Raw genomic sequence first — 125038 nt, 5'->3', positions numbered from 1 at the left:
TTTTCCTAGACTGCAGGAAGGCCTTTGACACAGTTCCCCACAAGAGATTAGTGCAGAAGCTGGAGGATCAGGCACACGTAAAAGGAAGGGCACTGCAATGGATAAGGGAATACCTGACAGGGAGGCAGCAACGAGTCATGGTACGTGAAGAGGTATCACAGTGGGCGCCTGTTACGAGCGGGGTCCCACAGGGGTCAGTTCTAGGACCAGTGCTATTTTTGATATATGTGAACGACATGATGGAAGGAATAGACTCTGAAGTGTCCCTGTTCGCAGATGACGTGAAGTTGATGAGAAGAATTAAATCGGACGAGGATGAGGCAGGACTGCAAAGAGACCTGGAGAGGCTGGACATGTGGTCCAGTAACTGGCTTCTCGAATTCAATCCAGCCAAATGCAAAGTCATGAAGATTGGGGAGGGGCAAAGAAGACCGCAGACAGAGTATAGGCTAGGTGGACAAAGACTACAGACCTCACTCAGGGAGAAAGACCTTGGGGTGACCATAACACCGAGCACATCACTGGAGGCACACATCAACCAAATAACCGCTGCAGCATACGGGCGCCTGGCAAACCTGAGAATAGCGTTCCGATACCTTAATAAGGAATTGTTCAAGACACTGTACACTGTGTATGTTAGGCCCATACTGGAGTATGCAGCACCAGTCTGGAACCCACACCTGGTCAAGCACGTCAAGAAGTTAGAGAAAGTACAAAGGTTTGCAAAAAGGCTAGTCCCAGAGCTCAAGGGAATGTCGTACGAGGAAAGGTTAAGGGAAATCGGACTGACGACACTGGAGGACAGAAGGGTCAGGGGAGACATGATAACGACATACAAGATACTGTGGGGAATAGACAAGGTGGACAGAGATAGGATGTTCCAGAGAGGGGACACAGGGACAAGGGGTCACAACTGGAAGCTGAAGACTCAGACGAGTCACAGGGACGTTAGGAAGTATTTCTTCAGTCATAGAGTTGTCAGCAAGTGGAATAGCCTAGCAAGTGAAGTAGTGGAGGCAGGAACCATACATAGTTTTAAGAAGAGGTATGACAAAGCTCAGGAAGCAGAGAGAGAGAGGATCCAGTAGCGATCAGTGAAGAGGCGGGGCCAGGAGCTGAGTCTCGACCCCTGCAACCACAATTAGGTGAGTACAATTAGGTGAGTACACACTTGGGACGGTAGGGTTCACACACACACTTGGGACTGTAGGGTTCACTCACACACACTTGGGACTGTAGGGTTCACACACACACTTGGGACTGTAGGGTTCACACACACACTTGGAACTGTAGGGTTCACACACACACTTGGGACTGTAGGGTTCACACACACACACTTGGGACTGTAGGGTTCACACACACACACACTTGGGACTGTAGGGTTCACACACACACTTGGAACTGTAGGGTTCACACGCACACACACACACGAACTTGGGACTGTAGGGTTCACACACACACTTGGGACTGTAGGGTTCACACACACACTTGGAACTGTTTACCTGGAGTTTACCTGGAGAGAGTTCCGGGGGTCAACGCCCCCGCGGCCCGGTCTGTGACCAGGCCTCCTGGTGGATCAGAGCCTGATCAACCAGGCTGTTGCTGCTGGCTGCACGCAAACCAACGTACGAGCCACAGCCCGGCTGATCAGGAACTGACTTTAGGTGCTTGTCCAGTGCCAGCTTGAAGACTGCCAGAGGTCTGTTGGTAATCCCCCTTATGTGTGCTGGGAGGCAGTTGAACAGTCTCGGGCCCCTGACACTTATCGTATGGTATGGTTCACTCACACACACACACTTGGGACTGTAGGGTTCACACACACACACACACACCTGGGACTGTAGGGTTCACACACACACACACACTTGGGACTGTAGGGTTCACACACACACTTGGGACTGTAGGGTTCACACACACACACTTGGGACTGTAGGGTTCACACACACACACACTTGGGACTGTAGGGTTCACGCACACACTTGGAACTGTAGGGTTCACACACACACACACTTGGGACTGTAGGGTTCACACACACACTTGGGACTGTAGGGTTCACACACACACTTGGGACTGTAGGGTTCACACACACACTTGGAACTGTAGGGTTCACACACACACACACACTTGGAACTATAGGGTTCACACACACACCTGGGACTGTAGGGTTCACACACACACACACACACTTGGGACTGTAGGGTTCACACACACTCACTTGGGACTGTAGGGTTCACATACACACTTGGGACTGTAGGGTTCACATACACACGCACTCAGGACTGTAGGGTTCACACACACACACTTGGGACTGTAGGGTTCACACACACACTTGGGACTGTAGGGTTCACACACACACACACTTGGGACTGTAGGGTTCACACACACACACTTGGGACTGTAGGGTTCACACACACACTTGGGACTCTAGGGTTCACACACACACTTGGGACTGTAGGGTTCACACACACACTTGGGACTGTAGGGTTCACACACACCTAGGACTGTAGGGTTCAGACACATACCTGGGACTGTAGGGTTCACACACACACCTGGGACTGTAGGGTTCACACACACACCTGGGACTGTAGGGTACACACACACATACACTTGGGACTGTAGGGTTCACATATACACACTTGGGACTGTAGGGTTCACACACACAATTGGGACTGTAGGGTTCACACACACACACCTGGGACTGTAGGGTTCACACACGCACACACTTGGGACTGTAGGGTTCACATGCACAGTTGGGACTCTAGGGTTCACACACACACACACACACACACTTGGGACTGTTCACACACCCACTTGGGACTGTAGGGTTCACATACACACTTGGGACTGTAGGGTTCACATACACACTTGGGACTGTAGGGTTCACACACACACACACTTGGGACTGTAGGTTTCACATACACACTTGGGACTCTAGGGTTCACACACACACACACTTGGGACTGTAGGATTCACACACACACCTGGGACTGTAGGGTTCACACACACACACACACACACACACACACTTGGGACTGTAGGGTTCACACACACACTTGGGACTGTAGGGTTCACACACACACACACACACACTTAGGATTGTAGGGTTCACACACACACACACACACACACACACACACACCTGGGACTGTAGGGTTCACACACACACACACACACACACACACACACAAACTTGGGAGTATAGGGTTCACACACACACACTTGGGACTGTAGGGTTCACACACACACACACACTTGGGACTGTAGGGTTTACACACACACACACACACACACCTGGGACTGTAGGGTTCACACACACTCACACACACACCTGGGACTGTAGGGTTCACTCACACACACACACTTGGGACTGTAGGGTTCACACACACACACACACACCTGAGACTGTAGGGTTCACACACACACACACCTGGGACTGTAGGGTTCACACACACACATACACACACTTGGGACTGTAGGGTTCACATACACACTTGGGACTGTAGGGTTCACACACACAAACACACTTGGGACTGTAGGGCTCACACACACACTTGGGACAGATAAGATAAGATAAGATTTCGTTCGGATTTTTAACCCCGGAGGGTTAGCCACCCAGGATAACCCAAGAAAGTCAGCGTGTCATCGAGGACTGTCTAACTTATTTCCATTGGGGTCCTTAATCTTGTCCCCCAGGATGCGACCCACACCAGTCGACTAACACCCAGGTACCTATTTGCTGCTAGGTGAACAGGACAACAGGTGTAAGGAAACGTGTCAAATGTTTCCACCCGCCGGGAATCGAACCCGGGCCCTCCGTGTGTGAAGCGGGAGCTTTAGCCACCAGACCACCGGGCCACACACACACACACACACTTGGGACTGTAGGGCTCACACACACACTTGGTACTGTAGGGTTCACACACACACCTGGGACTGTAGGGTTCACCCACACACACGTGGGACTGTAGGGTTCAGACGGTCCTCGGGTCGTGTAAATCTTTCAACCCAACAACAACAACAACAAAACTCGTCTCAGGTGTCTAGCAGCTTCGTGTTTTTTTTTATTGCTGTACAAGACAGAAAAAAGTAGCGTTGTGTTTGGTGTTATTTTGGTGGTGGTGGGAAGCAGCCAAACTCTACAACAACATTATTACCACCTCATCTATACTTTAAAACAGTGTTTGTGGATTTTTCATGGAAGGTAAGATTGTTCTCGGGGTTAAAATGGAAATTTTGGCTACTTAAATTTTTCCTCTTTTTTGTTTTTATTATTGAAGCCGCTGAAGGAGGTTCCTTAATGCCAGTGAGGAGATCTTGATCCAATGAATTAGAGCTGGTCTCACTTTTCTTGGATCAAAGTAGCTGTTGTGTGACACAAGTTACTACACAGGTTACTTAAGTTACTATGTAAGTCTCTGTATAAGTTAGTTCACAGCTGACCTAGAGACTGTTGACTGGCCTACAGAATTCTCCAAGGCCAATGGTATTGACGACTGGACAGACATTTTTCTTAACAAATTACTTAGACTATACAACAAACATTGTCCTATAAAAACGAAACAGATCACAAACAAACGGCTTGGTTGCCCATGGCTAACCAGCACCATTCTGAAATCCATTGATAAGAAACACCAATATGAAAAGCAATATAGACAGGGCTTAATACACAAAGATATTCTTAAACACTATTCATCAGTCCTCACCAAAGTAATAAAGAAAGCCAAACAACTATACTACTCCAGTAGATTCACTGACACAAGAAGAGATATAAAAAAGACCTGGAAAACACTCTCTCAGATTCTAGGGACCCGAAAACTGAAAAAAACCCAAGAATATTGCCCTAACTAAACCTAATGAAACACCACTGCATCCCACTGACACAGCTAACAATATAAACGACTTCTTCCCAACCATAGGTTCTAATCTCGCCAATAAAATCCCACGCACCAATGCCCATGCCGGGGACTACCTAGATGGGAATTTCCCAAATTCCTTCTATCTTGCTCCAACTGAGCCCATGGAAGTCACCGAGATTATAAAGTCACTTAAAAATAACTCAGGGAATCTGTCTCATGTCCCACCATTATTGTACAAGAGAGCGGCCTATGTCCTCTCGCATGCTATCTCATTACTTTTTAACAAGTCACTAGAAACTAGCACCTTCCCGAAACTACTCAAGACGGCAAGGGTTACACCAATACATAAAGGTGGTGACCCTACAGATTTAAACAACTATAGGCCAATATCAAACTTACCATTGCTATCCAAAATCTTTGAGAAACTTGTGCACAGGAGACTATATTCATTTATAACGGCACAAAACATACTCAACCCCTGCCAATTTGGATTCAGGAAAAATAAAAGCACTAACGATGCACAATCATAAAAATGCTAGATCTGCTTTACACAGCATTGAAAAATAAGGAATATCCACTAGGAATTTTTATTGACCTAAGAAAAGCATTTGACACAGTAGACCACGGCATCCTACTCCACAAACTTGATCATTATGGTATAAGAGGCCATGCGCTTGCATATTTCAAATCTTACCTTACTAATAGGTATCAGTATTTATTTATTTACAATTTGAGCACACATACAGAGGTACAAAAAAATACATTTAAGAGCAGCATGCCAAAGCCACTTATACTATGCATAGCATTACGGGCTGGCTTAAAATTAACTTAAGATTAACTAAGCAATGATGAAATCACTGATAAAACATTAATGTAAACAGATTACTATAAAGCACAAGTGAGTATTACAAAGACAGGTCATATGGTTGCATGCATTGTTGTACATTCAGTCATATGGGGTATTCTGTTAGGTAGTGTATTTAAAAAATAATAAAGTTAGATTGGGTTTTAGGTTTAACATTTATGTGATATAATTGTGAGAAACATTTAGGATATACAATTTATAAGGTTCAGTTATTCAGTATTTATTTGGTTTTGGGTAAGTGATCTTTGAGAAGAGACTTGAATTTATAAACAGGTAGTGTTTCTTTTATATTTACAGGTAATGAATTCCAGATTTTAGGGCCTTTTATGTGCATTGAGTTTTTGCATAGTGTGAGATGGACACGAGGAACATCAAAGAGTGATCTGTGCCTTGTGTTATGGTCATGTGTTCTGTTGAGGTTGGCAAGGAGATGTTTGAGGGGAGGGTTAATATCAGAGTTAAGTGTTCTATGTATGTAATAGGTGCAGTAATAAGTATGGATGTTTGTATGGTGAGTAGGTTTAGTGTATTGAATATTGGTGGAGTGTGCTGCCTGTAGTGAGAATTTGTTATCATTCTAACTGCAGCCTTTTGTTGGGTAATTAGTGGTCTGAGATGGTTAATTGTTGTTGAGCCCCATGCACAAATTCCATAGGTGAGATAGGGGTAAATAAGAGAGTGATATAGGGCCAGGAGGGCTGACTGTGGAGCATAGTACCGTATCTTCGATAGTATGCCTACAGTCTTGGAAATTTTCTTAGAAATTTGTTGTATATGTGTATGAAATTTGAGTCTATTATCAAGGTGGATTCCTAAGAATTTTCCCTCTGTTAGCTTTGTGATAGGTGATCCATTTATCATTATGTTAAGAGGGACATCTGTAGCTCTGTTACCAAACTGAATGAAGTAGGTTTTGTCAATGTTTAGTGTAAGTTTGTTAGTCCTCATCCAGGTAGATATTTTCTGTAATTCGGTATTTACAGTATTGGCTAGCGTGACTGGGCTCGGGTGGGAGAAGACGTATGTAGTGTCATCTGCAAGTAGTGTGGGTTTGAGTAATTGCGAAGCATTTGGTAGGTCATTTATGTATAGGAGAAAGAGAAGAGGGCCAAGGACACTTCCCTGTGGGACACCAACTGTAATTGGTTGTGCAGAAGAGTTTGCCCCATTTGCGAACACATATTGGCTTCTGTTGCTGAGGTATGACTTGAGGTAGTTGAGGGAGTGCCCTGTTATACCATAGTGTGACAATTTTACGTGGAGCAAGTCATGGTCAACTGTATCAAAAGCTTTACGTAAGTCAATGAAGATCCCCAGTGGGACTTCTTTTTTCTCTATTGCAGTGTATATATGTTCTAGCATGTGTATAATAGCATCATTAGTATTTTTATTAGGCTTGAATCCAAATTGGTAGGGGTTGAGTATGTTTTGGGAGATAAGGTAGGAGTAAATTCGTTTATGAATTAATTTTTCGAAGATTTTTGAGAGAGGGTGTAAGTTGGATATTGGCCTATAGTTATTCAACTCTGTTTGGTCTCCTCCTTTGTGAATCGGGGTGACCCTTGCTATTTTGAGTACTGTAGGGAAGGTGGAGGATTCAATGGATTTGTTAAAGAGTGTTGCAATGATTGGTGATAGCACTTGTGACACTTTTTTGTATATAAAGGGTGGTAAGGTATTTAAATCTCCTGCCTTGTTTTTTAGTGCGTTGATAATAAGGGAGACTTCGTATGGGTTAGTTGGATCTAGGAACAGTGTGTTCGGGTAGTTGCCAGTGAGGTAGTCATTTGGTGGGGTATCTGAGCTTGGGATTTTATTGGCAAGGTTTTGTCCTATAGTGGAGAAGAAATCATTGAGTCTGTTTGCTGTTTCTGTTGGTGGGAGTTGGGGTTCATCTGATTTTGCTAATTTTATTTCGCTATTTCGTGATATCTTTTTTGTTCCCAGAATTTCTGATAGGGTTTTCCAGGTCTTTTTATATCACCTCGTAAGTTGGATAATCTGTTCTCATAATACAATTTTTTTGCCCTTCTTATCAGGCTGGTTAGGATTGACGAGTAACGTTTTGTTTGGTCTCTGGTTATGTGACCCATTCTGTACTGTTTTTCATATTGGTGTTTTGTATTTATGGATTTGAGAATGCTGGGTGTTAGCCAGGGACTGTTCAGTCTCTTTGCTGTGATCTGTTTAGTTTTTTTAGGGCAGTGCTTGTTATAGAGGTATTGGGTCTTTTTTATAAAATTATTAATACATTCGTCAATATCTGTATAGATTTCTAGCTCAGTGTGCCAGTCAATGTTTGCTACTGCTGTTGTGAAGTTATTAATGGCTGCCTCATTGTGAAGTCTGAAGGTGACTTTAGTAGTGTCTTGGGGTAGTTTACCAAGAGTTGTTATGAGGAAAGTAGGGTAGTGGTCTGTGGTATTATCTGTAATTATGCCTGATTTTAAAGGGGATATGGTGTTGGTCCAGATGTGGTCAAGTAGGGAAACACTAGTCTCTGTAACTCTTGTAGGTTTTGTTACTGTTGGTAGCAACATACAGTTACTCATTGTGTTTGTGAATTCAGTAACGTGTGGGTCCTGGTCTTGCAGGAGATTTATATTGAAGTCACCTGAGAGTAGTAAGTGATCTTTGTTCATGCGTGCATCAGTTATCATACTTCCTAGGTTTTGACTAAATTGGCTAATGTTTGACTGTGGAACTCTGTAGATGTTTATCAATGTGAGAGGTTTTTGTAGGTATTTGGATTTGAATTTGGCTATTATATATTCCCCATGTTCATCCCTTGTGCAAGTATTAGTGATACATTCTAGTTGGTCTGAGTAGTATATGGCTGTGCCACCCCCTTGTTGGTCTGGCCTACAGTTGTGTATGGCTGTGTAACCAGGAATGGCATAGACATCTGTACTATCAGGCTTTAGCCAGGTTTCAGTTAGTGTAATGATGGACATATTGGCATGTAAGGAATTTAGTAATGCTATGAGGTCATCGTAATGCTTGCTTAAAGATCTGATATTGTAGTTAAAGATAGTTATGTTGTTGTTGGCACTGAGAAGTGCCTTTGATTGTTCTGCAGTGTAGTAATTACAGTAACTGTTTGATTCATTTAAGTCATTAAATAAGAGGTTGGTATCAGGATCAATGCTTGTAATCATAAGATTTGTAGTGAATCTATAGTTAGAATTAAGTATAAAACAAAGTAAATAGTCTTAAGCTAAAAAATAGCACCTGAATTATTTAACAAATGTAAAATAATGAGCTAAGGTAGTTTTTTTTTTTTTTTTAAGCTAAAATAAAGGAGACAATATAAAAGGGACTAATACAAATAAAGTGATGATCAAATAATGGAGCTTGGGAATATGATAGTAGGTAGTACTATAAAGGTAATTCTTTAAAGTTAGAATTATAGTATAAAATTATAATATAAAAGGGACTAATATAAGTTGTGGTGAACAATAAAGTGGTAATCAAATAAATGAGCTTTGGAATATAATGGCAAAATTGTGAACTTATTCTACTTTAGCACCTGAGAATAGCACCTTGATTATTTTAACAATTGTGAATATATAAACTAGGGTAGTTATATAAAGCTAAAATAAAGGAGAAAATATATAAGGGACTAAAATTAAGTAATGGTAAACAAAGTTAAATGGACAGATCGTCACTATGAAATAATATTGGTTTAGGAGTAAGATTTGATTTGTAATATTAAATAAATTGAGCAGTTAATTGCACAATAAAAAAAAAAAAAAAAAAAAAAAAAAAAAAAAAAAAAGAGGTAGTTGGTACTAGCTAGCAAAAGATAGTTTTGGTACTTGCAAAAAAGTAATTGGAATATACACTAATTGCATACACAATGAAAAGTGACTAAAAAACAAGTAGTGATAAACAAAATTAAATGGACAGGTAAGAATAATGAATATTATTAATTTGGAGTAAGATTTGACTTGTAATTTAAAATTATGAGCAATTAATAGCAGTAAGAAAGAAGTATAGAGTATTGGAGGTAGTTGGCATTAGCTAGTGATGAAAAATAATAAAAATAATAATGCACAATATAATAGTAACGTACACTATATGCACCACACGTATATATGTATTAAGGGCACTTATCTAATCTGTTACAGAAATGTCAGCTTTTCTAAGGAAGGTAGAGAAATCATGTTCGTTTGAGATGGTATATTGTTGTCCTGTTGATGTTTTCCTTACTAGTATTTTCCCATCTCGCATGAAACACTGATGTATTTTGTTTTCCTGTTTAAGTTTTCTCAGCCTGAACAGAAGGTTTTGACGTTTTTTTGTTAGACACTCATTTATGTACACTCCATTTTTCATTGTAATTGCTGATTTAATTAGGTCCTTTCTTTTATCGTATGAATGAAGTCGGATCATTATACTGTGTTTACTTCCTGGTTTTTCTAGCAAACGTGTTTCTTTGATTTCATTGTTTTGCACGATGACTTGTACGTGGTTCTGTATTATCCTGATAGCAGTTTCTTTGCACTGTGCTTGTGTTATGTCACTAGGAATGTGTGGACTGTTTATTATAACTGCATCAGACAACTTATCTTGTTCAGTTTTGTCGTCTTGGAAATCAAGGTATTCATTTAGTCGAGTGTGCATGTTCTGATTCCAGTCCTTGATTGCTTCTTCAACCTTCATATTTATTGTTGTTATTTGCTCAGTGTGACTGGCTATAGCTGCTTTTAGAGTATTTTCTGTGTCAACACTTCCCGATGTAATCTTCTCTTCAAGGTTTTGGATCTTGTTCTTGAGGTTGGTTATCTTGGATTCTCGTCGCTCGAGTGTTGCTTTGATATCTTTGATTTCATTTTCTAGAGCAACGATGTAGTCCTTGTATGTCACCATTAAAGACACAGCATCAACAACACAGCCACTTGATACTGGAGTTCCGCAGGGAAGTGTCCTTGGTCCCCTGCTCTTCCTCATATACATCAATGATCTTCCAAACGTATCTCAACACCTGAACCCCATTCTCTTTGCTGACGACACGACTTATGTCATCTCTCACCCTAATCTTACCACCCTCAACACCATTGTTAATGAGTAGCTGATCAAAATATCGACTTGGATGACAGCCAATAAACTTAGGCTTAACACTGACAAAACCTACTACATTATGTTTGGTAGCAGAGCAGGAGATGCGCAAATTAACATTAAGATCGACAACACTCTAATTGCCAGGCATAATAAGGGCAAATTCCTAGGCCTATACCTCGAAAACAACCTGAACTTCAGCACCCATATCCAACACATAACCAAAAAAGTATCCAAAACGGTTGGGATCCTCTCCAAGATACGATACTACGTGCCGCAAACTGCCCTTCTCACACTATACCATTCACTTATACAGCAGGGCCCCACTTTACGGCGGTTCGCTTTATGGCGTTCTACTAATATGGACATTTCAAATTATGACCAAAACTCGCTATACGGCTCCCCCCACCTGTCTTTCTAATACGGTCACAGCTGCCCACCGAGTTTGTTTACATTCTCCCTGAGCACATCTCCTTATTATGTCTGGAAACTTTCCAAAATTTCAAGTGTTTTAAAGTTATTGTATATTTTATATGTATTGTACTTGATAATTAAACTTGTGTACACCTGTACCTAAATAAACTTACACACTGTGCTGGCATGTAGGTACACATTAAAATCACTAAGTCTCTCTACTCTTGATGCAATAATAATAATAATAATAATAATAATAATAATAATAATAATAATAATAATAATAATAATAATATTCTCTTAGGCGCATTAATGTCGCATATTACGTTAATATAGACATTTCCCTTAATCTATCTATGATATTTTTTTCAAAATTATATAAGAAACACATTATGTAACACACAAACATGATACATGCACCCGCAGTATAGAAATTTATACAAATATATATGAGATGTTTACCAAACGGTTTGTAGAAGTGTCGGAAGAATTACGTTTTCTCTAGCCCGTCACCTGTTACTAGGGATAACTGTAGAAAAAATATTCCTTTCGTATGCCTTCACTTTATAGCTATAATTCTGTACTAACTTGTACACAGTGTAAGAGTATTTGTTTCGTGATTTAATTATTATAATAATAATAAAAATATTATAAGGTAAAAGTTTCACAAACTCTTACAAATGTACATGAATGAACTAAAACTGGACACGTATTAATACCGTCTATTTCGCCTGACCGAGTGATCATCCACAACCTGTTCAGTTTGTTTGTTTACGCTGTCTGAGCTCGGTGTATCATTAAATGTTGTATATTACGTTAATATACACATTTTCATTAATCCATCCGTGATATTTTTTTCAAAATTATATAATAAACACGATACATAACATAAATACATAACAACATATGTGTAGAGAACCTAGGATAACCCAAAAAAGTCAGAGTGACTTACTTCCATTGCCTTCACTCAGAGCATCATTTCTTCTCAAAATGATGTTACATGAGAATGGGAGTGTTCTTCTTTATTTATTCTACCGTATCAATGTAGAGACAACCTGTACACAATGTAACTTGTACACAAACCAGACGTGTACACTGTTTACAAAACTTACCTTCGCCTGGTTTGTTTACATAACTCTGCGCCTGTCCTCTCTCATGCACTCATTCTTTCTCTCTGGTATGGTAGCCTGGCTGACTACCATACATACCATACTTGATTTTTTACAATAAATACTACTCATCTCACCCTATATTTTAAGGTAAGTAATGAGTGAATTGTATATACATTTTATCGCTCTGGGATGCTTAAATATCATAGAATAGTATGTGTGGGTGGGTTGGCCTGGTATGGTAGCCTGGCTGACTACCATACATACCACACTTGATTTCTTACAATAAATACTACTTGTCTCACCCTATATTTTAAGGTAAGTAATGAGTGAACTGTATATACATTTTATCGCTCTGGGATGCTTAAATATCATAGAATAGTATGTGTGGGTGGGGTGGCCTGGTATGGTAGCCTGGCTGACTACCATACATACCACACTTGATTTCTTACAATAAATACTACTTGTCTCACCCTAGATTAAGACTATAAATATTTTAAGGTAAGTAATGAGTGCACTATGTGTGTATTGTACTTTTTTATTGTTTTTTTGATGCCTGGTTCTATTGCTAACATAATATATGTTAGTGTAAACTTGTTATCTAGTGTTTGTATGCATTTGTAAGTGGAAAAAAAGGGTGTTCCACTTTACGGCGGTTTCCGCTTTACGGCGGTAGCCTGGAACCTAACCCGCCGTATAAGTGGGGCCCTCCTGTATATCCATACCTCACCTATGCTATCTGTGCTTGGGGTTCAACTGCAGCAACACACCTAAAGCCAATAATAACCCAACAAAAAGCCGCAGTAAGAATAATCACTAAATCCCATCCCTGGCAACACACCCCCCCACTCTTCATAGATCTAAACTTACTCCCTGTTCAGTACATCCACACTTACTACTGTGCAATCTACATCTACAGGACCTTAAATTCCAATATTAACCTTGACCTAAAACGCTTTCTTGATAGTTGCGACAGAACCCACAGGCACAATACCAGTCACAAACATCTCTATGACATTCCCCGTGTCTGACTAAACCTTTACAAAAATTCAATGTATGTCAAAGGCCCTAAAATCTGGAACACCCTACCTGAAAATTCTAAAACTGCAGACACATTCATCACCTTCAAAACTACCATCAGAAAACATCTTATCTCCCTGATACACCCTGTCAACTAATAATACGAATACCACCTGGTGGTTAACACTTACACTCACTCACCCATTTGACCATAAACAGAAATATCAATCTCAATCTCAAAATAATGAATCTTAACTAGTCATAAGTTGGCCTGTGATACTCCAATACTGAAACTATGTATAGTGTCAAAACAAAAGCATTCACATTGCTAAACTCACAAACTAGTATTTAGTCACTTAGCCATAATACCAACTTACCTCATAATTTTGTAATATTTTAAACTTAAGATTTAATTTAAGTCTGCCCGAAATGCCTAGCCATTCTAGGTGTTCTAGTGGCACACTCTGTAATTATTAATTTACTACATGTAAACAATACAATAACCAAATTCTGTAAACTCAGCATTGTAATCCTTATAGAGAATAAACTTTGAATACATGTATATATATATATACACACACACACAGTAGGGCCCCACTTATATGGCAGGTTAGGTTCTAGGCTACCGCCGTAAAGTGGAAATCGCCGTAAAGTGGAACACCCTTTTTTTCCACTTATAAATGCATACAAATACTAGATAACAAGTTTACACTAACATATATTAAGTTAGCAATTAGCAATAGAACTAGGCATCAAAAAACAACAAAAAAGTACAATACACACATAGTGCACTCATTACTTACCTTAAAATATTTATACGTAGTCTTAATCTAGGGTGAAACAAGGAGTATTTATTGTAAGAAATCAAGTGTGGTATGTACGGTAGTCAGCTGGGCTACCATACCAGGCCACCCCACCCACACATATATTCTATGATATTTAACCCCTTCAGGGTCCAAGGCCAAAATCTGAAGTGGTGCTCCAGTGTCCAAGAAATTTTGAAAAAAAAAAAAAAATATTTTTTCTTAAAGAATTAAAGAGCATATTTTTGTGAAGGTAATAATAAAAAAAAAAATTCTGATCAGTACTTACCGAGATACAGTGCCAAGAAGTTTATCCAAAATAATGTGGTGGTGGCAACATCGATGAATTCCACATACGCGCATTACTTTATTTAGCCGTTTTTGTAGTTTTTTCTTTTCCAATTTTTTTCTTTTCCTACTAACATTTGGGGCCTGAGAGACCAATACTGTATACAGTAGACCCCCGGTTAACGATATTTTTTCACTCCAGAAGTATGTTCAGGTGCCAGTACTGACCGAATTTGTTCCCATAAGGAATATTGTGAAGTAGATTAGTCCATTTCAGACCCCCAAACATACACGTACAAACGCACTTACATAAATACACTTACATAATTGGTCACATTCGGAGGTGATTGTTATGCGGGGGTCCACTGTATAATGTATATATATAAACTCACTGTATTGAACACAATAACCGCACGAAAGTTATTATCATATTATTGTTTACCACTGTTGTTTATTACAATAAACATGCACAAATCTTGTATAATACTAATGTTCTATCATATATTTACATATTTACAATCACTGGACATGGTTTTAGAACTGCTGGAGCTTGTGGAACTCCTTGAAACAAGGCACCATGCACAGAGGCACCTTACATTCCTCACACATAAACCGAGTGTCTTTGCGTCTTTGTTGCCGTCGTTTTGTTTCTGCACAGACGATGCATCTCTTCTGAGCAAATTTCTTCAGTGTTCAGTGGTCCAGGTCAGTGTTCAGTGGTCAGTCGTCAGTGTTCAGTGGTCAGTCGTCACGTGAGGTCACAGACCCTGAGCTGCTTTGGGGATTAGCGTGGACGGTTACAAAGCATGGCTTGCTTCTGCAGTGTTTTAAAAACTGAGTTTGGAGAGTTGAAGGAGGAGGTCTTGCTTCTCCAGGAGGAGATTAGGAGGCTGAAGGTCCACCTCAATGGGCCTGGGAGAGAGTGTGAGGTGGTTGGAGATGTGGGGAATGAGGCTTCTAGCAGTGAGGTGCAGTCTGTCTCTCACTGTGAGGAGGCTGTAGGTGGGGAGGTAGCAACGGGTACCAGCAGTGAGGTGCAGCCCAGCACCTGCTACAAGTGGCGAGTTGTTCACAGTAATGGGAGGCGCATCAGAGTAAGGAAAGTTAAGAGTGAAGATCTGAAGGTAGGAAATCGCTTCTCTGTTCTCCAGGATGAATGTACTTCAGTGGCCAGTGAAGGTAAGGGTACTACTGCCCCTGCTAATGAAGGTAAGCGCATTCTTGTGGTTGGTGACTCTCAGGTAAGATATGTTGACCGTGCTTTTTGTAATAGGAATAAGAAGATGAGAGATAGAGTGTGCTTCCCTGGAGCTGGTGTTGGGGACATTGTCAACAGACTGGATAATATCATGTCAGGTAATGGGAACAAGCCCATTATCTGTCTCAGTGCTGGTGGAAATGATATTGGGAAGGGTAGGAGAGAAGAGCTGCTAGATAAGTACAGGTCAGCTATAGATTTCATTAAGTCTAAGGGAGGGATCCCAATCATATGTAGCATCTTGCCTAGAAGGGGAGTAGGAAATGAATGGTTGTCTAGGGCAATTGGTGTAAATTGCTGGCTAGACAGATACTGCAAGGAACTTGCAATCCCATTCATTGACAACTGGAACAACTTTTATGGCAAACATGATATGTATGCAAGGGATGGGGTTCATCTCTCTGGGGCAGGGGTGGTAGCACTTGCAGACTCGATTGAGAAGGCCATTGGTGAAATGCCTATGATTTTAAACTGATGGAAGATAGAGGTATGGGTGTGTGTGGGAAACAAGCAGGTTGCAACACTAGGGTTGGAAACAGTAAATGTATAAAAGGCATTCAGCATGAAGTTATAAATAAAGACAATAGAACAGGTCAGAAAACAAAGGGGGACAGCAGAGGGCAGCAAGGGACTAGCTCCCTTAAGGTTTACTATACTAATAGCAGGAGTGTTAGAAATAAGATAGATGAGCTAAGATTAATTGCAAGTGCAGGAAACATAGATATTATTGCTATAACAGAGACCTGGCTCAATCTGAAAGATAGAGAGATGCCATCTGAATGTCACATACAAGGCTATAAATTATTCCACACTGACAGGGTCAACAGGAAAGGTGGTGGAGTAGCGATGTATGTCAGAGACAATTTAAATTGTTGTGTTAGACAAGATATAAAATTAGAAGCGTCAGCCACTGAATCTGTTTGGTTACAGCTTCTCGAGGGCCGAGAAAAACTAATTTTGGGTGTGATTTACAGGGCCCCAAATCTTGATAGGGAGTGCAGTAAACTTCTATGGGACGAAATTCGTAAGGCATCTACATACGAAAATGTTGTGCTAATGGGAGATTTCAACTATAGACAGATTGACTGGAGCAATTTGACAGGAAATTTAGAGTCGGGTGACTTTCTTGATACGATCCAGGATTGTTTTTTAAAACAGTTTGTGACAGAGCCAACTAGGGGAAATAACCTCCTTGACTTGGTTCTTGCCAGTAGGGAAACACTAATTAATAATCTTGAGGTTAATGATGAGCTTGGGGAGAGTGATCACAAATCACTCAGTTTTAACATATCATGGAATTCCCCTAATAATGGCAATCAAGTCTCCGTCCCTGACTTTCGCTTGGCTGATTTCATAGGACTGAAAAATTACTTAGGTGGGCTGAACTGGAATGACCTGACTAGGGGTCAGGTAGGTGGTGATGGTTGCCGATATGATGCTTTCCAGGGCATAGTTCTAGCTGCTCAGTCAAATTATGTTCCAAATAGGGAAATCAGATCAAACAAAAATGATCCTAAATGGATGAACAATAGATTAAAATATCTGATTGGTCAAAAGAGAGGCATATATAGGCAAATCAAAAGAGGAGAGGGGCAATTAAGAAATCGATATATTCAGTTAAAGAGAGAAATAAAAAAGGGAATTAGAAAAGCAAAAAGAGATTATGAGGTTAAAGTTGCAAGAGAATCGAAGACTAACCCAAAAGGATTCTTTCAGGTATACAGAAGTAAGATCAGGGACAAGATAGGCCCACTCAAAAGTTCCTCGGGTCAGCTCACTGACAGTGATAAGGAAATGTGTAGAATTTTTAACACATACTTCCTCTCAGTTTTTACACAGGAGGATACCAGTGATATTCCAGTAATGATAAATTATGTAGAACAGGACGATAATAAACTGTGCACTATTAGGGTCACAAGTGACATGGTCCTTAGGCAAATAGATAAATTAAAACCTAACAAATCCCCAGGCCCTGATGAACTGTATGCAAGGGTTCTAAAGGAATGTAAAGAGGAGCTTAGCACACCTTTGGCTAATCTTTTCAACATATCACTACAAACTGGCATGGTGCCAGATAAGTGGAAAATGGCAAATGTGATACCTATTTTCAAAACAGGTGACAGGTCCTTAGCTTCGAACTATAGACCAATAAGCCTAACCTCCATAGTGGGAAAATTTATGGAATCAATAATTGCCGAGGCAGTTCGTAGCCACCTTGAAAAGCATAAATTAATCAACGAATCTCAGCATGGTTTTACAAAGGGACGTTCCTGCCTTACGAATTTATTAACTTTTTTCACTAAGGTATTTGAGGAGGTAGATCATGGTAACGAATATGATATTGTGTATATGGACTTCAGTAAGGCTTTTGACAGGGTCCCACATCAGAGACTATTGAGGAAAATTAAAGCACATGGAATAGGAGGAGAAATTTTTTCCTGGATAGAGGCATGGTTGACAAATAGGCAGCAGAGAGTTTGCATAAATGGGGAGAAATCAGAGTGGGGGAGCGTCACGAGCGGTGTTCCACAGGGGTCAGTGTTGGGCCCCCTGCTGTTCACAATCTACATAAACGACATAGATGAGGGCATAAAGAGCGACATCGGCAAGTTTGCCGATGACACCAAAATAGGCCGTCGAATTCATTCTGACGAGGACATTCGAGCACTCCAGGAAGATTTGAATAGACTGATGCAGTGGTCGGAGAAGTGGCAGATGCAGTTTAATATAGACAAATGCAAAGTTCTAAATGTTGGACAGGACAATAACCATGCCACATATAAACTAAATAATGTAGATCTTAATATTACGGATTGCGAAAAAGATTTAGGAGTTCTGGTTAGCAGTAATCTGAAACCAAGACAACAGTGCATAAGTGTTCGCAATAAAGCTAATAGAATCCTTGGCTTCATATCAAGAAGCATAAATAATAGGAGTCCTCAGGTTGTTCTTCAACTCTATACATCCTTGGTTAGGCCTCATTTAGATTATGCTGCACAGTTTTGGTCACCGTATTACAGAATGGATATAAATTCTCTGGAAAATGTACAAAGGAGGATGACAAAGATGATCCCATGTATCAGAAACCTTCCCTATGAGGATAGACTAAGGGCCCTGAAACTGCACTCTCTAGAAAGACGTAGAATTAGGGGGGATATGATTGAGGTTTATAAGTGGAAGACAGGAATAAATAAAGGGGATGTAAATAGTGTGCTGATAATATCTAGCCTAGACAGGACTCGCAGCAATGGTTTTAAGTTGGAAAAATTCAGATTCAGGAGGGATATAGGAAAGTACTGGTTTGGTAATAGAGTTGTGGATGAGTGGAACAAACTCCCAAGTACCGTTATAGAGGCCAGAACGTTGTGTAGCTTTAAAAATAGGTTGGATAAATACATGAGTAGATGTGGGTGGGTGTGAGTTAGACCTGATAGCTTGTGCTAACGGGTCGGTTGCCGTGTTCCTCCCTTGAGTCAATGTGACCTGACCTGACTAGGTTGGGTGCATTGGCTTAAGCCGGTAGGGACTTGGACCTGCCTCGCATGGGCCAGTAGGCCTTCTGCAGTGTTCCTTCGTTCTTGTGTTCTTGTGTTCTTGTGTTCTTGTGTGAAATGATCACCTTCCCTCCTCAAATGCTTGGGTATTTCCTGAGGAATTCGAGGACCTTGTTGTATAGCAGGTGTTCTTACCTGGTACTTCATTATGAGTTGTCTGACAACAGACAAACAAAATTCACCATATGGTGGTCTGTTGCCAGTCTTTATTTGGTACATATTATATGCATTGAGCATTGAAATGTCCATGAGATGGAAGAAAAGTTTCATGTACCACTTGTAACTCTTACGAACACAGTCAACAAAACTAATCTGCATGTCACATTTGTCAACCAAGCGCATGTTTTGTGTATAATCAATCACTGTCACTGGTTTTCGAATACGTTCATTAGTCACTCGATCAACTTTGCCACTGTCTTGCATTTCATTATGGTGAATGGTTGTCAACAATGTGACATCTCGTTTGTCATGCCACTGTAATGCCATGATGTCATTGGCAGTAAACACCTGCACATCATCACCACGAGCACCTGCGTTGAGCCTGGGCATATGTTTACGATTAGAACGCACTGTGCCACACACACCTGTCTTGTTCACTCGCAAGAAATCACTGAGTAATGGGCTTGTGTACCAGTTATCAGTATATAATGTATACCCCTTACCAAGATAAGGTGCCATCATGTTTCTCACTACATCACCTGAGATACCCAATAACATCTTGGTATCTTTCAATGTTTTACTTCCCGAGTATACAACAATATCCAACACTAGGCCACTGTCACAGTCACAGAGTACAAACAGTTTTATACCAAAGCATTTCCTCTTGCTCGGTATATATTGCTTGAATGACAGTCTACCTTTGAAAAAAATCGAAGACTCGTCAATTACAAGATTCTTGAATGGATAAAAGTATATGCTGAACTTTTGTTTGAGATACATAAAAACATTTCTAATCTTGTATAACCTGTCACTTCTGTCAGGCCTGGTTTTGTCAGAGAAGTGCAACATACGTAACAGTAAGATAAACCTGTTCACTGGGATGCTTTCACTGAAGACCGGGGTAGAAATTAGCCGATCTGTGGACCAGTATGCTTTTATATTATGCTTATAGACATGAGGCATAAGCATTATTGTTGCAAAAAGCAAATACATTTCTGCAACAGTCGTCTCTTTCCACCGGTGTAGTCTTGACTGTGGTGATATGATCGAATTTGCCATGGTGTACTCAAAATACTTATTACTTTCCCTGACAATAGTTTCCATCAGTGGCTGGTCAAAGAATAATTCAAAGAATTCCAGTTCATTGGCCGTGATTCCAAGGGGACAAGTAGGTAGAATTCCACTTTGAGAGTCATCAAAGTGGTGGGGCTTGGGAACAAAACTGGGATTTTGCTGCCAATCCCAGATACGGTTTGCTGGTGGATACTGGACATCATAGGCTGGTTGTGCGGGTGGTTGTGGTTGTGGTGGGCTGGTGGCTGACGCTCCGCTTTGTCCTTGAAATGACGAGTCAGCAGCGTGGGTCCCAGCCTGGGCTGGTGAGTCACGCATGGCGGTGCCACTACCATCACCACTACCACCATCTGCTGATGCCTGTGGTCTATCCATGCCAAGTGTAGCCACATTATCCAATCTATCACTATCTAAACCTGGTGTAGGGCCACGGGATGTACTCCGGGATGTACTCGTCCCTTGGGCACAGCATAGGGTACACTACCCGAGCGCATGCGGTGGCGTACATACCGACGCTTCACTGGTGAATATGATTCCTCACTATCACTACTCGAATGATCATCAAGAGCAATAAAATCACAATCCACGTCACTATCATCATCATTACTGAAGTCAGAGGCCTGGCCACGCAAAAATAATAGTTTTCTCTTGCATTGAGGTACAACTGACTGTGACTGAGGAGTACCCACACCAGAGATAGAAGGTTGAGGATCGTCAGGGTTTTCTGCACTATTATCGATATCCTGGTCATTCCTTTCGGTCACTAACTGATCAAAGCCAAAGAATTCGTCTTCATTTCCACTTCCATCAGTGTCAGAACTATCAGATAGGAAGAGGAGAGTCCCAATTTTCTGTGGAGTGAGAGCTGACTTGCGACGAGGCATGGTGAACAAGGGTAACTGAGCCGGCGTTCCCACAATGCTATGCGGGCGCCTAGATTTTTTTGTTTATGGTGCACACCCATCACGCAGACCCATTCTCTCACATGTAGGCATATGAGCGCTTTTGCGCTAAATTTGACGGTGCTAGAATTTTGGCGTAGATCTACGGTTTGGACACTCAACGTGAAGCCATAGATCTACGGGGCGGACCCTGAAAGGGTTAAGCATCCCAGAGCGGTAAAATGTATATACAATTCACTCATTACTTACCTTAAAATATTTGTAGTCTTAATTTAGGGTCAGGAGTAAGTAAATGAGATAAAAAGAATAAATGAGAGAGAGAAAGAATGAGTGCATGAGAGAGGACAGGCGCCGAGTTATGTAAACAAACCAGGCGAAGGTAAGTTTTGTAAACAAAGTGTACAAGTCTGGTTTGTGTACAAGTTACATTGTGTACAGGTTGTCTCTACATTGATACGGTAGAATAAATAAAGAAGAACACTCCCATTCTCATGTAACATCATTTTGAGAAGAAATGACGCTCTGACTGACGGCAATGGAAATAAGTCACTCTGACTTTTTTGGGTTATCCTAGGTTCTCTACACATATGCTGTTATGTATGATAATCTATGTAACTGTATTTGTGTATACCTGAATAAACTTACATACATACGAAAGGAATAATTTTCTACAGTTACCCCCAGTAACACATTTTCTGTTATGTTAGATTAGAGAAAATGTTATTCTTGGCATCACTTGTACAAGTTATCTGGCTACCACATCTCATATTTATGTTTATTTATTCTATTGTGGGGTGTATTTATCATCTTTATATGTTATGCTTCATGTTTATTATATAATTTTGAAAAAAATATCATGGATGGATTAATGAAAATGTGTATATTAACATAATATACGACATTTAATGAGACTCGGTGATTATTATTATTATTATTTCTAATATGGCGTCACATGTGCAAGTCGTCTGCTACCACATCTCATATTTATGTTTATTTATTCTACTGTGGGGTGTATTTATCATATTTATATGTTATGCATCGTGTTTTTTATTTATTTATTTATTTACAATTTGAGCACACATACAGAGGTACAAAAAAAATACAGATAAGAGCTGCATGCCAAAGCCACTTATACTATGCATAGCATTACGGGCTGGCTTAAAATTAACTTAAGATTAACTAAGCAATGATGAAATCAGTGATAAAACATTAATGTAAACAGATTACTATAAAGCACAAGTGAGTATTACAAAGACAGGTCATATGGTTGCATGCATTGTTGTACATTCAGTCATATGGAGTATTCTGTTAGGTAGTGTATTTAAAAAATAATAAAGTTAGATTGGGTTTTAGATTTAACATTTATGTGATATAATTGTGAGAAACATTTAAGATATACAATTTATAAGGTTCAGTTATTCAGTATTTATTTGGTATTGGGTGAGTAAGTGATCTTTGAGAAGAGACTTGAATTTATAAACAGGTAGTGTTATAATTTTGAAAAAATATCATGGATTAATGAAAATATGTATATTAACGTAATATACGACTTTTAAATGAGACTCGGTGATTATTATTATCATTACTAATATGATGTCTGGAGACATAAAACTCTTACTGATTTTAATGTGTATCTGCATGCCAGCACAGTATGTAAGTTTATTTAAGTACAGGTATACATAAGTATAATTATCAGAGCATATATAAAATATGAAATAACTTTTAAAAACACTTAAAATTTTGGAGTTTTCAGACATAATGGAGAGACTTAGTGCTTATGGATCTCACAGAGAATGTAAACAAACCGGGTGGGGCTTGGTAACCGTATTAGAAAGTCTGGTGGGGGGAGCCGTATAGCGAGTTTTGGTCATAATTTGAAATGACCGTATTAGCGGAACGCCATAAAGCAAAACGCCGTAAAGTGGGGCCCTACTGTATACAGTTATGCTGTTCAGATTATGAATGTGGCTGCAGCATTCTAATGTCTCATGAATGAACTAACCCTATCCCTGGAAGGAGTGGCTGCATATTTTGATGGCCTGGTTGTATTTAGTGATAACTGGTTTAATAACTTGATTCAGTTGGAAACCCTCTTCAAAACTTTAGAAAATCATAATTTCACTGTCAACTTAGCCAAGTGTGTTTTTATTCAGGCAAAAATATGCTACCTGGGTTTTGAAATAGGACAAGGCGAAGTCACCCCAGTTCATGCTAAGATTCAAACTATTTTGGATTTTTCTTCACCCACTGACAGAAAAGGAGTTCAGCGGTTTTTGGGAATGACGGGATATTACAGAAGATTCTGTCCTAATTATGCCCAGGGCACTGCTCCCCTGATGGAACTTACTAGCTCACGAGTAAGTTTCAATCGGACTGAAAGTTGCAAAGAAGCTTTTAAAAAATTGAAGCATCTACTGTCCTCTGCTCCCATTTTACAAAGTTCCGACTTTAATAAACCATTTACAGTGGACTCCCACCTTATGATATTAATCCGTTCCTGAGAGCTCATCATGAGCCGAAATTATTGTAAGGCGAATTAATTTTCCCCATAAGAAATACAGTGGACCCCTGCATAACGATATTATTTCAATCCAGAAGTCTGTTTGGGTGCCGTTATAGACCGAATTTGTTCCCATAAGAGATATTGTGAAGTAGATTAGTCCGTTTCAGACCCCCAAAAACACACCTACAAAAGCACTTACAAAAATACACTTACATAATTGGTCGAGTTGGGAGCTGATTGTTATGCAGGGGTCCACTGTAATGGAAATCAAATTAATCCACGCAAGACACCCAAAAGTCTGAATTTTTTTTTTTAACACATGAAATATTAATTTTAATACACACAAACTTAGGAAGACATGCACAATTAATACTTTACTAAGAATAGAATACATTTATTGAAGATCTGGTGATGATTGTTGGGATGGGAGGAGGGGAGTGTGTGGAAGTTGTTATTGTTTAGAAGGGGAATCCCCTTCCATTAGGACTTGAGGTATCAAGTCCTTTTCTGGGGTTACTTCCTTTCTTCTTTTAATGCCACTAGGACCAGCTTGAGAGTCACTGGACTTCTGTCGCACAACAAATCTGTCCATAGAGGTCTGTACCTCCCGTTCTTTTAAGATTTGCCTAAAATGGGCCACAACATTGTCATTGTAATAGTCACCAGCACGGCTTGCAATAGCTGTGTTAGGGTGCTTTTCATCCATAAAGGTTTGCAGTTCAACCCACTTTGCACACATTTCCTTAATCTTTGAAGTAGGCACAATGGATTCCACAACTGGCATAGGCTTCTCAGGGTTAGCCCCAAACCCTTCAAAATCTTTCTTAACCATTTCAGGGTCCGTGCCGTAGATCTACGGCTTTACGTTGAGGGTCCAAACCGTAGATCTATGCCAAAAATCTAGCGGCGTCAGATTTAGCGCGAGAAGGCTGGTAGGCCTACATCTGAGAGAATGGGGTCTTGGTGGTCAGTGTGCACACTATAGAAAAAATCTGGATGCCCTCATGGCATTGTGGGAACACCGCCAAAGTAGCTTTGTTCATCGTGCCTGGCGGCAAGGAAGCTCTCACTCCCCACTCACTCTCTGGGTGAATTCTGACTCTCTTCTTCACAACTTACAGTTCTAAGACTGACGGAAATGGAGCTGAATAGGAATTCTATGGTTTTGAACCATATGGTACAATGGTGCCATGTCATACAATGGTATCATATGGTACAATGGTATTGTATGGTACCACTGTACCATATGGTACAATGTACCATATAGTACATTGTACCATATGGTACATTATATCATATGGTACAAGGTACAGGGACCCTAATGGAAATAAGTCTGTCTTGACTTTTTTGAGTTATCCTAGGTTCTCCGAACGTATGCTGCTATGTATGATAATCTATGTAACTTTATTTGTGTATACCTAAATAAACTTACTTACGATGCCACATGCGCTTGAGTAAGTTTATTCAGGTGTACATAAATACAATTACATGGATTATACATAGCAGCATATGCATGAAATCCTAGGATAACCCAAAAAAAGTCAGAGTGACTTATTTCCATAGGGATCCCTGTATCTGTACCATATGGTGTCCTGTACTGTATGGTGCCCTGTACCATATGGTACCCTGTGCCATATGGTACCCTGTGCCATATGGTACCCTGTACCATATGGTACCCTGCACCATGTGTTATCCTGTACTGCATGGCACCCTATACCATATAGTACAATGTACCATGTGGTACCCTGTAACGTATGATACCGTGTACCATATGGTCAATAGGTATTGGTGGCACGAGACACCAGCCAAGACTGAGTGAGTGGCGACGCAAGCTAGCTAGTGACTCCACAGTTTCCAAGACAAAGCGCTTTGTCATCCACCTCAAGGAACATGTCGAGTTCCTGTACATTTGTAAATGTATAATAGAACATTACTAATATACAACATTTTTGCATATTTTTATTGTAAACAATTATTGTAAACAAAATAATGATGAAAATATTAGTGTGTTTATTGTGTTGAATATAACAGTACCATATATTACCATATGGCACAATGAACCATATGGTATCATTGTACTGTATGGTACAATGTAGCATATGGTACCATTGCACCATATGGTACCATTGCACCATATGGTACCATAAAGTACCATTGCACCATGTGATACCATTGTATCATATGGTACCATTGTTCCAAATGGTGTCATTGCACCATATTCTACCATATGGTACCATTGTATCATGTGCCATTGTACTATATTGTACCATTGTACCATATGGTACAATTGTACTATATGGTACCATTGCACCCTATGGCACCGTTGTACCATATGGTACTATATGGTAGCATTGTATTCAACACAATAACCGCACTAATATTTTCATCATTTTGTTTACACTAAACTTGTAAACAAGTTTTGTAAGCAATATAATGATAAACAAATTAGTGCAGCTACTGTGTTAAGTCAATGAGTGTACACTTATACAATATACATTATACAGTGGACCCCCGCATAGCGAACTTAATCCGTGCAAGAGGGCTGGCCGTTATGCGAAATGTTCGCTGTGCGAATTAATTTTCCCCATAAGAAATAATGGAAATAAAATTAATCCGTGCAAGACACCCAAAAGTATGAAAAAAAATTTTTTTTACCACAAAAAAATGTTAATTTTAGTACACACAAACTGAAAAAGGCATGCACAATTACATGACACTTACTTTTATTGAAGATCTGGTGATGATTGATGGGATGGGAGGAGGGGAGAGAGAGTGTTAGTGTTTAGAAGGGGAATCCCCTTCCATTAGGACTTGAGGTAGCAAGTCCTTTTCTGGGGTTACTTCCCTTCTTCTTTTAATGCCACTAGGACCAGCTTCAGAGTCACTGGACTTCTTTCGCACAACATATCTGTCCATAGTGGCCTGTACCTCTCATTCCTTTATGATTTGTCTAAAGTGGTTCACAACAGTGTCATTGTAACAGTCACCAGCACGGCTTGCAATAGCTGTGTGAGGGTGATTTTCATCAAAAAAGGTTTGCACTTCAAGCCATTTTGCACACATTTCCTTAATCTTTGACCCATGCCTTACTGTTTGCCCTCCACAGCACACACAAATTATCCTTGAGGACATTCTTTTGCCTGAACGCTCTGGGAGTTTCAGAGTGATACACTAATAAAGGCTTAACTTTGCAATCACCACTAGCATTGGCACACAACAAAGTAAGCCTGTCTTTCATAGGCTTATGTCCTGGGAGTGCCTTTTCCTCCTGAGTAATGTAGGTCCTGCTTGGCATTTTCTTCCAGAACAGGCCTGTTTCATCACAATTAAACACTTGTTCAGGTTCCAGTCCTTCAGTTTCTATGTACTCCTTGAATTCATGCAATTTCATGAATTTCAGCCGCTTTGTGGTCCGAACTGGCAGCCTCACCATGCCGTATCACACTATGGATGCCACTACGCTTCTTAAATCTCTCAAACCAACCTTTGCTGGCCTTAAATTCACTCACATCATCACTAGTTGCAGGCATTTTTTTAATTAAATCGTCATGCAACTTCCTAGCCTTTTCACATATGATCGCTTGAGAGACGCTATCTCCTGCTAGCTGTTTTTCATTTATCCACACCAATAAGAGTCTCTCAACATCTTCCATCACTTGCGATCTTTGTTTCGAAAACACAGTTAAACCTTTGGCAACAACAGCTTCCTTGATTGCCGTTTTCTTGCCCACAATAGAAGAGATGGTTGATTTTGGTTTCTTGTACAACCTGACCAGGTCGGTGATACGTACTCCACTTTCATACTTATCAATGATCTCTTTCTTCATTTCAATGGGTATTCTTACCCTTTGAGGTGTAGGGTTGGCACTAGAAGCTTTCTTGGGGCCCATGGTCACTTATTTTCCAGAAACAGCACCGAAAACACTGTAATAATACGAAATATTCCGAGTGTATGCTTGAATGTTACCGCGGAGGCTGGCTGGTAAACAATGGCACGGGCGGCACATGTGAGGCTGGCTGAGGGCGCACATTGGACGCGTCTCGGACGAAGGCCGCTGAGCGGGTTTTTGTCCACTATGCGGGGCAAAATTTTAGCGAACAAAGCGTCCGCTATGCGGATTGTTCGCTATGCAAGGCGTTCGCTATGCGGGGGTCCACTGTATTGGTCTCACAGGCCACAAATGTTACTAGAAAAAGAAAAAAAATAGAAAAAAAAAGAAAAAGTATAAAAAACGTAAAATAAAAAAATACGATTTTGTGGAAGTCACTGATGTTGCCGCCACCCGGTCATTTTAGGTCAACTTCCCGCCGCTGTATCTCGGTAAGTACTGATCAGATTTTTTTTTTGTTTTATTACCTTCACAAAAATATTATCTTTAATTCTGTAAGAAAAAATAATTTTTTGTTTTTTCAAAACTTCTTGGACACTGGGGCACCCCTTCCGATTTTGGCCTTGGACCCTGAAAGGGTTAATTTCCATACTAATTCTCACCCTTTTTACCACAGGGTCGGCACTAGAAGCTGACCTATTTTGCAGTTACAAGCACAAAAAACACTGAGATAAGGTGAAATGTACCGAATGTATGCGTGGATGCGACCGCACTGGCTGGCTTGTAAACACTGGCACTGAGGCCACACGTGGGACACATCCCGGACGAATCGCATGAGGCGAGGCAAAATTTTTGCGTTCAAATGTATCGTATGGCGGATTTAACGTAACGCGATCCCATCGTAAGGCAGGGGTCCACTGTACCTTGCACATCAATGCTAGTAGCTATGCCCTAGGTGCAGTGCTACTTCAAAACTCTTCAAGTAATGATATTCTTCACCCAATCTGTTATTTTCCTCAAAGTAAAACCCCACCAACAGAATTATTCTACAGTTGAGAAGGAAGCATTAGCCCTTGTAGTTGCTCTGAAACATTTTGATGTATACTTAGGTACGTCACCCCATAAAATTTCAGTTTAATCAGATCATAATCCCTTGACCTTCATTAACATGATGAAATCCAAAAATGTTCGAATGTTAACATGACTCACGAAATCATAATGACACGATTGCAAACAAACCATACCACAGGCGGGATTGAACCCGTGGTCAGAGAGTCTCAAAACTCTAGACCGTCGCGTTAGCTACTGGACCAGCTAGCCACAATAAGATTCGTCCAACTAGGTATATTTCTACACCATAGGAAGGTTAGCGTGGCCGTGACGAACTCTAGCTCAAGTCCCCTCAATGCCGTCAACATGACTCACGAAATCGTAATGACATGATTGCAAACAGACCATACCACGGGCGGGATTGAACCCGCGGTCAGAGAGTCTCAAAACTCCAGACCGTTGCATTAGCCACTGGACCAGCTAGCCACAATAAGATTCGTCCAACTAGGTATATTTCTACACCATAGGAAGATTAGCATAGGCACCACTGTGACCAGTGGCTATTGTGACGGTCTGGAGTTTTGAGACTCTCTGACCGCGGGTTCAATCCCACCCGTGGTATGGTTTGTTTGCAATTGTGTCATTACGATTTCGTGAGTCATGTTGGCGGCATTGAGGGGACTTGAGCTAGAGTTCGTCACGGCCACGCTAGCTGGAGATTCGTCTGTAAAAACTTGCATTTGTGGTCACAGTGGTGCCTATGCTAACCTTCCTATGGTGTAGAAATATACCTAGTTGGACGAATCTTATTGTGGCTAGCTGGTCCAGTGCCTAACGCGACGGTCTGGAGTTTTGAGACTCTCTGACCGCGGGTTCAATCCTGCCCGTGGTATGGTTTGTTTGCAATCGTGTCATTACGATTTCGTGAGTCATGTTGACGGCATTGAGGGGACTTGAGCTAGAGTTCGTCACGGCCACTCTAGCTGGAGATTCGTCTGTAAAAACTTGCATTTGTGGTCACAGTGGTGCCTATGCTAACCTTCCTATGGTGTAGAAATATACCTAGTTGGACGAATCTTATTGTGGCAGCTGGTCCAGTGGCTAACGCGACGGTCTGGAGTTTTGAGACTCTCTGACCGTGGGTTCAATCCCGCCCGTGGTATGGTCTGTTTGCAATCGTATCATTACGATTTCGTGAGTCATGTTGACGGCATTGAGGGGACTTGAGCTAGAGTTCGTCACGGCCACGCTAGCTGGAGATTCGTCTGTAAAAACTTGCATTTGTGGTCACAGTGGTGCCTATGCTAACCTTCCTATGGTGTAGAAATACATGTATACCTAGTTGGACGAATCTTATTGTGGCTAGCTGGTCCAGTGCCTAAAGCGACGGTCTGGAGTTTTGAGACTCTCTGACCGCGGGTTCAGTCCTGCCCGTGGTATGGTTCGAATCTTAAGATGGGCACTTAGGATTCAGCCTTATGCATTTGTAATATCCCACATTAAAGGTCCCAACAATGTTATTGCCGATACTCATTCTCGTCCCTAAAATTTTTAGGTATAATTTTTTTTGTTTAAACTTTTCCATGTTATGGTATTGATAATAATCTATTTTGAATAGAGGTGAAGAGATGGAAATTATCATCGCTAAGCCTTCAGTATATGTGAGCGGCGATGAAGATTATCTGTAGTTGCTTCTGCAGTTACTTCATCTCCGAACACTCTCGAAGAGACTCATGTGACAAGCAAAGAGATTGCTTAGAGAACCCACTCTTGAGGGGTGGGATGTTACGATATCTCGTATGTAATTCATCACTTTGATTATACTACCATGCTAGTAACTTCGTTATTAGCTAAAACGAAGCTACTGGTTCGTTGTACTATTATCCTTTTCATCCCTCATCATATGTTTGTGTTATTTGATTATTAAAGAAATGAATATATGTACAGGTACCATCCGACTTACGACCAAGCTTGGTTCCGACCAACCGGTCGTAAGTCAAAATGGACGTAAGTCGAACTTTACTACTGAATATCATCATCACATTTTTGTAATGATTTTATTTTATTGTTTTATTTTGGTATTTCATTTTTTACTTTACTTTTTGTGCTGTTAGTACTGTATTTTATACCATAAGGTTTAGGATAAACACTGTGTACAACACAAACTGTTGTTTATTTCCCAGAAATTTGGCATAAAAAACATGGTCGTAAGTCAAGTGGTCATATGTCGAGCAGGTCGTAAGTCGGATGGTAGGTGTATTCATCGCTGGTTATGAGCTCATTTATATGTAAAAGTACATAATTATCATTGCATAGCTCAAGAGTATGGCTGGTTAGTGACATTACAAGTTGGTGCCAAATGTTAAGTATGTCATGTGACCCGACATGACCTGTGGTTCACGGGGGATTGTCTAGGCAATCTCTCTCTTGACTACGCTGAGGGAGCTTCTGTACTCTGGTAGTAGTGCCTACGCTATGAAGCTTTAGAGGCTTGTACTTAGCCCATATGTGTGTATAAGGAGCAAGCTGTACTCATTCAACTTCGGCTCAGTCTACCGTGTATATCTGAAACTCTCTTGAGAAAGTAATATTCCCAGTGTATTATGTCCTTGAAAAGATGCTTTTATGTGATACTATATTTGTGTTAATTAAATAGAATTTGTGTATTGTAATGTCTTACTTATTTGCATATTTATTTATGATTCAGTAAAACAGATTATGTCTTGTATTGCTTAAATCTTAAAGGAACCCAAACAGTGCATCTTTAGATTATATATATATATATATATATATATATATATATATATATATATATATATATATATATATATATATATATATATATATATGGCGAGAATATTTTGAGGAACTTTTAAATGTTAAGGAAGAAACAGAGGCAGTAATTTCATGCACTGGTCAGGGAGGTATACCATCTTTTAGGAGTGAAGAAGAGCAGAATGTAAGTGTGGGGGAGGTACGTGAGGCATTACGTAAAATGAAAGGGGGTAAAGCAGCTGGAACTGATGGGATCATGACAGAAATGTTAAAAGCAGGGGGGGATATAGTGTTGGAGTGGTTGGTACTTTTGTTTAATAAATGTATGAAAGAGGGGAAGGTACCTAGGGATTGGCGGAGAGCATGTATAGTCCCTTTATATAAAGGGAAAGGGGACAAAAGAGACTGTAAAAATTATAGAGGAATAAGCTTACTGGGTATACCAGGAAAAGTGTACGGTAGGGTTATAAATTAGACACATGTGCAACTCTTGGGTATCTTTATTGAGGAAACGTTTCGCCACACAGTGGCTTCATCAGTCCATACAAAGCCACTGTGTGGCGAAACGTTTCCTCAATAAAGATACCCAAGAGTTGCACATGTGTCTAATTTATCAACATGTCGGTTCTCTGAACCATTCATCTACAAACGGTAGGGTTATAATTGAAAGAATTAGAGGCAAGACAGAATGTAGGATTGCGGATGAGCAAGGAGGTTTCAGAGTGGGTAGGGGATGTGTAGATCAGGTGTTTACATTGAAGCATATATGTGAACAGTATTTAGATAAAGATAGGGAAGTTTTTATTGCATTTATGGATTTAGAAAAGGCATATGATAGAGTGGATAGAGGAGCAATGTGGCAGATGTTGCAAGTATATGGAATAGGTGGTAAGTTATTAAATGCTGTAAAGAGTTTTTATGATGATAGTGAGGCTCAGGTTAGGGTGTGTAGAAGAGAGGGAGACTACTTCCCGGTAAAAGTAGGTCTTAGACAGGGATGTATAATGTCACCATGGTTGTTTAATATATTTATTGATGGGGTTGTAAAGGAAGTAAATGCTAGGGTGTTCGGGAGAGGGGTGGGATTAAATTTTGGGGAATCAAATTCAAAATGGGAATTGACACAGTTACTTTTTGCTGATGATACTGTGCTTATGGGAGATTCTAAAGAAAAATTGCAAAGGTTAGTGGATGAGTTTGGGAATGTGTGTAAAGGTAGAAAGTTGAAAGTGAACATAGAAAAGAGTAAGGTGATGAGGGTGTCAAATGATTTAGATAAAGAAAAATTGGATATCAAATTGGGGAGGAGGAGTATGGAAGAATTGAATGTTTTCAGATACTTGGGAGTTGACGTGTCGGCGGATGGATTTATGAAGGATGAGGTTAATCATAGAATTGATGAGGGAAAAAAGGTGAGTGGTGCATTGAGGTATATGTGGAGTCAAAAAACGTTATCTATGGAGGCAAAGAAGGGAATGTATGAAAGTATAGTAGTACCAACACTCTTATATGGGTGTGAAGCTTGGGTGGTAAATGCAGCAGCGAGGAGACGGTTGGAGGTAGTGGAGATGTCCTGTTTAAGGGCAATGTGTGGTGTAAATATTATGCAGAAAATTCGGAGTGTGGAAATTAGGAGAAGGTGTGGAGTTAATAAAAGCATTAGTCAGAGGGCACAAGAGGGGTTGTTGAGGTGGTTTGGTCATTTAGAGAGAATGGATCAAAGTAGAATGACATGGAAAGCATATAAATCTATAGGGGAAGGAAAGAGGGGTAGGGGTCGTCCTCGAAAGGGTTGGAAAGAGGGGGTAAAGGAGGTTTTGTGGGCGAGGGGCTTGGACTTCCAGCAAGCGTGCATGAGCGTGTTAGATAGGAGTGAATGGAGACGAATGATACTTGGGACCTGACGATCTGTTGGAGTGTGAGCAGGGTAATATTTAGTGAAGGGATTCAGGGAAACCGGTTATTTTCATATAGTCGGACTTGAGTCCTGGAAATGGGAAGTACAATGCCTGCACTTTAAAGGAGGGGTTTGGGATATTGGCAGTTTGGAGGGATATGTTGTGTATCTTTATACGTATATGCTTCTAAACTGTTGTATTCTGAGCACCTCTGCAAAAGCAGTGATAATGTGTGAGTGTGGTGAAAGTGTTGAATGATGATGAAAGTATTTTCTTTTTGGGGATTTTCTTTCTTTTTTGGGTCACCCTGCCTCGGTGGGAGACGACCGACTTGTTGAAAATAAAAATATATATATATATATGTATATATATATATATATATATATATATATATATATATATATATATATATATATATATATACACACACACATATATATACACACACATATATATACACACACATATATATACACACACACAGTGGACCCCCGGTTCGCAATGCTATCGGTATCCGATAAATCCGGTAGCCGATGCATTACATCGCCAAAAATTTGCTTCTGTTCCCGTTACAAAACCCGGTATGTGATTCGTACAAGACGTGTCCACATGTGGCCTGAACTGCCCCGTGTGTGCCAGTGTTTACAAGCCAGCCAGTGTGCGCGCATCTAAGGACACATTCGGTACATTCCATATTATCCATTTTATCACTGTTTTTGGTGCTTGTTTCTGCAAAATAAGTCACCATGGGCCCCAAGAAAGCTTCTAGTGCCACCCCTGTGGTAAAAAGGGTGAGAATTAGTATGGAAATTAAGAAAGATTTTGAAGGGTTTGGGGTTAACCCTGAGAAGCCTATGCCAGTTGATTTGATTTCGTTCGGATTTTTAACCCCGGAGGGTTAGCCACCCAGGATAACCCAAGAAAGTCAGTGCGTCATCGAGGACTGTCTAACTTATTTCCATTGGGGTCCTTAATCTTGTCCCCCAGGATGCGACCCACACCAGTCGACTAACACCCAGGTACCTATTTGCTGCTAGGTGAACAGGACAACAGGTGTAAGGAAACGTGTCGAATGTTTCCACCCGCCGGGAATCGAACCCGGGCCCTCCGTGTGTGAAGCGGGAGCTTTAGCCACCAGGAAATGTGTGCAAGCCTTTATGGATGAAAATCACCCTAACACAGCTATTGCAAGCCGTGCTGGTGACTATTACAATGACAATGTTGTGGCCCATTTTAGACAAATCTTAAAGGAATGGGAGGTACAGATCTCTATGGACAGATATGCTGTGCAACAGAAGTCCAGTGACTCTCAAGCTGGTCCTAGTGGCATTAAAAGAAGAAGGGAAGTAACCCCGGAAAAGGACTTGCTACCTCAAGTCCTAATGGAGAGGGATTCCCCTTCTAAACAATAGGTTCAACCTCTCCCCTCCTCCCATCCCATCCATCATCACCAGATCTTCATTAAAGGTAAGTGTCAATTATTCTATTGTTATTATTCTATTGTTATTGTTGTTACTGTAATTATTCTATTACATTAAACTTAATATATCATGTGGTAAAAATTTTTTTTCATACTTTTGGGTGTTTTGCACGGATTAATTTGATTTCCATTATTTCTTATGGGGAAAATTGATTCGCTTTCTGATAATTTTGGTTTATGATTAGCTCTCAGGAACGGATTAATATCTTGAACCTGGGGTCCACTATATATATATATATATATATATATATATATATATATATATATATATATATATATATATATATATATATATATATATATATATATATATACATACATACATACAGTGGACCCTCGACCAGCGATATTAATCCGTTCCTGAGAGCTCATCATTAGTCAGAATTATCGTTAGTCAAGTTAATTTTCCCCTAAGAAATAATGGAAATCAAATTAATCCGTGCAAGATACCCAAAAGTGTTGAAAAAATTTTTTTTTTACCACATGAAATATTAATTTTAATACACACAAACTGAAGATTACATGCACAGTTACATGACACTTACCTTTATTGAAGATCTGGTGATGATTGATGGGATGGGAGGAGGGGAGAGGTGTTAGTGTTTAGAAGGGGAATCCCCTTCCATTAGCGCTTGAGGCAGCAAGTCTTTTTCTGGGGTTACTTCCCTTGTTCTTTTAATGCCACTAGGACCAGCTTCAGAGTCACTGGACTTCTGTCGCACAACATATCTGTCCATAGAGGCCTGTACCTCTCGTTCCTTTATGACTTTCCTAAAGTGGTTCACAACAGTGTCAGTGTAATAGTCACCAGCACGGCTTGCAGTAGCTGTGTCAGGGTGATTTTCATCAAAAAAGGTTTGCACTTCAAGCCACTTTGCACACATTTCCTTTATCTTAGAAGTAGGCAACTTCTTCAATTTCTCTCTCCCCTCCTCCGAAGCAGTTTCCTCAGGTGTGCCCTCTTGCTGTTCAAGATGATCTAGCAGCTCATCAGTGGTTAGTTCTTCACTGTCCTCCACCACCAACTCTTCCACATCCTCCCCACTAACCTCCAACCCCAAGGACTTCCCCAATGCCACAATGGATTCCTCAACTGGCATAGGATTCTCAGGGTTAGTCTCTAACCCTTCAAAATCCCTTTTGTCTACACATTCTGGCCACAGTTTTTTCCAAGCAGAGTTCAATGTCCTCTTAGTCACTTCCTCCCAAGCCTTACCTATAATGTTTACACAATTGAGGATGGTAAAATGATCTTTCCAAAACTCTCTTAGAGTCAATTGAGTTTCTGAGGTCACTACAAAGCACCTTTCAAACATAGCTTTTGTGTACAGTTTCTTGAAGATGGAAATAACCTGCTGGTCCATGGGCTGCAGGAGAGGAGTGGTATTAGGAGGCAAAAACTTCACCTTAATGATGCTCATGTCCCTAGAAAGTCGCTCTTCCAAGTCTGAAGGATGACCAGGAGCATTGTCTAATACCAGGAGGCACTTAAGGTCTAATTTCTTTTCAATTAGGTAATTTTTCACATTGGGGGCAAATGCATGATGTAACCAGTCATAGAAAAAATCCCTAGTGACCCATGCCTTACTGTTTGCCCTCCACAGCACACACAAATTAACCTTGAGGACATTGTTTTTCCTGAACACTCTTGGAGTTTCAGAGTGATACAAAAATAAAGGCTTCACTTTGCAATCACCACTAGCATTGGCACACATCAACAGAGTAAGCCTGTCTTTCATAGGCTTATGTCCTGGGAGTGCCTTTTCCTCCTGAGTAATGTACGTCCTGCTTGGCATTTTCTTCCAAAACAGGCCTGTTTCGTCACAATTAAACACTTGTTCAGGTTTCAGTCCTTCACTGTCTATGTACTCCTTGAAGTCCTGCACATATTTTTCAGCCGATTTGTGGTCCGAACTGGCAGCCTCACCATGCCTTATCACACTATGAATGCCACTACGCTTCTTAAATCTCTCAAACCAACCTTTGCTGGCCTTAAATTCACTCACATCACTAGTTGCTGGCATTTTTCTAATTAAATCGTCATGCAACTTCCTAGCCTTTTCACATATGATCGCTTGAGAGATGCTGTCTCCTGCTATCTGTTTATCGTTTATCCACACCAATAAAAGTCTCTCAACATCTTCCATCACTTGCGATCTCAGTTTCGAAAACATAGTTGCACCTTTGGCAAGAACAGCTTCCTTGATTGCCGTTTTCTTGCCCACAATAGTAGCGATGGTTGATTGGGGTTTATTATACAACCTGACCTGCTCAGAGATACGTGCTCCACTTTCATATTTATCAATGATCTCTTTCTTCATCTCCATAGTAATTCTCACTCTTTTTGCTGTAGGGTTGGCACTAAAAGCTTTCTTGGGGCCCATGGTGACTTATTTTGCAGGTGCTATCACTAAAAAGGCTGTGATAATATGAAATGTTCCAGTTGTATGTTTGGAAGCGACCGCGGTGGCTGGCTGGCTTGTAAACACTGGCACCAAAGGGACAAGTGAGGCGCGCTCAGGCCAAAGTGGACGCGTATGTTACAGAACAAATAGTGCTGGTCGGGTTTTTAAGCGCTAATTGAGGCAAAATTTTTGCGTTAAAATGTATCGCTAGTCAGATTTATCGTTAATCGATGCCATCGTTGGTCGAGGGTCCACTGTATATATATACATGTGGTATAAACCTTGGTAATAAATACCGACAAGTTGGTTTAGAAAGACACGTAAGCAAACACTATAACATATTTATTAGAAAACGTTTCGGTCCTGGGACCTTGATCACTTCTAACATACAGAGGTAGAAAGACATTATATATATAGGCGGAGAGTGAGATGTGACGCACGTGACCTGAGGAATGTCATAAGAACATAAGAATGGAGGAACACTGTAGAAGGCCTACTGGCTCATGCGAGGCAGGTCTTTATCAAAACAACCTCTACCTATAATGAGGACGGGTAGACGATGAAATCATGTGACTCCTGTGTTGTTGGGTTGGTGCTGCTTAAGTATCATGTATGCCAATGTTTTTGAAATTTTGTAGTTTCCAATGTTGCGTTCTATAGTGTCGGTGATGGCGATTAGTGAGGCTTCAAGGCACCGTCGGCGTCTGAGGTCTGGTTCGGTGAGAACGAGTTGTGCCTCATTCCAGTTCATCAAATGCCCCGTGGAGTCTCTGTGGAGGACACAGGCGTACCTTACATCGTCTCTGTTAGAGGCATTTCGATGCTCATTCAGGCGGACTGCAAGATCTCTGCCTGTCTCACCTACATATTTCTTGGGACAGAACCCACAGGGGATAGTGTAGACGCCTGCTGTAGAAGTTAGAGGTGTGGGGCTGCGTTTCGTAGTGAGGTCTTTGATAGATGATGTGTTTAAGGTGGAAACGTTGACGTTACTCATAGCAAGTGCCCGGCAAGTATTCGTGGCAACATCGCCACATGGGAGTACTATGAACTGTTTAGGGGGCTGTTCCATGGGCGGTTTGTTGAGGATAGCTTGTGCCTTGAGTCTGCAATCTCGGAAGAAGAAAGATGGGAACTGAAGACGTGTAAAGGCTTGTGTTATGTAAGTGCATTCTTCTTCTAGAAAACAAGGGCTGGAGATGCGAAGAGCTCTCAAGAAGCCAATGAGGACTCCTCTCTTAGTGGAGTCCTCATTGGCTTCTTCTTGAGAGCTCTTCGCATCTCCAGCCCTTGTTTTCTAGAAGAAGAATGCACTTACATAACACAAGCCTTTACACGTCTTCAGTTCCCATCTTTCTTCATCCGAGATTGCAGACTCAAGGCACAAGCTATCCTCAACAAACCGCCCATGGAACAGCCCCCTAAACAGTTCATAGTACTCCCATGTGGCGATGTTGCCACGAATACTCGCCGGGCACTTGCTATGAGTAACGTCAACGTTTCCACCTTAAACACATCATCTATCAAAGACCTCACTACGAAACGCAGCCCCACACCTCTAACTTCTACAGCAGGCGTCTACACTATCCCCTGTGGGTTCTGTCCCAAGAAATATGTAGGTGAGACAGGCAGAAATCTTGCAGTCCGCCTGAATGAGCATCGAAATGCCTCTAACAGAGACGATGTAAGGTACGCCTGTGTCCTCCACAGAGACTCCATGGGGCATTTGATGAACTGGAATGAGGCACAACTCGTTCTCACCGAACCAGACCTCAGATGCCGACTGTGCCTTGAAGCCTCACTAATCGCCGTCACCGACACTATAGAACGCAACATTGGAAACTACAAAATTTCAAAAACATTGGCATACATGATACTTAAGCAGCACCAACCCAACAACACAGGAGTCACATGATTTCATCGTCTACCCGTCCTCATCATAGGTAGAGGTTGTTTTGATAAAGACCTGCCTCGCATGAGCCAGTAGGCCTTCTACAGTGTTCCTCCATTCTTATGTTCTTATGACATTCCTCAGGTCTCGTGCGTCACATCTCACTCTCCGCCTATATATATAATGTCTTTCTACCTCTGTATGTTAGAAGTGATCAAGGTCCCAGGACCGAAACGTTTTCTAATAAATATGTTATAGTGTTTGCTTACGTGTCTTTCTAAACCATATATACATGTATACAGTGGACCCCCGGTTAATGATATTTTTTCATTCCAGAAGTATGTTCAGGTGCCAGTACTGACCGAATTTGTTCCCATAAGGAATATTGTGAAGTAGATTAGTCCATTTCAGACCCCCAAACATACACGTACAAACGCACTTACATAAATACACTTACATAATTGGTCGCATTGGGAGGTGATCGTTATGCGGGGTTCCACTTTATATATACATGTATATATATATGTATATATATATGTATATATATATGTATATATATATATATATATATATATATATATATATATATATATATATATATATATATATATATATATATATATATATATATATATATATTACAGGAAGGCCCCACTTATACGGCTGGTTAGGTTCCAGGCTGCCGCCGTAAAACGGAAACCGCCGTAAAGTGGAACACCCTTTTTTTCCACTTACAAATGCATACAAACACTAGATAATAAGTTTACACTAACATATATTAAGTTAGCAATAGAACCAGGCATCAAAAAACAATAAAAAGTACAATACACACATAGTGCACTCATTACTTACCTTAAAATATTTATAGTCTTAATCTATTGTGAGACAAGTAGTACAGTATTTATTGTAAGAAATCAAGTGTGGTATGTATGGTAGTCAGCCAGGCTACCATACCAGGCCACCCCACCCACACATACAATTCTATGATATTTAAGCATCCCAGAGCGATAAAATGTATATACAGTTCACTCATTACTTACCTTAAAATATAGGGTGAGATGAGTAGTATTTATTGTAAAAATTCAAGTGTGGTATGTATGGTAGTCAGCCGGGCTACCATACCAGGCCAACCCACCCACACATATATTCCATGATATTTAAGCATCCCAGAGCGATAAAATGTATATACAGTTCACTCATTACTTACCTTAAAATATTTGTAGTCTTAATGTAGGGTCAGGAGTAAGTAAATGAGATAAAATGAATAAATGAGAGAGAGAAAGAATGAGTGCATGAGAGAGGACAGGCGCAGAGTTATGTAAACAAACCAGGCGAAGGTAAGTTTTGTAAACGAAGTGTACACGTCTGGTTTGTGTACAAGTTACATTGTGTACAGGTTGTCTCTACATTGATACGGTAGAATAAATAAAGAAGAACACTCCCATTCTCATGTAACATCATTTTGAGAAGAAATGATGCTCTGAGTGAAGGCAGTGGAAATAAGTCACTCTGACTTTTTTGGGTTATCCTAGGTTCTCTACACATATGTTGTTATGTATGATAATCTATGTAACTGTATTTGTGTATACCTGAATGAACTTACTTACATACATACGAAAGGAATAATTTTCTACAGTTACCCCCAGTAACACATTTTCTCTTATGTTAGATTAGAGAAAATGTTATTCTTGGCATCACTTGTACAAGTTATCTGGCTACGACATCTCATATTTGTTTATTTATTCTATTGTAGGGTGTATTTATCATCTTTTTATGTTATGTATCGTGTTTATTATATAATTTTGAAAAAAATATCATGGATGGATTAATGAAAATGTGTATATTAACGTAATATACATCATTTAATAAGACTCGGTGATTATTATTAGCATTATTATTAGCATTTCTAATATGGCGTCACTTGTGCAAGTCGTCTGCTACCACATCTCATATTTATGTTTATTTATTCTATTGTGGGGTGTATTTAACATCTTTTTATGTTATGTATCGTGTTTATTATATAATTTTGAAAAAATATCATAGATGGATTAACCCTTTGAGGGTCGACAGGCCCTCTCCGAAACTCGTTCTCAGGGTCGGCCAAATTTAAAAAAAAAAAAAAATTATTTTCTCTTATGAAAAGATAGAGAATCTTTTCCCGATCATAAAGACACCAAAAGTTTGAAATTTGATAGAAAACTTACGGAATTATGCTCTCGCAAAGTTAGCGGTCTCGGCGATGTTTACGCATCGGCGATTTTGCCCACTTTGAGCCCCATTTTCGGCCAATTTCACTGTACTAGTCGACAAAAAACATGAATATTTCGCTAGAACTCCATTTTTTCTATCGAATGGGTGCAAGAAACCACCCATTTATAAATTCAACTATCCAGTACAGTGGTCAGAATTTAGCAATTTTGCCAATTTCACACAAATTTCAAAAGATGCCAATTTCCGAATAGGGTCCAGAATAAACAAGATAGACATTCCTGGCACTAAAATGACATTTCCTCTAGTCATTAGTCATGTCTCAAGGCCCCTCTTATATTCTTTTGCTTTCCACTTTGAATTTTTATTTTCACAAAAAATTTAAGATTTACTGTTATGCAGACTACTGCATTAGTGTAAAAAATGGTATAAATATTATTGGTGCACTTGTAAAAGAATATTAGACTCACCAGTTGACGTGTATTGCACGATTGGCACGATTTGTTTACTTTTGAAGTTTGGTAAAAATCGAACATTTCTGCTACTTTGAGCTCAATTTCAAGGCACCTTTCATTGTAAAACCAGTCAAAATCATCTCAATTTCTGTAATATGTCTTCCATTCTATAAAATGAGACCAAGAAAACTAGAATACAACAATAAATACCATACGAAAATACACTGCAAAGTCACTGATTTATTAAAAAAAAATGGTCAAAGTTATTTTTTTCTCATTATGCACTGTGTGCTGCAGGATTTTTTTTAGACTGTGCACACTGACCACATAGACCCATTCTTTCATATGAAGGCTTACCAGCTTTCTCCCACTAGATTTGAGGCCGCTAGAATTTATGAGTACTAGTACGTCAAAAACCCCTACGCGTAAGACGTACTAGTACGACGAAAACCCTCAAAGGGTTAATAACAATGTGTATTTAACGTAATATATGACATTTAAATGAGACGATGATTATTATTATCATTACTAATATGACGTCTGGAGACAAAACACACTTACTGATTTTAATGTGTACCTGCACTCCAGCACAGTATGTAAGTTTATTTAAGTACAGGTATACATAAGTATAATTATCAGAGTATATATAAAATATGAAATAACTTTTAAAAACATTTGAAATTTTGGAGTTTCCAGACAAAATGGAGAGACTTAGTGCTTACTGAGCTCACGAAGAATGTAAACAAACAAGGTGGGGCGCGGTGACCGTATTAGAAAGTCAGGTGGGGGGAGCCGTATAGTGAGTTTTGGTCATAATTTGAAATGACCGTATTAGCGGAACGCCGTAAAGTGAAACGCCGTAAAGCGGGGCCTTCCTGTATATAATATATATATATATATATATATATATATATATATATATATATATATATATATATATATATACAGTGGTCCCTCGTTTTTCGTAATTAATCAGTTCCTGGAGGAGCTACTATAAACGAAATTTACGATTTGCGAATCAATTTTCCCCATAAGAAATAATGTAAATACAATTAATCCGTTTCTGACACTCAGAAGTATTAAAACAAAAGATTTTTTTTTACATGAAATATACATGTAGTACATAAACAATACAGTGGGAAATGATGAATGAAACATTAACAGCATAACACTTACCTTTATTGGAGATTCTTCTTAGTGTATGGGAGACTGGAGGAGGAGAGAGATTGGATTGTTTACAGTTTGGAAGGGGAATCCCCTTCCAGCAACACCTCAGGTACCAATTGCTTCTCTGGGGTTGCTTCTCTTCTCTGTTTTTTAATGCCACTAGGACCACCTTGAGAGTCACTCTAGTCCTGTCTCGCAAAGTAACTGTGGAGAGAGCTCTGTTTCTGGCGTCTCTTTAACACTTCCCTAAAATTGTACAAGACTTTGTCACTGTACATATTTCTCACCTTCTTTACCACAGGCTTGGCACTAGGAGCTTTCTTAGGAGCCATGGTAGCTTATTTAGTACTTGCAAGCACTAAAATGAGTGGAATATTATGAAATATTTCGTAGGAGCACTTGAGGGGACCTTCACTCACTGGTAAACAATGCCAGACTGGCTGGGTAGGGAGGCCTCCCCGGCTCACACCATGCGTAAGCGTCCTGGACAAACTACTATTGGCGAGTCAACCTATGAAAAGCGGGTCCATGTTTATACGAAAATACCCCTATGATTGGCGAAATTTACGATTGCTGAGAACTAGGAAAAGCGAGGGACCACTGTATATATATAGTGCCATTTCTGTATGCAAAACTATTTTTATTATCTATAAAATGTATTTTTTGTTAATATTTCCTATAGGAAATAATGCAAATCCAATTAAACCATTACACCCAAAAATCTTAACAGAAAATACATTTTATAGATAATAAAAATAGTTTTGCATACAGAAATGGCACTACTAAATTCGAGGGGCCACTGTGTATATATATACACATGTATATATATTTATATTTTTATTTATTTATTTTATACCTATCTGAGGATAAGTATTAATACTTCAATTAAATTAAAATAATTTTTGATAAAGTTTTGATTTCCTGGTGGTAATTGTATAATTGAAAGGAAAATCAAGGAGTTTTAAATTAGGTAAAGATTATTACGAGTAAGAAAGGAACAACCTTTTCTTAGGAGAAATTACTCTTCTCTCTTTATTGTTAAAAAATAACAAAGCATTCCTCTAGCTCGTATTATTATTATTATTATTATTATTATTATTATTATTATTATTATTATTATTATTATTATTATTATTATTATTGCTGCCATTACTCTGTAAGGAATCGTTCCTTGTATTCCCGTGAATATTTTGTCTTTTACACAGGAATACAAGGTTTGCTATCTATGAGAGAGAAAGTGTCATATGATAAGATATTATCACACCACCTACAGGAAGAGCATCTTCCACGTATTTTATATTTAAACCACACCATGGACGGGGATAGAACCTACATCATTACGATTTTGTGAGTCGAGTTATTTTATATTGCCTTTTGATGGACTGATTACATCGTCTTCCAGTATCTTCTGCTTCTATCAACTTTTCTGTACTCGACTGAAGAAGCCTACTGTGTAGGCGAAACGTTTCGAAATAAAGATACCTAACTGTTGCATATGTGTCTTACCTAACAACCTGTCGGTATTTTATACTGACAGGTTGTTAGGTAAGGCACCCTCGGCTTCCTCTACCCAAGTACACTATTGCTTCCTCATGCTTTCTGCAAACAGGAAGCATGTCTGCTTCTTGCTCAGCAGACGGAGGATCGTGCCTCCACCATGTTTTGCGCTGAATGACCCACATGGGTTTAGTGCTTAACTGCTTTATGAATCATTCTTTCTTCAAACAATTTTACTTTGTTTTTATTACTTTCCCATGGGAGGTGTTTGTCTTTAGATTTTCTTCATTCAGACTTTTAATGGGATTCCACATAACTGGATTTTTACGTTTCACAGTGATCAACTCTCTAGCATGCAATTTACACACACTGACATTTCATCAGCATGATCAAGATGTTTTCCTGTGGTGGTTGAAGCTTTAAGTGAATTATTAACCTGAAAGGTTGGTAAACTAGGATAATCTAAGAAGCCAGTCAGTGTGGCTTTTTTGCAGTGGGGTTCCTTGGTCCTCTTCCGCAGGATGCAGTCCACAATGGTTGATTAACACCCAAGTACCTATTTATCTCTTGGTGAACATACCCATCATTGCCATTGTCATTACTCATAATCAAAAGACACAGGATTGATCCTGGGTCTTTTGGTTATGAACTAAAGGCACTAGTACTACTATGTTATATATTCAAATGCTTACTGTATTGTGCAGATTAGCTCCTTGAACAGCTTTGAGAATACATTTGACAAATATGTGGGTGAGAAAGGTTGGATTTGAGAAGGATCTGCAAAGGATGGGCCAGTAAACCTGCTGTAATGTTTCTCCATTCTTATTTTCTTGTGTGGTCATAAATAATATTTTCTCATCAGATTTACTCATAAACATTGGTGTATCATAGTACAATTGTTATGACTTGACAGTAGTCCAGGATGGACCAAAATATTGTCTAAAGTTTCCTTTCCAAATTGTGGGTTAATTGTCTGTTTGTGATATACCCTTGTCTATAAAAGAAATTTGCTTTTTGTGGAGTTAAATAAAACTTTTCACACCAAAATAATAATCAGAATACTGTACATAGGAAAACATTCTTTTAACAAATGCTGGTATAGTTTGTATATGCCATATCTTACTGTAATTTTATTTGTATTTTCAGAATTTGGAGTACTGTATTACATCCTGGTGGTGCCCCTCTCACTACCAGTGGTCCTCCTCCTCCTGTACATAAGATGGCTGGGATGGGAGTTGTATACAAACAACTGAGACAGGTCATAACTAATTATAAGCCATGATTCAGCTAGATTCCCTGAGTTTTATCAGCATTATAATCTGAGGATGAAGACAAGAGTAATATTTGCTGATCTTTGGAGAGTTTGAAATTCTTGAATCTTCAAGAAGTATTATTAGTGAATGTATAACATGATATACCTAGCTCCTTATCCCTGTTACAGTGATGTGTTACACTGACCATTGAGTTTTAGCAGGTATGGCAGAGATCATAGTAGCTTCCTCTCTTGACAAAGATGCAGCAGTGGCAGGTATGTCCCTGGTCTCGGCTCAGCCAGTACCTGTGACGTTCGAACAGCTCCCTCTCTCTAAGGTCAAAATATCCAAGGCTGTATCTAAAAGGCCTGTACATGTTCCTTTACCTTCAGCTTCAGTTGCAAATGGATTCGATAATAATGATTCATCGATACCAACATTGTTAACATCAAGTAGTTGTCATATAACCCCAGTTAATAGTCAGATCAACAGTTTAGTAACAAAAACAGAATGTGAGCCATTAGAACTTTCATCAGATTGTAGGAGCCCAAGTGATAATAGACCCAGTAATTCTGCTCAAAGTCCTGATGAGTCAATTCCTAAGACTACAGATGTATTAACCTCAGTTAACACTAGTAAAGAAGCAGACTCTAGTAGCATTATTGTTGGAGAGGAGGTTGCAAGATGTGTGGTGGTGGATCTGCAAGGCAACATGGTGGCTCAAGAACATGCTTCAGTTCAAGCTCCTGCTGTCCCATGTATAGTGGATGAGCAACTCCTGGTTGAGGCCACTCATGATCACCAGCCTAGACATACACGTACAAGTGATTCCACAAACAATTCTAGAACATGTGATGAAAGTAACTCATGTGTGAAAGGGAACAAGAATATTTCCTTTTATGTGGAAGGTGCTGAGAACAAGGTATCTAGAAAGCCCGAAAAGAAAAAGTGTAAAAATAATATGAATTCTAAATTTAATAGTAGTAAAATGACAAGTCATTCAGATTTTAGATGGGACGTTGATGAAGATATTGTGAAGTCTGAGTATACTCTGGTGAGTGAGCCAGAACAAGAGGATCTTACAGTAAAAAGTGAGTGTGAAGTACTAAACTTTGTGAGGGCAAGGAGAAAGTCTGCTAATAAAGCAAGGCTCAAGTGGAAGAAGATTCATGAGGTTGATACTATTGGGAAATTTGGAAGGAAAAGAAAAATGCATTTGAATATTCTACCAAGAAAAAAGCATGCAAGTGAAGCAGATGATCCCTTAGTAAGTATTCTCAAGAAAGTTTATTTTCAAATCAAATCAAATCAAAGTTTATTCTCTATAAGGATTACAATGCAAGGTTTACAGATTTTGGTTATTGTGTGGTTTACATGTAGTAAATAATAATTACAGAGGGGGCCACTAGAGCACCTAGCATGGCTAGGCATTTTGCTTACTACTCTTTATTGTATGCTAGCACATTATAATCAGTCTTAGCTGTGTTAAGTTTAATGGTGAAACTGAGTGTTTTTTAAATTGGGAACATATTGTATTCATGGATTTTGGTAAATGTAAATGGTGATCCTTCGTTGTCTAGTGAAGTGATAAGGAGGTTTTGTGGGCGAGGGGTTTGGACTTCCAGCAAGCATGTGTGAGCGTGTTAGATAGGAGTGAATGGAGACAAATGGTATTTGGGACCTGACGAGCTGTTGGAGTGTGAGCAGGGTAATATTTAGTGAAGGAATTCAGGGAAACTGGTTATTTTTATATAGCCGGACTTGAGTACTGGAAATGGGAAGTACAATGCCTGCACTTTAAAGGAGGGGTTTGGGATATTGGCAGTTTGGAGGGATATATTGTGTATCTTTATACATATATGCTTCTAAACTGTTGTATTCTGAGCAGCTCTGCAAAAAAACAGTAATTATGTATGAGTGAGGTGAAGGTGTTGAATGATGATGAAAGTATTTTCCTTTTGGGGATTTTCTTTTTGGGTCACCTTGCCTCGGTGGGAGATGGCCAACTTGTTATTTATATTATTTTTTTTTATTAACATACTGGCCGATTCCCACCAAGGCAGGGTGGCCCGAAAAAGAAAAACTTTCACCATCATTCACTCCAACACTGTCTTGCCAGAGGGGTGCTTTACACTACAGTTTATAAAACTGCAACATTAACACCCCTCCTTCAGAGTGCAGGCACTGTACTTCCCATCTCCAGGACTCAAGTCCGACCTGCCAATTTCCCTGAATCCCTTCATAAATGTTACTTTGCTCACACTCCAACAGCACGTCAAGTATTAAAAACCATTTGTCTCCATTCACTCCTATTAAACACGCTCACGCATGCTTGCTGGAAATCCAAGCCCCCCGCACACAAAACCTCTTTCACCCCCTCCCTCCAACCTTTCCTAGGCCGACCCCTACCCAACAAACTGGCCGTATCCCACCAAGGCAGGGTGGCCCAAAAAGAAAAATGAAAGTTTCTCTTTTCAAATTTAGTAACCTATACAGGAGAAGGGATTACTAGCCCCTTGCTCCTGGCATTTTAGACGCCTCTTACAACACGTATGGCTTAGGGAGGAAGAATTCTGTTCCACTTCCCCATGGAGATAAGAGGAAATAAACAAGAACAAGAACTAGAAAGAAAAATAGAAGAAAACCCAGAGGGGTGTGTATATATATGCTTGTACATGTATGTGTAGTGTGACCCAAATGTAAGTAGAAGTAGCAAGATGTACCTATAATCTTGCATATTTATGAGAGACAAAAGACACCAGCAATACTACCATCATGTAAAACAATTACAGGCTTTCGTTTTACACTCACTTGGCAGGATGGTAGTACCTCCCTGGGTGGTTGCTGTTTACCAACCTACTACCTAAATATATATATTTCTTTCTTTCAACACACCGGCCGTATCCCACCGAGGCAGGGTGGCTCAAAAGGAAAAACAAAAGTTTCTCCTTTCACATTTAGTAATATATACAGGAGAAGGGGTTACTAGCCCCTTGCTCCTGGCATTTTAGTCGCCTCTTACAACACGCATAGCTTACGGAGGAAGAATTCTGTTCCACTTCCCCATGGAGATAAGAGGAAATAAACAAGAACAAGAACTAGTAAGAAAACAGAAGAAAACCCAGAGGGGTGTATATATATATATATGCTTGTACATGTATGTGTAGTGTGACCTAAGTGTAAGCAGAAGTAGCAAGACGTACCTGAAACCTTGCATGTTTATGAGACAGAAAAAACACCAGCAATCCTACCATCATGTAAAACAATTACAGGCTTTCATTTTTCATTCACTTGGCAGGATGGTAGTACCTCCCTGGGTGGTTGCTGTTTACACATGTTGCAAGTGTATGGTGTAGGAGGTAGGTTACTGAAAGCAGTGAAGAGTTTTTACGAGGATAGTGAGGCTCAAGTTAGAGTATGTAGGAAAGAGGGAAATTTTTTCCCAGTAAAAGTAGGCCTTAGACAAGGATGTGTGATGTCACTGTGGTTGTTTAATATATTTATAGATGGGGTTGTAAGAGAAGTAAATGCGAGGGTCTTGGCAAGAGGCGTGGAGTTAAAAGATAAAGAATCACACACATAGTGGGAGTTGTCACAGCTGCTCTTTGCTGATGACACTGTGCTCTTGGGAGATTCTGAAGAGAAGTTGCAGAGATTGGTGGATGAATTTGGTAGGGTGTGCAAAAGAAGAAAATTAAAGGTGAATACAGGAAAGAGTAAGGTTATGAGGATAACAAAAAGATTAGGTGATGAAAGATTGAATATCAGATTGGAGGGAGAGAGTATGGAGGAGGTGAACGTATTCAGATATTTGGGAGTGGACGTGTCAGCAGATGGGTCTATGAAAGATGAGGTGAATCATAGAATTGATGAGGGAAAAAGAGTGAGTGGTGCACTTAGGAGTCTGTGGAGACAAAGAACTTTGTCCTTGGAGGCAAAGAGGGGAATGTATGAGAGTATAGTTTTACCAACGCTCTTATATGGGTGTGAAGCGTGGGTGATGAATGTTGCAGCGAGGAGAAGGCTGGAGGCAGTGGAGATGTCATGTCTGAGGGCAATGTGTGGTGTGAATATAATGCAGAGAATTCGTAGTTTGGAAGTTAGGAGGAGGTGCGGGATTACCAAAACTGTTGTCCAGAGGGCTGAGGAAGGGTTGTTGAGGTGGTTCGGAGATGTAGAGAGAATGGAGCGAAACAGAACGACTTCAAGAGTGTATCAGTCTGTGGTGGAAGGAAGGTGGGGTAGGGGTCGGCCTAGGAAATGTTGGAGGGAGGGGGTAAAGGAGGTTTTGTGTGCGAGGGGCTTGGACTTCCAGCAGGCATGCGTGAGCGTGTTTGATAGGAGTGAATGGAGACAAATGGTTTTTAATACTTGACGTGCTGTTGGAGTGTGAGCAAAGTAACATTTATGAAGGGATTCAGGGAAACTGGCAGGCCGGACTTGAGTCCTGGAGATGGGAAGTACAGTGCCTGCACTCTGAAGGAGGGGTGTTAATGTTGCAGTTTAAAAACTGTAGTGTAAAGCACCCTTCTGGCAAGACAGTGATGGAGTGAATGATGGTGAAAGTTTTTCTTTTTCGGGCCACCCTGCCTTGGTGGGAATCGGCCAGTGTGATAATAAAATAAAATATATATATATATATATATATATATATATATATATATATATATATATATATATATATATATATATATATATATATATATATATATATTTATATATGTATATAGATATATATATCTTTCTTTCAACACACCAGTCATATCCCACCGAGGCAGGGTGACCCAAAAATGAAAGAAAATCCCCAAAAAGAAAATACTTTCATCATCATTCAATACTTTCACCACACTCGCACATTATCACTGTTTTTGCAGTGGTGCTCAGAATACAATAGTTTAGAAGCATACACATATAAAGATACACAACATATCCCTCCAAACTGCCAATATCCCAAACCCCTCCTTTAAAGTGCAGGCATTGTACATCCCATTTCCAGGACTCAAGTCCGACTGTATGAAAATAACCGATTTCCCTGAATCCCTTCACTAAATATTACCCTGCTCACACTCCAACAGATCGTCAGGTCCCAAGTACCATTCGTCTCCATTCACTCCTATCTAACACGCTCACGCACCCTTGCTGGAAGTCCAAGCCCCTTGCCCACAAAACCTGCTTTACCCCCTCTCTCCAACCCTTTCAAGGACGACCCCTACCCCGCCTTCCATCCCCTATAGATTTATATGCTTTCCATGTCATTCTACATTGATCCATTCTCTCTAAATGACCAAACCTCCTCAACAACCCCTCTTCTGCCCTCTGACTAATAATTTTATTAACTCCACACCTTTTCCTAATTTCCACACTCCGAATTTTCTGCATAGTATTTACACCACACATTGCCCTTAAACAGGACATCTCCACTGCCTCCAACCATCTCCTCGCTGCTGCATTTACCACCCAAGCTTCACACCCATATAAGAGTGTTGGTACTACTATACTTTCATACATTCCCTTCTTTGCCTCCATAGATAACGTTTTTTGACTCCACATATACCTCAACGCACCACTCACCTTTTTTCCCTCATCAATTCTATGATTAACCTCATCCTTCATAAATCCATCCGCCGACACGTCAACTCCCAAGTATCTGAAAACATTCACTTCTTCCATGCTCCTCCTCCTCAATTTGACATCCAATTTTTCTTTATCTAAATCATTGGACACCCTCATCACCTTACTCTTTTCTATATTCACTTTCAACTTTCTACCTTTACACACATTCCCAAACTCATCCACTAACCTTTGCAATTTTTCTTTAGAATCTCCCATCAGCACAGTATCATCAGCAAAAAGTAACTGTGTCAATTCCCATTTTGAATTTGATTCCCCCAAATTTAATCCCACCCCTCTCCCGAACACCCTAGCATTTACTTCCTTTACAACCCCATCTATAAATATATTAAACAACCATGGTGACATTACACATCCCTGTCTAAGACCTACTTTTACCGGGAAGTAGTCTCCCTCTCTTCTACACACCCTAACCTGAGCCTCACTATCCTCATAAAAACTCTTTACAGCATTTAATAACTTACCACCTATTCCAAATACTTGCAACATCTGCCACATTGCTCCTCTATCCACTCTATCATATGCCTTTTCTAAATCCATGAATGCAATAAAAACTTCCCTACCTTTATCTAAATACTGTTCACATATATGCTTCAATGTAAACACTTGATCTACACATCCCCTACCCACTCTGAAACCTCCTTGCTCATCCACAATCCTACATTCTGTCTTACCTCTAGTTCTTTCATTTATAACCCTACCGTACACTTTTCCTGGTATACTCACTAAACTTATTCCTCTATAATTTTTACAGTCTCTTTTGTCCCCTTTCCCTTTATATAAAGGGACTATACATGCTCTCTGCCAATCCCTAGGTACCTTCCCCTCTTTCATACATTTATTAAACAAAAGTACCAACCACTCCAACACTATATCCCCCCCTGCTTTTAACATTTCTGTCATGATCCCATCAGTTCCAGCTGCTTTACCTCCTTTCATTTTACGTAATGCCTCACGTACCTCCCCCACACTTACATTCTGCTCTTCTTCACTCCTAAAAGATGGTATACCTCCCTGACCAGTGCATGAAATTACTGCCTCTGTTTCTTCCTTAACATTTAAAAGTTCCTCAAAATATTCTCACCATCTACCTAATACCTCCATCTCCCCATCTACTACCTCCCCTACTCTGTTTTTAACTGACAAATCCATACTTTCCCTAGGCTTTCTTAACTTGTTTAACTCACTCCAAAATTTTTTCTTATTTTCATTAAAATTTCTTGACAGTGCCTCTCCCACTCTATCATCTGCTCTCCTTTTGCACTCTCTCACCACTCTCTTTACCTTTCTTTTACTCTCCATATACTCTGCTCTTCTTATAACACTTCTGCTTTGTAAAACCTCTCATAAGCTACCTTTTTCTCTTTTATCACCCTTTACTTCATCATTCCACCAATCACTCCTCTTTCCTCCTGCCCCCACCCTCCTATAACCACAAACTTCTGCCCCACATTCTAATACTGCATTTTTAAAACTATTCCAACCCTCTTCAACCCCCCCCACTACTCATCTTTCCACTAGCCCACCTTTCTGCCAATAGTCTCTTATATCTCATCCGAACTTCCTCCTCCCTTAGTTTATACACTTTCACCTCCCTCTTACTTGTTGTTGCCACCTTCCTCTTTTCCCATCTACCTCTTACTCTAACTGTAGTTACAACTTAATAATGATTCGATATATCAGTTGCCCCTCTATAAACATGTACATCCTGGAGCCTACCCATCAACCTTTTATCCACCAATACATAATCTAATAAACTACTTTCATTACGTGCTACATCATACCTTGTATATTTATTTATCCTCTTTTTCATAAAATATGTATTACGTTTTACCAAATCTCATTCTACACTTAGTTCAATTAAAGTCTCCCCATTTACATTTACCCCTGGCACCCCAAATTTACCTACTACTCCCTCCATAACATTTTTACCCACTTTAGAACTGAAATCCCCAACCACCATTACTCTCACGCTTGTTTCAAAACTCCCCATGCATTCACTCAACATTTCCCAAAATCTGTCTCTCTCCTCTACACTTCTCTCTTCTCCATGTGCATACACGCTTATTATAACCCACTTTTCACATCCAATCTTTATTTTACTCCACATAGTCCTTGAATTAATACATTTATAGTCCCTGTTTTCCTGCCATAGCTTATCCTTCAACATTATTGCTACTCCTTCTTTAGCTCTAACTCTATTTGAAACCCCTGACCTAATCCCATTTTTTCCTCTCCACTGAAACTCTCCCACCCCCTTCAGGTTTGTTTCACTTAAAGCCAGGACATCCAGCTTCTTCTCATTCATAACATCCACAATCATCTCTTTCTTATCATCTGCACAACATCCACGCACATTCAGACTTCCCACTTTGACAATTTTCTTCTTATTCTTTTTAGTAATCTTTACAGGAAAAGGGGTTACTAGCCCATTGTTCCTGGCATTTTAGTTGACTTTTACAACACACATGGCTTACGGAGGAAAGATTCTTATTCCATTTCCCCATGGATATAAAAGGAAAAGTAATAAGACCAAGAACTATTAAGATAAAATCAAAGAAAACTCAGATGAGTGTGTATAAATAAACGTGTACATGTATGTGTAGTGTGACCTAAGTGTAAGTAGAAGTAGCAAGACATGCCTGTAATCTTACATATTTATGAGACAGACCAAAGACACCAGTAATCCTACCATCATGTAAAACAATTACATGATGGTATATATATATATATATATATATATATATATATATATATATATTTATTTTATTTTTATTATCACACTGGCCGATTCCCACCAAGGCAGGGTGGCCCGAAAAAGAAAAACTTTCACCATCATTCACTCCATCACTGTCTTGCCAGAAGGGTGCTTTACACTACAGTTTTTAAACTGCAACATTAACACCCCTCCTTCAGAGTGCAGGCACTGTACTTCCCATCTCTTTATATATATATATATATATATATATATATATATATATATATATATATATATATATATATATATATATATATATATATATATATATATATATATATATATATATATATATATATATATATATATATATATATATATATATATATATATATATATATATATATATATATATATATATATATATATATATATATATATATATATATATATATATATATATATATATATATATATATATATATATATATATATATATATATATATATATATATATATATATATATATATATATATATATATATATATATATATATATATATATATATATGTACATACATACATACATACATATATATATACACAGTGGACCCCCGCATAACGATTTTAATCCGTGCAAGAGGGGTAATTGTTATGCAAAATAATTGGTATGTGAATGAATTTTCCCCATAAGAAATAATGGAAATAAAATTAATCCGTGCAAGACACCCAAAAGTATGAAAAAAAAAATTTTTTACCACATGAAATGTTAATTTTAATACACACAAACTGAAAAAGGCATGCACACTTGCATGACACTTACTTTTATTGAAGATCTGGTGATGATTGATGGGATGGGAGGAGGGGAGAGAGAGTGTTAGTGTTTAGAAGGGGAATCCCCTTCCATTAAGACTTGAGGTGTCAAGTCCTTTTCTGGGGTTACTTCCCTTCTTCTTTTAATGCCACTAGGACCAGCTTCAGAGTCACTGGACTTCTTTCGCACAACATATCTGTCCATAGTGGCCTGTACCTCTCGTTCCTTTATGACTTCCCTAAAGTGTTTCACAACATTGTCAGTGTACAGGTTGCCAACACGGCTTGCAATAGCTGTGTGAGGGTGATTTTCATCCATGAAGGTTTGCACTTCAAGCCACTTTGCACAGATTTCTTTAATCTTTGTAGTAGGCAACTTCTTCAATTTCTCTCTCCCCTCCTCTAAACCAGTTTCCTCAGGTCTGGCCTCTTGCTCTTGAAGTTGATCTATCAGCTCATCAGTGGTTAGTTCTTCATTGTCCTCCTCCACCAACTCTTCCACATCCTCCCCACTAACCTCCAACCCCAAGGACTTTCCCAATGCCACAGTGGATTCCTCAAGAGGCATAATCCTCTCAGGGTTAGCCTCAAACCCTTCAAAATTCCTTTTGTCTACACATTCTGGCCACAGTTTCTTCCAAGCAGAGTTCAAGGTCTTCTTAGTCACTCCCTCCCAAGCCTTACCCATAAGGTTTACACAATTGAGGATATTAAAGTGCTCTCTCCAAAACTCTCTTAGAGTCAGTTGAGTTTCTGAGGTCACTACAAAGCACCTTTCAAACAGAGCTTTTGTGTACAGTTTTTTGAAGTTTGCAATAACCTGCTGGTCCATGGGCTGCAGGAGAGGAGTGGTATTAGGAGGCAAAAACTTGATGTTAATGAATTTCATGTCCCCATAAAGTCGCTCTGCCACGTCTGTAGGATGACCAGGGGCATTGTCTAACACCAGGAGGCACTTAAGTTCTAATTTCTTTTCAGTTAGGTAATCTTTCACATTGGGGGCAAATGCATGGTGTAACCAGTCATAGAAAAAGTCCCTAGTGACCCATGCCTTACTGTTTGCCCTCCACAGCACACACAAATTCTCCTTGAGGACATTCTTTTGCCTGAACGCTCTGGGAGTTTCAGAGTGATACACTAATAAAGGCTTAACTTTGCAATCACCTGCAGCATTGGAACACATCAACAAAGTAAGCCTGTCTTTCATAGGCTTATATCCTGGGTGTGCCTTTTCCTCCTGAGTAATGTAGGTCCTGCTTGGCATTTTCTTCCAAAACAGGCCTGTTTCATCACAATTAAACACTTGTTCAGGTTTCAGTCCTTCAGTCTCTATGTACTCCTTGAATTCATGCACATATTTTTCAGCCGCTTTGTGGTCCGAACTGGCAGCCTCACCATGCCTTATCACACTATGTATGCCACTACGCTTCTTAAATCTCTCAAACCAACCTTTGCTGGCCTTAAATTCACTCACATCATCACTAGTTGCAGGCATTTTTTTAATTAAATCCTCATGCAACTTCCTAGCCTTTTCGCTTATGATCGCTTGAGAGACGCTATCTCCTGCTAGCTGTTTTTCATTTATCCACACCAATAAGAGTCTCTCAACATCTTCCATCACTTGCGATCTTTGTTTCGAAAACACAGTTAAACCTTTGGCAAGAACAGCTTCCTTGATTGCCTTTCTGGTGCCCACAATAGTAGCGATGGTTGATTGGGGTTTCTTGTACAACCTGACCAGGTCGGCGATACGCACTCCACTTTCATACTTATCAATGATCTCTTTCTTCATTTCTATTGGAATTCTCACCCTTATTGGTGTAGGGTTGGCACTAGAAGCTTTCTTGGGGCCCATGGTCACTTATTTTCCAGAAACAGCACCGAAAACACTGTAATAATACGAAATGTTCCGATTGTATGCTTGGATGTTACCGCGGAGGCTGGCTGGTAAACAATGGCACGGGCGGCACATGTGAGGCTGGCTGAGGGCGCACGTTGGACGCATCTCAGACGAAAATCGGTGAGCGGGTTTTTAAGCGGTATGCGAGGCAAAATTTTTGCGATTAAAGCAAGTGGTATGCGGATTAATCGTTATGTGATGCCATCGGTATGCGGGGGTCCACTGTACATCGGAAACCCTGAAAGGGTTAAATGAGGAAAATTGACTCTGCAAATGAGCAAATCCAGTTGTGAGCAAGGTCATGGAATGGATTAAACTCGCAAGTAGAAGTTCCACTGTACAACGAATTTCCAAGAAAAGATATGGTACTATGTTTCGCAATCAGCTCTCCTTGCACTGTATCACTCGCTCATCTACCCTTATCTCACATGTGGAATTTGTGCATGGGGGTCAACAACATCAAATCACCTAAGGCCTTTAATAACCCAGCAAAAGGCTGCAATCAGAATGATAAATTCCCACTCACGACAGCATACTCCACCTCTATTCAAAAGTCTAAATTTGCTCACCATAAAGAACATCCACACTTATTCATGTGCCTACTATATACATAGAACAATACATGCAAACGTAAACCCTCCACTCAAACTTCTCCTCACCAACCTTAACAGGACAAACGACCATAACACAAGACACAGATCTCTTTTTGATGTACCCCGTGTCCATATCACACTGTAAAAACTCTATGCACATGAAAGGTCCCAAAATCTGGAATTCATTACCAGAACATACTAAAGTAACCAGGCCTGAAAATCAATATAAGACTCTTCTAAAAAACCAATTACTTGCCCAGGACTAAATAACCAACACTCAATATTTAACATTCCTAATAATTCTCCCAATTACTTAAATCTGAAAGCTTCAAGACAACATATTGAAATTTGATCATCTTGTTTGTTATACATTGTAATGTGACAAATTTGTGAAACTATAATGCTTCAATACAGAAATGCTCAAATTTCATTGTTTCAAATACTCAGTTGTACTTCATATTGTTTATTGCTTATTAATTTTAAGTTGAGTTTAAGCCTCCCCATAATGCTTTGCATACAAGGGGCTTTTGGCACAACCACCCAACTAGTACTATAATTCCTTGTACAACTATGTATCATGTCCAAATAAACTATATGAATATGAATATGACTTGACTGACTTACTGAATGACTTGACTTACTGAGTGACTTGACTGACTTATTGAGTGATTTGACTGACTTACTGAGTGACTTGGCTAACTGACTGAACGACTTCAGTACCAGAACCTCTACCATCCACCTCAGCCCAGTAGGACCACAACATAACTCTCCACTCTCTTCACAATCATCCACAAACACCAGCACCCACAATTTAAGGTAAGAAATACTATTATTTCTGTTACATTTGTAGTCTTAAGCAGTAAAAACAACATAATACATCACAACAATGAACTACAACTACATATTCACTTTTATTTTTTAAGATGTGGAGGCCTAAAAAAAAGTTGCTTGGCTTTTTGGGGGCTCCCAGGAATGTAACCCTATTTTTCCTGTAAGTTCTTCAGTTCATCTAACACGATTTTACCTAACACGGCAGTTTCAGGAACGTAACTACCGTGCTAAATGACGGTCTACTGAACACATCGACTCCAGGTTGAGGGACTGATTACCTCATTCTCCTCCTCTCCTTACGCCTTCCTCTTTGTATTGGACTGATGAAGCCACTGTGTGGCGAAACGTTTCCTAAATAAAGATTCCCATATGCTGCATAAGTGTCTCAATCTTCAACTTGTCGGTTTTTCAAACCATTCATCCTAACTGCCATATTATGTTAATTATTTGTAATTTGAGGTATGAATGGAGCATTCTAATGAAAATGTTTTAAAAACTTTGTTACAGAATTTAGATTCAAAATTCAAATTCAGATACTTCATTTCATTTATGCAGTACACAGGTAATGTTGTTTATATGTAATAAAACATTGTTAGGCACAAAAGAAAGCCACAAGTATGCAGCATCTCAGGCAAAAAGTGTTTATGTGAGTGCTGAGTTTGCAACATTTGAATTGTTCAGTCTTTGAATAACAAGTGATAATTATTTAGCAGGAATCCATAGTAAATGAGGCGGTGGTGCTGGATCTTCCAGTATGGGCGCAGTGCCTCACTTCTGTACGAGTGTTGGATAATAACTGGGTGGTGGGTGTGGCAGCTTCCAAAGAAATACTTCATCAGACTCTGGAAGGCCACTCTCGAAGTGTTCTCTGTGACTATGTCAAAAGGTACACAATCTTGGTATATCCTTTAATGTAAAGAAGCTGCAAAATCTTCCTTACATTATATGTATGTACATTGTATATAAAAACCCAGTAATTAAGATCCAGTGCTATTATAAATGAAGGTCTGAAATGAGCATAGCTTTCAATTGCAGATACTGTTCAACCAGGATTTATTTGTTAAGAGACACACCGTATTTCGCGGTGTATTAGATGCATTTTTCCATAAAATGCCTCCAAAAACCACCCTGTGTCCTATAAACTGAAGGTCACTGATGGGAGCTGTAAATTTAGGGTGAGGGATGGGGTGTAGTTTTCCCAGTTAGGTCCGATGCTGAGCCAGTGAAACTAAAACAAGTCTTTTAAGTTGTGTCTTATAAGCCGCGAAATACGGTAAGTGGTGATGTGATGATTGGATCAGAATTGAAATTCAAATTCAAAATTCAGATACTTTATTTTTCTTGTGCAGTACACACATAATGTAGTTTACATGTGATAAAATATTGGTAGGCACAAAAGACAGCCACTAGTATGCAGTAATCCTAATGCTTACAGACCACTTAGGAACTAGACACAGATTATTAAGTAGGAGTTATTAAATGTACAAAAAAGAGAGGTAGCTAAATGAACAGTAGTACAATTTTGAAAGTATGCATTAATACTTTAACCTGACTCAATGATCTTCAGTTAAGTAGGTCAGCGATGTATGACCCTGGTGGGTTTAGTGCTTAGTTTTGATCATAATAATCACTTAAGTAGGATTTCTTAAGCAGTTAACTATTATAATATTTAACTTCTTATTTTTATTTGTTGCTTCATGACAGCCATCCAAGCAGCTTACAACAGCGGCATCTTGCAAGGTCACAGGCTAGCCGTATAATGTGGCATCATCAGAGAATAGAGTTTGATGGAGTGCCTTTTAGTATTGTTTCCTCTGATGATCTCAAGTGTGCATTTGGAATGAAATATAAAACTAAAGTAAGTTCTGTATGCAAATGAATTTTGGCTGACAATAAAATTGTTGCACATTTATTAAGGTACAGTGGACCCTTGGTTTTCGTGTTTAATCCATTCCAGAGGGATAGGCGAAAACTGAAACCATTTTCCCCATAAGAAATAACGTAAATTCAGTTAATCCGTTCCAGACACCCAGAAGTATTAATACAGACTTTTTTTTTTTTAACTTAACCCTTTCAGGGTCCAAAGGCAAAATCTGAAGGGGTGCCCCAGTGTCCAAGAAATTTTGAAAAAAAAAACTGATTTTTTTCTTACAGAATTAAAGATTATTTTTTTGTGAAGGTAATAAAACAACAACAAAAATTCTGATCAGTACTTACCGAGATATATAGGCGAGAAGTTGACCCAAATTGACCAGGTGGTGGCAACATCAGCGATTTCCACAAACCCGCATTTCTTTATTTTACGTTTTTTTATACTTTTTTCTTTTCTTTTCTATTTTTTTTTTCTAGTAACATTTGTGGCCTGTGAGACCAATACTGTATATAATGTATATACAGTGGACCCCTGGCATACGATATTAATCCGTTCCTGAGAGCTCATCGTATGCCGAAATTATCGTAAGGCGAATTAATTTTCCCCATAAGAAATAATGGAAATCAAATTAATCAGTGCAAGACACCCAAATGTATGAAAAAAAAAAGTTTTACCGCATGAAATATTAAGTTTAATGCACACAAACTGAAGAAGACATGCACAGTAAGTAGTACTATACTAACAGTAGAATACATAATGCTTACCTTTAATGAAAATCTGGTGATGATTGATGGAATGGGAGGAGGGGAGAGTGTCGAATTTATTGTTTAGAAGGGGAATCCCCTTCCATTAGGACTTGAGGTATCAAGTCCTTTTCTGGGGTTACTTCCCTTCTTCTTTTAATGCCACTAGGACCAGCTTGAGAGTCAGTGGACTTCTGTTGCACAACATATCTGTCCATAGAGCTCTGTACCTCTCGTTCCTTTATGATTTGTCTAAAGTGGTTCACAACATTGTCATTGTAATAGTCACCAGCACAGCTTGCAATAGCTGTGTGAGGGTGATTTCCATCCATAAAGGTTTGCACTTCAAGCCACTTTGCACACATTTCCTTAATCTCTTTTTTAAATTCCATACTAATTTTCACCCTTTTTACCACAGGGATGGCACTAGAAGCTTTCTTGGGGTCCATGATGACTTATTTTGTAGTTACAAGCACTAAAAACACTGGGATAATGTGAAATGTACCGAATGTATGAGTAGATGCGACCACACTGGCTGGCTTGTGAACACTAGCGCTGAGGCCACAAGTGGGACGCGTCTCAGACGAATTGCGTGAGGCGAGTTTTTTTATCGTGAGACGAGGCAAAATTTTTGCGTTAAAATGTATCGGATGCCGGATTTAATGTATTGTAATAAAGTTGGTAGAATTACCGACGATATGTAAAGTAAAAGGACTCAAGTGCAACTAATGTGACATTTTATTGTGGCAACGTTTCGCTCTCCAGGAGCTTTATCAAGCCATTACAAACAATACATGGACACAGAGGGTATATATAGGCTCAGAGTGAGGTGCAATACTAGTGGTAGTAGTAGTAGTAGTGACAAAAGTTGTAGTAGTAGTAGTAATACAATATGGTAGAGCAATTAATTTGTACATGAGTAAAAGGATATAAAAGCTATTACTTGGGTAACATAAAAATAGGTTGGACAAATATAGACTGGATAGAGGCAGCCTCAGTGAACACATTTACGCATGTAGGAGCAATAACTTGAACAACGCCTGTGTACAACACTGAAATCCCACCAATCATCTCATGAAATTCAGGGATGCCCAATTAGTGATCAAAGAAACTAATTTCCGCAGACGCAAGTGCCTCGAATCAGCACTGATCGCTGTTTCGAATACAATTAAACAAAACAAAGGCAGCTTCACCATCTCTGAAGTCTTAGCAAGAATCCTCCTGAAAACAGTAAACCCTGCCATCACATAGTCTCTCCTGTTATACTACACAAAGCACATTACAGAGAGTAAACACTGAAACAAGCTGCCTCTTTCCAGTCTATATTTGTCCAACCTATTTTTATGTTACCCAAGTAATAGCTTTTATATCCTTTTACTCGTGTTACTCATGTACGAATTAATTGCTCTACCATATTGTATTACTACTACTACTACAACAACAACTTTTGTCACTACTACTACTACTACTACTACTACTACTACCACCACCGCCGCCGCCGCCGCCGCCGCCACCACCACCACCACCACCACCACCACCACCACCACCACCATCATCATCATCATCATCATCATCATCATCATCATCATCATCATCATCATCATTGCACTTCACTCTGAGCCTATATATACCCTCTGTGTCCATGTATTGTTTGTAATGGCTTGATAAAGCTCCTGGAGAGCAAAACGTTGCCACAATAAAATGTCACATTAGTTGCACTTGTGTCCTTTTACTTTACGGATTTAACGTATGCCGATGCCATCGTATGCCGGGGGTCCACTGTATATACACTCACTGTATTGAACACAATAACTGCACTAAAGTTATTATTATAATATTGTTTACCACTTTTGTTTACTACAATAAACATGCACATATGTTGTATAATACTAATGTTCTATTATAGATTCACATATGTACAATCACTGGACATGTTTTTAGAACTGCTGCAACTTGAGGAACTCCTTGAAACAAGGACTCATGCTCAGAGGTGCCTTGCATTCCTTGCACATAAACCGAGTGTCTTTGCGTCTTTGTTGCTGTCGTTTTGTTTGTGCACAGACAACACATCTCTTCTGAGCAAATTTCTTCTTAGTTGCAGGAAGCTGTATTATGAAGTGATCACCTTCCCTCCTCAAGCGCTTAGGTATTTCCTGAGGAGTTCGAGGATAGTTTTTTTATTGCAAATGTTGTTACCTGGTACTCCATTATGAGTTGTCTGACAACAGACAAACATAATTCACCATACGGTTGTCTGTTGCCGGTCTTTATTTGGTACATATTATATGCACTGAGCATTGAAATGCCCATGAGATGGAAGAAAAGTTTCATGTACCACTTGTAACTCTTATGAACACAATCAACAATGCCAATCTGCATGTCACATTTGTCAACCAAGCGCATGTTTTGTGTATAATCAATCACTGTCACTGGTTTTCGAATATGTTCATTAGCCACTCTGTCAACTTTGCCACTATCTTGCATTTCGTTACGGTGAATGGTTGTCAACAATGTGACATTTCATTTGTCATGCCACTGTAATGCCATGATGTCATTGGCAGTAAACACCTACACCTCACCACTACGAGTGCCTGCGTTGAACCTGGGCATATGTTTACAATTAGAACGCACTGTGCCACACATATCTGTAATGTTCACTCGCAAGAATTCACTGAGTAAAGGGCTTATGTACCAGTTATCAGTATATAATGTATACCCCTTACCAAGATAAGGTGTCATCATCTTTCTCACTACGTCACCTGAGATATCCAATAACATCCTGGTATCTTTCAGTGTTTTATTTCCCATGTATACAATAATATCCAATACCAGGCCACTGTCACAGTCACAGAGCACAAACAGTTTTATACCAAAGCATTTCCTCTTGCTCGGTATATACTGCTTGAATGACAGCCTACCTTGGAACAAAATCAAAGACTCATCTATTACAAGATTCTTGAATGGATAAAAGTACATGTTGTACTTTTGTTTCAGATACATAAAAACATTTCTAATCTTGTATAACCTGTCACTTCTGTCAGGCCTGATTTTGTCAGAGAAGTGCAACATACGTAACAGTAACATAAATCTGTTCACTGGGATGATTTCACTGAAGACCGGGGTAGAAATTAGCCGATCTGTGGACCAGTATGATTTTATATTGTGCTTATAGACATGAAGCATAAGCATTATTGTTGCAGAAAGCAAATACATTTCTGGAACAGTTGTTTCTTTCCACCGGTGTAGTCTTGAGTGTGGTGATATGATCGCATTTGCCATGGTGTACTCAAAATACTTAGTTACTCTCCCTGACAATAGTTTCCATCAAGGGCTGGTCAAAGAATAGTTCAAAGAATTTCAGTTCATTTGTAGTGTTTCCAAGGGGACAAGTTGGTAGAATTCCACTTTGAGAGTCATCAAACTGGTGGGGCTTGGGAACAAAATTGAGATTTTGCTGCCAATCGCAGATATGGTTTGCTGGTGGATACTGGACATCGTAAGCTGGTTGTGGTGGTAGTTGTAGTTGTGGTGGGGTGGTGGCTGATGCTCCGCTTTGTCCTTGAGCTGAGGAGACAGCAGCGTGGGTCCCATTGTGGGCTGGTTAGTCATGCATGGCCGTGGGACTACCATCACCACTACCACCACCTACTGATGCCTGTGGTCTATCCATGCCAAGTGTAGCCACATCATCCTCACTTTCACTGTCTATTCCTGGTGTAGGGCCAAGGGATGTACTCCGGGATGTACTCCGTTCCCTGGGCACTGCATAGGGAACACTACCTGAGCGCATGCGGCGGAGTATATACTGAAGCTTCACTGGTGAATATGATTCCTCACTATCACTACTTGAATGATCATCAACAGCAATAAAATCACAATCCACGTCACTATCATCATTACTGAAGTCTGAGGCCTGGCCACGCAAAAATATTAGTTTTCTCTTGCGATGCGGTACAACCGAACGTGACTGAGACGTGCCCACACCAGAGGTAGAAGGTTGAGGATCGTCAGGATTTTCTGCACTATTTTCGATATCCTGGCCATTCCTTTCGGTCACTAATTAATCAAAGCAATAGAATTTGTCTTCATTTCCACTTCCATCAGAGTCAGAACTATCAGATAGGAAGAGGAGAGTCCCAATTCACCTTGGAGTGAGAGCTGCCTTGTGACGAGGCATGGTGAACAAAGGTAACTGAGGCGACGTTCCCACAATGCTATGCGGGCGCCTAGAATTTTTGTTTATGGCGCACACGCACCACGCAGACCTGTTCTCTCACATGTAGGCCTACCAGCCTTTTCACGCTAAATTTGACGCCGCTAGAATTTTGGCATAGATCTACGGTTTGGACCCTCAACGTATAGCCATAGATCTTCGGCATGGACCCTCAAAGGGTTAAAGATATAATTACATGCACAAAAGAATGAACATTCAACATGACATTTACTTTTATTGAAGGCTGTTGCTGGTTGGTGGAAGACAGGGAGGAGGGGAGAGGGAAGATAGGTTATTGTTTGGAAGGGGAATTCCCCGCCATAAGAACTTTAGATACCAACTCCTTATCCGGGGTCACTTCCCTCCTTTGTATTTTAATGCCACTAGGACCAGCTTGAGAGTCAATGGACCCCTGTCACAAAAAAAATTGGTCCAAGGAGCTCTGTTTCTGGCGTCTCTTTAAGATTTGCCTAAAATGGGACATGGCATTGTCATTGTAAAAGTTTCCAGCATCAATTGCAACAGCTTTGTCAGGATGATGTTCCTCCACAAATGAATGCACCCTAGTCCACATTGCACAAATCTCCTTAATCTCTGAAGAAGGCACCTTCTTCCATCTCTCTTCCTCCTCTGAAGCAATTTCCTGAGCTGTGGTCTGCTGCTGTTGCAGATGAAGATCTTGCAGCTCATCAGTGGTTAGCTCTTGATTGTGATCCTCCACCAACTCTTCCACATCCTGGCCACTCACATCCAACCCCATGGAATTCCCAAATACCACAATTGATTGCACAACTGGTGTAGGGTCGACATTGTCAGCGTCAAACAATTCAAAATCCTTCTTTTGGACACAATCTGGCCACAGCATTCCCCAAGGAGATTTCATCGCCCTAGAAGTCACTCCCTGCCAAGCTTTATCTATGAGGCTTATGCAGTGGAAGATATTGAAGTGATTCTTCTAGAACTCTCCTAGGGTCAGTTCAGAGTCCGAGGTTATGTCAAAGCACCTTTGAAACATTGCTTTGGTGTACAGTTTTTTGAAGTTTGCAATGATATGCTGGTCCATGGGCTGGATGAGACGAGTGGTGTTAGGAGGCAAGAACTTCGCTGTTACAAAACTGAATTCCTTAGACAATTGGTCTTCCAAGTCTGGAGGATGAGAAGGAGCATTGTCCATAAACCCTTTGACTGTTTTGGTCGTATATATATGTCTTTTGAGCCAATGTGTTTGACATATATATACTCAAAAATTCTAGTGGCTTCAAATCATGCAGGAGAAAGCTAGTAAGCCTACATGTGAGAGAATGGGTCTGTGTGGTCAGTGTGTGCAGTATAAAAAATTCTGCAGCACTCAGTGCATAATGAGAAAAAAAACTCCGAAACTGTTTTTGGATTAAAATGCCGACTTTGAGGTGTATTTTCATGTAGTAATTATGGTTGTATTCTTGTTGTCTTGGTCTCATTTGATAGAATGGAAAACATATTATAGAAATAGAAGTGATTTTGATTGGTTTTTACTATGAAAAGGATCTTGAAATGGAGCTCAAAGTGGCAGAAATTTTCGATTTTCGCCGATGTTCAAGAGTAAACAAATGACGTCATTGTCCAATAAATGTCCAACTAGCCATTCTAATACACAGTCACAAATGGGCTGATGTTATTTATACAATTATTACAATATTACAGTAGTCTACATAACAGTAAATCTTCTATTATTTGTGTGAATAAAAATTCAGATGTAACTGATGAACAGTGAAAAATGTTATTTTAGTGCCAGGAATGTCTGCATTGTTCATTCTGGACCATATTTTGAAATTGACATATTTTTTAACCCTTTGACTGTTTTAGTCATATACATACGTCTCACGAGCCACCGTGTTTGACTTATATATACTGTCAAGAAATTTTAATGAAAATAAGAAAAAATTTTGGAGTGAGTTAAACAAGTTAAGAAAGCCTAGGGAACAAATGGATTTGTCAGTTAAAAACAGAGTAGGAGAGTTAGTAGATGGGGAGATGGAGGTATTGGGTAGATGGCGAGAATACTTTGAGGAACTTTTTTTAAATGTTGACGAAGAAACGGAGGCGGTAATTTCATGCGCTGGCCAGGGAGGTATACCATCTTTTAGGAGTGAAGAAGAGCAGGATGTAAGTGTGGGGGAGGTGCATGAGGCATTACGCAGAATGAAAGGGGGTAAAGCAGCTGGAACTGATGGGATCATGACAGAAATGTTAAAAGCAGGGGGGGATATAGTGTTGGAGTGGCTGGTATTTTTGCTTAATAAATGTATGAAAGAGGGAAGGTACCTAGGGATTGGCGGAGAGCATGTATAGTCCCTTTATATGAAGGGAAGGGGGGCAAAAGAGATTGTAAAAATTATAGAGGAATTAGTTTACTGAGCATATCAGGAAAAGTGTACGGTAGGGTTATAATTGAAAGAATTAGAGGTAAGACAGAATGTAGGATTGCGGATGAGCTAGGAGGTTTCAGAGTGGGTAGGGGATGTGTAGATCAAGTGTTTACATTGAAGCATATATGTGAACAGTATTTAGATAAAGGTAGGGAAGTTTTTATTGCATTTATGGATTTAGAAAAGGCATATGATAGAGTGGATAGGAGAGCAATGTGGCAGATGTTGCAAGTATATGGAATAGGTAGTAAGTTACTAAATGCTGTAAATTGTTTTTATGGGGACAGTGAGGCTCAGGTTAGGGTGTGTAGAAGAGAGGGAGACTACTTCCCGGTAAAAGTAGGTTTTAGACAGGGATGTGTAATGTCACCATGGTTATTTAATATATTTATAGATAGGGTTGTAAAAGAAGTAAATGCTAGGGTGTTTGGGAGAGGGGTGGGATTAAATTATGCAGAATCAAATACAAAATGGGAAGTGACACAGTTACTTTTTGCTGATGATACTGTGCTTATGGGTGATTCTAAAGAAAACTTGCAGAGGTTAGTGGACGAATTTGGGAGTGTGTGTAAAGGTAGAAAATTGAAAGTGAATATAGAAAAGAGTAAGGTGATGAGGGTTTCAAATTATTTAGATAAAGAAAAATTGGATATCAAATTGTGGAGGAGGAGTATGGAAGAAGTGAATGTTTTCAGATATTTGGGAGTTGACGTGTCAGCGGATGGATTTATGAAGGATGAGGTGAATCATAGAATTGATGAGGGAAAAAAGGTGAGTGGTGCATTGAGGTGTATATGGAGACAAAGAACGTTATCTATGGAGGCAAAGAAGGGAATGTATGAAAGTATAGTGGTACCAACACTATACTATGCAGTGAGGAGACGGTTGGAGGCAGTGGAGATGTCCTGTCTAACGGCAATGTGTGGTGTAAATATTATGCAGAAAATTCTGAGTGTGGAAATTAGGAGAAGGTGTGGAGTTAATAAAAGTATTAGTCAGAGGGCTGAAGAGGGGTTGTTGAGGTGGTTTGGTCATTTAGAGAGAATGTAGGGGAAGGAAGGCGGGGTAGGGATCATCCTCGAAAAGGTTGGAGGGAGGGGGTAAAGGAGGTTCTGTGGGCGAGGGGCTTGGACATCCAGCAAGCATGCATGAACGTGTTAGATAGGAGTGAATGGACATGAATGGTATTTGGGACCTGACGAGCTGTTGGAGTGTGAGCAGGGTAATATTTAGTGAAGGGATTCAGGGAAACCGGTTATTTTATATAGCCGGACTTGAGTCCTGGAAATGAGAAGTACAATGCCTGCACTTTAAAGGAGGGGTTTGGGATATTGGCAGTTTGGAGGGATATGTTGTGTATCTTTATACATACAATATATACGTACAGTATATACATGTACTTCTAAACTTGTATTCGGAGCACCTCTGTAAAAACAGTGATTATGTGTGAGTGAGGTAAAAGTGTTGAATGATGATGAAATTATTTTCTTTTTGGGGATTTTCTTTTTTTTTGGGTCACCCTGCCTCAGTGAGAGACGGCCGACTTGTTAAAAAAAAAAAAAATTCTAGCGGCTTCAAATCAAGCAGGAGAAAGCTGGTAGGCCCACATGTGAGAGAATGGGCCTGTGTGGTCAGTGTGCACCGTATAAAAAAAAATCCTGCAGCGTGCAGTGCATAATGAAAAAAAAAAGCTGACCGTTTTTTTTTAATTAAAATACTGACTTTGTGCTCTATTTTCATGTAGTATTTATGGTTGTATTCTCGTTTTCTTGGTCTCACTTGATAGAATGAAAAACATATTATAGAAATAGAGGTGATTTTGATTGGTTTTACTATGAAAAGAACCTTGAAATGGAGCTCAAAGTAGGGGTAATGTTTGATTTTTGCCGATGTTCGAAAGTAAACAAATGATGTCATTTTCCAATAAATGTCCAAGCAGCCATTCTAATATGCAGTCATGAATGGGTTGACATTATTTATACAATTATTACAATATTGCAGTAGTCTGCATAACAGTAAATCTTCTATTTTTTGTTTGAATAAAAATTCAAAATAGAAAGCAAGAGTAACATCAGAGGGGCCTGGAGACATGACTGATGAACAAAGAAAATGTTATTTAGAGCCAGGAATGTCTGCATTGTTCATTCTGGACCCTATTTTGAAATTGTCCTATTTTTTTAATTTTCGTGAAACTGGCCAAATTGTAAATTTCTGACCACGTTATTGGGTAGTTGAAATCGGTAAATGGGCAGTTTCTTGTACTCAATCGACAGAAAAAATGGAGTTCTAAAGAAATAGCTATGAGTTTTGTGGACTGGAACAATGGAAATTGCCATAAATATCGCCGATGTCGCTAATTTCGCAAGAGCGTAATTCTGTAAATTTTCCATCAAATTTCGTACTTTTGGTGTCATGGTCGTTGGGAAAAGATTCTTTATCATTTCATAAGAAAACATAATTTTTTTTTCAAATGATTTGTGACACCAGGAGACACTTCAGGATTTGGGGTTGCATCAGTTAAAGGGTTAACAGGAGGCACTGGAATGGCAGTTTATTATCCAGGAGGTATTTCTTCACACTCAGGCCAAACATTTCATTGAACCATTCCAGGAAAATTTCCCACGTGACCCATGTCCTACTGTTAGCCTTCCACATCACACACAATTTACTCTTGACAACACTGTTTTTCTTGAACACTCTGGGGTTTTCTGAGTGATACACCAGTAAAGGCTTCACTTTGAAATCCCCACTAGCATTACCGCACAATAAGAGAGTTAGCCTGTCTTTCATAGGCTTGTGTTCTGGGAGTGCCTTTTCCTCCTGCATGATGTAGGTCCTCTTTGGCAATTTCTTCCAAAAGAGACCTGTTTCATCACAGTTGAACACTTGTTGGGGTTGGAATTTTTCAGCTGCATATTTGTCTGAACTGGCATCCTCACCATGCCTTACAACACTGTGTATGCCACTTCGCTTCTTGAATTTTTCAAACCAGCCTTTGCTGGCCTTAAATTCACCAACATCAGCACTTGTTACAGGCAGTTTCTTTATGAGACCATCATGCAGCTGCCTTGCCTTTTCACAAATTATCGATTGCACAACACTGTCTCCAGCTAACTCTTTCTCTCTGATCTACACCAACAACAATTTCTCCACTTCTTCAATTGTTTGGGATCTCTGTTTTGTTATGGCATTCACCCCTTTCACAACATTAGCTTCCATGATTTCTTTTCTCTTTGCCACAATGGAGCTGATGGTTGATGGTGCCTTCCCATACAGCCTGCTGAGTTCGGCAATGCATATGCCACTATCATATTTTTGAACGATTTTTTTATTTCTGTGGTGTCCCTCACTTTTTTTTACCATAGGACTGGCACTAGGAGCTTTCTTTGGGGCCATGGTGGCTTAGTTAGCAGTCACACACAATAAACAAGTGCCATAAACAGTGGATTATTACGAAATGTTTCGTATGACCTCGCAAGATATGTTCACTCACTGAGAACCAACGTGACACTGCCTGAGAATGTGTGTGGGAGGCGGTTTTGTCTGCACGCTGGGCACTGGACAGATTCTGTACCATTGATGAAAATGGAGGCAATATTTTGACGAAGAAAGTCGCCGAAAACGGAAACCGATGATAATGGAGATCGACAAAAACAGAGGGTCCATTGTAATTTAAAAATCATGAAAGGTTTGGAAATTTGCAAAAAATAATTACTTACTCCAGTTTAAACTATTGCTAGAATGTGGCAACTCAGTGACATACTGTTCTGTATATGACTTAAATTAGTTTTCTAAGTCAGTGTATAAATTTAAAGCCTAAAATATATTTATGTGCCATTGTTTTCTACATAGTTTAAATCTTCCAATTGTATATCCATCCTACAACCTATGTGAGTCATTTAGCAGAAGTGATGGACGCTTCATCCTCCATTCATTAACCGAGTCCTGATCTCTTAAGCCAGGAAAAACTTCATTGTATGAAGGCATTCAGGGAAACTGGCAGGCTGGACTTGAGTCCTGGAGATGGGAAGTACAGTGTCTGCACTCTGAAGGAGGGGTGTTAATGATGCAGTTTTATAACTGTAGTGTAAGCGCTCCTCTGGCAAGACAGTGATGAAGTGAGCGATGATGAAGTTTTTCTTTTTCGGGCCACCCTGCCTTGGTTGGAGATGACCGATGTGTTAATAAAATAAATAATAAAATAATGAATGCCATGCTTGTAAAATTACGTCTGGTGAAGGCAATGATCTGTGTTCACAAATAACCCATACTTTAGAAAAGACACTTTACATAGCATTTTGATCCATCCTGAACTATTACCAAGTCACAAATTTCAGTTAAGACTTGATAAAAGATTAGGCAGATAGCTTTATATTCCAGTAAGCTACATTAAAGCTAAATTTAACAATGTGCCTGTATACATTTTATAATAAAAAGTTCTATTTATGCTTTGTACTTTGTGTAAGATGAACCAAACCTTCATCTAATTTATTTTTCAAGTATGGGTCATTGGTGAAAAAATTTACAATAGTACTGTGACATTTAGTCTCCATATCTCTGTTGTTAGTTTATTTGACAAGGCGCTGGCTCTTTAGTAGGGCACAGCAATACTACTTAAAGTTGGGTGAAGGTAGGAAAACAAATAGGTTGACAATGTACCACTGCAGCAGTGACCACTGGTTTACTGGTTCTGGACTCTGGTCTAAGAGTGATGGTTTTTGAATCCACACTTCTTCATGCTTTGTCCTCTACTTAGTTTGTACATTGATAACAGAATTTTGATTACATATATGATTTCTTAACAATGGTTGCAAGTGTTTGAAGAATATACATTTAGAATTCTTTTTGTTCTGTCTTAAAAACCCATAAATCTCATCATTTAAATTGACTTATTTTATACATCATTCCAGTTTACTGTCTCCATTGACAAACTTAATGATTATTTGTGAATTGTTAATGCAAACAATGTCATAATCTGAGAGATACATTGTAGCAAACCATTTCTGAGGTAGTTGCAGTCTGTGAGTCACATGTTAACCCGTAAACGGTCCAGACGTATATATACGTTCACTACCCCAGTACCCTGAATATTTTGAAAAATAAAATTTTTTTTTTTATTGAAAAAAAAAAAGAGCACATTTTCCTAAGTGTTATAGGACAAAAAAAATTTTTTTAGGGTCAGTACTTACCGAGATGTGAGGCTGCAAAAGTTGACACTTGGAGATCACCTGGTGGCAACATGGAGCGCTGCCGCTTGCAGAAGTGTTGCCAATATATCTTTTTTCATTTTTCATATTTCTTTCTTTCTTCTTTCAACACACCGGCCGTATCCCACCGAGGCGGGGTGGCTCAAAAGGAAAAACGAAAGTTTCTCCTTTCACATTTACTAATACAGTGGACCCCCGGTTAACGATATTTTTTCATTCAAGAAGTATGTTCAGGTGCCAGTACTGACCGAATTTGTTCCCATAAGGAATATTGTGAAGTAGATTAGTCCATTTCAGACCCCCAAACATACACGTACAAACACACTTACATAAATACACTTGAATAATTGGTCGCATTGGGAGGTGATCGTTAAGCAGGGGTCCACTGTATATACAGGAGAAGAAGTTACTAGCCCCTTGCTCCTGGCATTTTAGTTGCCTGTTACAACACACATAGCCTACGGAGGAAGAATTCTGTTCCACTTCCCCATGGAGATAAGAGGAAATAAACAAGAACAAGACCTAGAAAGAAAATAACAGAAAACCCAGAGGGGTGTGTATATATATGCTTGTACATGTATGTGTAGTGTGACCTAAGTGTAAGTAGAAGTAGCAAGACGTACCTGTAATCTTGCATGTTTATGAGACAGACAAAAGACACCAGCAATCCTACCATCATGTAAAACAATTACAGGCTTTTGTTTTACACTCACTTGGCAGGACGGTAGTACCTCCCTGGGCGGTTGCTGTCTACCAACCTACTACCTAGAATTTTTCATATTATTTTATATAATTTTTATGTTCTGATAATTACAATTTGTAGTAGTTCTTGTCATTTCATAACTAATCTTTGTTCTGACACTAGTATTAGGTACTGAAATTGTACTCAAATTGTCACAAACACGCTGACAGGTGGACATTTACACCTGCCTTAGCCATTTACTATTGTCGTGGAATATATACAAAGTATTTTTAGGTCCCAGCAATGTTTTGGATATGTGGAAGTATATAATAATAATGAGGAGGAGGAGGAGGAGGAGGATGGAGGAGGATGGAGGAGGAGGAGGAGGAGGATGATGGAGGAGGAGGAGGAGGAGGATGGAGGAGGAGGAGGATGGAGGAGGAGGATGGAGGAGGAGGAGGATGGAGGAGGAGGAGGAAGGAGGAGGAGGAGGATGATGGAGGAGGAGGAGGATGGAGGAGGAGGAGGATGGAGGAGGAGGAGGATGGAGGAGGAGGAGGATGGAGGAGCAGGAGGAAGGAGGAGGAGGATGGAGGAGGAGGAGGATGGAGGAGGAGGAGGATGGAGGAGGATGGAGGAGGAGGAGGATGGAGGAGGAGGAGGAGGAGGGAGGAGGAGGAGGATGGAGGAGGAGGATGGAGGAGGAGGAGGATGGAGGAGGAGGATGGAGGAGGAGGAGGATGGAGGAGGAGGATGGAGGAGGAGGAGGATGGAGGAGGAGGATGGAGGAGGAGGATGGAGGAGGAGGAGGATGGAGGAGGATGGAGGAGGATGGAGGAGGATGGAGGAGGAGGAGGAGAAGGAGGAGGAGAAGGAGGAGGAGGAGGAGAAGGAGGAGGAGAAGGAGGAAGAGGAGGAGGAGGAGGAGGAGGAGGAGGAGAAGGAGGAGGAGGAGGAGGAGGACGATGATGATACGTAATAATAATAAAATAATAAATTCCCTTGAAGCATAAAAAACAAAGTCCACCCCTGACAGTGACGTGATAAGATGAGATAACATTTGATAAGAGCTGACGTTTGATGAGCATTCGCAGTGGTGCAGTGATAAGACTTGATAAGAAAAGATTAGGGCCTGCTTTGTTTTCACTGGTACACAAAAATGTCTGTCTATTTGTCTGTCTCTCAAGCTCCCTGTCTATCTGTCTATCCGTCTAGCTCTCTGTCTCAGAGAGCCACAAGACTGCGTCGTCATCACATTTACTCACATCTTCAAGCAGAGTATAGCACTTTGTCTGGATTTTTTGGGTTGCCCTAGGTAATTTACACTATGTATACTTGTATTTATGTGTACCTGTGAGACAGAGATAGACAGGGATAGACAGAGACAGATAGACAGAGACAGATAGAGACAAAGATAGACAGAGACAGGCAGAGATAGAGACAGAGAGACAGACAGAGATAGAAATAGATACAGACAGACAAATGGAGATAGAGCCAGGCCGCCAGCTGCCGGCCAGCCACACAGCTGGCCAGCCAGCCACACAGCTGGCCAGCCAGCCAGAATTGTTTCTCTTTACTTAGGGCATAGGTTATAAGACATTCTGAAAGGGTGTTGCACAAATATTGCACATGGGTTATCATCGAGGTTTTTTGATATTTCCTCGACCACTTGTGGCCACTTCCACCTCAAAGCCACTAAACTCAGGGTCAAAATCACTTTCCTCTTAAAATGGGAGTGTTAATACTACATGACATCAGTGAATCCCAGGTGTTTGCTATGCTGTATGCTCTAGCTGGTGCTCATTTGAACTGGTGCTCCCACAAGGTACTAAGTGGCCCCAGATTTTTTTAATACTGCGCACACTGAGTGTTAGAACCCATTCTATGCTGACAAGGCATCTCAGGCCAATCGTGCCAAATTTGAAGGCAGGAAAAATAAAACATATATACGTTTGGGGCACTAGCAGTAAAAAAGTATATACAGTATACGTTTGGATCATTTACGGGTTAAACTCTTCTCAAACGTAAAATACATTTATCAACTGTAATTCATTTTTTAGAGGAGAGACCCTTCAAAACCAGCTGAAAACATAATAGCAGAGAGACCAGAAGGGAATTTTGGTCAAGAAGGAAGAGCTGATGAACACAGAGGACAGACAGCAACAAGAAATGTTCACAAAAACCCAACAAGAGGAGGTGTGGATGAGAGTGTTGTACCCAAGAAACGATATAAAGATGTTACTTTTACCTCCTGCACTGCCAGAATAACTGTGAAAGTTATTGTCAAGTAAGTCAGTATTATCTTTCTGATAGGTAATTGAGATTTTACTACATATCTTCTTCCCAACTAGTAGAATCTTACAACATACCTTGTACTGCCACATACCTTATATTTCCTAACTAGAGTAATCATTGATGTACCATATACCTTATACAGCATCACCTGATACTATACCATTCAATCACTTGGCTCATTTGTTTGTAATAAGTGAGATGATTACAATACTGGATTTATATAAATTTCAGGTATATACTCTGTTACTTATTTATGTTATGCAATAGTCACAAGGAGGGTGATCAGGGTACCCTTATCCCCCTCCCAGTGGCTGTATTGCACACCATCCTCACTTGTTTCTGCAGTTACTTCTTTCAACACACCAGCCACACCGCACCAAAGGAGGGTGGCCCAAAAAGAAAAATGAAAGTTTCTCTTTTTAAATTTAGTGATGTATACAAGAGAAGGGGTTACTAGCCCCTTGCTCCTGGCATTGTAATCACCTCTTATGACAAACATAGTTTACAGAGGAGGAAGAATTCGGTTCCACTTCCACATGGAGAATTATTTATTTATCTAAGTTATATATATTTGTCATATTGAGTGGCATGTTATTCTTCTGCCCATTTCATTTTCCTCATCCCCGCTTGACTTTTTTTTTTTTCTTTTTTTAGCATATCGGCTATCTTCCCACCAAGGCAGGGTAACTCCAAGAAAACTATATAAAATTTTTCTTCTTTTTACATTTAGCAGTTTTTACAGGAGAAGGGGTACTAGCCCCTTGCTCCTGGCATTTTAGTTTCCTTTTATGGCATGCATGGCTTACAGAGGAGGGATTCTTCTCCACTTCTGCATGGAGATTCCTGACTCTTCTGTTTATAAATTCACCTTTGCTTCTCTTACCTACTCTTATTTTATACTTTTTCTGTACAATATATTTTGAGCTTCTTTTCTTCTCTTCTCCTGTCACCCTTGCACCTTCATATCACACAGTTGCTCCTTATCACAATTCTTTGACCATTTGAGGGTCGAGAGGCTCTCTCCCAAACTCGTTCTCAGGGTCGAAAATTTTTCGAAAAAAAAAATGATAGAGAATCTTTTTCTGATTATAATGACATCAAAAGTATGAAATTTGATGGAAAACTTACAAAATTATGCTCTCGCAAAGTTAGCGGTCTCAAAGACATTTATGCATCGGTGATTTCGCCCACTTTGAGCCCTATTTTCAGCCAATTCCAATGTTGCAGTTGACTAAAATCATAGCTATTTCCTTAGAACTCCATTTGTTCTATCGATTGAGTACAAGAATCTGCCCATTTACTGATTTCAGCTACCCAATAAAGTGGTCAGAAATTGGCAATTTGGGCAGTTTCACACAAATTTCTAAAAATGCCAATTTTGAAATAGGGTCCAGAACAAACAAGACAGACATTCATGGCACTAAAATAACATTTTATCTGTTCATTAGTCACGTCTCTAGGCCCCTCTTACATTACTTTTGCTTTCCCCTTTGAATTTTTATTCTCGTAGAAAATAGAAGGTTTTCTGTTACGTATACTATTGCATCATTGTAAAAATGGTATAAATAATGTTAGTGCAGTTGTGAAAGAATATTAGACTCACCAGTTGATGTGTATTGGATGCATGATGTGATTTGTTTACTCTTGAACATCAGCAAAATTCGATCATTTTTGCTACTTCGAGCTCAGTTTCAGGATACTTGTCATTGTGAAACCAATAAAAATCATCTCTATTTCTGTAATATATTTTCCATTCTATCAAATGGGACCAAGGAAATGAGAATACAACTATAAATACCATACGAAAATACACTTGAAAGTCACTATTTTAAACCAAAAACACGGTCAGTTTTTTTTTTCTCATTATGCACTGCTTGCTTCAGGATTTTTTTTATACTGTGCACACTCACCACACAGACCCATTCTTTCACATGGCGGTCTACCAGCTTTCTTCCACCAGATTTGAAGGCGCTAGAATTTAGGTGTACAAGTAAGTGACCGACTCTGCTGCAATGACATACAGTGAGCCCTCAGGTAATGGCATTAATCTGTTCCAGAGAGCTTGCCTTTAACCGATTTGGACAGCCAAATTAATTTTCCCTATAAGAAATAATGGAAATCCAATTAATCTGTTCCAGACACCTGAAAGTATTAAACAGAATAATTTTTACTACATGAAATATACATTTCTCTACATAGAAAACAATGAGTCATGCACAATAAACAGTACTGAAATGACACTTACCTTTATTGTGGACTTATTGATGAGTGATGAGATGGGAGGAGGGAAAAGGTGGGAGGTGTACTATTGTTTGGAAAGGGAATCCCCTTCCATAAAGGCTTCAGGTAACATGTCCTTTTCTGGGGTTACCTCCCTTCTTTGTTTTTTAATGGCACTAGGACCAGCTTGAGAGTCGCTGGACCCCTGTCGCACCAAATACAGTGGACCCTCGGCTAACGATTTTAATCTGTTCCAGAGAGCTTGTCCATAACCGATTTTATCGTTAGCTGAATTAATTTTCCCCATAAGAAATAATGGAAATCCAATTAATCCGTTCCAAATACCCAAAAGTATTAATTTTTTTTTTACATGAAATATACATTTTCTTACACAGAAAACAATGATACATGCACAATAAATACATGAAGAATAAATGACACTTACCTTTATTGAAGATTTATTGATGAGTGATCAGATGGAAGGAGGGGAGTTGATGGAGGTGTATTATTGTTTGGAAGGGAAATCCTCTTCCATAAGGACTTTAGGTACCAATTCCTTTTCTGGGGTTACTTCCCTTCTTTGTTTTTTAATGCCACTGGAAAGAACTTGACAGTCACTGGACCTCTGTCACACCAAAAATCTGTCCATAGAGCTCTGTTTCTGGCGTTCCTTTAAGATTTCCCTAAAATGGGACACAGCATTGTCATTGTAAAAGTCACAAGCACAGCTAATAGCTGTGTCAGGGTGATTTTCATCCATAAAGGCTTGCACCTTTGTCCACATTGTACAAATGTCCTTAATCACTGAAGAAGGCAACTTCCTCCATCTCTCTCTCCCCTCCTCTGAAGCAGTATCCTCAGCTGTGGTCTGTTGCCATTGCAGATGGTCTTGCAGCTCATCAGCGGTTAGTTCTTCATCATCGTCCTCCACCAACTCTTCCACATCCTCACCACTAACCTCCAACCCCATGGACTTCCCCAATGACACAATAGATTTCACAACTGGTATAGGCTCCTCAGGGTTAGCCCCAAACCCTTCAAAATCCCCCTCACTTGTACACATTCTGGCCAAGCAAAGTTCGAGGTCCTGTTAGTCACTCCCTCCTATGCCTTACCTACAAGGTTTATGCAACTGAGGATACTGAAGTGATATTTCCAAATCTCTCTTAGGGTCAATTCAGTGCCTGAGGTCACTTCAAAGCACTTTTGAAATACTGCTTTGGTGTACAGTTTTTTGAAATTTGAAATGACCTGCTGGTCCATGGGCTGGAGGAGAAGAGTGGTATTAGGAGGCAAAAATTTTACCTTTATAAAACTCAAGTTCCCCGCAATTCGCTCTTGCAAGTCTGGAGGATGAGCAGGAGCACTGTCTAATACCAAGAGGCACTTGAAGTCCAATTTATTTTCCAGGAGGTATTTTTTCACAGTGGGGCCAAACAGAGGTGTTGCTAGGGCTGGTGTCACCCGGGGCAGCATCTTTGGTGTCACCCCCATGAAATCCAAGGGAGGGGGGATGGGGGGGAATAAACTCCAGTTACGTCACTACTGCATGACCAGTGACAAATGTTTAACAATGAGAACGTTTAAGGGCCATAAACTGAACAGGAGAATACTTCTCAACTTTATTAATGATAAAATAAATAATCGTAGTAATATTGAGGAAACATAAGCTCAAATATCACTTTGAGTACAGCTAACACATCCTACATTTATTATTCTTCAACAATGGCAAAAAAAAAAACTTGAAAAATAAAGAAAAATACTGCAATATCAGAGAAACACTAGTTCCGACCTGACCTTGAGTACAGGTAACATCTCAGTGAATCAGATCATACATTTCCTTGCCTTCAATCCTGCAAAATCATCTATCACCTCATCAAATTCAATGCTGTCAACTGACCCATTTTCTATGGATAACATTGCTATGTCAGAGATTCTGGATCGACTCATTGTGGACCGTAAATAGTTTTTAATCAGCTTCAACTTGGAGAAACTCCTTTCACAAGAAGCCACAGAAACACACAGTAAGGAACAACCTCAGGCAGAGTGTCAGAGTTGGAAGAGATTCAATGAAATCCCATTCACCTATGAATGTTAGTACATCCAGTGAAGTTCAGTGCTTAACTTTTTCAAGATCAACATCAGCAGCTTGCAGGTGCCTCCTTCGTCTTGGTATTTCAAGCATGAGCTCATTCTTGCATATTTCATTATAGAAGACTGTGAGTCTTGAAGCCATCACCTCCAATTCTTCTTTAGTAGCTTGTACAAGATTCTTTGTTTGAATGACCACAAACATGGCTGCCACATCCTTGATTGCTTTTGATCATATCTCGAGTTCATTATGAAAACAATCATTGCACTCCAACATCGCCCTCTTGTTTTCTTCCTGTAGAGTGAGTCCGGAATCTCTTGCCTGCTCCCCTGCCATCCTTTTCTTTAACCTGATTCTTCTCTCTGTTGGAAATCCATGCTTCTCACATTTCAAAAGTGCCTGTTGTATTGAATTTTCCACTATGCGATCTCACCCTTCATTCAAAAATAATCGCAGTGACTCTAGCTTCACCACCACTTTGTCAAGAGTTAAATCCTTAGTCTGCAAGTACTGCTGTGCAAGCTGAACCTCCTGAAGTATGTCACACCATAAATACAGATAACACAGAAATGTGAAATCGCACACAGCAGGAAGAAAACCTTGTGCTGCTCTTGTATCCAAATTTTCCCATGAATCGCAAAGAGCTTCAATCGCTCCCACAAATTTCTCGAAAGATTCCACTACTGGTTTCACTGCATTATAATAAGAACTCCATCTTGTTGATAATCTTTTCAAAGAGACTGCAGTATGGTCCATTAATACATCCCATCGATGGGTGGAGGAGGCAAAGTATGTATATGCTGACTCAAGACTGCCAAAAAAATTTTACACATGATGAATTCTCGGCAAAAGAATGCTGACCACACAAGTTCAGTGAATGGTCCACACAACCACTGAAAATTGCCTTCTTGTTCTTTTCTTTAAGAATGGCTTGTACACCTCCATGGACCCCGGCCATGGTGGCAGCATTATCATATCCCTGAGCACGGCACAGCATGAAGTCCAGTCCATCACTTTCCAGCTTTTTCAGGATATCAGAACTGATATCAGCAGCTTTTTTGCCCTTCAAAGGAAAAAAAAGGAAAACTTCCTTCACTTGAACTCTTCCATCCTCCATTTGCACGTACCTGATAACTTCTGACATTTAGTCAGTGTGTGACACATCTGGTGTACTGTCAAACATAACGCTGTAGTATACAGCTCTCTTGATATCAGTAACAAGTTTCTCTTTGACTCGATTTGCCAGAACACTTAAAAACTCATTTTGAGTTGATGGTGAGAGATACGAAACTGATGACCTGTGTTCACTTGAGTTGCACTTCAGTCTCATTAGGTGCTCTTTTAGCACAGGATCATACTTAGCTATTAATTCAACCATCTCAAGAAAGTTTCCTCTATTTGATGAGAATTCGTCCTCCCTGTGGCCGCGAAATGCTAAGTTCTGTTTAGCCAGAAACGGTGTAATGTCGAGCAACCTGTACAATATTTCCTTCCACCTTTTCTTCTGGATTTCCATTGAAACAATTATTTCTGCATCTATGGTTTTGTTCACCCTTAAACCGATTGCCATGGTTTTCCAAGTCTCAAGGCAACGTAGGTGTTCATCAGAAGCTTCATGATTGTGTAATTTTGGGTTCAGCTTCCACCATATTTGAAACCCAGTCACAAACTTTGATGTTATAGTACTTGTAACACTAGAGGTAAACAATCTACAGCAGTAACAGTATAATTTCCCACTTACTGGTGAGTATACCATCCATGATCACAAAACTTTCTCACCATTCTGCATCTGTTTGTTGAACCATTCTTTAGAAAGCTGACGCTCATCGCCTCTTGCATATTTTCTCTTTGTAACACGAAAAGGGCCATGCTTGTTCTGATAAGCATAACTACCTCTTTTGATAATTTCAATCCTGGAATGGTCTGGAACTGGAATTTTCCAAGAAGAAACGTCACAAATCGATGCTAATTCTCGCAGACTCTCATTCCCTTCATTCCTCTCACTTATATTACCATTGTCGGAGTCAGAATCGACATCAGTGTTATTAGTAAGATCATGACTAAAATCATTTGATGAACTCTGGCCATTATCAAGTTTCTTGAGATACTGAACCATAGACCCAGCCATTTTTTGCATTAGCTGAACTTTTTAATTTTTTTGCCTTCCTTTGTTGACATCCACAAGGCCTCTTTGATTTATGCACTCCATGAGGCATGATACTGTATCAATGATCTGAAAAAAGAATGCCAGGTTCACCATTTTGGTTCTACTGAATATTCAGTAATTTTTAATGGTGACAAAGAAATAAATGGTGCCAATTCTATTATGCTACTGAGTATGAAATGAAGTTGGGAAACGAAATAAGTGGGTTAAGTTCAGATGAAATTAAGACTAACCATTAATAACTGTTGTTTCATGATTGCATTAATTTTTTCACTAGAACCTAATTTGGATATTTAACTCAGACTTTAACCAGAATGAGAGCAAAGCAGAAAAAATTAAGCCTACTTTCCAATGAATTGGAAAAAATAATCATAATGGTCATTATGGATGTAATACTAATGTATACCCTATTATTTGGTAAGCCTCCTGGCCCTATAGGCTTTACTCCACAAGGATTGGTAACAACAATGCATGGTTAAAATGGATATCAATAAATAACAAAAAGGCACAATACCACGACTGGAGTAATATACAAATAACCCGCACACAGGAGAGAGGAGCTCACGACGACATTTCAGTCCAACTTAGACCATTTACAAAGCCACACTAACAAAAAGCAGAGGAGGCAGTATATATAGGCCAACAGACAGGGACGGGACAAGAGAGGTAGTAGGAAAGGAGGAAGAGAGGTAGTCATAGAGGTAGTAGTAGTATAGTGGAGCAAGTCAAATACTAAGAAAGAGGAGCACTGCAAGGGAGCTAGGGGCCCACAAGGGAGCTAGGGGCCCACAAAAGGTAGGAACAAAAACACAGAGGGAGTGGGGGAAATAATAATAATGGACCAAATACCCAAGGCAAAAGAAAGAAAACCCAAAGGAGAAAGAGGAAAGGAGAAGGGGGGAAAAAAGAATCAGGTTAAGTCATGGATGTTCTGAAGTTTGGAGCATTTTACAATGTAATGGGAAATTAAGACATCTACAGAGACGAAGCCAGGACTAAGAGTCATACAAAGAAAGGTAGGTAAGACATAGGCAATAGATAGTTCCAGACTATGGAACAGAACATCTCCAGGCTGAGGGACTGACAACCTCAAGTTTATGACTTCAAGGGTGATGGACTGATTACATCGTCTTCACATCTCTACTGCTCCTGCCTAATTTCTGTACTCAACTGAAGAAGCCTACTGTGTAGGCAAAACATTTCGGAATAAAGTTGCCTAACTGTTGCCTATGTGTCTTACCTACCAACCTGTCGGTATTGTATACCATTTTGATATTCACTCATACAAGGAAAGTTGTGTATGTAGATGACATCTTTGCTCTTTGTCACTCTAGCCACTGTGTGGCTTCATCAGTACAATACAAAGTGGGCCAACAGGCCTGCTGCAGTGTTCCTCCTTTCTTATGTTTTTATGTTGTATAAGTGTCTCAATCTTCAGTGGAAATCTAATTCCTTGCTTCCTTTCCTTGATGTTAATATCCGCCTCTCAGATACAGGTTTTGGTTTTTCCGTGTAGCACAAGCCTATGTACAGTGTCATATACATTCACTACTGTGATAAATGGTTTGAAAGCTGACAGGTTGAAGATTGAGGCACTTATGCAACATATGGTAATCATTAATCAGGAAACGTTTCGCTACACAATGGCTTCTTCAGTCCAATACAAAGTAGAGAGGGGCAACGTTTCACTTTCCAGGAACTTTGTCAAGCTGATACAAACAATACATGGACACAGAGGGTATATATATGCTTTGAGTGAGGTGTAGTACAAGTAGAAGTAGTAGTAGTAGTTGTTCTTATGTTCTTATACATGTGGTGGAAAAGCTTTAGGTAGGGGTAGTTTTGATGAGGACCTGCCTTGTATGGTCCAGTAGACCTTCTGCAGTGTTCCTCCATTCTTATCTTCTTACGTACCATGGTTATTTCAACATTTCATGAATGTCAGTTCTCACCCGTTCATATATCTTGATTCATGAACTTGACTGATATCACCAATAAGCAAAAGTAAAGCTCAAAATATGATAATTACCTGATCCTTTGTCAGTTTAACCGAGCCAACATATACATCACCTGGACCAAACTCATTCACTGGTGGGCGGTGCAGCAGACACAGTATATTACGTCACTGATGACTGATCATAGTGATGCCAGGGCGATTAAGGTTTTTTCCAAAACATCAAAAATAAAATTATCGATTTATCGTAGTTTATCATATAGCGTCATTGATTTTCCCTATATAGGCCTATTTGTACTCTGTAATCATATAATAGACTATATAAAAACAAAGGATTTTTCTCTTATGTTGCTGCAGCACTGCCTAGTATGGGCCAGTAGGCCTGCTGCAGTGTTCCTCCTTTCTTATGTTCTTAGTATCACCTTCTTTAGAGGCTCTTTGGTGTCACCCCCTAAATGGTGTCACCCGGGCGGCCTGCCTCCCCCCTAACGATGCCTCTGGGGCCAAACACATGATAGAACCAATCATGGAAAATATCCCTAGTGACCCATGCCTTACTGTTTGCCTTCCACATCACGCACAGATTAGCCTTGACGACACTGTTTTTCTCGAACACTCTGGGAGTTTCAGAGTGATACACCAGTAAAGGCTTCACTTTGCAATTCTCACAAACGTTACTACAAAACACTAGAGTTAGCCTGTCTTTCATAGGCTTGTGTCCCAGCAGTGCTTTTTCCTCCTGTGTAATGTAGGTCCTGTTTGGCATTTTCTTCCAAAACAGGCCTGTTTTGTCACAATTAAACGCTTGTTGGGGTTTTAATTGTTCAATCCTACCATCATGTAAAACAATTACAGGCTTTTGTTTTACACTCACTCGGCAGGACAGTAGTACCTCCTTGGGCGGCTGCTGTTTGCCAACCTACTACCTATGTTATTTAGCAGTTACAAGCACTAAAAACACTGGAATAATACAAAATGTATCGCATGTACGCATTGAATCATCCAGACTGGCTTGTAAACAATGGCACACTACCTGAAGGCAGGGCAGCTGAGGCGCGCTCAGGCCAGACGGACAGGGGGACACGTTCGGGACGAATGTCCTTAACCCTTTCAGGGTCCACAGGCCCTCTCGTAGACTTGTTCTCAGGGTCCCCCAAATTTAAAAAAAAAAAAAAAAAATTTCTTATGAAAAGATAGAGAATCTTTTCCCGATCATAATGGCACTAAAAGTATGAAATTTGATGGAAAACTTACGGAATTATGCTCTCGTGAAGTTAGCGGACTCGACGATGTTTACGCATCGGCGATTTTACCCACTTTGATCCCTATTTTCTGCGAATTCCAGTGTACTAGTCTACAAAAATCATAGCTATTTCGCTAGAACTCCATTTTTTTCTATTGAATGAGTACAAGAAACCACCCATTTACCAATTTCAACTATTCAATAAAGTGGTCAAAAATTGGCAATTTTGCCAATTTCACACAAATTTCAAAAGATGCCAATTTCCAAATAGGGTCCAGAATAAACAAGAAAGACATTCCTGGCACTAAAATAACATTTCCTCTGTTCATTAGTCACGTCCCCAGGCCCCTCTTACATTCTTTTGCTTTCCACTTTGAATTTTTATTCTCACAAAAGATAGAAGATTTACTGATATGCAGACTACTGCATTAGTGTAGAAATGGTATAAATATTATCGGCGCACTTTATTTATTTATTTATTTATTTTATTTATTTAGTAATTTTAGCATACATACAGAGGTACAAAAAAATACAGGTAAGAGCAGCATGCCAAAGCCACTTATATGCATAGCATTACGGGCTGGCTTAAAATTAACTTTAGATTAACTAAGCAATGATGAAATCAGTGATAAAACATTATTGTAAACAGATAACTTTAAAGCACAAATGAGTATTACAAAGACAGGTCATATGGTTGCATGCATTGCTGTACATTCAGTCGAATGGAGTATTCTGTTAGGTAGTGTATTTAAAAAAATAATAAAGTTAGATTGGGTCCTAGGTTTAACATTTGTGTGATATAATTGTGAGTAACATTTAGGATATACAATTTATAAGGTTCAGTTATTCAGTATTTATTTGGTTTTGTGAAAGAATATTAGAGTCACCAGTTGACGTGTATTGGACGCTTAGCATGATTTGTTTGCTTTTGAACTTTGGTAAAAATCAAACATTTCTGCTACTTTGAGCTTAATTTCAAGGTACTTTTCATTGTAAAACCAGTCAAAATCATCTCAATTTCTGTAATATGTCTTCCATTCTATGAAATGAGACCAGGAAAACTAGAATACAGCAATAAATACCATACGAAAATACAGTGCAAAGTTGCTGTTTTAATCCCAAAACATGGTCAAAGTTTTTTTCTCATTACGCACTGTGTGCTGCAGGATTTTTTTTATACTGCTCACACTGACCACATAGACCCACTCTTTCATATGTAGGCCTACCAGCTTTCTCTTGCTAGATTTGAGGGCGCTAGAATTTAGGCGTACTAGTACGTCAAAAACCCTGGTGCTTAAGCCATACTAGTACACACGTCCGAAACCCTGAAAGGGTTAACCAGGTTTTTCATCATAGGCCGAGACAATATTTTTACGCTAAAACACATCGCTAACTGATTTTATCGCTAGCCGATGTCATCGTTAGCTGATGGTCCACTGTATCTGTCCAGAGAGCTCTGTTTCTGGCGTCTCTTTAAGATTTCGCTAAAATGGGAGACAAGTGTCATTGTACATGTTGCCAATACAGCTTGCAACAGCTGTGTCAGGATAATGTTCATCCATAAATGCTTGCACTTTTGTCCACATTGTACAAATGTCCTTAATCTTTGACGAAGGCAACTTCCTCCATCTCTCTTCCTCCTTTTCTGAAGCAAATTCCTGAGCTGTGATCTGCTCCTGTTACACCTGAAGCTCTTGCAGTTCTGTAGTGGTTAGCTCTTCATTGTCGTCCTCCACCAACTCTTCCACATCGTCGCCACTAACCTCCCACTCCATGGACTTCCCCAATGCCACAATAGATTCCACAACTGGCATAGGCTCCTTAGGGTTAGCCCCAAACCCTTCAAAATCTCTCTTTTGTACACATTCTGGCCACAGTTTTCTCCAAGCAGAGTTCAAAGTCCTGCAAGTCACTCCCTCCCAAGCCTTACCTATAAGGTTTATGCAACTGAGGATACTGAAGTGATCTATCCAGAACTCTCTTAGGGTCAATTCAGTGTCTGAGGTCACTTCAAAGCACTTTTGAAACACTGCTTTGGTGTACAGTTTTTTGAAGTTTGAAATGACCTGCTGGTCCATGGGCTGGAGGAGAGGATTGGTATTAGGAGGCAAAAACTTCACTTTGATGAAACTCAACTCCCCCGCAATTTGCTCTTGCAAGTCGTGAGGATGAGCAGGAGGCACTTGAGTAACAGTTTATTTTCCAGGAGATATTTCTGCACAGTGGGGCCAAACACGTCATAAAACCAGTCAAGGAAAATGTCCCTAGTGACCCATGCTTTACTGTTTGCTCTCCACATCACACACAATTTAGTCTTGATGACACTGTTTTTCTTGAACACTCTGTGAGTTTCAGAGTGATACACCAGTAAAGGCTTCACTTTGCAATCCCCGCTAGCATTACTACAAAACATAAGAGTTAGCCTGTCTTTCATAGGCTTGTGTCCTGGGAGTGCCTTTTCCTCCTGAGTAATGTATTTCCTGTTTGGCATTTTCTTCCAAAACAGGCCTGTTTTGTCACAATTGAATGCTTGTTGGGGTTTTAATTGTTCAGCCTTTATATAGTCCTTGAACTCCTGTATGTACTTTTCAGCCGCTTTTTTGTCAGAACTTGCAGTCTCTCCATGCCTTACAATACTGTGTATGCCACTACGATTCTTAAATCTCTCAAATCAACCTTTGGTGGCTTTAAATTCTACAACATCAGCACTATTTTCAGGCATTTTCTTAATTAAATCATAATGCAACTGCATTGCCTTTTCACATATTATTGACCGAGAAACACTATCTCCCGATAATTGTTTCTTGTTTATCCACACCAACAACAGTCGCTCCACATCTTCAAGTACATGTATTTGCGATCTCTGTTTTGTAAGCATACTTGCACCTTTCGCAACAACAGCTTCCTTGATTGCAGTTTTGTTGGCCAAGATACTAACAATGGTTGAATGGGGTTTGTTATATAACCTGGCCAGCTTGGAGACACTTACTCCACTTTCGTACTTTGTGATTATCTCTTTCTTCAATTCGATAGTATTTCTCACCCTTTTTACCACAGAGTTGGCACTAGAAGCTTTCCTTGGGCCCATGGTGGCTTATTTAGCAATTACAAGCACTAAAAACACTGGAATAATACGAAATGTATCTCATGTACTCGTGGAATCGTCCGGGCTGGCTTGTAAACAATGGCACACCAGCTCAGGCACTCAGGCCAGGCAGACAGGCGGGCATGTTCGGGATGAATGCCCTTAATCGAATTCTTGAAAGTTAGCCGAGCCAATATTTTGACTCAAAAACACGATGCTATCGGATTTTGGCATTAGCCGATGCCACCATTACCCAAAGGCCCACTGTACTTGTATGTGACCGACCCTCAAAGGCTTAAAATGATCTCTATTGCATTATTCACTTCATTCTCTTTTTTTTGGTCTGGGGAATATTGGCAGTAAAATTCTGATTGACCGGGCAGTCAACAGAGAAGTCTGGCCTTAGGCTGAGCTGCAAGGCTTAGAAGAACCCTCAAAATCAATTGCAGGCATGTAACAGGTAATGCATTATCTATAATGCTCTCCTGCATCAATTTAAGACTCTTCTCAAAAGCCACTTAATCACTCTAGAGTCTAGACTAAATGCTAAATACTCAGTACACATTTACTCACCTATGTACTCCCACATCATAACTGAAACAATCACTTTGAATCTTTTATCTATTGTTGACAGGAATATAATTGAATCATTGTTTTCACAAAAAGCATTTTTGAATATAAATATGTCTTTGTATTATACAAATTTTGATTCATTTATAATTAATATTCTACTGTACAACTATGAAATAATTACTATCCTGCTGTACAACTATGAAATAATTACTATCCTACTGTACAACTATGATATACTCCTTAGTGTTAAGTAGTCTGTAAGCCAATAATGTTAAGTTGGCCCATAATGCCTAGGCATAATAGAGGCTCTCTTTGCATTGCAACCCGCTATTGTAAATACAAATTCTCAATGTACTGTTTGCAAAGACAAAATAAATAAATAAATAAATAAATAAATTGTTAATTATTCATTAGCAACTTGTGCACCTTTGTCTTATTTTGTGTATAATTTTAAACTAGCCATTTATTCTGCTTATTTAATCCTTAAACTGTCCAAACATAGATCTATGTTCACTTGCATGGCGCTCCGAATATTTTGAAAAAAAAAAAAAAAAATTCTTTTAAAATGAAGAGCACATTTTTCTACATGTTATAGGATTAAAGAAAAAATTTTAGGGTCAGTACTTACCGAGATATAAGACTGTGAAGTTGGCTCTGGATGCTCACCCAATGGCAACATCAACTCGTTTTTATTTTAATTTATATATTTTTATGTTCTGATAATTACAATTTATAATAGTTCTTGTTATTTCATAGCCAATCTTTGTTCTGACACTAATATTAGGTACTGAAATATTGCTCAAATAGCCACAATCACATTCACAGGTGAACATTTACATCTGCTTGGGTTATTTACTATTGTCTAGAAATTTATACAAAGTATTTATAGGTCCCAGTAATGCTTTAGATACCCTGGCATATACCTTGAAACATGGTGTTATGAAAGGCATCCCTATACTGTTGACAGCCCAGTGACATTTGATAAATGCCCACTGCTCCAGGTAACCCTCTCTGTATTTGTTATCACTGTTACACACAAACATGTCTTGTCTCTCTGTTTATTTATCTGTCTCTGCCTCTGCCTATCTGTCTTTCTGTCTGCCTGGAGTATATGTATATGAAACTCCTTGAAGAATGGTGTTAAAACATCTGTTGACAGCTCAGTGACATTTGATAAATGGGCGCTCAGGGAACCCTGGCTTTGTTTGTTTTCATTGATACACACAAACATGTTTGTCTATCTGTCTGTCTATCTTTGCCTGGAATTTTTGGGTTATCCTAGGTAATTTACACTATGTATAATAACTGTACTTATGTGTACATGTGAGACAGAGATATAGATAGACAAATATATAGATAGACAGAGATATAGACAGATAGAGATATAGACAGTGAGACAGCAAAAGCAAGCCAGCCGGCTAGCCTACCAAATACATAAGAACATAAGAAAGAAGGAACACTGCAGCAGGCCTACTGGCCCATGCAAGGCAGGGCCATGTCACCCTCCCCCCTGACTTAGACCAATGACCCACATAGTCAGGTCACATCCATTGAAGGAAGGAGCATGACATTAGACCTAGTAGCACAAGTAGTCAGGTCCAACTCACACCCACCCACACTCACTCATGTATTTATCTAACCTATTTATAATTTCCTCTTAAAAATGGGAGCGTTAATGCGACATGGCATCGGTGAATTCCCGGTGTTTGCCACACTATTTGCTCTAATTGGCGCTCAGTTGAATTGGTGCTCCCACAGGGTACTAAGTGCTCCCAGATTTTTTTTAATACTGCGCACACTGAGTGCACAGACCCATTCTTTCATGTCTAGGCGACTCAAGCCTATTGTGCCAAATTTGAAGGAATGAAAAAATAAAACATTGATCTACGTTTGGAGCGCTATGCGTGGAAACGAAGATCTATGTTTAGACAGTTTAAGAGTTAATATTTTAACTCAATTATCAGTTTTCATGGAAGCTTATTACTTTCACAAGAATTTCTTTGCAACATACTCCTCTACCACTACTTTCATGAAGATTATTTTAATTATTAATATAATAATTATTTATCTAAGCTCAAGTTGGTATTCACACTGAAAGTAGTCAGATTAATTATATTTATCATGCTTGTTGCTTGGAGTACCGTGTCTTATACCTAACTAATAGGCAGTGGGAAAATAAACAACAACTTTGTTTACATTTATTATGCAATATGTATGTATAAATATTTGGGAAAATAAACAACAACTTTGTTTACATTTATTATGCAATATGTATGTATAAATATTTCATTTCATTTTTATTTTAAATCATTATATTTTACAGGTACCCAGGCTATGCAGTTCCCTCTCATGCTATGCTAACAGAGCGAAAGTTGATGCTGAAAGCTCTTCGTAGAGATATGAGCAATGGGTTAGACTTGGAAAAGGAAGAATTTTACCATGTAACGTTGCCTTTAAGCTCGGTTCACAACCACCCACTGCAAGGCAGATCACGTGGCGTCCATCCTTCTATATCTAATAAGATAAAAGAGCTTATAAGTGATGGAATTACAGCTCCAAAAGTTATAAAGGGTATTCTGGATAGTCATGTGGAAATGCAGCATGTTGGAGACATGATAGTTCCACAGCCTGATGATAGGGCATATTATCCTCGTTTAAAGGATATTGCTAATCTTGTTTACTATCTTGGTAAGAAAATGGGAATAACAGCTAAACGGAAAGTCTCCAGTGAACAAGTTACCTTGGAAACCAGCCAGAGGAAAAGAAGAAAGCAAAAGAGAGCTCGATCTGGAGAGAATGAAATAGTTTCTGATAATGTAATGTCTGATAGTATGCCCTTGCAAGCCTCAACCTTGCAGGAAGCGGTGCAAACCTTTTGCACGGATGAGTCAGAACGAGGCAGTTTAGGAGACTTGGAAGGGCGAGGGTGTTTACCTACTACTGATGTAGTATCAAAGGATGGACATGGAGAGGTTGGCTGCCTGGCAGAGATGGTGCGAGGGCAGCTTGATACTCTCCGCAGCCTTACATACACACTTCATGAGGCAGTTGGTCTCCAGGAAATTTATCAATCTCTCCAGGTTATCTTAAATCAGTATGTGAGTAACCAGCATCATGCATTGCAAGATGGTATAACTGAAGCGCCTGCTGTGAGTAATCAGCATCATACATTGCAAGATGGTATAACTGAAGCGCCTGCTGTGAGCAACCAGCATCATGCATTGCAAGATGGTATAACTGAAGCGCCCGCTGCAACTTTTATAATACAAGATCCTATAGTTGATCCACTGTCTACATCACCAGCCCAGGGTGTGCCAGTGTCTACAGCAGAACATGTAGTGATATCTGAAAGGGATGAAACTGGTTCAGGGATAACCAGTAAACCAAGAAGTGTTCAGAATATCAGTAGTCAACATGTACGACAGCTGAGAACGCCAGTGGCACTCCAGTGCCTAGCTACCAGCATGGTTCCCACTCTAACAGTATCACAGTTATCAAGATCAGGTAGTCAAAACCCTCATCAGACTCACATTGTCACATCTGTTTCGCATGGGGGAAACAACACAACAACAACCATACCAACACAGACCTTCCAAACGCTGACACCAGCCACACAAGATGGCTCTCCAGCACCTCTTCACTTGTCACTTCCCCCATACATTTACTACGTTCAAGAAGTCACTGTTCCTGAGTCCAGTCAGAATTGGACTTACACGACTTCTTCGTGAAGTTTTGACAATACGTACCTCTTAAAACAAATACTGTCATCATACCTGTGTTTATATTTTAATATTTTAAGTTATGGGTTAAATTAATATTTAATGTTCAACAATGGCATTGGAAATTCATATAGAGTACAGTACAGATAGTAAAGAGTACAGTACTGCATGTGAATAAAAAAAAAAATTGTATAATGAACATTATAGTACTAGCCATAATATAAAAACAAATACTAGCCAGATATACCCAGATTATAGCAGTGTGTTGGTATTATTGGACTGAAGGACTGTGATGGTTCCAGGGTCAGTGTTGTGGTGAAGGGTTGTGACAGTCCTGGGATTATTGAAGAGTTATGACATTCCTAGGGCTATTGTTGAGGTGAAAGGCCATGACATTCCTAGGGCTATTGTTGAGGTGAAAGGTCATGACATTCCTAGGGCTATTGTTAGGGTGAATGATTATGGAGGTTGAATCACTCTTGACTATTCTAGTGCTGTTGGGTTGAAGAGTTGCAACAGTCCTGGGACTGTTGTTGAGTTGAGGGTTGTGACAATCTCAGGGATATTTCTGGGTTAAAGGATTCTGATCATCCTAAAGCTATTATTGGGTTGAAGGGTTGACAGTTCTAGGGGTGTTGTTGGGGTAAAGGGTTGGGACAATCCTAGAACTGTTGTTGAGATGAAAAGTTTAGACAATCCTAGCAATGTTGGGGTGAAGGGTTGTGACAATCCTAGGACTTGTTGGGGGTGAAGGGTTGACAGTCCCAGGGCTGTTGTTGATGTGACAGGTTGGGTTGTATTAACACACCTGCTTCTAAACAACAGCTCCCACTTGTTTAAAAAATTTATATAATTGTGCAGTTATTTTTTATCAATTATTAAGGCACTTAATTTACTTTTGTTAGGTAAAGTGTTTGCTATAAAACAAACTGTGGTGAATTACATGTTTCTAATTGTCCTTTGATTGTGTTATGTACATGTATGTTATAAGTGCAAGTATTTAATTCATATTTGTGTACCTAAATGATGGCACCAGGCATGAGTGTATAATTGGTGATCTACACACTTGTGTAAGGTTGGTGATCCATACACTTGTGTAATGTTGGTGATCCACACACTTGTGTAAGGTTGGTGATCCACACACTTGTGTAAGGTTGGTGATTCATACACTTGTATAATGTTGGTGATCCTTACACTTGTGTAAGGTTGGTGATCCATACACTTGTGTAAGGTTGGTGATCCACACACTTGTGTAAGGTTGGTAATCCACACACTTGTGTAAGGTTGGTGATCCAAACACTTGTGTAAGGTTGGTGATCCACACTCTTGTATAAGGTTGGTGATCCACACACTTGTGTAAGGTTAGTGACCCATACACTTGTGTAAGGTTGGTGATCCACATATTTGTGTAAGGTTGGTGATCCTAACACTTGTATAAGGTTGGTGATCCACACACTTGTGTAAGGTTAGTGACCCATACACTTGTGTAAGGTTGGTGATCCATACACTTGTGTAAGGTTGGTGATCCACACACTTGTGTAAGGTTGGTGATCCAAACACTTGTGTAAGGTTGGTGATCCACACACTTGTATAAGGTTGGTGATCCACACACTTGTGTAAGGTTGGTGATCCACACACTTGTGTAAGGTTGGTGATCCAAACACATGTGTAAGGTTGGTGATCCACACACTTGTGTAAGGTTGGTGATCCATACACTTGTGTAAGGTTGGTGATCCACACACTTGTGTAAGGGTGGTGACCCATACACTTGTGTAAGGTTGGTGATCCATACACTTGTATAAGGTTGGTGATCCGTACACTTGTGTAAGGTTGGTGATCCACACACTTGTGTAAGGTTGGTGATCCATACACTTGTGTAAGGTTGGTGATCCACACACTTGTGTAAGGTTGGTGACCCATACACTTGTGTAAGGTTGGTGATCCATACACTTGTGTAAGGTTGGTGATCCACACACTTGTGTAAGGTTGGTGATCCAAACACTTGTGTAAGGTTGGTGATCCATACACTTGTATAAGGTTGGTGATCCAAACACTTGTGTAAGGTTGGTGATCCATACACTTGTGTAAGGTTGGTGATCCATACACTTGTATAAGGTTGGTGATCCATACACTTGTATAAGGTTGGTGATCCACACACTTGTATAAGGTTAGTGATCCATACACTTGTGTAAGGTTGGTGATCCATACACTTGTATAAGGTTGGTGATCCACACACTTGTATAAGGTTAGTGATCCATACACTTGTGTAAGGTTGGTGATCCATACACTTGTATAAGGTTGGTGATCCATACACTTGTGTAAGGTTGGTGATCCATACACTTGTGTAAGGTTGGTGATCCACACACTTGTGTAAGGTTGGTGATCCACACACTTGTGTAAGGTTAGTGATCCACACACTTGTGTAAGGTTAGTGATCCACACACTTGTGTAAGGTTAGTGATCCACACACTTGTGTAAGGTTAGTGATCCACACACTTGTGTAAGGTTGGTGATCCATACACTTGTGTAAGGTTAGTGATCCACACACTTGTGTAAGGTTGGTAATCCATACACTTGTGTAAGGTTGGTGATCCACACACTTGTGTAAGGTTGGTGATCCACACACTTGTGTAAGGTTGGTGATCCACACACTTGTGTAAGGTTGGTGATCCATACACTTGTGTAAGGTTGGTGATCCACACACTTGTGTAAGGTTGGTGATCCACACACTTGTGTAAGGTTGGTGATCCATACACTTGTGTAAGGTTGGTGATCCATACACTTGTGTAAGGTTGGTGATCCACACACTTGTGTAAGGTTGGTGATCCACACACTTGTGTAAGGTTGGTGATCCACACACTTGTGTAAGGTTGGTGATCCACACACTTGTGTAAGGTTAGTGATCCACACACTTGTGTAAGGTTAGTGATCCACACACTTGTGTAAGGTTGGTGATCCACACACTTGTGTAAGGTTAGTGATCCACACACTTGTGTAAGGTTAGTGATCCACACACTTGTGTAAGGTTGGTGATCCACACACTTGTGTAAGGTTGGTGATCCATACACTTGTATAAGGTTGGTGATCCATACACTTGTGTAAGGTTGGTGATCCACACACTTGTGTAAGGTTAGTGATCCACACACTTGTGTAAGGTTGGTGATCCATACACTTGTGTAAGGTTAGTGATCCACACACTTGTGTAAGGTTGGTGATCCATACACTTGTGTAAGGTTGGTGATCCATACACTTGTGTAAGGTTGGTGATCCACACACTTGTGTAAGGTTGGTGATCCACACACTTGTGTAAGGTTGGTGATCCATACACTTGTATAAGGTTGGTGATCCATACACTTGTGTAAGGTTGGTGATCCACACACTTGTGTAAGGTTGGTGATCCATACACTTGTGTAAGGTTGGTGATCCACACACTTGTATAAGGTTGGTGATCCACACACTTGTGTAAGGTTGGTGATCCATACACTTGTGTAAGGTTGGTGATCCACACACTTGTGTAAGGTTGGTGATCCATACACTTGTGTAAGGTTGGTGATCCACACACTTGTATAAGGTTGGTGATCCACACACTTGTGTAAGGTTGGTGATCCATACACTTGTGTAAGGTTGGTGATCCACACACTTGTATAAGGTTGGTGATCCACACACTTGTGTAAGGTTGGTGATCCATACACTTGTGTAAGGTTGGTGATCCACACACTTGTGTAAGGTTGGTGATCCATACACTTGTGTAAGGTTGGTGATCCACACACTTGTATAAGGTTGGTGATCCACACACTTGTGTAAGGTTGGTGATCCATACACTTGTGTAAGGTTGGTGATCCACACACTTGTGTAAGGTTGGTGATCCATACACTTGTGTAAGGTTGGTGATCCACACACTTGTATAAGGTTGGTGATCCACACACTTGTGTAAGGTTGGTGATCCATACACTTGTGTAAGGTTGGTGATCCACACACTTGTGTAAGGTTGGTGATCCATACACTTGTGTAAGGTTGGTGATCCATACACTTGTATAAGGTTGGTGATCCACACACTTGTGTAAGGTTGGTGATCCACACACTTGTGTAAGGTTGGTGATCCACACACTTGTGTAAGGTTGGTGATCCATACACTTGTGTAAGTTTGGTGATCCACACACTTGTGTAAGGTTGGTGATCCATACACTTGTGTAAGGTTAGTGACCCATACACTTGTGTAAGGTTGGTGATCCATACACTTGTGTAAGGTTGGTGATCCACACACTTGTATAAGGTTGGTGATCCATACACTTGTATAAGGTTGGTGATCCACACACTTGTATAAGGTTGGCAGTTGGTGTTCAAGTGTAAAGGTGGTAATTCTGTGAACCCCATAACTGTTTGAACAAACAAAACAAACAACTTTATAAAATTACTTGGCATAGGATTAATTAACATATACATATAAACTTCTTTCTATAAAGTCCCAGCCTATGCAGAGTATTTCAGGCAGCCTTAAAATTAGAAGTTAATAACTGAATAGTTATACATTTAGGTTTACTAGATTGTCATGGTTGGCAAAAAAATAACAATATACCACATTATTATTACAGTCAAACTAAATGTAACAATTTGGTGTAACATTTGCATTGGTGAATACTGAGGCAGAACATATTTTTGGTTAATTTTTATGTTGAAACTGATTTGTGATAGTGTAAAAATCAGTATAAATGCTAATATGATTTGGGTCACCAGGATGTAACATAATTAACTAAGTCAGACTTAAGAGGTGCTTTTTGACCATTTTTGAGGCAGGTGACTGAAGGGGAATTTTTTTTTGCATCTTATGGAAGGGAGTCCTAAATTTTAAGACTATTATCATGGAGTTCCTGTGTAGGTTAAGTCAAACAGAGACTTATTTCTTGTATTGTGTCTGTGTTCAGTAACAGCTGTCCAAGAAGTGTTGGAGCACTTGAGTTGAAGTTTGTTGTTAGTGTCCTGTGTATATAAAATACACAGTAAGCATGGATGCATTGTACATCAAGTCATGTAACACTTTTGAATAGTGGGAATATGTGCTGGTTGGATCTGATTGGGTGAGTAGCCTAACAGCTAATTTCTATTGGCTGAAAATGAGTTTTAGGTGATTTGCTGTAGTAGATACTCTAACACAAATACTATGGTAAGATAAAGATAGTACAGAGTGAGTAGTTGTGTTAGATCAAAGTAGTATATTTTTGATAGAATGCCCACAGTTTTGGAAATTTTCTTACACATGGGTTGGGTTGTCAGAAGAAAGACAGACTCCCTGATAATAGTGTGTTATACATAGTGTTGTAGTGTGTACCACAATGGTATATGGATAATAAATAATAAGGTGAAATTTAAAACTGAAGTGTTAGGCCCAAAGAGGCAGGTTCATGTTGTAAACATTTGCCAGCAGTCGCCAGAAACCTCCCACGCATGTCTGCTAGTGTACCTGATTTATAATTAGTGATACCAGGGAGTAAAACATTACTGTTGAAATACGAAGAGGTGCAAAATCTTGAGGAAATATGAAAAGTGTACAGTTTTGTAGAAATGTGATAAACAGTGTGTAGTTGTTAGTACTTATTGTGATGGAGTGACATATACAGTGTGTGGTAAACCTGTAGTTAGCAGCAATCTCAGTATACACAACGGAAATCATTATTCCTCCAGTAATCTTCATATATTGAAGCCATCGGCACCTAAACACGCAAGTTATACTTTCTGTATCAAACTGAACACATATTACTGGGTTTTTTTTTCCAGTAGTCCTTTTATGAGCTAGTCCAATATCACCCAACGAGCTAATCCGGATCTGCCCAGATGCATCCAACAACCGGATTCAAATGGATTCGTTGATAGCAATGTATCCTCTGACTGGTTTCACTAACTGACGGGGCTCTACACGCCCTGTCAAACACTCAAACAGTAACTACAACAAATGGTTACAATACAGATAGACAAATCTACTGTTAAGGTGCTTATTAGGAAAAAGATATACAGTGCTCCACTAGCTGGATTCGGATGGATTCAAACAGATTTCGCTGTATTCGGGTGGATTCAAATGGTTTTGTTGGAAATACAGCCAAATCGGAAGAACTGTTACAAAAAATTAAATACATCGGGGAATTATAGACTAGCTACCTAGGAGAGTTGTCTAGTATTGCTAGGATGAACACTACCATGAAGATCTGTGTAGTCTGCAGAAAGGGTAAGGGACGAAGACAGGCCTTGATTGCTTGCTATCTGTGTGGTCAGTGGTCCCATAGTATATGCAGGGATTTTAAACTAGTGACCACACTTGACATAAACTCAGATGTTTTTGGATTTATTTATTTATTTATTTATTTATTTATTTAGTAATTTGAGCATACATACAGAGGTACAAAAAAATACAGGTAAGAGCAGCATGCCAAAGCCACTTGTATGCATAGCATTACGGGCTGGCTTAAAATTAACTTAAGATTAACTAAGCAATGATGTAATCAGTGATAAAACATTATTGTAAACAGATAACAATAAAGCACAAATGAGTATTACAAAGACAGGTCATATGGTTGCTTGCATTGCTGTAATTCCCTCTTCAAGGGGGGGCTCCTTCGCGTGGTGAAGAGGCTTTTGGTCTGAGGAATTAGCCCTGTCGGTATTCTTCCTCAGACCGAACCTAATGAACCCCCAATCTCCCCTCCCCTATCCCATCCTCCCCATCCTCCCCTTTTTCCATTCCTCCTCCTCCTCCTCACCCCTCCCTTTTGCCCTTCCTCTTTTTGGCCTTTGGGATTTCTCCCACAGGCGCGCTAGTTCCTAGGTAGGGGAAAGGATACCGGGGTCCATCCCATTCCGTTGAGGTTCTTGGCGGTGGCGTAGTTTCCCGTGGAATCTGGATCGCCTGGGGATGTCCCGATCCCTCTCCAGTATCCCGGAATAGCTTTGGGTGTCTTTCGGGCGATGGGTGTATCTCTGGAAGCCACCTTTCGGATTCCGGGGGTGGTGGGCGAAGGAGGTATGCTTTGTGGTGGATATCTGGCCGCCCTCTCTTTTGTCCACCGAGGTAGCTCGACAGATGTGAGGTTGCTATCCCGGATTGCTGGTTTACTGGCATGAAGGGTAGGGTATGGCACGGGTTCCATGCTGCAGCTGTGCTACTTGCGGTGCTGAGGTCCTCTTGGCGCGGAGGGAGATTTCCGGCCCTTTCTTTCCTCCTGGGAACTATTCCTCCCCGCTCCCCCCTTTTTTTATTCTTTTTTTTATTTTTATTTTCTTTTCTTCTTTCTTTTTTTTCTTAAAAACAAAAAGCAAAGGAGTAACCTAACCATGGAGAACCCAATCCATGAACCCACTACCCCGGGTCCCTTCTTGATACCGCACTCCATTCTGACCCTGCATTGTTTTTAGACCACTCTTCGGACACTCCTGATGCCCCTGTACCTCTTGCTGGGGCTGTTTCCTCACCTGCTTCAGGTACTGGGGCTTCGACTGACTTCTTCGATTTGTCTGAACTCCGCTCTCCTTTGACTATGCTTCCGGCTTCTCCCTCTAGGTTACGGCAATTTTCGAATCGCCCACCCATTTCACGCCGGACCAACTCTGGTCCTACTCCTAAACGCCAACGTCAATCTCCTGATGATGCTCCTTCGTTACCTTCCCATTCTACTCGGAAAAGACCGACACGTCATGCACTCCCTCTCCACGCTCAGTTTCGGACCACACAATGGACTAAATTCTTTACTTTAAGACCGACTTCTTCTTCTGCCTACCTTTCTGACCATAGTATTGGCAAAGCGCTCCTGCGTCATGTTGGTAGAGATATTTCATTTCATGGTCTCAAGCGGTACGCGCATCGTCACTGTCCAGAATGCTACCCAAGCTCATGATCTTTCTCTCCTTTCGCATATAGATACTACTCCTATCACTATTGAAAAACATCTTTCTCTCAATTCTTGTAGTGGTACTGTCATTCTGCCCCATACCATAGTCCAACAGAATTTCCAGTCATGTGGCAATGACATTCTTGAACAGCTGGAACTCCAGGATCTCCCAATCCTCAAAGTAGACACTTATGTCCTTCCTGCCCGTGGGCAGAGACGTTACCCTTGCAATGTAGCTCGTTTAACTTTTGACAGCCGAGAACTCCCGTCCTCTGTATGTGTCGCGGGACATCGGCTACAAGTTCGAAAGGTGATACCTACACCGCAACAGTGTAGAAATTGCTGGCGTTTTGGTCACCAAGCGAAATATTGCAGATCTATGGCCGAATGCCCAGTCTGTGGTGCCGACGACCATTCTAATACATCTTGCAGTCAACCTCCATCTTGCCTTAATTGTAATGAAGCTCACCCTTCGTACTCCCGCCGTTGCCAGGTCTACTTAAATGAACGTGAAATCCGTTGCCTCAAAGAGGCAGAAGGTCTCCCTTATGCTATGGCAGTTACTCATCTCCGCCTCCAAGGGAGACTACCCCGTGTTTCTTATTCTCGTGTTTCAAAACATCCCCCCACTTCTGGGGTCCCATCTTCTGCAGCCTCCTCTGTTGTTACCCCTCCCATTGCCACTCCGGCATTTAATCCTTTTGCTGTCCTTGGCTCTGACGTCCTGACTACAACTCAGTCTGTTCTCACATCTTCGCGTCCTTCCTCACAAGCCCCAGTATCGACAAGACCTCGTACGACACCTAATACCAATAAGTCCAAAAAATCCACATTGCTCAAATCTTCTTTGCCCCTTCCTTCCCTTCTTCCACCTCCACACTTTACCATTCCAGTCTCTGTGCCTAGTTCTTCCCCTCTCTCTGGCTCTATTACAAGTGTGGAGATTCACCCTCCTCCTCGTACTATGGATTCCACCCCCGTCCCCTCCCAAGTTTCTCCCTCTTCTGCCACCTCCCAGGTTTCTGCCTCTTCTGTCCCCCCCCACACTTCATCTCCAGTCCCTTACACTCTTTCCTCCCCCTCTACTTTGGTACAGTCCATTACTGTCCCAATCTTTACTCACCCTCCCCCTTCTATCTCCAATATGGTCTCCCATACATCTTTGAATTCAGAAACACTTGAAGCCATTTCAGAATATATTGCAGAGACTAAACCTTCAATAGACACTGATTCACTTCCTGTTCCTTTTCTTCCCTCTCCTCCATCTTCACAACCCCATTCTTCGCAACGCTCCCTTCCTTCGCTGCTTGAACGTCTTCCAATGCCACCACACGTTGACTTTTCTAACCCCTCTAGTCCGTAGGTGCCTTTCCCTATGGATTCCTGGTATTTTCTTCATCGCCAATCATGGCCTATTTACAGTGGAATATCCGCGGCCTCAGGGGTAATCAGGGTGAGCTTCAGATGTTGCTTTCCAGGTTTTCCCCTGTTGGTGCTTGCTTACAAGAACCAAAATTACACTCGGCTGTTTTCCAACCTATCTCAGGCTATAATTTATTGTATTCTTCGGATCCTTTCTCAGATGGGACCTTTAATGAAAGTGCCCTTCTTCTACGCAATGATATTCCGTACTGTCAACTATTTGTCCATACCTCGCTGCATTACACTGCATCCCGTATCTACTTGAATAAGTGGTTTACAATATGTTCTTATATCTCTCTCCTTCTCGAGCATTTTCTATCCCAGACTTTACCTTTCTTGTTTCATCCTTACCACCACCACTTCTGTTACTTGGTGATTTTAACGCCCACCATTTCCTCTGGCGGGGTCTCATTTTGACTCAGGAGGCATCCAGTTGGAGGCTTTTCTCGCCTCTCACCCCTTCCATGTTTTAAATGCAGGTACTCCCACCCATTTTGATCCTTGTACTCATACTCTCTCGTGCATCGATCTATCAGTCTGCTCTTCCTCCACTGCACTAGACTTCACCTGGTCTGTTCTACCAGACTTACATGACAGCGATCATTTTCCAATCATTCTTACTTCTCCTTCCTATTCACCACCTTTCCGTAGCCCTCGCTGGCAATTTGATCGGGCAAATTGGGATCTTTACTCGCAACTCACTGCTTTTAGTGAGGTTCCTTCTTCATCCTCCATTGATGAGCTCCTACACCTCTTCTCGACGTCAGTTTATACCGCAGCTTCTCATTCTATACCCCAAACCCCAGGCAGGCATTCTCAGAAGTGCGTGCCTTGGTGGTCTCCTGCTTTGCTTGTGCAGTGCGTTTGAAACGCGCTGCATGGGGCAGGTACCGGTACAATAGAACCGCTGAGAGACTTCTTGATTTTGAGCAGAAGCGTGCGGTCGCTCGCCGTGTCGTCCATGAAGCTAAACGCACTTGCTTGCGAGACTATGTTTCCACCATCACCTCTGCTTCTTCTATGAGTGCAGTCTGGAAAAAAGTGAGGAAATTGAGTGGTAAATACTCTCCTGACCCGGCTCCTGTTCTACGGGTCGCTGGTGTTGATGTAGCAAACCCTCTCGACGTTGCCATTGAACTTGGCACACATCAGGTCCGTATTTCCCGGGGGCTCCATCTATGCCCCTCGTTTCTTTCCTCAAAGTCTGCCAGAGAGTTAGTACCCTTGGACTTTTCTTCTCTCAGAGAAGAACAGTATCATGTGCCTTTTACACTTCAAGAACTGGAGGCAACGCTCTCAGCTTGCCGATCATCGGCAGCTGGGCCTGACGACATTCATATTCGTATGTTACAACATTTACATCGGTCAGCCCTTGTAGTCCTCTTACACCTCTTCAATCTTATTTGGGCACAATGAGTTCTTCCCCAGCTGTGGAAATCTGCCATTGTTCTCCCTTTCCGCAAACCGGGTACTACAGGACATGATGCCTCCCACTATCGTCCCATCACTCTTACTAGTGCAGTTTGCAAAGTGATGGAACGTCTCGTAAATCGACGTTTAATGTGGTATTTAGAGACACACAACAGTCTCTCCACTAGTCAATATGGCTTTCGTAAGGGCCGTTCTACCATAGACCCCTTACTACGCTTGGATACGTATGCTCGTAATGCCTTTGCGAATAATCACTCAGTTATTGCCATATTTTTTGACCTTGAGAAGGCATATGACAGAACTTGGAGGTATAATATTTTGGCCCAGGCCCACTCCTTAGGCCTCCGAGGCAATCTACCATCCTTCCTTAAGAACTTTTTAACTGAGAGACATTTCCGTGTTCGAGTCAATAATGTTCTTTCCCCGGACTTCGTCCAAGCTGAAGGTGTCCCTCAGGGATGTGTTCTAAGCACAACACTTTTTCTCCTTGCTATAAATGATTTGACCTCTGTTCTTCCACCCAATATTTGGTCATCACTCTATGTTGATGACTTCGCTATTGCTTGTGTAGGCGCTGACTGTCATCTCATTGCAGTTTCTCTCCAGCATGCGGTCGACCGTGTTTCCACTTGGGCCACCACGCATGGGTTTAAATTTTCAAGTAACAAAACTCACCAAATTACTTTCACTAGACGCTCTGTCATCTCCGATCATCCTTTGTATCTCTATGGCTCCCGTATCCCCGAACGTGATACAGTCAGGTTTCTAGGCCTTCTCTTTGACCGTAGGTTATCCTGGAAACCTCACATTACCTCTCTGAATTCAACTTGTCACAGCCGGCTAAACCTTCTTAAAACCCTTGCTCATCTTTCCTGGGGAGCTGATCGTCGAACTCTGCTTCGCCTACATTCAGCCCTCATTTTATCGAAACTCGATTATGGTGACCAGATTTATTCAGCGGCCTCTCCTGCTACTCTCTCTAGCCTTAACTCTATCCATCACCAAGGATTACGTTTGTGCCTTGGTGCTTTTCGCTCTTCCCCTGTTGAGAGCCTCTATACAGAAGCGAATGTTCCTCCTTGTCTGATTGCCGTGATGCCCATTGCCTTCGCTACTATGTACGCTCTCACGATCTCCACAATCCTTCCATTTATAGAATGGTCACCGATATTAGTAGACATTCTTTATTCGTTCGCCGCCCCTGTTTGCTCCGTCCCTTTTCTCTTCGCCTACATTCACTCTTGTCTTCCCTTCAGTTACCACCTTTGTATGTTCATGTAGCATCTCAATTTTCCCTACCCCCCTGGGAAGTTCCAGCTGTTCGGGTCTGTTCTTTCTCACTCCCGTGCTCGAAAGCTCAACTGCCTACGGTGGCTTCCTGCTCTCTTTTTCTTGATCACTTCCACTCCCATTCTCATGCCATCGCTGTGTACACAGATGGCTCTAAGTCTTCAGACGGCGTCGGATTCGCAGCAGTGTTTCCGGACAGCGTCGTGCGGGGGCATTTACTGTCTTCGGCTAGCATTTTTACTGCTGAATTGTATGCCATTCTTGCAGCACTTATTCGTGTCGCATCTATGCCTGTGTCATCATTTGTGGTAGTCTCAGACTCCCTTAGTGCTCTACAGGCTATACGAAAATTTGATACATCTCACCCCCTAGTTCTCCGTATCCAACTTTGGCTACGCCTTATCTCTTCGAAGCATGAAGATATTTTTTTTGTTGGGTCCCTGGTCATGTCGACGTACAGGGCAATGAACAGGCAGATACTGCTGCGCGGTCAGCAGTACATGACCTACCAATTTCCTATAGAGGTGTTCCATTTCTGGACTATTTTGCTGCAATAACTACCCACCTTCACCCCCGTTGGCAACAACGTTGGTCAACTCTGCTTGGTAACAAACTTCATTCTATTAAACCGAGCATAGGTTACTGGCCGTCTTCTTGTCATCAGTGCCGTGGTTGGGAGACCACTCTCTCCCGTCTTCGCATTGGCCACACTCGTCTTACTCACGGTTATCTCATGGAGAGGCACCCTGTACCTCTCTGTGAGCAGTGTCAAGTTCCTGTATCGATTAGCCACATTCTGTTAGACTGCCCTCTCTATCAACGAGCACGCAGAATTTACCTCCAACGCCGTCTTCGTTCTACTACTCTCTCTTTACCTTCCCTTCTTGCTGATGGACCCTCCTTTAATCCTGACTCTCTCATTGACTTCTTGACAACGACTGATTTACTCCACAAACTCTGATGATGATACCCTACGCACTCCCCTCAGCCCTTTCTAGCTCAGTCTCTTGCTGCCCTTTACCCTTTCACCATCTACTGCTCCGCTGTTATCCGTAACCTATTACTCATCCACCTCCATTTTGCCACCTGATGCCCTCGCTTCCTTCCTGCCCTGCAGCGCTGTATAGCCCTTGTGGCTTAGCGCTTCTTTTTGATTATAATAATAATAATTGCTGTAATTCAGTCGAATGGAGTGTTCTGTTAGGTAGTGTATTTAAAAAATTACAAAGTTAGATTGGGTCTTAGGTTTAACATTTATGTGATATAATTGTGAGGAACATTTAAGATATACAATTTATAAGGTTCAGTTATTCAGTATTTATTTGGTTTTGGGTGAGTAAGTGATCTTTGAGAAGAGACTTGAATTTATAAACAGGTAGTGTTTCTTTTATATTTACAGGTAATGAATTCCAGATTTTAGGGCCTTTTATGTGCATTGAGTTTTTGCATAGCGTGAGATGAACACAAGGAACATCAAAGAGTGATCTGTGCCTTGTGTTATGGTCATGTGTTCTGTTGAGGTTGGTAAGGAGATGTTTGAGGGGAGGGTTAATATCAGAGTTAAGTGTTCTATGTATGTAATAGGTGCAGTAATAAGTATGGATGTTTTATATGATGAGTAGGTTTAGTGTTTTGAATATTGGTGGAGTGTGCTGCCTGTAGTGGGAATTTGTTATCATTCTGACTGCAGCCTTTTGTTGGGTAATTAGTGGTCTGAGATGGTTAATTGTTGTTGAGCCCCATGCACAAATTCCATAGGTGAGACCTCTTCAAGGGGGGCTCCTTGGCATGGTGAAGAGGCTCTTGGTCTGAGGAATTAGCTCTGTCAGTCTTCTTCCTCAGACCGAACCTAATTACCCCCCATTCTCCCCTCCCCTATCCCATCCTCCCCATCCTCCCCTTTTTCCATTCCTCCTCCTCCTCCTCACCCCTCCCTTTTGCCCTTCCTCTTTTTGGCCTTTGGGATTTCTCCCACAGGCGCGCTAGTTCCTAGGTAGGGGAAAGGACACCGGGGTCCATCCCATTCCGTTGAGGTTTTTGGCAGTGGCGTAGTTTGCCGTGGAATCTGGATTGCCTGGGGATGTCCCAATCCCTCTCCGGTATCCCGGAGTAGCTTTGGGTGTCTTTCGGGCGAAGGGTGTATCTCTGAAAGCCACCTTTCGGATTCCGGGGGTGGTGGCCGAAGGAGGTATGCTTTGTGGCGGATATCCGGCCGCCCTCTCTTTTGTCCACCGAGGTAGCTCGGCAGATGTGAGGTTGCTATCCCGGATTGCTGGTTTACTGGCATGAAGGGTAGGGTATGGCACGGGTTCCATGCTGCATCTGCGCTACTAGCGATGTTGAGGTCCTCTTGGGCGCGGAGGGAGATTTCCAGCCCTTTCATTCCTCCCTGCTCCCCCCTTTTTTTATTCTTTTTTTATTTTTATTTTCTTTTCTTCTTTCTTTTTTTTTCTTAAAAACAAAAAGCAAAGGAGTAACCTAACCATGGCAGCCCTAGTCCATGAACCCACTACCCCCAGGCCCCTTCTTGATACTGCACCCCATTCTGACCCTGCCTTGTGTTTAGACCACTCTTTGGACACTCCTGATGCCCCTGTACCTCTTGCTGGTGCTGTGTCCTCACCCGCTTCAGGTACCGGGGCTTTGACTGACTCCTTCGATTTGTCTGAACTCCTCTCTCCTTTGACTATGCTTCCGGCTTCTCGCTCTACGGTACGGCAATTTTCGAATCGCCCGCCCATTTCACGCCGGACCAACTCCGGTCCTACTCCTAAACGCCAACGTCAATCTCCTGATGATGCTCCTTCGTTACCTTCCCATTCTACTCGGAAAAGACCGACACGTCAAGCACTCCCTCTCCACGCTCAGTTTCGGACCACACAATGGACTAAATTCTTTACTTTAAGACCGACTTCTTCTTCTGCCTACCTTTCTGACCATAGTATTGGCAAAGCGCTCCTGCGTCATGTTGGTAGAGATATTTCATTTCATGGTCTCAAGAGCGGTATGCGCATTGTCACTGTCCAGAATGCTACCCAAGCTCATGATCTTTCTCTCCTTTCGAATATCGATACTACTCCTATCACTATTGAAAAACATCTTTCTCTCAATTCTTGTAGTGGTACTGTCATTCTGCCCCATACCATAGTCCAACAGAATTTCCAGTCATGTGGCAATGACATTTTTGAACAGCTGGAACTCCAGGATCTCCCAATCCTCAAAGTAGACACTTATGTCCTTCCTGCCCGGGGGCGGAGACGTTACCCTTGCAATGTGGCTCGTTTAACTTTTGACAGCCGAGAACTCCCGTCTTCTGTATGTGTCGGGGGACATCGGTTACAAGTTCGAAAGGTGATACCTACACCGCAACAATGTAGAAATTGCTGGCGTTTTGGTCACCCAGCGAAATATCGCAGATCTATGGCCGAATGCCCAGTCTGTGGTGCCGACGACCATTCTAATACATCTTGCAGTCAACCTCCATCTTGCCTTAATTGTAATGAAGCTCATCCTTCGTACTCCCGCCGTTGCCAGGTCTACTTAAATGAACGTGAAATCCGTTGCCTCAATGAGGCAGAAGGTCTCCCTTATGCTATGGCAGTTACTCATCTCCGCCTCAAAGGGAGACTACCTCGTGTTTCTTATTCTCGTGTTTCAAAACATCCCCCCACTTCTGGCGTCCCATCTTCTGCAGCCTCCTCTGTTGTTACCCCTCCCATTGCCACTCCGGCATTTAATCCTTTTGCTGTCTTTGGCTCTGACGTCCTGACTACAACTCAGTCTGTTCTCACATCTTCGCGTCCTTCCTCACAAGCCCCAGTATCGACAAGACCTCGTACGACACCTAATACCAATCGCCCCTCTACTCAGAAGTCCAAAAAATCCACATTGCTCAAATCTTTTTTGCCCCTTCCTTCCCTTCTTCCACCTCCACACTTTACCTTTCCAGTCTCTGTACCTAGTTCTTCCCCTCTCTCTGGCTCTATTACAAGTGTGGAGATTCACCCTCCTCCTCATACTATGCCTTCCACCCCCGTCCCCTCCCAAGTTTCTCCCTCTTCTGCCACCTTCCAGGTTTCTGCCTCTTCTGTCCCCCCCCACACTTCATCTCCAGTCCCTTACACTCTTCTCTCCCCCTCTACTTTGGTACAGTCCATTACTGTCCCAATCTTTACTCACTCTCCTTCTATCTCCAGTATGGTCTCCCATACATCTTTGAATTCAGAAACACTTGAAGCCATTTCAGAATATATTGCAGAGACTAAACCTTCAATGGACACTGATTCACTTCCTGTTCCTTCTCTTCCCTCTCCTCCATCTTCACATCCCCATTCTTCGCAACGCTCCGTTCCTTCGCTACTTGAACGTCTTCCAGTGCCACCACACGTTGACTTTTCTAACCTCTCTAGTCCGTAGGTGCCTTTACCTACAGATTCCTGGTATTTTCTTCATCGCCAATCATGGCCTATTTACAGTGGAATATCCGCGGCCTCAGGGGTAATCGGGGTGAGCTTCAGATGTTGCTTTCCAGGTTTTCCCCTGTTGGTGCTTGCTTACAAGAACCAAAATTACACTCGGCTGTTTTCCAACCTATCTCAGGCTATAATTTATTGTATTCTTCGGATCCTTTCTCAGATGGGACCTTTAATGAAAGTGCCCTTCTTCTACGCAATGATATTCCGTACTGTCAACTATTTGTCCATACCTCGCTGCATCACACTGCAGCCCGTATCCACTTGAATAAGTGGTTTACAATATTTTCTTTATATCTTTCTCCTTCTCGGGCATTTTCTATCCCAGACTTTGCCTTTCTTGTTTCATCCTTACCGCCACCACTTCTGTTACTTGGTGATTTTAATGCCCACCATTTCCTCTGGGGGGGTTCTCATTGTGACTCACGTGGCATCCAGTTGGAGGCTTTTCTCGCCTCTCACCCCCTTCATGTTTTAAATACGGGTACTCCCACCCATTTTGATCCTCGTACTCATACTCTCTCGTGCATCGATCTATCAGTCTGCTCTTCCTCCACTGCACTAGACTTCACCTGGTCTGTTCTACCAGACTTACATGACAGCGATCATTTTCTGATCATTCTTACTTCTCCTTCCTATTCACCACCTTTCCGTAGCCCTCGCTGGCAATTTGATCGGGCAAATTGGGATCTTTACTCACACCTCACTGCTTTTAGTGAGGTTCCTTCTTCATCCTCCATTGATGAGCTCCTACACATCTTCTCGACATCAGTTTATACCGCAGGTTCTCATTCTATACCCCAAACCTCAGGCAGGCATTCTCAGAAGTGTGTGCCTTGGTGGTCTCCTGCTTGTGCTCGTGCAGTACGTTTGAAACGTGCTGCATGGGGCAGGTACCGGTACAATAGAACCGCTGAGAGACTTCTTGATTTTAAGCAGAAGCGTGCGATCACTCGCCGTGTCATCCGTGAAGCTAAACGCACTTGTTGGCGAGACTATGTTTCCACCATCACCTCTGCTTCTTCTGTGAGTGCAGTCTGGAAAAAAGTGAGGAAATTGAGTGGTAAATACTCTCCTGACCCGGCTCCTGTTCTACGGGTCGCTGGTGTTGATGTAGCAAACCCTCTCGACGTTGCCATTGAACTTGGCACACATCTGGTCCGTATTTCCCGAGGGCCCCATCTATGCCCCTCGTTTCTTTCCTCAAAGTCTGCCAGAGAGTTAGTACCCTTGGACTTTTCTTCTCTCAGAGAAGAACAGTCTAATGTGCCTTTTACACTTCAAGAACTGGATGCAACGCTCTCAGCTTGCCGATCATCGGCAGCTGGGCCTGACGACATTCATATTCGTATGTTACAACATTTACATCGGTCAGCCCTTGTAGTCCTCTTACACCTCTTCAATCTTATTTGGGCACAAGGAGTTCTTCCCCAGCTGTGGAAATCTGCCATTGTTCTCCCTTTCCGCAAACCGGGTACTACAGGACATGATGCCTCCCACTATCGCCCCATCGCTCTTACTAGTGCAGTTTGGAAAGTGATGGAACGTCTCGTAAATCGACGTTTAATGTGGTATTTAGAGACACACAACAGTCTCTCTGCTAGTCAATATGGCTTTCGTAAGATTCGTTCTACCATAGACCCCTTACTACGCTTGGATACGTATGTTCGTAATGCCTTTGCGAATAATCACTCAGCTATTGCCATATTTTTTGACCTTGAGAAGGCATATGACACAACTTGGAGGTATAATATTTTGGCCCAGGCCCATTCCTTAGGCCTCCGAGGCAATCTACCGTCCTTCCTTAAGAACTTTTTAAGTGACAGACATTTCCGTGTTCGAGTCAATAATGTTCTTTCCCCGGACTTCGTCCAAGCTGAAGGTGTCCCTCAGGGATGTGTTCTAAGCACAACACTTTTTCTCCTTGCTATAAATGATTTGGCCTCTGTTCTTCCACCCAATATTTGGTCATCACTCTATGTTGATGACTTCGCTATTGCTTGTGCAGGCGCTGACTGTCATCTTATTGCAGTTTCTCTCCAGCATGCGGTCGACCGTGTTTCCACTTGGGCCACCACACACGGGTTTAAGTTTTCAAGTACTAAAACTCACCAAATTACTTTCACTAGACGCTCTGTTATCCCCGATCATCCTTTGTATCTCTATGGCTCCCGTATCCCCGAACGTGATAGTCAGGTTTCTAGGCCTTCTCTTTGACCGTCGGTTATCCTGGAAACCTCACATTACCTCTCTGAAGGCAACTTGTCACAGCCGGCTAAACCTTCTTCAAACCCTTGCTCATCTTTCCTGGGGAGCTGATCGTCGAACTCTGCTTCGCCTACATTCAGCCCTCGTTTTATCGAAACTCGATTATGGTGACCAGATTTATTCCGCGGCCTCTCCTGCTACTCTCTCTAGCCTTAACTCTATCCATCACCAAGGATTACGTTTGTGCCTTGGTGCTTTTCGCTCTTCCCCTGTTGAGAGCCTCTATACAGAAGCGAATGTTCCATCCTTGTCTGATCGCCGTGATGCCCATTGCCTTTGCTACTATGTAAGCTCTCACGATCTACACAATCCTTCCATTTATAGAATGGTCACCAGTATTAGTAGACATTCTTTATTCGTTCGCCGCCCCTGTTTGCTCCGTCCCTTTTCTCTTCGCCTACATTCACTCTTGTCTTCCCTTCAGTTACCACCTTTATATGTTCATGTAGCATCTCACTTTTCCCTACCCCCCTGGGAAGTTCCAGCTGTTCGGGTCTGTTCTTTCTCACTCCCTTGCTCAAAAGCTCAACTGCCTACGGTGGCTTCCCGCTCTCTTTTTCTTGATCACTTCCACTCCCATTCTCATGCCATCGCTGTGTACACAGATGGCTCTAAGTCTTCAGACGGCGTCGGATTCGCAGCAGTGTTTCCGGACAGCGTCGTGCGGGGGCATTTACTATCTTCAGCTAGCATTTTTACTGCTGAACTGTATGCCATTCTTGCAGCACTTATTTGTATCGTATCTATGCCTGTGTCATCATTTGTAGTAGTCTCAGACTCCCTTAGTGCTCTACAGGCTATACGAAAATTTGATACATCTCATCCCCTAGTTCTCCGTATCCAACTTTGGCTACGCCGTATCTCTACCAAACATAAAGATATTGTTTTTTGTTGGGTTCCTGGTCATGTCGATGTACAGGGCAATGAACAGGCAGACACTGCTGCGCGGTCAGCAGTACATGACCTGCCAATTTCCTATCGAGGTGTTCCATTTCTGGACTATTTTGCTGCAATAGCTACCCACCTTCGCCCCCGTTGGCAACAACGTTGGTCAACTCTGCTCGGTAACAAACTTCATTCTATTAAACCGAGCATAGGTTACTGGCCGTCTTCTTGTCATCAGTGCCGAGGTTGGGAGACCACTCTCTCCCGCCTTCGCATTTGCCACACTCGTCTTACTCATGGGTATCTCATGGAGAGGCACCCTGTTCCTCTCTGTGAGCAGTGTCAAGTTCCGGTATCGATTAGCCACATTCTGTTAGACTGCCCTCTCTATCAACAAGCACGCAGAATTTACCTCCAACGTCGTCGTCTTTCTACTGCTCTCTCTTTACCTTCCCTTCTTGCTGATGGACCCTCCTTTAATCCTGACTCTCTCATTGACTTCTTGACAATGATTGATTTACTCCACAAACTCTGATGATACTTTTCGCACTCCCCTCAGCGCTTTCTAGTTCAGTCTCTTGCTGCCCTTTACCCTTTCTCCATCCACTACCCCGCTGTTATCCGTAACCTATTACTCATCCATCTCCCTTTTGCCACCTGATACCCTCGCTTCCTTCCTGCCCTGCAGCGCTGTATAGTCCTTGTGGCTTAGCGCTTATTTTTGATTATAATAATAATAATTCCCTCTGTTAGCTTTGTGATAGGTGATCCATTTATCATTGTGTTAAGAGGGACATCTGTAGCTCTGTTACCAAACTGAATGAAGTAGGTTTTGTCAATGTTTAGTGTAAGTTTGTTAGTCCTCATCCAGGTAGATATTTTCTGTAACTCGGTATTTACAGTATTGGCTAGCGTGACTGGGCTCGGGTGAGAGAAGACGTATGTAGTGTCATCTGCAAATAGTGTGGGTTTGAGTAATTACAAAGCATTTGGTAGGTCATTTATGTATAGGAGAAAGAGAAGAGGGCCAAGGACACTTCCCTGTGGGACACCAACTGTAATTGGTTGTGCGGAAGAGTTTGCCCCATTTACGTACACATATTGGCTTCTGTTGCTGAGGTATGACTTTAGGTAGTTGAGGGAGTGCCCTCTAATACCATAGTGTGACAATTTTATGTGGAGCAAGTCATGGTCAACTGTATCAAAAGCTTTACGTAAGTCAATGAAGATCCCCAGTGGGACTTCTTTTTTCTCTATTGCAGTGTATATATGTTCTAGCATGTGTATAATAGCATCATTAGTATCTTTATTAGGCCTGAATCCAAATTGGCAGGGGTTGAGTATGTTTTGGGAGATGAGGTAGTAGAAGATTCGTTTATGAATTAATTTTTCGAAGATTTTTGAGAGAGGGTGTAAGTTGGATATTGGCCTATAGTTATTCAACTCTGTTTGGTCTCCTCCTTTATGGATTGGGGTGACCCTTGCTATTTTGAGAACTGTAGGGAAGGTGGAGGATTCAATGGATTTGTTAAAGAGTGCTGCAATAATTGGTGATAGCACTTGTGACACTTTTTTGTATATAAAGGGTGGTAAGGTATTTAAATCTCCTGTCTTGTTTTTTAGTTTGTTGATAATAAGGGAGACTTCAGTTGGGTTAGTCGGAGCTAGGAACAGTGTGTTCGGGTAGTTGCCAGTGAGGTAATCATTGGGTGGGGTATCTGAGCTTGGGATTTTATTGGCAAGGTTTTTTTCCTATAGTGGAGAAGAAATCATTGAGTCTGTTTGCTGTTTCTGTTGGTGGGAGTTGGGGCTCATCTGATTTTGCTAATTTTATTTCACTATTTCGTGATATCTTTTTTGTTCCTAGAATTTCTGATAGGGTTTTCCAGGTCTTTTTTATATCACCTCGTAAGTTGGATAATCTGTTCTCATAATACAATTTTTTTGCCCTTCTTATCAGGCTGGTTAGGATTGATGAGTAACGTTTTGTTTGGTCTCTGGTTATGTGACCCATTCTGTACTGTTTTTCATATCGTTGTTTTGTATTTATGGATTTGAGAATGCTGGGTGTTAGCCAGGGACTGTTCAGTCTCTTAGCTGTCATCTGTTTAGTTTTTTTAGGGCAGTGCTTGTTATAGAGGTATTGGGTCTTTTTTAGAAAATTATTAATACATTCGTCAATATCTGTATAGATTTCTAGCTCAGTGTGCCAGTCAATGTTTGTTACTGCTGTTGTGAAGTTATTAATGGCTGCCTCATTGTGAAGTCTGAAGGTGACTTTAGTAGTGTCTTGGGGTAATTTACCAAGAGTTGTTATGAGGAAAGTAGGGTAGTGGTCTGTGGTATTATCTGTAATTATGCCTGATTTTAAAGGGGATATGGTGTTGGTCCAGATGTGGTCAAGTAGGGAAACACTAGTCTCTGTAACTCTTGTAGGTTTTGTTACTGATGGTATCAAATGTTTTGCTCCATTATTGTTCAAATTTCATTGTACAATCTCTTAGTAATTAAATAATCAACTACCTCTTTTTGTGATTTTACTAGTAAGCATAAGTCACCTTATGTAATTTTCTTATTTACTATTGTTTGCTTAAACATTAGCTGAATTGATACTTTCTCTTTCCATATTATTACCTCATATTTTTTAAATACTATCAATTGATATTACTTACTAAAGTTAATAATTATCATTTTTACTATAATTTCAATTTACTCTTAACATTTTTGACATTTAATAACCATTACTTGTCTAATTACCTTTACCTGTTTTAATACCACATTTACTATCTTAGAGTACTCTTAATTACCTTGTGCTGCCATATAACCTCTAGTATAACTACCAGTGCAATATTGAATGAAATAAACATTACTTTTTCACTTTTTTGTAATCATTATTACTTACTAAAATTTTATTAAACACCATATTTACTACCAGTCAATTTTACTTTTGTACATTAAACATTATTTTATACTTCCCATAACATTTTGTTGCCAAATTTTCAAGTTTGTATATTCAACTCCAACCTTTATATTATCCTTTGTACCTGTGTACCTGTGTACCTGTCTACCATCTTACTATCATATTATAACCAAGACATTACCCTTGTTATTTTTTTACAATTATTCTTTTGGTACTTTAATTGTGAATTATACTTTGTCAATTTAAATCTAGTTATACTCCTGATCTTGTCAACAACCTATACCAGACTCTAGTGCAATTGCAAGTACCATTTCAATTTGTATTTTTATATTATAAGTTTGTATTATAATTCCTACTCTAAGATTGTTTTCATATCTTAGTGACTATATTGTGTGTGCAATTAGTGTATATTTCAATTATATTATTGTTCAAGGCCCTTAACTATCTTTTGCTAACTAGTACCATTTAAATCTAGTTATACTCAAATTCTTGTAAACAACTTATATAACACCTTAGTGCAATTACAATTGAGAGTCTTGTGCCTTTTTTATATTATTAGATTAAACTCAGTTGTACTATAGTCAATACCAAATTCATTATATTAGACCATATTGCAATTACTAGTGAGAGACTGGTGCTATTTTTAATTTGTATTGTTATATTATTAGATTAAATCTAGTTGTACTATAGCTCATTCTAGCTCAAAACATAGACTCCACAAAAGTCATTATATTAGACCTTTGTGCAATTATTTGATTACCACTTTATTGTTCACCACAACTTATATTAGTCCCTTTTATATTATAATTTTATATTATAATTCTAACTTTAAAGAATTACCTTTAAAGTACTACCTACTATCATATTCCCAAGCTCCATTATTTGATCATCACTTTATTTGTTCACCACAAATTATTTTAGTCCCTTTTATATTGTCTCCTTTATTTTAGCTTTAAAAAACTACCTTAGCTCATTATTTTTACATTTGTTAAATAATTCAGGTGCTATTTTTTTTAGCTTTAGAATATTTACTTTATTTTTTACTTAATTCTAACTATAGATTCACTACAAATCTTATGATTACAAGCATTGATCCTGATACCAACCTCTTATTTAATGACTTAAATGATTCAAACAGTTACTGTAATTACTACACAGCAGAACAATCAAAGGCACTTCTCAGAGCTAACAACAACATAACTATCTTTAACTACAATATCAGATCTTTAAGCAAGCATTATGATGACCTCCTAGCATTACTAAATTCCTTGCATGCCAATATGTCCATCATTACACTAACTGAAACCTGGCTAAAGCCCGATACTACAGATGTCTATGCCATTCCTGGTTACACAGCCATACACAACTGTAGGCCAGACCAACAAGGGGGTGGCACTGCTATATACTACTCAGACCAACTAGAATGTATCACTAATACTTGCACAAGGGATGAACATGGGGAATATATAATAGCTAAATTCAAATCCAAATACCTACAAAAACCTCTCACAGTGATAAACATCTACAGAGTTCCACAATCAAACATTAGCCAATTTAGTCAAAACCTAGGAAGTATGATAACTGATGCACGCATGAACCAAGATCACTTACTACTCTCAGGTGACTTCAATATAAATCTCCTGCAAGACCAGGACCCAGACGTTACTGAATTCACAAACACAAAGAGTAACTGCATGTTGCTACCAACAGTAACAAAACCTACAAGAGTTACAGAGACTAGTGTTTCCCTACTTGACCACATCTGGACCAACACCATATCCCCTTTAAAATCAGGCATAATTACAGATAATACCACAGACCACTACCCTACTTTCCTCATAACAACTCTTGGTAAAATACCCCAAGACACTACTAAAGTCACCTTCAGACTTCACAATGAGGCAGCCATTAGTAACTTCACAACAGCAGTAACAAACATTGACTGGCACACTGAGCTAGAAATCTATACAGATATTGACGAATGTTTTAATAATTTTCTAAAAAAGACCCAATACCTTTATAACAAGCACTGCCCTAAAAAAACTAAACAGATGACAGCTAAGAGACTGAACAGTCCCTGGCTAACACCCAGCATTCTCAAATCCATAAATACAAAACACCGATATGAAAAACAGTACAGAATGGGTCACATAACCAGAGACCAAATAAAACGTTACTCGTCAATCCTAACCAGCCTGATAAGAAGGGCAAAAAAATTGTATTATGAGAACAGATTATCCAACTTACGAGGTGATATAAAAAAGACCTGGAAGACCCTATCAGAAATTCTGGGAACAAAAAAGATATCACGACATAGCGAAATAAAATTAGCAAAATCAGATGAACCCCAACTCCCACCAACAGAAACAGCAAACAGACTCAATGATTTCTTCTCCACTATAGGTCAAAACCTTGCCAATAAAATCCCAAGCTCAGATACCCCACCAAATGACTACCTCACTGGCAACTACCCGAACACACTGTTCCTAGCTCCGACTAACCCATACGAAGTCTCCCTTATTATCAACGCACTGAAAAACAAGGCAGGAGATTTAAATACCTTACCACCCTTTATATACAAAAAAGCGTCACAAGTACTATCACCAATCATTGCAACACTCTGTAACAAATCCATTGAATCCTCCACCTTCCCTACAGTTCTCAAAATAGCAAGGGTCACCCCGATCCATAAAGGAGGAGACCAAACAGAGTTGAATAACTATAGGCCAATATCCAATTTACACCCTCTCTCAAAAATCTTCGAAAAATTAATTCATAAACGAATCTACTCCTACCTCATCTCCCAAAACATTCTCAACCCCTGCCAATTTGGATTCAGGCCTAATAAAAATACTAATGATGCTATTATACACATGCTAGAACATATATACACTGCAATAGAGAAAAAAGAAGTCCCACTGGGGATCTTCATTGACTTACGTAAAGCTTTTGATACAGTTGACCATGACTTGCTCCACGTAAAATTGTCACACTATGGTATTAGAGGGCACTCCCTCAACTACCTCAAGTCTTACCTCAGCAACAGAAGCCAATATGTGTACGCAAATGGGGCAAGCTCTTCCGCACAACCAATTACAGTTGGTGTCCCACAGGGAAGTGTCCTTGGCCCTCTTCTCTTTCTCCTATACATAAATGACTTACCAAATGCTTCGCAATTACTCAAACCCACACTTTTTGCAGATGACACTACATACGTCTTCTCTCAGGCTAGCCCAGTCACGCTAGCCAATTCTGTAAACACCAAATTACAGAAAATATCTACCTGGATGAGGACTAACAAACTTACACTAAACATTGACAAAACCTACTTCATTCAGTTTGGTAACAGAGCTACAGATGTACCTCTTAACATAACAATATATGGATCACCTATCACAAAGCTAACAGAGGGAAAATTCCTAGGAATCCACCTCGATAATAGACTCAAATTTCATACACATATACAACAAATTTCAAAGAAAATCCCCAAGACTGTAGGCATACTATCGAAGATACGATACTATGTTCCACAGTCAGCCCTCCTGGCCCTTTATCACTCTCTTATTTACCCCTATCTCACCTATGGAATTTGTGCATGGGGCTCAACAACAATTAACCATCTCAGACCACTAATTACCTAACAAAAGGCTGCAGTTAGAATGATAACAAATTCTCACTACAGACAACACACTCCACCAATATTCAAAACACTCAACCTACTCACCATACAAAACATCCATACTTATTATTGCACCTATTACATACATAGAACACTTAACTCTGATATTAACCCTCCCCTCAAACATCTCCTTGCCAACCTCAACAGAACACATGACCATAACACATCGTGTCCATCTCACACTATGCAAAAACTCAATGCACATAAAAGGCCCAAAAATCAGGAATTCGTTACCTGTAAATATAAAAGAAACACTACCTGTTTATAAATTCAAGTCTCTTCTCAAAGATCACTTACTCAAAACCAAATAAATACTGAATAACTGAACCTTATAAATTGTATATCCTATATGTTACTCACAATTATATCACACAAATGTTAAACCTAGGACCCAATCTAACTTTATTATTTTTTTAAATACACTACCTAACAGAATACTCCATTCGACTGAATGTACAGCAATGCAAGCAACCATATGACCTGTCTTTGTAATACTCATTTGTACTTTATAGTTATCTGTTTACAATAATGTTTTATCACTGATTTCATCATTGCTTAGTTAATCTTAAGTTAATTTTAAGCCAGCCCGTAATGCTATGCATATAAGTGGCTTTAGCATGCTGCTCTTACCTGTATTTTTTGTACCTCTGTTTGTATGCTTAAATTACTAAATCAACATGCAGTTACTCATTGTGTTTGTGAATTCAGTAATGTGTGGGTCCTGGTCTTGCAGGAGATTTATATTGAAGTCACCTGAGAGTAGTAAGTGATCTTTGTTCATGCATGCATCAGTTATCATACTTCCTAGGTTTTGACTAAATTGGCTAATGTTTGACTGTGGAACTCTGTAGATGTTTATCAATGTGAGAGGTTTTTGTAGGTATTTGGATTTGAATTTAGCTATTATATATTCCCCATGTTCATCCCTTGTGCAAGTATTAGTGATACATTCTAGTTGGTCTGAGTAGTATATAGCAGTGCCACCCCCTTGTTGGTCTGGCCTACAGTTGTGTATGGCTGTGTAACCACGAATGACATAGACATCAGTAGTATCAGGCTTTAGCCAGGTTTCAGTTAGTGTAATGATGGACATATTGGCATGCAAGGAATTTAGTAATGCTGTGAGGTCATCGTAATGCTTGCTTAAAGATCTGATATTGTAGTTAAAGACAGTTATGTTGTTGTTGTTGGCACTGAGAAGTGCCTTTGATTGTTCTGCTGTGTAGTAATTGCAGTAACTGTTTGATTCATTTAAGTCATTAAATAAGAGGTTGGTATCAGGATCAATGCTTGTAATCATAAGATTTGTAGTGAATCTATAGTTAGAATTAAGTATAAAACAAAGTAAATAGTCTAAAGCTAAAAAAATAGCACCTGAATTATTTAACAAATGTAAAAATGATGAGCTAAGGTAGTTTTTTTTTTTTTAAAGCTAAAATAAAGGAGACAATATAAAAGGGACTAAAATAATTTGTGGTGAACAAATAAAGTGATGATCAAATAATGGAGCTTGGGAATATGATAGTAGGTAGTACTTTAAAGGTAATTCTTTGAAGTTAGAATTAGGGAAAACAATATAAAAGGGACTAATATAAGTTGTGGTGAACAATAAAGTGGTAATCAAATAAATGAGTTTTGGAATATAATGGCAAAATAGTGAACTTATTACACTTTAGCACCTGAGAATAACACCTTGATTATTTTAACAATTGTGAATATATGAACTAAGGTAGTTATATAAAGCTAAAATAAAGGAGAAAATATATAAGGGACTAAAATTAAGTAATGGTAAACAAAGTTAAATGGATAGATAGTCACTATGAAATAATTTTGGTTTAGGAGTAAGATCTGATTTGTAATATTAAATAAGTTGAGCAGTTTATTGCACAATAAAAAGTAAAAAAAATATGAGGTAGTTGGTACTAGCTAGCAAAAGATAGTTTTGGGACTTGCAAAAAAGTAATTAGAGTATACACTAATTGCACACAATAAAAAGTGACTAAAAGACAAGTAGTGGTAAACAAAATTAAATGGACAGGTAAGAACAATGAATAATATTAATTTGGAGTAAGATTTGACTTGTAACATAAAATTATGAGCAATTAATAGCAGTAAGAAAGAAGTTTAAAGTATTGGAGGTAGTTGGCATTAGTGATGAAAAATAAAAAAATAATAATGCACAATATAATAGTAACGTACACTATATGCACCACACGTATATATGTGTTAAGGACACTTATCTAATCTGTTACAGAAATGTCCGCTTTTCTAAGGAAGGCAGAGAAATCATGTTCGTTTGAGATGGTATATTGTTGTCCTGTTGATGTTTTCCTTACTAGTATTTTCCCATCTCGCGTGAAACATTGATGTATTTTGTTTTCCTGTTTAAGTTTTCTCAGCCTAAACAGAAGGTTTTGACGTTTTCTTGTTAGACACTCATTTATGTACACTCCATTTTTCATCTGCCCAAACGAGATACACCTGTATGAGGAAATGACATCTATATTAAAAGACAACAACAAAAAAAATCTTCCTTGAAAGACATGTCAGCATAGTATGACAGCTGGGGAAAAAAAGATGGGTGATAGGAACAGGGCTGTCTTGGACAGTGCTCCTGAAGGGGCTAGTGCTGCCCTGGAGGACAGTGCTGAGGGTGCTAGTCCTCTTCAAGGGGAACTCCTTGTTGTGGTGAATAGGCTCTTGGTCTGAGGAATTAGACCTGTCAGTCTCCTTCCTCAGACCGAACCTAATTACCCCCCAATCCCCCCTTCCCTATCCCACCCTCCCCATCCTCCCCTTTTTCCTTTCTTCCTCCTCCTCCCCACCCCTCCCTTTTGCCCTTCCTCTTTTTGGCCTTTGGGATTCTTTCCACAGGCACGCTAGTTCCTAGGTAGGGGAAAGGTACCGGGGTCCATCCCATTCGGTTGAGGTTCTTGGCAGTGGCGTAGTTTGCCGAGGAACCTGGATCGCCTGGGGATGTCCTGATCCCTCTCCGGTATCCCGGAGGGTGGCTTTGGGTGTCTTTCGGCGATGGGTGTATCTCTGGAAGCCACCTTTCGGATTCTGGGGGTGGTGGGCGAAGGAGGTATGCTTTGTGGCGGATATCCGGCCACCCTCTCTTTTGTTCACCAAGGTAGCTCGGAAGATGTGAGGTTGCTATCCCGGATTGCTGGTTTACTGGCATGAAGGGTAGGGTATGGCACAGGTTCCATGCTGCATCTGCGCTACTTGCGGTGCTGAGGTCCTCTTGGGCGCGGAGGGAGATTTCCGGCCCTTTCATTCCTCCTGGGAACTATTCCTCCCCGCTCCCCCCTTTTTTTTTTATTATTTTTTTTCTTTTTATTTTCTTTTCTTCTTTCTTTTTTTTTTCTTAAAAACAAAAAGAAAAGAAGTAACCTAACCATGGAGAACCCATTCCATGAACCTACTACCCCCTGGCCCCTTCTTGATACCGCACCCCATTCTGACCCTGCCTCATTTTTTGACCACTCTTCGGACACTCCTGATGCCCCTGTACCTCTTGCTGGTGCTGTTTCCTCACCCACTTCAGGTACCAGGGTTTCGACTGACTCCTTTGATTTGTGAGACCTCCACTCTCCTTTGACTATGCTTCCAGCCTCTCCCTCTACGGTACGGCAATTTTCGAGTCGCCAGCCCGTTTCACATCGGACCAACTCCGGTTCCAGTCCTAAACGCCAATGATAATCTCCTGATGATGTTACTTCATTACCTTCCCATTCTACTCGAAAAAGACCGACACGTCATGCACTTCCTCTCCATGCTTAGTTTCGGACCACACAATGGACTAAATTCTTTACTTTAAGACCGACTTCTTCTTCTGCCTATCTTTCCGACCATAGTATTGGCAAAGCGCTCCTGCGCCATGTTGGTAGAGATATTTCATTTCATGCTCTCAAGAGCAGTATGCGCATTGTCACTGTCCAGAATGCTACCCAAGCTCATGATCTTTCTCTCCTTTCACATATCAATACTACTCCTATCACTATTGAAAAACATCTTTCTCTCAATTCTTGTAGTGGTACTGTCATTCTGCCCCATACCATAGTCCAACAGAATTTCTAGACATGTGGCAATGACATTCTTGAACAGCTAGAACTCCAGGATCTCCCAATCCTCAAAGTAGACACTTATGTCCTTCCTGCCCGCGGGTGGAGACGGTACCCTTGCAATGTGGCTCGATTAACTTTTGACAGCTGAGAACTCCTGTCCTCTGTTTATGTCGTGGGACATCGGTTACAAGTTTGAAAGGTGATCCCTACACCACAACAGTGTAGAAATTGCTGGCGTTTTGGTCACCCAGCGAAATATTGCAGATCTATAGCCAAATGCCCAGTCTGTGGTGCCGACGACCATTCTAATACGTCTTGCAGTCGACCTCCCTCTTGCCTTAATTGTCATGAGGCTCACCCTTCGTACTCTCACCGTTGCCAGATCTACTTAAATGAGTGTGAAATCCATTGCCTCAAAGAGGCAGAAGGTCTCCCTTATGCTATGGCAGTTTCTCATCTCCGCCTCCAAGGGAGACTACCGCATGTTTCTTATTCTCGTGTTTCAAAACGTCCCCCCACTTCTGGGGTCCCATCTTCTGCAGCCTCCTCTGTGGTTATCCCTCCCATAGCCACTCCGGTATCTAATTCTTTTGCTGTCTTGGGCTCTGATGTCCCTACTACAACACCTCAGTCTGTTCTCACATCTTCACGTCCTTCCTCACAAGCCCCGGTATCGACAAGACCTCGTATGACACCTTGTACCAATCGCCCCTCTACTTCTCAGAATTCCAAAAAATCCCCATTGCTCAAATCTTCTTTGCCCCCTCCTTCCCTTCTTCCACTGCATTTTACCTTTCCAGTCTCTGTACCTAACTCTTCCCCTCTCTCTGGCTCTATTACAAGTGTGGAGGTTCACCCTCCTCGTACTATGCCTTCCACCCCTGTCCCCTCCCAAGTTTCTCCCTCTTCTGCCACCTCCCAGGTTTCTGCCTCTTCTGTCCCCTCCCACACTTCTTCTCCAGCCCTCTACACTCTTTTGTCCCCCTCTGCTTTGGTACAGTCCATTACTGTCCCAATCTTTACTCACCCTCTTCCTTCCGTCTCCAATATTGTCTCCCATACGTCTTTGAATTCAGAAACACTTGAAGCCATTTCAGAATATATTGCAGAGACTAAACCTTCAATGAACTCTGATTCACCTCCTGTTCCTTCTCTTTTCTCTCCTCCATCTCCACACCTCCATTCTTCACAATGCTCCGTCTTGAACGTCTTCCAATGCCACCGCACGTTGACTTTTCTAACCCCTCTAGTTCGTAGGTGCCCTTCCCTACAGATTCCTGGTATTTTCTTCATTGCCAATCATGGCCTTTTTACAGTGGAATATCCGCGGCCTCAGGGGCAATCGGGGTGAGCTTCAGATGTTGCTTTCCAGGTTTTCCCCTGTTGGTGCTTGCTTACAAGAACCAAAATTACACTCGGCTGTTTTTCAGCCTATCTCAGGCTATAATATATTGTATTCTTCGGCTCCTTTCTCAGATGGGACCTTTAATGAAAGTGCCCTTCTTTTAAGCAATGATATTCCGTACTGTCAACTATTTGTCCATACCTCGCTGCATTACACTGCAGCCCGTATCCACTTGAATAAGTGGTTTACAATGTGCTCTTTATATCTCTCTCCTTCTCGAGCATTTTCTATCCCAGATTTTGCCTTTTTTGTTTCATCCTTACCACCACCATTACTGTTACTTGGTGATTTTAATGCCCACCATTTCCTCTGGGGGGGATCTCATTGTGATTCGCATGGAATCCAGTTGGAGGCTTTTCTCGCCTCTCACCCCCTCCATGTTTTAAATACGGGCACTCCCACCCATTTTGATCCTCATACTCATACTCTCTCTTGCATCAAACTACCGGTCTGCTTTTCCTCCACTGCACTAGACTTCGCCTGGTCTGTTCTACCGGACTTACATGACAGCGATCATTTTCCAATCATTCTTACTTCTCCTTCCTATTCACAACCTTTCCGTAGCCCTCGCTGGCAATTTGATCAGGCAAATTGGAACCTTTACTCGCAA

The 125038-nt window shown here is 40.4% G+C and overlaps 1 protein-coding gene across 2 annotated transcripts; it reads left to right on the top strand.

The window, feature by feature from the left end:
- Positions 1 to 4006: 4006 nt before the first annotated feature.
- Positions 4007 to 93892, top strand: LOC128684397 (uncharacterized). Of its 2 annotated transcripts, none has more exons than XM_070094711.1 (6): positions 4007 to 4201; positions 45669 to 47042; positions 58955 to 59127; positions 59946 to 60099; positions 75428 to 75654; positions 91317 to 93892. In XM_070094711.1, the coding sequence occupies exons 2-6, from the start codon at positions 45999 to 46001 to the stop codon at positions 92719 to 92721; spliced, it is 3003 nt and encodes a 1000-aa protein (XP_069950812.1). In that variant the 5' UTR covers positions 4007 to 4201; positions 45669 to 45998; the 3' UTR covers positions 92722 to 93892. The 2 variants fall into 2 exon arrangements, with proteins under 2 accessions (XP_069950812.1, XP_069950805.1); XM_070094704.1 differs by having other exon boundaries at positions 58952 to 59127.
- Positions 93893 to 125038: the final 31146 nt, after the last annotated feature.

This window comes from Cherax quadricarinatus, chromosome 4 (genome assembly GCF_038502225.1).
Source record: "Cherax quadricarinatus isolate ZL_2023a chromosome 4, ASM3850222v1, whole genome shotgun sequence".
NCBI classification, from domain to species: domain Eukaryota; kingdom Metazoa; phylum Arthropoda; class Malacostraca; order Decapoda; family Parastacidae; genus Cherax; species Cherax quadricarinatus.
Note: the sequence above shows the minus strand (reverse complement) of the source record. Positions and strands in the feature narration are given on the sequence as shown.

Coding starts and splice junctions, on each gene's coding strand:
- LOC128684397 (XM_070094704.1), top strand. CDS start 45,999: ATGGCAGAGATCATAGTAGCTTCCTCTCTTGACAAAGATGCAGCAGTG. Junction 47,043..58,951: donor GTGAAGCAGATGATCCCTTA/GTAAGTATTCTC, acceptor ATAATTATTTAG/CAGGAATCCATAGTAAATGA. Junction 75,655..91,316: donor ACTGTGAAAGTTATTGTCAA/GTAAGTCAGTAT, acceptor TATATTTTACAG/GTACCCAGGCTATGCAGTTC.